At 32.5% G+C, this 144,179-nt stretch overlaps 5 protein-coding genes across 6 annotated transcripts in view; 2 read left to right on the plus strand and 3 right to left on the minus strand.

Annotated features, from left to right (window-relative positions):
- The window catches only part of LOC115879744 (2-acylglycerol O-acyltransferase 1-like), a 17,326-nt gene extending 16,819 nt beyond the window's left edge, over positions 1-507 (minus strand). The window contains exon 1 of the mRNA XM_030896721.1: positions 124-507. The gene's annotated coding sequence lies outside the window, so the exon portion shown is untranslated. The remainder of the gene's footprint in view (positions 1-123) is intronic.
- Positions 508-4,467: 3,960 nt separating this feature from the next.
- On the minus strand, positions 4,468-27,992 carry LOC115879733 (probable DNA mismatch repair protein Msh6). Its single transcript, XM_030896702.1, has 19 exons — positions 27,679-27,992; positions 27,218-27,626; positions 26,955-27,162; positions 26,778-26,902; positions 18,937-19,087; positions 18,741-18,878; positions 18,479-18,686; positions 18,036-18,309; positions 16,022-16,177; positions 14,336-14,493; positions 14,190-14,278; positions 13,601-13,785; positions 13,424-13,538; positions 13,259-13,350; positions 11,719-11,845; positions 11,476-11,658; positions 7,230-7,431; positions 5,769-5,896; positions 4,468-5,169 (listed from the first exon to the last, which is right to left on the minus strand). The coding sequence occupies exons 1-19, from the start codon at positions 27,842-27,844 to the stop codon at positions 4,906-4,908; spliced, it is 3,378 nt and encodes a 1,125-aa protein (XP_030752562.1). The 5' UTR covers positions 27,845-27,992; the 3' UTR covers positions 4,468-4,905.
- Positions 27,993-28,581: 589 nt separating this feature from the next.
- On the plus strand, positions 28,582-48,322 carry LOC115879719 (NADH-ubiquinone oxidoreductase 49 kDa subunit-like). Of its 2 annotated transcripts, none has more exons than XM_030896677.1 (9): positions 28,582-28,887; positions 35,110-35,283; positions 39,737-39,952; positions 41,562-41,725; positions 42,692-42,811; positions 44,895-45,024; positions 45,079-45,175; positions 48,030-48,170; positions 48,221-48,322. In XM_030896677.1, the coding sequence occupies exons 1-9, from the start codon at positions 28,603-28,605 to the stop codon at positions 48,256-48,258; spliced, it is 1,365 nt and encodes a 454-aa protein (XP_030752537.1). In that variant the 5' UTR covers positions 28,582-28,602; the 3' UTR covers positions 48,259-48,322. The 2 variants fall into 2 exon arrangements, with proteins under 2 accessions (XP_030752537.1, XP_030752538.1); XM_030896678.1 differs by having other exon boundaries at positions 39,737-39,898.
- A 1,119-nt stretch (positions 48,323-49,441) lies between these two features.
- On the plus strand, positions 49,442-50,354 carry LOC115879781 (V-type proton ATPase subunit e 2-like). The gene is made up of 4 exons (XM_030896768.1): positions 49,442-49,655; positions 49,717-49,764; positions 50,009-50,096; positions 50,162-50,354. Exons 1-4 carry the CDS (start codon positions 49,558-49,560, stop codon positions 50,177-50,179), a joined length of 252 nt encoding a protein of 83 aa, XP_030752628.1. The 5' UTR covers positions 49,442-49,557; the 3' UTR covers positions 50,180-50,354.
- Positions 50,355-50,426: 72 nt separating this feature from the next.
- On the minus strand, positions 50,427-115,030 carry LOC115879711 (protein slit). Its single transcript, XM_030896669.1, has 33 exons — positions 114,969-115,030; positions 96,496-96,567; positions 96,204-96,275; positions 90,644-90,715; positions 76,328-76,399; positions 76,118-76,189; positions 75,819-76,054; positions 73,331-73,475; positions 72,925-72,996; positions 72,797-72,868; positions 70,902-70,973; positions 70,442-70,513; positions 70,314-70,385; positions 68,821-68,978; positions 68,596-68,746; positions 68,346-68,492; positions 68,096-68,239; positions 67,814-68,037; positions 67,606-67,750; positions 66,256-66,471; positions 66,030-66,193; positions 65,751-65,967; positions 63,697-63,836; positions 62,370-62,539; positions 60,542-60,749; positions 59,172-59,406; positions 58,760-58,983; positions 56,231-56,349; positions 56,088-56,170; positions 55,880-55,968; positions 55,468-55,607; positions 54,593-55,006; positions 50,427-52,217 (listed from the first exon to the last, which is right to left on the minus strand). The coding sequence occupies exons 1-32, from the start codon at positions 115,028-115,030 to the stop codon at positions 54,920-54,922; spliced, it is 4,224 nt and encodes a 1,407-aa protein (XP_030752529.1). The 3' UTR covers positions 50,427-52,217; positions 54,593-54,919.
- Positions 115,031-144,179: the final 29,149 nt, after the last annotated feature.

Here is a 144,179-nt window from a genome sequence, read left to right on the forward strand (position 1 = left end):
TTATTAATTGCTGAATAATTAAAAACAATCAAAGCGCCTAAAAAGGTCTATATTTCACCGTTTAATTACTTAACAATCTCTGAACTATGAAAAGTAATCGACACGGTAAACACTTTCCATTACCTCAGTACCAACTTTCTCCCTACGAAGTTGACTAGCAAAAAACGAAACCACCAATCCAACGTACGTCGTTGCTTACATGCTTCAAACGGAAACAATCACGTTCACCGCCGATCACTCACGTTAAAAAAACGACATCCCAACATAGTTGGACGAATCTCTAAAAATACACTACTATACTCACTCCGGTTAGAGTTCTAACGTGGAAAAATTAAATCGTTTAGAAAAAAAGGAAAATTTCAAACGGTTGCGGAAAAGGTCAACAGTTGGTGGGGGAGGTCTTTCAAAAATGTGCCGTGTCGCGTATTGGGCCGCGTTTGTGATGATTCGCACGAGGTCGTAGTAAAAGCGGTGAATACTTGATGCGAACTGGAGCGCCGCGCGGGTAAATTTATTTTTGCCGCCAGAACGAGTGCCTCCTCGATGCCTCGTCGCATCCGCAAGTTAAACCAGCCGTACGAGGGATATTCGGAAAGTGCAACTTTATATTATCTGCACTGGTAGTTGAATGTCTTGTGTTTATTATTTTATGGTTGAATGAACGATTAAATGGTCCACTTCACGTACAGTTATAAATCATGATGCGCATTTTCGGAATCACACTTCCGGAATGTTCAAAACCGGGAAATCCCGGATACCGTCTTTTGAGACATCAAAGAACCGGGACTCTAAATTATTAATTCCCGGTTCTTTCGGGACTCGGTAATAATAATTAAATACATATTTTTTGTTACGTGCTAAAGACTTTTGATACTTTCTAGCGGTCGAAATCAAACTCTTCTAAATAAGTAGGGATGCTATCTCTTACTGTTCTTACTTCTGAAGTTATTTTGAAGTTTCTTTCATTGAAGTTTAAATATGTTATTAGTATAATATTGCTGAATGTATCAGTTATATTTTTTTGTGTTGTTTTTATAGGCATTTGCATGTTTAATTGAAAATGTTAAGTTTTTTAATAATCTAGTTAAGTTGGTTTCGAGGTTGGTTGATGTTGTTTGATGTAATTTTTAAGCTACCTATGTGTTTTCTTTTTTTTTTCGCTTGTGTTCATGTTTACTTTCTCAGGACTTAATAATTTGATAATATTTTCATTTGATTTGGAACATTTTCATTTTTTTTTATTTTAAACTCAATTTTTTATCCATTTTATTTTGAAAAACCATCCGTTGGTTTCTGACTGAACCGGGAAATCCTGGTTCCTAAGAGGCGCGGTACCGAACCCTAGGTGTGTATGAAAGACAAAACTTGCAGCTTAATAGAGTTATACCAGTTACCTATTTAAATAAAAAAAACAGCTTTGGTATGTTAGTATATGACATAAATTAGGGTTTGATTGACGTATTCTATAGTTTTCGGTTACTTCCTGTTTCACCGGAAATGACTACAACTTTTGTTTTTTAATTGGCACCCTTAGTATTCTTTTACTTTATTCGATAGAAAATGACACCCTGAATAGAATGATATATCATATGTCAACTTTTGACATTTTCGTTATATAGTTTATTTGAAATTGTAATATGCGGTTCATAACGGCAATTTGACTCGAAATATCAAGTGTGTGGTACCAAATTATTCGTAAAAAAATGCTTTTCCCAAATATGCTAATGAACCACCAAAAATTGAGATACGATTAAAAATACGATTTGGGAATATTTTAACCGGTCAGGACAAGACACTAAAAACATTAGACGATCAAATCTATTTTTCCAAGGCTCCTTGATTAAAAATTAGTGTTTTTAATATAGCCATGGCACTCTAGATTGAAATTTAAAATAACATTTCTATTCAGAGTGTCATTTTCTATCGAATAAAATAAAAAAAGGTGACGTTACAGACCTTAAAAACTATAGGCCCATCAGCCTTCTTAGCCACGTATACAAATTATTTACTAAAATACTCACCAAGCGTTTGACAAATAAAATAGACTTTTTTCTTTCAAGCGAACAAGCAGGTTTCCGATCAGGTTACGGAACAAATGATCATCTTCTAACAGTCAAGGTCCTTATCGAGAAATGCATTGAATATAATAGACCACTAATGCTTGTCTTCGTGGATTTCGAGAAGGCCTTTGATTCGGTAGACCAGCGGAAGCTTCTAGAGACACTAAGTGAGAGTCGCATCGATCATCGATACTCCTCAATCATAAGACATATATATATGATAATGCCACGGCAAACGTCAGAATATCGACAAATCAATGCACAGATAAATTCAATATCGATCGAGGGGTAAGACAAGGCGACACACTGTCCCCTAAACTATTCGTTGCTGTGCTAGAAAGTATGCTAAAAATGATAAACTGGGATTCAACAGGAATTAACATCGATGGCAAATTGATAAATCATCTCTGTTTTGCAGATGACATTATTTTAATAACAGACAACATACAGGAGGCACAGAATATGCTGGATATGCTGAATGATGCTTCGGAAAAAGCCGGTTTGAAAATTAACTTGTCAAAGACACAATACATGACGAACTTAGTACTAAGTGGAAATTTAAACATTAATAACATACCTTTGGAACAAGTGCATATATATATATAAATACTTAGGGCATGAGATTGGTATTAGAAGGGATAATCAGACCCACGAAATTCTACGAAGAATAGGTTTGTCGTGGGCGGCATTTGGCAAACTAAGGCATATACTGAGATCTGATATTCCCATATGTTTAAGAAGAAAGATCTTTAACCAGTGTGTCTTGCCTGTCCTCACGTATGGAGCTGAAACGCTTACTTTGACAAAAAAGAATATACATAGAATACAGGTCATGCAACGGAAAATGGAAAGGTCGTAGTGGGAGTTACACTCAGAGATAAAATACCTAATCATACAATATGAAATCGAACAGGAGTAAGAGATACGGTGATATCTGTCTTACATCTTAAATGGAATTGGGCAGGACATGTGGCTAGGATGACAGATGGACGGTGGACAAAGAGACTTGTGGAATGGAGACCGAGACACGAGGCCTATAGAAGCAGAGGACGACCTCCTAGTCGATGGACAGATGACATTAAGAGGGTGGCTGGAAACTGGATTCAAGTGGCACAAAATAGAAGGAAATGGCTGGAGTTAAGCGAGGCTTTTGTTCAGCAGTGGACGGTATAAGCTAAATGATGATGATGATGAAAGTAAAAAAATACCGAGGGTGCCATTTTAAAATCAAAAATTGTAGTAATTTTCGGTGAGACAGGAAGTGACCGAAAAGAATTGAATAAGTTAATCAATCCTAATTTATCTCATATACTAGCATACCGAATCTCGTTTTTATCTGAAAAATTAAAAAAGTTATATGGATTTTGAGGCTCTTTTGACGCACCCGGTATAATTTAGAAGGGCAAGTGTATAGTGTATACTACAAGGAAAAATGTATTGGTCCAAAAATTAAGAGCCGTATGCACCTTTTACGGTGGATTAATGAAAGTCATCTCGAAAATTATAAGAATAACTTTCATTTCTTTTCCTTTCGCATTAGCATGTTAAACCAACCCTACGGGGACATTCGAAAAGGGCCACTTTATATTAATTCCACTGGTAGTTGAATGAACGACTAAGGCGCGATTCTCACTATAACGTACTGTCACCCTCACGTCGCGCGTCGCGTCGGCGTCGAGCCGTCCGTCGCGTCGCGTCGTCTCGACATAAAACATGAAGTAAATGGTAGGTGGACGTTGCCACGACGCGACGGCGACGTTATGGGTAGTGTGAATATGGTATTGTTGGCAATTTAAGAATATTTACCGTAGTGTTGAAATGTCCATACTTGGATTGCTAAAAATTTTATTATTGACATTATTAGCAATCTATAAGTTTGGAAATTTCAACAATATGGCAACCACTTATAAAACGCTCCAATGCAGGTGTTCTTGGTGGAAAACCTCATTCTTGAGTGCACCCAGCAAATTCATTGGTGAATGCTCGGCTCTAGTATATAAGCTCAGTAGTTTTAGGATTTAGTTTAGTTTAGTTCACACTTGATAACGGTCAGTGATACTTCTGACTGAAAAGTAAGTAAAGTACTGTTGTGTAAGCAAAATAAATAAAGACAACGGAAGTCCGAAACTCTTTTAGTTTTAATACTGAATCGTCTACCATATTCAAAGTAATTACTATAAGTAATTACACAGTAAGTAATATAGTAGTATTACAGTAAGTAAGTAAGTAATTAGTGAATTACTTCCTTCATTCATGGTGCGATTCCCGAAATCTGGAGTATTCACTTGTGACGCCGTTTTTTTTCGATGGTATATTTATAATTTGTAATTGTAAAATAGTGTCTTCTAATGACAATACGTAGTATGAAGTTTTTTTAATTTGATTTTTAGTGACAAAAAAAAACAAGTAATATACTAACAACTTATATTTGAAAAATACTGTCTTTTTGAACGTCATACAATATTGATAACTTTGGCTAGATGCATAAGCCTGAGATTCAACGTAACAAAATATCAACAAACATTTTAACTTGAAAAACTACGTAGATGTAACACTTAGAAACTGAAAGGAACATAAAACAACAAAATTATGGCTCTTAATATTAAATGGCAACTATATATCCTCAGATCTTACTTTAGAAAGGGGTTCTAATATTTTATATTCTTAATTAACTTGTAACAGAACATTCAAGGACTCATCACTTAGATTTAGATTAAACTTAAGATATACTTAGAAATCTAAAAAGCATTGTAAAAATCAAGATTTAATAATATAATAACTACAACTTCTTAATATTAAATAGTAACTAACTAAAATGGTCAAAGCTTACTTCAAAAAATGGTTCTTATATTTTTAGGTTCTTAAGTAACTGCTTGACGTATTCTGGATCTGATTTTCTACTGAATATCGTTGTAAAAGTCCTTCTGTACAGGTCTTCATCCTCGATCTCTTTAGCGATAGTGCGGGCTCTGGCAACGACTTCGGCCTTAACGCCAGCCAGTTTGGCCGCGTTGAAACCATACGACTTAGGACACCTACCTTCTGCCAGTTTGTACAGAAGAATGACTGATTCCTCTGATGGATCGTCATCGTTTTCCACCATACACGCCTGAAGATAAATACACGACTTATATGTTGTACTCGGTAAGAAAAAAAACTATGAATAATACCATGACCAACTTTAAAAAATAATTCTTTTGTAATTATCTTAAATGCCATTATTTTTTTTCTTAATTTGCAGTAGGTAGCACTGAACATCAGGATTATAAATTTTAATAAAATTTAATAAAAAATTAGATTCATTAAATAATAATTTATTTAATGAATTTTTAATTTTATTAACTGTGATTAATAAAATTGCATTTATCTCATCAAGGAGATTGAAATCGACAAAAATGTCAAGATACAACTTTTAATCGGCATTAAACGGCCTACACAATTTTACTAAGTGAAGAAAAAGTCAGTGGCGCACATGTTTCTTTTAGAAAAATATTCTAGTGATAACCCATATGCACGTCTCAGGTGAGCCTGTCAACACTTTTTTACCCTTAAAATTTCATTTGAATCACTAAAAGCACTTGGAAATTTTTTTAATAAATTAAAAAAAATTAAGACTAACTCCATGTAAAACTTTTCATCAAATTTATTTCTGGCATATTTAAACCTCTTTTCAAAACTAGTTCTTTTAGTATAAATTGTTTTACATACCATGTGCCCCAAATGCACGTTTTTATCATCAACAAAATGATCAACCAAACTGTGATAATGCGTTGAAAATATTGTACGGCATTTCATTTCCACAAGCTTCCTCACATAAGCTGTCGCTATGGCATTACCTGTATTTTAAAAATAAAAAAGACCATCAGAAATACCTAAACATATACAGGCTGGTTCGTACTATATTTACTGTATTCCGGAAACTTCGGCAGTATATTCTGCAGATAAAAATTGGTAAAAAGTTCGTATACCAAAATATATGTCCTAAAATGCTTAGTTTTGGAGATACAGGGTGTAGAAGTTTCACTTTTATTTCAATTTTTTCCAAATAATTTATGAGAAGTATGGTCAATATTTGGATGAAAATTGGTATCTGGGAGTTTTTTGACATGAGAAGTTTGAATTTGATGTCAATATGACTCCTGCTTGTAGAGGGCGCCACCTACATATTTTTTAACTGGTTTGAAGAGTAATAAATTTTCGTCTATACCTGTATAAAACTACTGAGTAAAAAAAATACATTGTCGACGTTTTTTACGTAAAAAAAAACGTCTCTTGGTAAAAATCGCTAGGAGTAATGGTTCTCGAGATATTTGGAATCGAAATTATCAATACCTGTCATCATTGACATAAATTAAACACGTTGACTAAATAGTTATTAGACTGAAATCATAAATTTGAAATAATTTTGTGCCAAAAGTTCAACGGAAACTGTTTTATCGTCATTTTTTTGTAGAAAAATTTATGATTAATTTTAAAAAAATAAAATTTCCCAAATTTATTATTTCAGTCAAATAACTTTCTACTCAACGTGTTTATTTTGACATGTATTGACTATTTCCATTCTAATATCTTGAGAACGGTTGCTCGTAGCGATTTTACCAAGAAACATTTTTTACATAAACAATGACGGAAATGTATATTTTTTCACTCAGTAAAAATAGTAATAATAATATAAACTCAGTTTTATACAGGTACGGACGAAAAGTTATTACTCTTCAAAACAGTTAAAACACATGTAGGTGGCGCCTCTACAAATAGGAGTTATCTTGACATCAAAATCAATTTTCTCATTTCAAAAAACTCCCAGACACCAATAAAATATTGACGTTACTTCAGAAATTATCTGGAAAAAATCGAAATAAACATGAAACTTTTTCACCCTGTATCTCCGAAACTAAGCATTTTAGAACATACATTTATATGAACTTTTTTACTTATTTTTGTCTGTAGAATATGCTGCCGAATTTCTGGAATACAGTTCGGACCACCCTGTATAGTAATAAAAATAGTGCAAATAAATAAATGAACGTTTGTATGAACACATAATCTTAGTTTATAATTTTACTAGAATAAGATGTAAGAAATGATAAACTATTTCTTACAAAGAAAGAAAGAATTAAAGAAAAACGTTTTTAATGTTAAGAATTACACCTAATAAAATATTTTTACCATCATGAGTTGAGGTTCCTCTTCCCAATTCATCAACAATTAACAACGACTGCTTCGTGGCGTGCTTCAGTATCATCGAGGCTTCACTTAATTCGACGAAAAACGTGGATTGTCCCCTAATTATGTCGTCGCACGCCCCTAGTCTCGTGAATATCCGGTCTATTAAGCTCAATGAACATTTCGATGCTGGTACAAAACTACCCTGTCAATTAAAGAGGAAGAATGTATTTTTGTTTATTGATAATATTCAATTATACAGGGTTATTCACGCTATTCGATGCGGAGTATTGTAGATAGATTAGATGATTAGATTTTTTTACTGCATTAGGAATTATTGTGATTTCATTTCATCAAGACGAAAAAAAAAATTACCTAGAAATTTTTATTTCCGTCTATATTTATGAAAATTAGTAAGTACATAGATATAGTTTTGTAATTAGGAATAACTTCTATACTTTATTTACATTTTTGGTCTAGTTTTGGTCTAACTAAAATGTTATATATTATTTTATTTTTAGCCGTATTTCCTTAATTTTTTTGGCAAGCTGTATATATATATATATATATATATATATATTATATATATATATATATATATATATATATATATAGGGTCCGTTATTCCCCAAGTTGATTATTTTTTAGCTGCCACCCTCTGAAATTTTAGTTTCTGCTCTAAAGAAATTATCCAACGTAAACAAGCTCTTAATTTAAATGAACCTACAGCTTTGACAAAAACATATTCTAATACAAAATTTTACACTCAACAAAAAAGGTCTATTTGGTTTTTTCCATAAAAACATTTCTTTAAAAGTTATTCGCGTTCAAAGTAATGCACATAGTTTATAATCAAATTTTTCTATAATCCAACTGCTAATTCTAATTGCGCCTTTTAATTTTGACTAAAAATTAATCTAGATGTAATATTTAAGATAAAAACCACTCGAAATTTGTTCGTTCTTTTCAATTAACACATATTTACGAACACTGAGAGGCAATGAAACAATATCCTTAAATTATAGTTTTGATCAGTTGATCATAGATGGCGCGATATTAGTTTTCCATATTAAAGTTGGTAAAGAAATATTGTTTTATTGAAAAAAGTATGGCTCTAGATCCTTTTTTAGTCAAAATCAAAAGGCGCAATTAGAATTTTCAGTGAATGATAAAAAATTTGATTATAAACTATGTGCATAACTTTGACCGCGAATAACTTTTAAAGGAATTGTTTTATGGAAAAAACCAAACAGACCTTTTTTGTAGAGCGTAAAATTTTGTATTAGAATATATGTCTTTGTCGAAGCTATAGGTTCATTTGCTTTGGAGATAAAAAATTAAATGCAAAAGGTCAGAAAATCCCGTGTTATTTAAATGGGAAAAGTATCATGATTCCGACACGGTTTAAATTAAAAATTAAGAGCTTGTTTACCTTGGATAATTTTTTTAAGAGCAGAAACTAAAATTTCAGAGGGCGCCACAGTGAGGTATTTGACACAGATATTTGATCGAAATTTTTTTATGTAGACCTTATATAAATTATTGCTATTTTCAATTAAAGAGGAAATAATATGAACAAAATAAAGGATAATTCGTCGATTCTAAAAAAAGAAAGAAAAATCACTGTTCCAGTGTTTCCACGGTCAATGCCACTAATGCCAGTAGTAATATCGCAACTAATACTACTAATGCTACGACTGATACGCGAGCAATGCCCATACCACTAAAGTCGCTACTAATGCCAAATTGTGCTATTATATACTGCTAATGGCACTAATGCGATCGCTTTGTACACAACAATGTCATCGCGGTTTACACCTCGCATCAGTATATCAATGATTGGCAAATTAGAGGAAACCAAAAATGTTTTTCTCATTTTATCAGCAAAGTGGCAAAAAGTCGCAGTATTTTATTTTACTGTATGAAAGCCCAATGTTTACTAAGTAAAACGTATATAGACAATATGCTGAATTCTTCGAAATGCGCAACTAAATCTCTAAGTATAATAAAAATGTCACAAATTTAATCAAATTTTCTGAACGCCTAACTTTTAGTTGCAAAAAAAATCGTTAGTATAGAGAATATCAAAATAAATAATACGTTTTTGTAGAATACATACCTGCAGCTTGCTGAACCATTTTCAATCAAAACAATAATATAAACGTAAAAAGAGCACAAGAACAACAACAATTTATAATTTTAAACATAAAATTTAGCCATTTACCTCTTATCTGTGAGAAGTAACAACTTTGACGTTTCGTTGAAACAAATGAATGCAACTAAACACACACACCCATAGCAACGCCATTCATGGCAGAGATGATTTAACTTATCATTTATCTTTTTTTGGGAAATCTTAAACACATTTGTTTTTTCGAATTTCGATCACCTTTTTCATGCAACCGTAGAGCGGCAGCAAAAAAATAATGAACTTGGGAAATAACGGACACCCTAATAAATATATTAACTTTAAATTCGTAAACTCAGTTTACTATAAACTTTAATATTCGACTTATTATACAGGGTTAATCAAAGAGTTGTTTCTAATTCTATCTTTAAACCACCCTGTGCAATAATTTCGTGAGCAAATTTTCCTAAAACATTATTGTTAGGTCAGAACCATGTCTCCTGAATATTTTGTTTTTTAACTCATGTCAAAACATGCCTTGGTTAATTTTTAAGAGCAAAATGAATTTGCCGCAAACGTTTTGAATTTTTTTCAATTATCGTTACTTTTTGATGTTATTCTTCATAATGACGAGGTGGCTTTGGTAGTTATTGTTGTGTAGTTTACCCCGGTATTAACCTTTGAACTTCCGCTTTAAAGGCTGAACGTTTTCTCGCCACATGGAGACTTGTTCGTTTTATATTCAATACTAGAATTTAACGGACTAAATAAAAAAATATAGGAACTTCTTTCAATGCGCAGTAGTGAACGCAACGTCTATCGGCAGCCAGACGACTCACACGCTGTTATAGAGAGCATAGCAAAAGATACATTAAAGAGGCAGCTTTTTTAAAATACTTTCTCGAAACCGTTAGAACTCGCTCTTAGACTATAATGACAGTTGAAAAAATTGCAAATTGTTGGTGGCAAGTTCATTTTGCTCTTAACAATTAACCAAGGCACGTGTTGACAAACGTGTTGCGTGTTGCGGAAAAGTTGCACGTGTTGCGGAAAATAATTGAAGAATATGCTAAATGGGGTCTCACAGTAAATACAGAAAAAACAAAATACCTTCCAATTGGAGCTAATACAGAAAATCTTATTTTAGACAATAATATGGAAATTAGGGCATGTGAAGATTACAGGTACCTGGGATCGATATTCACAGGAGATGGAACGGACGATAGAGAAATAAACAACAGAGTAATACAGGCACGAAGAGTTATCAGATGCATAAATGGCATTCTATGGAGCACTGAAATTACAAAAAACAGGAAATATAATATATACGAGACACTAGTTAAAAGCATATTACTCTATGGATGTGAAACATTGCGACTCACTGAAAGGAATAAAAGGAAAATAGAGACAACAGAAATGGACGCGATTAGAAGAGCAATGAGAAATTCACGGAAGATAGATAGGTAGATGATAGAAGAAGAGGTAGATGATAGATAGGTAGATGATAGAAGATAGATAGATGGAAATAGAGGGAACAATGGTAAATGATATAGAACAAAAACAATTAATATGGTACGGCCACGTTCAGAGAATGCACAATGAAAGAATTCCAAAACAAGTCATTCATTGGATACCACCTGGTAAACGAAAGAGAGGACGTCCCAAGAAAACATGGATGGAAGGAATAAGAAGGTCGATGTGTGAGCGAGAAAAATCTGACCGAAGATCAATGGGAAAATCGCACAGTGTGGAAGTTAGGCATCGGACAACGTCGTAGGACGTAAAACAAAAAATGCTTTTTTGCTTAAATTTTGAGAACCACTGGATCGTTTCTGGATTTTCTTTCATGTAAATTTAATCTACTACCTGTGTTGCCATATTATCAAGAAATTATGTTTTTTCACTTAACTTAAAACTAAAAAAAATTCAAAATTTTTTTTTCAAAAAATTCCAAATTTTCAAAATTTTTTTTTTCGCAAGAAAAACCTCATAGGCGTGTTTCTGAGGCAGAAATATACTACCAGTTAAAATACTTGCACTTATTTCTGGGACACCCTGTATAAAGAAGACTGTAAAATACACTGATTTAATTATAGTCTATTATTTGAAAACAATACATACCATTTGTGCCATGATGCAAATTATGGAAACCTGCCTCATCAAAGTGGATTTACCGCCCATATTTGGACCTGTCAAAATTAACAGCGGCGCTGCATCTTGGCCACCTAAACTCGTGTCGTTTGGTACAAAATTATCTATGTAGGGGGCGTTAGGTAATTTTCCATTAGCAATTGAAATAAACGGCTAAAAGTAAATATTATTACGAATTAAAATATCTACCAAAATATGCATAAATAATCTTACGTTTTTAGAGAATTCTTGGACATCTGGTTTGCAAATATCTCCTGAATATTTCCGGGCATATTGTGCCAATGAGCAGAGAAGGTCTAAAACTGTGAGACAGTGGATTACTTGTTGCCATTCTTCAGACCTAAAATACAGAACATGACGATCCTATAATTGTTCGTATAACAATCGTTTAATGGTCGTTAGTTTTGGTTGGTGTTTCAATTTATAATTTTAGGCGAGATTTGATAAAAATTCCTCAAATATTCCTTCAAGTATGCTCCAGAATTTTGTTGGATTAAAGCTTGATTTTCACGCATCCGTTATCCGACGATACAATATTAATTTTATTGGTTGAATTTAAAGATTCCATTGGTTAGAAAATTACGCAGTTTTTAAATTTATTGCATTTTCATGCCTCCGTTCGTCGGATATACGATTTGCTTGTGATTGGTGTCATTTTATATTTTCATTTTTCATTAACGATTTCGCTGTTATACTTATGGTCTAAGAGCTAGCGATGTTTTCGAGAGAGAATTTTAAGAAAGCTGGTTCTTTAATATATCTTTTGCTATGCTCTGCTGAACAGGGAGGGTGCGGAAAATCTGGCTGCCGGTAGACGTTGCGTTCACTACTGCGCATCATATCTGTATTCAACATCTGTTCACTACTGCGCATCACAAATTCGCTCTGTATTTCAGGAACTAAGGAGGCTAGGATAAACATATGTTTAGCATATTTAGTTTCATAAAAAAGTAGCAAAGTAATGTGAAAATCGCATCATTGCATCTCTACTCATAAACGAGACATCCCATTAACCACTAGAAAATGGGATACCCTTACAGATGTGATGCGCAGTAGTGAACCGCAGTAGTCAATCGGCAGTCAGACGACCCGCACTTTGGTCAGGAGAGCAAAGCAAAAGATATATTAAAGAGCCAGCTTTCTTGTTTTCCCGACGTTGCTAGCTCTTGTACTATTATATTTTTATTAAGGTTAGATTAAACTAGCCAAAAAGTGTGAAAACGTCCTTTATCGTACGATCTTTCTTCGTTGACAGGCTGGAGTAAAAAAATTACGGATGAAAAGTGGCGCGAAAACACTATTACCAATCAGAGCACCGTCGGACCATCGTATCAACGTATAACGGATGCATGAAAATCAAGCTCAAAGCTATGTTTTCGCGCCACTTTTCATCCGTAAATATTTTACTTCAGCCCGTCAACGGACCCGTTCATACGATAACGGACGTTTTGACACTTTTTTGACAAATTTAATCTAACCTTAATAAAAATATAAGTAAAATAGCAAAATCGTTATGGAAACAAAAATATAAAATGACACCAACGTATATCCGATAAACGGAGGCATGAAAATGCAATAAATTTAAAAACTGCGTTATTTTCTAACCAATCAAAGTCTTTAAATTCTACCAATAAAATTAATATTGTATAACGTATCGTCGGACAACGGATGCATGAAAATCAAGCTGAACGCTGTCTCAGTTAGATTAACTCAGCCGGATTTACAAAAAATAACTATTTTATTTTAAAATTACTTTTGACTAAATTTTTCAAAAATTCTCCGATTCAAGTCTCTGATTATTTTATTCCTTTCAGCTTCAGCCTTCATCATCTTTTGAAGAAGTTCCTAAAAATAAAGATATATATGCAAATTATATTTACATGTTGTAGCTTTTATAGTTATTTAAAAGATGTCATACCTTTGTTGTATCTGTTGTAAATCTCTTCACTGGTTTTGCTCCTTTCTTTTGTCCTTCTAAATAATAAGAATCATCAGCTTTACGGGCTTTATTTTCAGGAATTACCAACTGATACCTATTCAAATAAATCATTTTTAAGTTTCTTTAAAAATTCTTAACTTTATTTTTACATATTACCTTTTCTTGTCTGTTCCAAAATAAGTAACTTCACAGCCAAAATATTTCGATTGTTCCTTAAGATATTTCTGCAGCTCTTTATTAATTTCTTCTATGTCCAACTGAACTCTGTCATAATCGCTATCAACGCCAGATTTAGGAATAATAGATCCATCTTTCTCTGCTTGTTCGTGATTGAAAGCCCCCTAAAAAAAACCACACGAAAATGGGATACCCTGTACATGATGTGATGCGCAGTAGTGAACCGCAGTAGTCTAGCCAGACGGCCCGCATTTTGGTCAGGAGAGCACAGGAGAGCATAGCAAAAGATATATTAAAGAACCAGCTTTCTTAAAATTCTCGTTTTCCCGACGTTACTCTTCTACTATTATATTTTTATTAAGGTAAGATTAAATTTGCCAAAAAAGTGTCATCTTTCTTCCTTGACGGGCTGGAGTAAAAAAATTACGGATGAAAAGTGGCGCGAAAACGATATGACCAATCAGAGCACCGGCGCCGCGGCCGTCGGACCATCGATCGTATTAACAGATAACCGATGCATGAAAATCAAGCTTTTAGTCTGAAAATGTAAAACTTTCATACACAATACCTTAAAAAACTTCAAAGTGTCTGTTAAATCAGGAAATATCCCTTTAGGTTCATACTGAGTTAAGTTTCTCAACAAAGAAGATTCGCAATCTGAAACAAACAAAAAATTCAATATTGTACCCCCGTCTGTAATAAAGCGTATGTAACCTTCATATATGGAAACTATTTGCTGAGACAACTCGAATCCTCTCAAAGTTTTGATAAAGTCCATAATCTTGGTTTTGGAATAAAACTTGCCCTCATAGAGAATAGCTCTGCTATCAGGATGATTTGTCGAATAAACTTTGTTTCCGTAAACATGAATTCTGTAACATGAAGTAGTTCAAATGTACAAGACATTACCGAGGGGCAAACCGCTGGTGGTATTTATTGTACAAGCACTTGGTAATACTGGTATTTTTTTGGTACTAATTTGGTATTTTTGGTACTAATTTGGTATTTTTGGTACTAATTTGGTATTATTTGGTAATAAACTGGTATTATTTGGTAATAAACTGGTTTTATTTGGTATTAAACAGGTATTTTGTTGGACATCTGGCAACGATGGATTAGACGCACGTGGCGACGACGCGACGGCCGGGAAGCTGATTGCATCATTTCTAGCCCATTTGCATCTAAAGCTAACACTGAAAAATATCTATATTTCTAACCCCAAGTACATCTAAAGCAAATACTGAAAAATATCTGGAATCTAAAGGTGCTTTGACAAAATCGTTTAGTTCTGGAAGTCTTTCAGAAGATAGCACTCTACGTGTTTTGGAAATTGATTATACCCAAGAAAATAATATAGTTTCTAAAATACTAAAGCAATGGTTAAAGTCAAAAATTGGTGATGAACTCTGGAGCACTCTAAACTGCAATAGTCTGTTTAATAACATTATTTTTAGAACATCAATTTTACTTCCAAATTCTACTGCAAACTTCGAGGCAAACTCGATTTCGGGATCGACTTTAATATGCAAAATAACCTGCTTTTGTAAAATGCAAGTAACTTTACAAATAAAATATAATCCTTCTACAAAAACCACAAAAACAAGAGTTACAAAGGCACGCTGGGTAAGCTCAAATTTTCAACACACTTGATAAAGCATTTTGATATAATATATAAATTATTTATACCAAAAATTAGTAATAATCGCAGTGTTAAATCCGAGGTAAGCAATAATTCTTCAAATATCTCTGAGGCACAACCAAAAATAACCTCATTTCTAAAAAAGCCTTCTACCGAGCCTTCTACAGAAAATACCGAGGAAATTACAGAGGCATGCAAACCCTCATGTAGCAAAATTGTACCCCCTAATCTAATATGTAAAAGCTCCCTGTAATCAAAGAAATCCTAATGTAAAAATATTAGACTGCGTAATTATCCCCCCAACTAAACGAGCCTCGAAACTACCCTTATCAGCCGCCACTTTAACCATTACGGTCAACAAGCAATAATTCAATTTGGAAGTCTTATAACCAACTTTATTTCGATATTAGAGAAAATAAATTCTACTCTTAAGGAAAATGGAGAAATATCGAAAGTTCTTAAGGAAACGATGATGGTTTGTCTAAATGAACCCGAGAATGAAACTGATGAGAATAAGCCAGAATCGAGGCCAGAATCAATGCCAGCAAACAAATTTTTAAATATGTTGCTTAAGACAGACTTTTGTTCTAATTTGGTATTTTTTTGGAAATAATTTGGTATTTTTGGTACTTTTTTCCCAAAATTGGTATTTATTATACACCATTTTTGGCAGCGGTTTGCCCCTCGGACATTACTTTCTGATATTGCCAAAACATTTTGCAAATATAATAAATAGTTTTTGATAGGTAGAGGGTACATACTTGGCAACTTGTCTTTCCAGATCGGGCAGTTTACTTAATATGTCTTGTGTTGCTTTAAATATTTGGGCATTTCCAAAAATTTCACTGATAGCTCCTTGCCTACATTTTATTTCGTTGATGTTGCAGGATGGTCTGCAGATCCATAATGGCAACATCCTTAAAGAAGTAGAAATCACTTGCAATAGTTTAATATTGTAATTTCATATATTATTTTATTGAAATTGTCCCTAACTATATATTTTAAGTTATACAGTTATAAATCTAAATAATAATGTCCATAGACTATATATTTAACTATATATTTTAAGTTATACAGTTATAAATCTAAACTATAGCCATAAACTAATATCCATTTTTAAAATAGTTACTAACTCTCACTAGAAAATCGCCATGGCGACACCAGCCATCTTGATTACCGTTTTATTGAGAAATAGCTTTTTATTCAAAATCTGAGCTAGATAGATATAGGAAACCCTAATATAGTTTGAAAGAGAATTCGAATCCGCATCAATTTATTTTAGAAAATAGAGGGTGTTGCATTTGAAATAACGAAGGTTACAAATAATAATAGAAGGTGTTACATTATGTAACATAAATATTTAAAATAGATCAAGAATTTTTGATACCCCTGTACAAAGTTAAGGAAACAATAAAATTTTTCAGTAAACTTTATTTCTCTATCTTTAAACTCAGCAAAACAATTCATTCTGAAAAGTAATGTACAGGGTGTTGATAATCTATTCTATCGTAGCATGTGTATTTAAATATTTATAATTATATTAAATGCCTTTTTTTAGACCCATGAATCCAAAAATGAAATAAAATACCAGGTGTTCCGTAAGAAAATATAACTTTGGTACGTATTTTAGTTCTGAAACACCCCCGTATATTCCAAAATAATTTTAAATTGACCACATTGCTTTCCCACATATACCTATAAAAAAATCCGTCTTTTTTTTCGTTTCCGTATAACCAACCAAGGCGAATGAGGTGCGTCACCCTGTATTTATCTTGAATTTATGAAACTGGTGCGCAAACCTAAAATTAAACCCAAAAAAAAATTTTGGAAATTTATTCATTATTTTATACACTTATTGATATGTAAAGAGAATTTATGTAATTTATTGCAATAACAGTTCGCAAAGCATTTGCCAAAATGATCTATTTTGTTATTGGGTATACTGAAGAAATTCTGCACATTTTATTTTAACTAACACTATAATAACAACAAATCGATGTTGTGAACATTTTGGCACACTCTATACGAACAATTCAAAAAATGGGAAATCGATAATTTTTGTATAAAAGAATCCACCATTTTCAAAAAAAAAACTCTTTTCAAAAAAGAACAATCTGTTTTTTTCAATCTTATTCATTTACAATATTTTAAAATTTAGAAAAAGTAATTGACAAAAATACATAATTTAAAAGCAAAAATCTATATTTTTCGGTTAAAAATTGTTCTCCAACTGTAAGAACCAAAAAAATTGGCGCCGGGAGGCACGTATAGCCGCCCATACTAAAATATGTCAATATCTCAAAAACTGCGACTTTGACTGATTTTGATGTTATTACAAATTTTGTTGCAAATATTATTCCTAAACTTAATTTGAAAACCGCGTTTCGCTAGCTACTGTAATTTCGGAGTTACGATTTTTTTAAATTTTTAACCCCCTCCTATACCCCCTTACCAATCCCCCACCCCCACCAAAAACTAATAGCCAGATTCTCGGGTAACACAGAATTTTGTGCCAAATTTGGTTAAAATCGGTTCAGCGGTTTTTGAGTTATCGTGTTACAGACGGACAGACGGACAGACAGACAGACACCATGAAAATATTTTTTACCAAACCAAACCACAAACCCATTTTGAGTGAAATTAAAAAAACTTTTTTTTTGCTGATCTTAATAGCCTACCATACTTATTGGTATGGTCGGCTAAAAATATAGAAAATAAAAATATGACACATCGTCCACAGTTTTAAACATATAATTTGACTATTGATTAACTCACCTTTTACCAAAAGCTGTTTTGCAAAAATCAAGTTTCCTCTCAAGACTTCCAGCACCACCTAACAAATGTAAATGCTTGATTGTGGCAGAGTCTACGACCATGTGATCTCTTTTATATATTGCCTCATTTTGACCAGCATCCTTTAGAACGATAGGATTATATAATTCAAACTGATTCATGGAAAAAACCTGTATGTCTAATTGTGAATTTTTCAAGAACCAATGAACACCTCCCAGCGACTTCAGTGCTAATTCATATTCTTGCTTTGGATTACCTAAACAGTTAATATTTATCAGATTTAGTTAAAATTTATACAGTGTATGATAAAAAAACGCGTCACAGTGGCCTTTGAAATGACAATTATTTTTGTTGGGCCAACCCCTAAGTCATTTATTCCTAAATAAATTAATATAACTTGAAAAAATAAATAACATCTAACTTACATTCCTCTGCGACATCATTAAAAGCGTGGGGCCATACAAACTTGCCATTTTTGTCTTTGAAATAAGCGTGCGAATATAAGGTCTCTAATGTTTTTGAAGCAGCGTAAAACTGTGTCTTTGGAGCTAAAGTTTCTTGCATTACATCCTTCATAATACTGGATAAAATGCTTTTAAAATAGCCATAATTTGATGTTTTCTCGGTTAAAATCTACAATGACAATAAATTTGAAATTTTTAGATTTCGGTAAATTTTCTATCTTACTAATCCAGGTGGATATTCTGAGAATATTGTTAGTAACTTTGAACAGAATTTGTCATCATCAAATTCAGACATATAAAATTTGCCAATTGAAGTTTCAACAAAGGTGACTCCAAATCTACTCGTTCCATCACTTGATACCTAAAATATTTTTAAATATTCTTAGTTAATAAACTATAAAATGACGTATATAAATTACTTTAGCTGCAATTCCATACAGGTAGCATCCCATATTTGACTTTGCTTCAGGCATTTGAGGTCCATACACACAAGACGCTCTAGATGAGATTTGACATAGTTCTCTAGTTACAACTTTATCAAACTTTGTAGTTTTCTTCTGTTGTTTACATCTATAATGGTATTAAAAGTATTTCAGAATACAGGGTGCTACAAATTCGAGGGTACGAGCATTGGTAACTCGGTAACCGTAATAGATACGAACATGGTTAAATTGAGGCAAAGTTGCCGCTTTGGGATGTTCACCAAGATGCCATCAAAAAGTTTTAAAAATTTCAAGGATTGCTGAGTTTTTTGGAAAAAACGGATATTTTTGAAAATCAATTTTATTTTTTCCTGTCAATACTTTTTAGAAAATCAAAAAACTAATTGCGCGTTCTCATAGCCACTTTATTAGGGCTATCTGATAGTATTTTTAGATTTTCAAATCAGCAGATAATTTGTGAGATACAGAGGCCAAGTTAATTTTTTTAAATACGGACCTGTATTTTTTATTTCAGATTTTGAAAGAACTCGCTCTCCTGAGTACAACGGTAGGTCACACTTAATATTTTTTTTTGTTTTGGAAATTTGGACACAATTTATTTAAACTAATTTCAAGTCCGGCTCTGTTTTTTTTTAATATTTAATATATTCATCGTTACAATATTGATAAGCTTTCAAACTTAACAGTGACGTGGGTTGAATATGAAAAATCAAATGCAATAAAAAAATCAAATCATTTCCCTGGAAGATGGATTGGACATGGTAGAGCAATCGACATCTATGAAACTATGAACCCTTCCTGGACACAAACGGTACATTGTGAGACAGGAAATTGCAGAGAGAAACAAGCCCTATAACATAGGATACAACATTTTAATGAACAGTGCTTTCCATAAAATCAATAAAATGAAAAATATACGAAATAATATACATGTTCTGACTTCTCTCGAAAATCGACATCTATGAAAATATGAACCCTTCCTGGACACAAACGGTACATTGTGAGACAGGAAATTGTTGAAAGAAACAAGCCCTATAACATAGGGTACAACATTTTAATGAACAGTGCTTTCCATAAAATCAATAAAATGAAAAATATACGAAATAATATACATGTTCTGATTTCTTTCGAAAATCGACATCTATGAAACTATGAACACTTCCTGGACACAAACGGTACATTCTGAGACAGGAAATTGTAGAGAGAAACAAGCCCTATAACATAGGATACAACATTTTAATGAACAGTGCTTTCCATAAAATCAATAAAATGAAAAATATACGAAATAAATGTACCGATTTCTTTCGAAAATCGACATCTATGAAAATATGAACCCTTCCTGGACACAAACGGTACATTGTGAGACAGGAAATTGTAGAGAGAAACAAGCCCTATAACATAGGATACAACATTTTAATGAACAGTGCTTTCCATAAAATCAATAAAATGAAAAATATACGAAATAATATACATGTTCTGATTTCTCTCGAAAATCGACATCTATGAAAATATGAACCCTTCCTGGACACAAACGGTACATTGTGAGACAGGAAATTGTAGAAAGAAACAAGCCCTATAACATAGGGTACAACATTTTAATGAACAGTGCTTTCCATAAAATCAATAAAATGAAAAAATATACGAAATAATATACATGTTCTGATTTCTTTCGAAAATCGACATCTATGAAACTATGAACACTTCCTGGACACAAACGGTACATTGTGAGACAGGAAATTGTAGAGAGAAACAAGCCCTATAACATAGGATACAACATTTTAATAAACAGTGCTTTCCATAAAATCAATAAAATGAAAAATATACGAAATAAATGTACCGATTTCTTTCTGAAAATCGACATCTATGAAAATATGAACCCTTCCTGGACACAAACGGTACATTGTGAGACAGGAAATTGTAGAGAGAAACAAGTCCTATAACATAGGATACAACATTTTAATGAACAGTGCTTTCCATAAAATCAATAAAATGAAAAATATACGAAATAAATGTACCGATTTCTTGCGAAAATCGACATCTATGAAAATATGAACCCTTCCTGGACACAAACGGTACATTTTGAAACAGGAAATTGTAGAGAGAAACAAGTCCTATAACATAGGATACAACATTTTAATGAACAGTGCTTTCCATAAAATCAATAAAATGAAAAATATACGAAATAATATACATGTTCTGATTTCTCTCGAAAATCGACATCTATGAAAATATGAACCCTTCCTGGACACAAACGGTACATTGTGAGACAGGAAATTGTAGAAAGAAACAAGCCCTATAACATAGGGTACAACATTTTAATGAACAGTGCTTTCCATAAAATCAATAAAATGAAAAATATACGAAATAATATACATGTTCTGATTTCTTTCGAAAATCGACATCTATGAAACTATGAACACTTCCTGGACACAAACGGTACATTGTGAGACAGGAAATTGTAGAGAGAAACAAGCCCTATAACATAGGATACAACATTTTAATAAACAGTGCTTTCCATAAAATCAATAAAATGAAAAATATACGAAATAAATGTACCGATTTCTTTCGAAAATCGACATCTATGAAAATATGAACCCTTCCTGGACACAAACGGTACATTGTGAGACAGGAAATTGTAGAGAGAAACAAGTCCTATAACATAGGATACAACATTTTAATGAACAGTGCTTTCCATAAAATCAATAAAATGAAAAATATACGAAATAAATGTACCGATTTCTTGCGAAAATCGACATCTATGAAAATATGAACCCTTCCTGGACACAAACGGTACATTTTGAAACAGGAAATTGTAGAGAGAAACAAGTCCTATAACATAGGATACAACATTTTAATGAACAGTGCTTTCCATAAAATCAATAAAATGAAAAATATACGAAATAAATGTACCGATTTCTTTCGAAAATCGACATCTATGAAAATATGAACCCTTCCTGGACACAAACGGTACATTGTGAGACAGGAAATTGTAGAGAGAAACAAGTCCTATAACATAGGATACAACATTTTAATGAACAGTGCTTTCCATAAAATCAATAAAATGAAAAATATACGAAATAATATACATGTTCTGATTTCTTTCGAAAATCGACATCTATGAAACTATCAACCCTTCCTGGACACAAACGGTACATTGTGAGACAGGTAATTGTAGAGAGAAACAAGCCCTATAACATAGGATACAATATTTTAATGAACAGTGCTTTCCATAAAATCAATAAAATGAAAAATATACGAAATAATATACATGTTCTGATTTCCCTCGAAAATCGACATCTATGAAAATATGAACCCTTCCTAGGTACCTGGACTTCTTCCTTATTAGGTACCAGGTACCTTCGAGGTACCTGGACCGTCTGATGACGCCAAGTAATTCGACAGGTCCAAATTTTACAAAAAAAGTGAAATCAACACATCTCGGCAGTTACAATAAAGAGTAACAAAATGCATTCGAAATTATAAGAACATCTATTCAACAGCTATAAATAAAATTGAACGAAAAATTAATTTGTGCAATAGGGAGGGTGGTAACCCTTTCGAACATGTAGACTATGTAAAGCATTAGAAACTAGTTTGTAGAAGTTAATTTATTCATAATAACTACGATTAATATTATGCAAATTATTAGATCGTACACTGAGAATTTCAAATTCACAATAAGAAAAGTTAAAAATAATATCTTTAAATTGCTGATCTGGATATTATTTATTTGAATCTTTCAATTGGCTCAATTTTCCTTATTCAATGTTAATTAGCACTGATCAATATTGTTGCGATGAATATAATCGGATTAAATAATTTAAAAAATAGAGTCGGACTTGAAATTTTTTTAAATAATAATTAAATAGTTTTGTTTACTGTTGTGTAGGTACTCAAAACAAAAAAAAGTATAAAGTGTGGCATATCATTGTACTCAGGAGACTGAGTTCTTTCAAAATCTGAAATAAAAAATGCAGGTCCGTATTTAAAAAATTAAGTTGGCCTCTGTATCTCACAAATTATCAGCTAATTTGAAAATCTAAAAATACTATCAGATAGCCCTAATAAAGTGGCTGTGAGAATGTGCAATTAGTTTTTTGATTTTCTAAAAAGTAACGACAAGAAAAAATAAAATTTGTTTTAAAAAAAATCGTTTTTTCCAAAAAACTCAGCAATCCTTGAAATTTTTAAAACTTTTTTGATGGCATTTTGGTGAACAGCCCAAGGCACAACTTTGCCCCAATTTAACCATCTTCGTATCTATTACGGTTTCCGAGATACCAATGCTCATACCTCGAATTTGTAGCACCCTGTATATGTACAGGGTGTCCCACTAAGAATAGCTCTCGCCTGTATCTCGGAAAGGGCCTACAGAAAAAAATATTTACAACTAAAGGGCTATGAGAAATTTCTGGAAATTATTTTCAAGTTTGTAAAACGGCCGCTAGGGGGCGCAAGTGCTATGGAAAATAAGAAAATAGAATTTTTACAGAATTTTGCCTAGATAATGGGTACTATAAATAATAGCTTCATAATCTTCAGTAAATTTGGGATTTTTTTTGTTAGAACCATTTTCCCCTATCTGCTAAAATAAAGTGGTGGGGGAAGGGTAGATCTATCTTTATTTAAATGTTAATAACTCCGGACTGGATAATCAGAATCGCATAAATGAGGGCTCGTTTAAAAGAGCATTTCTTACTCTATATTATACCATAAAAATAATAATAATAAGGTTTTGAACGTAGACGCTAGTGGGCGCTTTCTTACAATTTAACAAACATAGCGCGTTTTTTAAAAAAATTAAATACGATAGTATATGTAATTTTAGCTGAGAGTAAAGAGTAGTTAAAAGCTTAAAAAGTCAGCGAAAACCGCATCTTGATATCTTATTTCAAACTGAAAATATTAGCAAAATTATACGGTATCAGTAGCCCTCTTGATTATGCCCATTCTAACAAAAAAATGAGATAGAAACAGTTAGTTTATTTTAAAATCGACGAAATACCAGAATACCATAATACCAGATGTATTAATATCTAATAATTAAGGTATTAATAACAGTGAACAAGAAACGGTGAGTCAGTATTCAGTAAAGTCATGGTAAGCTTTGGAAAAAAGTTGCTGTTGACCATGCTTTTGACGTAATAGTGTAAACGTCAAATTGTTATTAGATCAACATTTTGATAGTCTTAGCCAAGGACTGTATATATATACTAAACGATGTATTTAAACAGCCGTTAAACGGTAGCCTACTAAAATGCCGTTAATAGATATTGTGACGTCGTTCATGTCGGCGGAAAGTAATGCCTAGCCTTAAGCTTTTTGCAAGAGCACCTGTGGGTCAGTGGCTGAGGCTATCGCTTCGTAAGCGGATGGTCTGTGGTTCAAATCTCACGCCGACCAAGACTTTTTTATATTTTTTTTTGCTTATAGTGTGATCTTATTGCATTGGTTTCACACTTTTTGGTTGGATTGGTTTAGTTATTTGGCGGGTTGGTTAGCGTGGTTATTTGGATATTATTAATTCATTGGTTAGTTGGTTATTTGGTGGGGTTGGTTGATTTTTACTAATTTATATTAGTTTTTTTTATTTTTTATCAGTGTCGAGGTTAGTTGCGTTGGTTAAGTTGATTATTTGGTGGGGTGGATAGCGTTGGTTAGTCCTTATAAAATTCCTATATTTCATAAAGCCGTCAAGTGCGTCACATCAACGACGTCATACCTTTTAACGGCATTTTAGTAAGCTACGGTTTAACGGCAGTTTAAGTACAGCCTATACTAAAGGACTGTTCGATCGCGTCAAATCGCCGCTGTTGTAGTCGCCGTGGAATGCTACGTCACGCGCTGACCAGCGCTCCACAGTGTGGCGGATGGTTATTCTAGCGGGACAAAATCTCAAAAGCAATGTTTGGGACTTAAAATCTAAGAACGTAGCAAATGGTCTAATATATAGCAACTATATGGTTAAATTTATTTATTTATTAACAACTTAATTTATTAATAAATAAATACAAGATAATAAAACTATGATATTATTCATACATGACACACAAAAACCGTATTGTAAACTATTGTCAAATACATAAAATTATGATATCAAAAAACTCTTTAGCAGTTTTTTTTTTAATTAATTTGTAATCTTGTGACACCCTCTATAATTTATTTTAAAAAAATATATTTTATTTTGAAAATAATAAATAAGATAGATATTTTAATTTTAATTTTAACACTCGGTAATTGTAAATTCATATATAGTAAGTATCTAAGACAATTTTTTAAATTCAGTGCTTTTTGATAGAGTTGTTTTGTTTTTATACTATCCGATTGAAATGAATCTTTTTGGGCATTCACCTGTTAAGCTTGAACTCCCTGTGACTGTGACTACCTGTGTTGGTAACTATTGGTAACTCAAAAGATCTACATCATTCAATATATCGATATTTGAAAAAAAAGTGAAAGTTTGATATCTGCAGAACAAAGGCACGAAGGATTTTAACAAATAATATACGTACAGTAGAAAAGTACATACCTTTGGCAATCTTCAACATAATTTGGCTTTCTAATAAAATATATAAGCACTTGTAAATATTTTATTTTCGTATGATCTCTGCCTTGCTGAGCAGAAAACGACCAAATTTGGTTGATAAAAATGTATCGAAATACAAAGAATATTGATGCATTTTTGTATCAATTGGAATGTCTACTATTTATTCTTATAAGTACACATTTTTTGGCTTATTTCTAACTAACTAAAAGATAAAAGACTAACAATGTTAATCTAATAACAATTTGACGTTTATACTATTACGTCAAAAACAACTTTTTTCCATATATCTTTTCTTGTTCACTGTTATTAATATCTTAATTATTAGATATTAATACATCTGGTATTATGGTATTTCGTCGATTTTAAAATAAACTAACTGTTTCTATTTTATTTTTTTGTTAGAATGGGCATAATCAAGAGGGCTACTGATACCGTGTTGTAAAAATAAGGTAATTAAGGGCTTATTTTTTGGTATTTATTATAATTTTGCTAATATCTTCGGTTTGAAAGAAGATATCAAGATGCGGGTTTCACTGACTTTTTAAGCTTATACTACTCTTTACTATCAGCTAAAATTACATATACTATATTTAATTTTTTTGAAAAAAACGCGCTGTTTGTTAAATTGTATGAAAGCGCCCCCTAGCATCTACGCTCAAAACAAAAAATTATTTTTATGGTATAATATAGAGTAAGAAACGCTCTTTTAAACGAGCTTATTCAATTCTGATCATCCAGTCCGGAGTTATTAACATTTCAATAAAGATGGATCTAAGCTTCCCCCACCACTTTATTTTAGCAGATAGGAGAAAATGGTTCTAACAAAAAAAATCCAATGTTTACTGCAGATTATGAAACTATTATTTATAGTACCCATTATATAGGCAAAATTCTGTAAAAATTCTATTTTCTTATTTTCCATAGCAGTTGCGCCCTCTAGCGGCCGTTTTACAAACTTGAAAATAATTTCCAGCAATTTTTCATAGCCCCTTTAGTTATAAATATTTTTTTCCAAGGGCCTTACGGCTAATACTTTCCGAGATACAGCCAAAGCTATTCTTAGTGGGACACCCTGTACAATTTTTAATTTATAACAGTTATAAAGCTAACAGCTAATCCTTAAGGGTGTTACTCAGTACTCAATAAACAAATTCTTAAAAGATACACATTCTAAAATATAGTAACTATAAGTTAATTTTGTTTATTGTTTATTACATTATTAGCAATATTTAGTATATGCCTATTAAGCAATATTTAAACAAAACTATACCTTTCTGTCATCATTTCTGGTGTTTCAGTTTGTTCAACTCTAGCTACTTTGTAACCCCTATCAACTAAAGTAGTGGCCATCTTTCCATAAGCTTTTTCAGGAAAACCAGAATGAGCAGTTTCACCCTAAAATATTAATTTTAAAATATATTAAAGATACCTTTTATTTATTTCTTACCTTCATGTAAGATATTCCAAGAACTTGCACTCCAATCACTGCATCCATGTGATACAATTCATAAAATTTGCCCATTTTGAAAAACAAGATACAATCCATGTGCTGACTTTTTAACATCCACCACTGTCGCATACCCGGGGTTACTTGATTTAAAAAATCAGGCGGAACATATAATGTACGTGGATCATACTCTGGATGTGAGGGCTTCCTATTTAATAAAGATTATAAATATACACTTTTGTACTTAAAATAATATTACTTACCTCTTTTCTGCATCTCTTATTTTTTCAGGTTTTAAGAATTCTAACTTTTCGTGTGGCCAACTGGAATCTGTATTATTCTCCACTATTTTTTCTTTCTTTTTTTCCGGCTTTTTCACATCAACAGATTTTCTCACTTCGCCGTTTTCTTCTTTTTTTTTAAATCCAAATGAATTTATTAAGGATTGCTGAGATGAAGAAGAGATTTCAGATTTTGATTCGTTCAAGGATTTCTCACTATCAGAGTCTTCAGATTGAGATTCATCAGATGCAATTTTTTGTTTCTTCGATGGCCTACTATGGGGTGCTGAGGACTTCCTTTTAACTGGTGTGTCATTCTCAGATTCAGACTCACTATCAATTAAAGCAACGCGACTACGTTTCTTTTTGCATCTGATTTCCTCATCGCTTTCTAAAAGTTGATTAAACATAAATCAAAGCATTTTGTGTGTTTTGTACCTTACCTTCATCTCTAACTTCTTTCTTTATGTTTTCTTTGTTTTCTAAAGGGGTGTTAACTGTTTTACTTGGTGTGTTAGAAGTTTCTCCAGTTTTTTTGGGAGTCAATTTTCCTTTGGGAGAAGAGAAATAGTTAAAAAGTGTATTGGTTTGACTTACTCTTTTAGACATTTTAAATGAGCTTCAACAAAAGACTGAAATGTTTTTGAACAAAATCGTAAAATTTGAGGACAACAAACCGAACAACAATAAAAATCAAAAATTTTGCCGGCAAAATATTGACAAAAGTGACATCTTCTTCTTCTTGCTTCACGATGACCACGCGCCAAAATTGACATATTTTGACATTGCAAAATTTCTTCTTCTTTCTTGATTGGTTTTAGGGCCTAAGTTTCCAGGACTATACGGCCAGATTGTAAAATTTGTGGCTTGTGTAGTATTTTAGTTTAACGACCTGAACTGCCAGGGCTATTCGGCAAAAAAAAAATTGTGATACTTGTGGCAAACTTCAGAGCATATCTCATAATTCAACTCAGAGTAATAAATAGAAAAAAAAATTAGATGCATATCTGGTGCATATACAGCGTGACTCAAAATTATCAACTGATTTTTTAAATATATATTTTCTAATTTTCCAAGACAGTCCTAAAATGACATGTATTAGCGATGTGGGTATATGGTGGGTATTACCGCGATGTGCAATTAATAACATCTTGAATTGGGCTACCGAAGCTGTTAAAATTATTTAGAGAAATTTAGAAACAAATTTGTAGATGAAAATATATTTTTTTATTGTCGAATAATTATCCAATAAAATATTAGTAACCCGTATGAATGTAGTTCTTAACAAATTTAAAAACAAAATAATTATTCTTTCTCTAATAATATAGTCATTTAGACGTTGACAACGTCATAAAGTGAAAAAGAAAATGTTATCAAGGTTTATATTCAACAAGAAATTGCCAGCTAGGCGATACATTTCCATTTATCAAAAGCTACTAGGGAAAACATGGTATCCAGACACCGAATACTTTAATCAATTTAAAGGACCAGTCATGTATCCAGATGAAACGACGTCCAAATGGAAAACGTTACCTTGGTGCGCAAAGAAAAAGCCTAGAGAGATGACGGTGAAAAATATTCGAATCAACTTTGGACCTGCTCATCCGGCCGCCCATGGTTGTTTGAGACTGATCACATACTTGGATGGAGAGGTTACTATTATCACAGCTATTATTTGCTATTATTTCATGATAATATTCATTTTACAGTATATTATACAGGGTCCGGCAATAGTGCGTCGGGCATCTGTACCTCATATATAGAATAAAAAACTTGGCAAAGTGCTAACCTAAAGCCGTGCCCTGTGGCCGTGCCTAAAGTATGTACTAGGATGTACGATGTACCGTATGATCGAAAAAAAAAACGGCGTCAGCGATGGCTATGAAATGAAAATCGCTATCACTTTATATGGGAAATGTCATCGATCGTTTCGGATCGATTTCCCAGCCAACTGGACGCCGTTTTTTTTCGTTCATACGGTATTTCAGGAAAATATTCTTCTACAGGGTGGCTCAAAGAAGTGTGAGTGGATCGGGATGATTTTTTTTAAATGGAACACCCTGTATATTATTGCATTTTTAGCTTCTTTTCAGATCACTTTACATAATCCTACGATATGAGTAAATTAATATATTTCGATAGTTTTAGAGATATTAATAAATAATTAAAAAATATGTATTTTTCAGATTTTCAGCCTTTCTTAAAAAAATTATTAAAAATACAAGAACTGTCCTGAAATCAAAACTATATTAGATAGGTATTTACTTTAGATGATCTGTACAAACTTTGCTATAAATATGGTAATCGTATACTATACAGAATGTTCAAAATTTTGCACCAAACTTTCTAAAATATAAAATAGTTTTTCTTTGTTTTTTTTTTAAATGGAACACCCTGTATATTATTTTTTCAATAGATGGAGAATTAAGAAATGAACATTTTTTGCATTTAGAGTATTTAATTTGTTTTAACAGTTTCGCAGATATTCGCGGTTTAATATTTCATATGGCATTTTCCATAGTAAATTTTTATCAAAGCCACCCAATGATTTTTCTCTCGTATTTTACCGTTGAGAGAGCCATATGAAATAATACTGCGTGTATCTGCAAAACCATTAAAATTTTTGAAATACTTTAAATACAAAAAATGTTCATTTTTTAATTCTCCATCTAATAAAAAAATAATATACAGGGTGTTCCATTTAAAAAAAAACAAACAAAAATTATTTTCTATTTTAGAAAATTGGGCGTAGAATTTTGAACATCCTGTATGATTTAAAATTACGATATTTATAGCAAAATTAAGTATAGACTATCTAAAGTAAATATCTAATATAGTTTTGATTTCAGGATAGTTCTTGTATTTGTAATATTTTATTTTAATGAAGGTTGAAAAATATATTTTTTTATTTATTTATTAATATCTCTGAAACTTTCGAATTATATTTTGTAGAATATACAATGTTAAATCTACATATTGTTACTACAAGTAATACTGTATCTATAAGGTTTGATAGTCGTAGTTTAGATAGTTACGGTGTCTACTTGTGTTAATAGTCGAAAGTGTCGAGAATAAGAGTTGACAGTTAAGTTTGTAAAGAAAACCCTTTTTGTTTCTTTTATCAGTTCTGTATTTAAAGTATTGTTTATTAACAATAAACTTTTACCTTTTATTGTTACTTTGATTCACGTCCAACAACAGGTTATTGGCCCAGTCAAGCCAGTGAAAGTACAATAAAAGAGTAATAAGTGTGAAAAAGAAAACAGGGTTAGAAAAGTCAACGCGGTGTTCAAGTTCAAAAAAATAAAAATGGAGAATCAAGGACAGATTGTAACAACATTAAAGTTAAATGGAGAAAATTGGGTCCCATGGAAGTTCCAGACGGCAGTTATCCTAAAAGGAAAAGGTCTCTATGACATAGTTACAGGAGAAAAAGTAAAGCCAGAAACGGAAAGCGAAAAATGGGTTAAAGACGATGCAAGAGCTCAAGAAATTATTGTTACACGAATAGAACAAGGTCCATTGACTCATTTATTGACTTGTGAAACATCGAAAGAAATGTGGACAAAACTCAGATCAGTTTACGATAAGGAATCAGTCGTAAGTATCCACTTGATGCAACAAAAGTTTTTTATGTTAAATTGTAGTCCAGACGATACAATATCGACATTTATATCTAAACTTGAAGATATAAGAAATAAGTTAAAACAAGCTGGAGAAAACTTATCAGAAAAAATGATGATTACAAAAATTCTAATGTCATTACCTGAAAGATATAGGCATTTCTGTTCAGCTTGGGAGTCAGTTCCCACTGAGAAGCAGTCACTTGATGAACTAACCTCAAGATTATTAATTGAAGAGGAGAGATGGAAGACAACAGAGCCAACAACCGCTTTAGCAAGTCTTCAGATAAAATGCAGAGAGCCCACACGGAAAGGGGGTGCAACAAAACAGTTTCAAGGAGTGTGTTATGTATGTCACAAACCAGGGCATATAGCAAGAAACTGTACGAAAAGAAAAGAGAGAGATCAAGAAATAAAGAAATGCACATACTGCAAAAAGGTAGGCCATCTACAGTCTGAATGTTGGCACAGAAAAAATAGAGAGAGACAAGACAAAAAGCAAGAGGAAAAGGTCGAAACAAATGCGTTCATAGGAACACCGAAGATGTTAAATGATTATGATTGGTGCATGGATACAGGAGCAACAGAACACATGTGTAGAAACAAAGACATGTTTGAAGACATGAAAATGACTGAAGTAAATAGAAAAGTTAAGTTAGGTGATGGAAATCTTTTAGAAGTCAAAGGTATAGGGACAGTTAGAGTATATGCAGATAATGGAGACGAGATTATACCAACAGTATTGTCAAACGTGCTGTACGTTCCCAATCTAAAGGTGAATTTATTTTCAGTTGGTTGTGTTTTAGATAAAGGGTTCACTATGGTATCAAATAGCGACAGATGTGAACTAAAAGATAAAAATGGAAAAGTAAGAGCAATAGCTGAAAAATCAAGTAAGCTATATAAGATGAAGTTTTCAAGAGTAAGCTATGGATGTGTAGCAGAAAGCTCTAATGAGAAAAAGCAAGACATTGTAACTTGGCATAACCGGTTGGCACATCAAGACATAAATCATATAAGAGACGTTCTAAGAAGAAGTAACATTAAATATAAAGATAATGAAGCAGAGTTTGTATGTGAGCGATGTCTAGAAGGAAAGCAGCATAAGTTTCCATACCAAGGAAGTGATTCTCGAGCGTCAAAGGTCCTAGAAATTGTACACGCTGATGTTTGTGGCCCCATGGAGACAGAATCACTTGGTAGTGCTCGCTACTTCCTACTACTAAAAGATGACTACTCTTCTTACCGCCATGTATACTTCATGAAGAACAAGTCTGAAGTAAGAAAAAACATTGAAAAGTTTATATTAAAAGCTGAAAACGAAACGGATAACCAACTGAAGGTCCTCAGAACCGACAATGGTCTTGAATTCACAAACAGAGAAGTCCAAGGAATGTTAGATAAAAGAGGCATTAAACATCAAAGGTCAGTGGTATATACTCCTCAACAGAATGGCAGAGCTGAGCGAGATATGAGAACTCTTGTAGAAGCAGCTAGAAGTATGTTAAATGGAATGAACAAGAAATTTTGGGCAGAAGCTGTGAACAATGCTGTTTACACCATAAACAGAACCGGAAAAAGTCATGTGAGTAACAAGTCACCTTATGAAGTTTGGTATCAAAAAGATGTCAGTCTAAACCAGTTCAAGGTTTTTGGTTCAAGAGTGTCAGTACATGTTCCAAAAGAACAGCGATTGAAATGGGATTCAAAGAACAAGATTGGAATTCTAATGGGTTACAGTGACACTACAAAAGGCTATAGAATTTACTTTGAAGATTCAAATAAAGTAGAAATATATCGTGATGTTGTATTTTTACCAGAGAAAACAGACCAAAAACAAATAGAAGTTACAGAACAAGTTAACAGTAGTTTTCAAAGCGAAAATGAAGAAGATACAGAAGAACCAGAAAGTGAAAAAGAGCAAGAAGAAAGACATGACAGGTACAACCTACGCCAAAACAGACAAAGACCATCCAGGCTTGATGATTATGATGTTCAATGGGAAGCCAGTTTCCTAAGTGTATATGAAGAGGATGAACCAACTACATATGAGATGGCAGTCACATCAAATGAAAAGGACAAATGGAAAGAAGCAATCCAAGAAGAAATTAAAGCACTGGAAGACAACGAAACATGGACATGCAATGAGAAACCTTATGAAAACAGAGTTGTTGAGTGTAAGTGGGTGTTCAAAAGAAAAAGAAATGAAAGTGGTAGTGTAGTGAAACACAAAGCTCGTCTAGTAGCTAAAGGCTTTCAACAGACTGGTATGTTATTTAATGACTTTTATAGTCCAGTAGCTAAGTTGCCATCCATAAGAATTTTCTTAGCAATTTGTAATTATCTTAAAATTGAAGTATGTCAGTTAGACATATGTAGTGCGTTTTTAAATGGTACTATTTCTGAAGATGTTTATATATCATTACCAAAAGGTTTTAAACAAAAAGAAGGCACAATTTGCAAACTAAGAAAATCCTTATACGGCTTAAAAAGTTCACCAAAAAGCTGGTATAATAAATTTCATAATTTAATGTTATCCTTAAAGTTTAAAAGATCTGAAAATGAATATTGTTTTTATGTAAAAATTTCAGAAACTGACAAATTGTACATTTTAATATATGTGGATGATGTATTACTAGCAGGAACAGATAAGAGTAAAGTTGAAAAAGTTAAGAATGCTTTAAAAGAAAATTTTAAATTAAAAGATTTAGGTTTAGTAAGTCACTTTTTAGGCATGATAATTAAACAAGATATAATTAAAGGTGAAACAATAATAAGTCAAACAAAATATGTAGAAAATATATTGCAAAAATATAACATGTTAGAATGTAAATCAGTAACAACACCAATGGATGTAAATTTCAAGCATGATATTTTAAAAAGAGATTTTTCAGAGAGTCCTGAAATCGAGAATAGATGCAGAATACTGATAGGTTTGCTTATGTACTTAATGCTATGTACTAGACCAGATTTATGTATAACAGTTAGCATTTTAAGTAGATATCAGTCTTGTGCTTCTATAGATCTATGGCAGTCATTAAAGAGAATATTAAGATATTTAAAAGGTACCAAAAATTTATGTTTAAACTTTAAAGTTCCAAATGAAGATATAAACATGTTAACGGGATATGTTGATTCTGATTGGGCAGGTGACAGAGTTGACAGAAAATCTACATCTGGGTATGTATTTAAATTGTTGAATTGTTCAGTATCTTGGTGCTCACGAAAACAATGTACAGTAGCCCTGTCAACTACCGAAGCAGAATACATTGCTCTGAGTTTAGGTGTAAGTGAAGCATGTTGGATTAGATATTTTGTACATGATTTCAAATTAGATAACGATTTTATTTGTGTAAAAATCTTTGCAGATAATCAGTCCGCTATAAAAGTTTCTAAAAATCCCGAGTTTCATAAGAGACTAAAACATGTAGATATAAAGTTTCATTTTGTAAGAGATAAAATTAATAATGGTGTAGTAACAGTTAATTATTTAAGTACTGATAACCAGATAGCAGATATGTTTACAAAACCATTAAGTTTATATATGTTTAATAAGTTTAGAAACCAATTAGGCCTAGAGATTTACCATTGAGGGGGTGTGTAGAATATACAATGTTAAATCTACATATTGTTACTACAAGTAATACTGTATCTATAAGGTTTGATAGTCGTAGTTTAGATAGTTACGGTGTCTACTTGTGTTAATAGTCGAAAGTGTCGAGAATAAGAGTTGACAGTTAAGTTTGTAAAGAAAACCCTTTTTGTTTCTTTTATCAGTTCTGTATTTAAAGTATTGTTTATTAACAATAAACTTTTACCTTTTATTGTTACTTTGATTCACGTCCAACAACATATTTATTCATATCTTAGGATTATGTAAAGAGATCTGAAAGGAAGCCAAAAATGCAATAATATACAGGGTGTTCCGTTTAAAAAAATGGAAATATTCATCCCGATCTACTAACCCTTTTTTGAGCCACCCCAGAAGTTAAAATATTTTCCTGACATACATCCTTGAACATAGTTTAGGTTTACACTTAAACAAAATTCCCAAGTTTTTTTATTCTAGGAGCTACAGATGCTCGACGCACTATTGTAGGATAAAAATTCAAAACTATTTTAATTCTTTGCGGTAACGCTAAAAAACACAGATTAGGTATACTATATGCTAAAATAACTAGTGATATTTTGGTGATTTAAATTATAGTTGAATAAGTTTAACGAGGATTAATTGTTTGTTGACTTCTATAGATAGTAAGAAGACTGGATCCTCACATTGGTTTGTTACATCGTGGCACAGAGAAACTTATAGAATATAAGACTTACGTGCAGGCAGTGCCATACTTTGATCGACTGGATTATATCTCCGTGTTATGTAATGAACATGCCTTTTGTTTAGCTGCTGAGAAGTTACTGAACATTGAGGTAATAGACCGAGAGAGTTGGCTACATAAAAAACCTTATCATCGTTACATGGCTAATTTTTTGTGTGAAGTATCCTTTTGTGTAGCAATTGTGAAATAGTCATGTCTGCCAGCGCGATCTCGGGGCTTAAAGCGGGGGCGGCGAATCGAAAGGGTGAAATTTGACACTAAAAATATTATGAGGTACACGAGTTATAATTGCCAAATAGTTTTTATTTATTATTAGGAAACGTGTAAAATTGTTGACAGACATTTTTCTCGTGGCTGAAATGCCGGCAGACAACGCGAAAGAGGCGAATTTTGATAAAAGAAAATCATCGCATACATGCATATGTCGGTTGGTGGAATGTCATGTTCATTGTTAATTAATTTAAAAAGCCGTATGCTGGAAAAGGGCAGACAAAAAATCGTTATTAAAATAATAAAAAAATATATTTATAATATAATCGTATATTATATGATTTATCTATACTTAAATGGATGAGGCGGCCAGCGTTCCCTGAAGAAAGCGCTAGAGTAATATCGCGCTTTTGATAACTGTCTGCAGCTGATTGAGCCACGATCTTTTTGTCTGCCCTTTTCCAGCATACGGCTTTTAAAATAAATAAATATGACATTTCACCAATCGGCATGCAAATATGCCATAATTTTTTTTCATTCTTCAAATTTCATTTTTTAATAATTTTTAAAATTTCATGCCTCTTTCGCGTTGTCTGTCGGCATTTTAGCGACTAGAAAAATGTCTGCCAACAATTTTCCACGTTTCTTAATCATAAATAAAAGCTATTTTCGCAATTATAACTCATGTATCTTATAATATTTTTAGTGTCAAAATCCCCCCCTTTCCAATTGGCCGCCCCCGCTTTAAGCCCCGGGATCGCGCTGGCAGACATGACTATTTCATAATGGCTACACAACAGGATACTTCACACAAAAAATTAGCCATGTAACGATGATAAGGTTTTTTATGTAGCCAGCTCTTAGACTATAATGGCAAAGAACAGCTTGTTAGTGACTAGCTATAGGCTTGGTGCATTCTCCGCCGGTGCTGCCACCGCCGGAGAATATTGTAAATAACGTATACATAATACATACAAATACACGGGTTTAAATGGGGAATAAACGAAAAAATTACTATATAATTATTCTAAAAGTGTTAGAAAGCATAATTTGTGGAAATTCTAAACAAAAAAATAACAAGGTAAATATTTTTATATCTTCAGAAATTTTTAGATGAGTTCGACTACGGTAGCGAGCATAGTTTTAATCACCGGTTTTGCTAGTGTGGTCATAATTGGCGGGGCTATTTCGGCTATAACGATTTTTTTTAAAGGTACATAATTATCATTTTAGAAGATGTTCATAAAACATTAGCCGATTAAAAAAAGTATACCATTCATATTGCAAATTATATTTTACCCTCTTATAGTATATACCTACTAATATATGTCTATTTAATTTTCTGATTATGGTCACGAGCACTTTGCTTACTCACTTAATTCGTCGAACTGCTTGAATCTATTTTTGCTTTTTATCAAATCGGCGTGAGAAACTATGAAGCAATAAAATGTTGTTTCGGGAGAGTTGAATATCCGGGAAAGTTGAGTTATTGAATGTTATTGCACCCAACAACGCCTTAATTACGCTCTCCTTTTACGCGTGAACATTTTTTTGGGCCATTCTATTAACATTTGAAATTGTCACAACACAACAAGACGCCTACTTCGAATTCTTTTTCACTTATTTTTTACTACCCGAAACAGCGTTACATCACACAAACCTCGTACCCGAGTGTTGTGGTTTTATAGTCTCAATAACTACCCTAGCAAAAAACTAAAATACTTATATATTATGACAAAACCCCGATTTCAATATTATTTTATTGCGATCGACATGAGGCGGCATGAACTTGTTACGTTTTTCGTCGGTTCCGTGTGGATAGAAAGTCACAATTTATTTAAACACTATTTATTTAACACTAATTAACAAAAACAATAACGATAAAAGACTTATAGAACTATTTACAAACGATTTATAAGTAAGAATTTATTTTGAATTTTAGCACGTCAACTGCACTGGTATATTTATAACTGCCCCCTATAGGCCACAGCCGCCGGTAATATACCGACAGGTAAAGAACTCTAGAATAGACCATAGATCGTTAGGTGCGTAGAGAAGGTTTTCGAATCTTCTCGTATGTACTAGTCCATTCCAGTGGGACTCGATTCTTCTCGAACGAATGAATCATTACGGTGTCTATTCTTTAATGCGATGTTAAGGTCATCTGAGGGCGGGACATATAGTTAGGTTAGGTCGAGTCCACACGGGTCCGCAACAATATATTGATGATTTCCGATTTCTGGTGCGCTGCGGTCGGAATTTGTTGAAATCAACTGAAATGCATCAAGCCTATAGATTATTGTCGTGGCTTACTCTAAAGCGGCCTATATATTCAACTTGGTTGATCCAACGGTTGGTCCAACGAAATTGGATATTGCCTCCACACTTAGACAGGGTCGCTGATATGTATGGGAACAGTCGATTATTAGGTAAAATATAGGAGGTACCGCAAAAAGTTAAATATAAAAGTTAAAGGGTTTTTAAATAGCTATTAGCGGGTAATAAATTTAAGTATTACAGGGTCAGTCATAAAGTCGTGGCACATCAAAGTTTCATTTTTTTAAATGGAACCCCTGCATATTATTTCATATTCGGTTCTTCCCTTAATTTGAAAGCAAAAATCGAGATACACATAATGTACCTCAAACCAACCGTTTCCGAGTTATTGACTTTTAGAAATATCACTTAAACAATTCGATTTAATTAATTTCGATGTGTTTGGTTTCATTTAGCGATGCCATTCTGCGGAAACTGTGATACTTATTAATACTTTATAGTTTTCAAGTTAGCATTTATACACTCACCGACAAAAAAAAAACCGGTCACTACAAACTAGTCCCAATTTCAGAGTTGGATTTCTCGCGAACCACACATTAGATTTTGATGATTTTTTTAAAATTGTAAATTAATTCCTTCTTAACGGGTGCTACGTCAGAAATTTTTATTCCGAATTTATTTTGAGCATATACAGGGCACAACAATAAGACGAAGTTTTTTGCTTGAACTTTGTGACACCCTGTAGGGTGCAGCAGCTGTAGTAGCAATTGCTAAATCAAATCACATTGTAGCCTCATCTTTTGTGAGTATTTTGTTTTTATAATCACGACATTATCTCTGTTTGTATTGGAGATATACTGCTTTAAAACGAACGTCTCGGAAAAATGCTTTGCAGGCAAAACCGCGATCAAACCAATTCACATGTAAAGGCGCAAACTCAAGACATGCTCGACGATGTCTTGGAAGTTGCTGGGTTCCTGTGGTAGGCCTCCTTGAAGACAAGCTGTTTTCTTTTAGTCTTCGTTGGATTGTTCTCTCAGTGACTTGAGTTCTACGCACGGCTTGTAGCAGATGTTGATTCTGGAATGCTGTAATTCTACGATTTCGTAAAGTAATCAGGACAATAAAGCGACCGTCAATTGCATTTGCCTTCCCTTTTCTTCCGAAACCCACTCGCCTGGTGCAATTTCCCGTTTCCATATACCGATTCCAGGCATCTTGGACTGTTGTTCGAGATATGCCCAGGGTATCGGACACATAACGTTGACTTCGGCCATCCTCAATTAAAGCAACAATACGGGCAACATCCGTCACAGATAATGGAATTTTTTAATTTGACAACCGTTGTTGTTATATTGCAAATACTCATAAATCCGTTTTCGCCTATGTCGCCGTGAACATAAAACTTTCTGCCTCCGAAGCAATTTTCCGAGACGTTTGTTTTAAAGCAGCGTATCTCCAATAAAAAGAGAGATAATGTCGTGATTAAAAAAACAAAATGCTCACAAAAGATGAGGCTACAATGGGATTTGATTTAGTAATAGCTACTACAGCTGTTGCACCCTACAGGGTGTCACAAAAAGGGGGTCGATCAAAAAACTTCGTCCTCTTGTTGTGCCCTGTATATGCCCAAAATAAATTCGGAATAAAAAGTTTCTGACATTAAGCATCCGTTAAGAAGGAATTAATTTACAATTAAAAAAAAATCATCAAAGTCTAATTAGTGGTTCGCGAGAAATCCAACTTTGAAATTGGGACTAGTTTTCAGTGGCCGGTTTTTTTTGGCCGGTATTTCAAACTTCATAATTCGGAAATAGTTGTTGAATTTAGGAACATTATGTTGTATTACGATTATATACATGCCTTCTATTTTATTAAAAAGTAAAAAAAAATCGGCTTTTGCACTTATTGTGTGTTATAAAAAAATGAAGATTATGAACTAAATGCTTGATTGTTGTAATAATAATAATACGGTGTTCAATTCAAAATATTCCCCAATATAAAGGCTTTTTGTAACGTAAACATTGTACATGTATTTTAACCATATTTTTTTTAAGTTACCAAGAAGAGCCAAATATATCAGAACCTTGTTTGCTGAACTTACAAGACTAATGAATCATTTGGCGTGTACATCGTTCTTAACACTGGACGTTGGTGCTATAACTCCCTTATTTTGGTTATTCGAAGAAAGAGAGAAGCTATTCGAGATATGCGAAAGGGTATGCGGAAGTAGGATGCATTGCGGATATTTTCGAATCGGTGGAGTAGCTCAGGTTGGGAGAGTTTTGATGTTAGGCCATAGAGAAAGATAATAGAATTCTTTTTATTACTTTCTCTATGGATAAATTTTGTCCAATGAACTTGTTTTGATTCTAAAAACACGTAGTAGTTACAAATGTCCACAAAATATTGAAACACCCTGTATACCGAGTACGTCTCAAAAGTGGGTCGCCCTTATAACTTTTTTAGCCGACCATACCAACAGATATGGTAGGCTATTAAGATCGACAAAAAAAAAAATTTTAATTTCACTCAAAATGAATTATTTGGGTCATAAATGACCTAAATACAAAATATTTTCATGGTGTCTGTCTGTCTGTCCGTCTGTAACACGATAAACTCACAAACCGCTAAACCGATTTTAACTTGATTTTAACCAAATTTGGCACAAAAATACTGTGCCACCACTACCACCCGAGAATCTGGCTATTAGTTTTTGGTGGGGGTGGGGGGTTGGTAAGGGGGTATGGGAGGGAGTTAAAAATTTAAAAAAATCGTAACTCACAAAATTACAGTACCAAGCGAAACGCGGTTTTCAATTTAAGATTAGGAATAATATTTGCAACAAAATTTGTAATAACATCAAAATCAGTCAAAGTCGCAGTTTTTGAGATATTCCGTGTTTCCGTAGTCCGTTTTTGAGAAAATCCGTGTGGAGAACTCCAAACTCCTATCGGACGCGACCCCAGATGGCGGATAGGGGAAATAACCGCGGACCAAAATTGGAAAAATTCCTTTACTTTGAAACTAAAAGAACTGCCTACCAACTTTTTATTAACATATTTTGGTATGGGCGGCTATACGTGCCTCCTCTTTCAGATAAAAAAAACGAGATTTGGTATGTTAGTATATGACATAAATTAGGTCACTTGCTGTTTCACCGCAAACGACTACAGCTTTTGATTTTTAAATGGTACCCTCGGTATATTTCTACTTTATTCGATAGAAAATATCAACCTTTGACATTTTCGCATATGGTTTATTTGAAAATGTAACATGCGGTTTATAACGATAATTTGACTCGAAATACCAAGTGTGTGGTACCAAATTATTCGTAAAAAAATGCCTTTTTTAAATATGCTAATGAGCCACCCTTGTTCCATTTGAAAAATTTGAGATATGATTAAAAATACGATAATTTGGGCATCTTTTAACCGGTCAGGACAAGACATAAAAAACATTAGACGATCAAAACTATTTTTCCAAGATTCCTTGATTAAAAATTAGTGTTTTTAACACTGCCATGGCACTCTAGATTGAAATTTAAAATACGATTTGTTTTTAAGCGAAAATGCCAAAAGATTATATTATATGTCATTTAATTCAGAGTGTCAACACGGTGTCAGTTTCTATAATCGTATAAAATAAAAAAAACGTCGAGTATGCCATCATTTCCGGTGAAACAGGAAGTGACAAAAAATAATTGAATACGTCAATCAATCCTAATTTACGTCATATACTAAACATACCAAATCGCGTTTTCTTATCTAAAAAATAAAAGAGTTATAAGGGTGAGCCACTTTCGAGATGCACCCGGTATACTTATTATCTCTGTGTCACAGATTTATGTACCTAAATCAATAAAATAAATTAATTTGTCAGGATATGCCTTTGGGTCTCATGGACGATATATATGAACTTGTTAAAAAATTGCCCGAGCGTTTGGATGAAGTAGAAGATCTAGCTTCGCACAACAGAATGTTTATTGCCAGGACAAAAGATATAGCCGTAGTTACAGCACATGAAGCACTAAATCGAGGATTTTCGTAAGAATGTTCGGTTATTTAAAAGGAATATCATATAATCAATTCAGCAAACTTTCTTATTAATAACGAGTAAAGCTTGATTTTCATGCCTCCGTTGTCCGACGATACGATATTAATTTTATTGGTTGCATTTAAAGATTTCGATTGGTTAGAAAATCCCCGTTCATTGGATATACGATTTGCTTGTGATTGGTGTCATTTTATATTTTCATTTCCATAACGATTTCGCTGTTTCACTTACAGTCTAAGAGCTAGCAACGTTTTCGAGAGAGAATTTTAAGAAAGCTGGTTCTTTAATATATCTTTTGCTATGCTCTCCTGAACAGAGTGCGGACTGTCTGGCTGCCGGTAGACGTTGCGTTTACTACTGCGCATCATATCTGTTTTTAGATCTGTTCACTGCTGCGCATCACAAATTCGCCCTGTATTTCAGGAACTAAGGAGGCTAGGACAAACCTATGTCTAGCATATTTAGTTTCATAAGTGATTTAAAAATCGCATCATTGTATCACGGGTAGTCTTAGCGCGCCATTAAGCGGCCTATACATTATCAAACAAATTGCGCAAGGTTGCGTTGTACAACTCCATAATCACCTATTAATCACTAACGGTAACATTTTGATCAACTTTTTTTTATTAAAAGTTGTGCATTGTTCGAGAACTAAGCGACGCGACGCGACGTCTCGCTAAAAAAACCGGCTAGCAACTAAAATATTGCACAAGAAAGCGCAACACACACATACATTACGCATTGCTACTCACACACAACGCGTTGCGCAAACAGTCCCGTTTCACAAAAGAATTCAAACATTTTTCAAACTTAACAAACAATTGCGCGACGCATCAAACAGGGCCATACACGGGCAACTTGTTGCATAACAGCCTGCATGTGTTGCGCAAATTGTTTGATAATGTATGGGCCGCTTTAGATTATCAATTAATTTCTTAAATTAATTGCCCATTTAGAGGCCCTATGTTAAGAGCATCAGGAGTAAAATGGGACATACGGAAGGCTAAACCTTATGAAGTTTACGATGAACTAGAATTTGATGTCATAGTAGGGACGAATGGAGACGTATATGACAGGTATGTTTTTATTTTTTTATTGATCATCGATATTATCAATATTTCAGTCACGACTTCTAGGAAATATAAATTAGTTAGTTGTTAGCATGACCCTTGTCTATAATCCATATTCAAGGGTATGACCAGGATTGCGTATACAGAATTGTTCGCCACATACACAATGTCAACATATACAATGAACACCTTGTATATTTTAGGGAATCAGATGCACAGTTTAATTGTCTATCAATTTGTATTATACCATTTTTTACCTATCCCTTCAAGTTTCCGTAGAAAATGCATTTTCTTATAATTTAGACCTCAATAATCAATATACCAATGGAATATTTACATTTTAGATTGTTATTAAAGCAACAAATGTACAATATGTACAGCTGCTAAAAACGATGATATTACTAGCCCACTTGTATACAAAAAGAAAACAATTAAATCTTTATAAAAGAGTATATCACATTATTTCCATATACCACATTATTTCCATATACCACATTATTTCCGCCCAAATATTAATTAATTACATATACTTCATTGTGTTTTTGTGTTAATAAATTATTCTTAATAAATGTGGATATGAATCAGAAATCAATATAATAATAAGTTGAAAATGAACGTTTCTGTTGTTATAAATAAGCATTCGTCAAAAAATTAAATAAAAATTTTTAAGGTGTTACTTTTTACCACACTGTCTAATACACATACAAAATTTAGTTTTTTAGTATTTGGAGCAATTATTATATTATTAATCAACGCAAAGAGTCAATTAATGTAGTTTAAATACTGGAATCATGTTGATTGGTTCTCTTTAACAAATATTTATGTAAATATTTTTTTTTTATTTTTTAACAAAATGAACTATATCGACAATATTAGTATCTGTACTCTTTAAAAATTTGTTCCGTCTTTAAAAATAATCTAAAATGTAATGTCAATATTCCATAGGTATATTGATAAATCAAGGTCTAAATTATAAGAAAATGCATTTTCTACGAAAACTTGAAGAGATAGGTAAAATGGCATAATATTCAATTTGGTAGACAATTAAATTGTGCATCTGATTTGCAAGATATCCATGTAAATTAAACAAGTTACTGCTGTTTAAGGCTAATAATTATTTAAAATAAATTTTTAGACACTCTGTATTAAGGTAGTATAATTTGTATTATTGCAACACAAAATTTAGTAAATAGAAATACTTCAGTACAATAGGTATTTGGTTTTAAAAATTTAAAAACGCCTAAAAAAATGAAGAATTAAAATTATTACTGTATTTTGACAAAAACTTAAATATTTCAAAAACAGTAAGATTAAAATGAGGTAAACCTTAATCAAATTTACCTTTATTTTAATCGTAGAAACTAAAAATGTAATACATATATATATATATATATATATATATATATATATATATATATATATATATATATATATATATATATATATATATATATATATATATATATATATATACAGGGTGCTACAAATTCGAGGTACGAGCATTGGTATCTCGGTAACCGTAATTGGGGCAAAGTTGCGCTTTGGGATGTTCACCAAGATGCCATCAAAAGAGTTTCAAAAATTTCAAGGATTGCTGAGTTTTTTGGAAAAAAACGGATTTTTTTGAAAATCAATTTTATTTTTTTCTGTCGTTGCTTTTTAGAAAATCAAAAAACTAATTGCACATTCTCATTGCCACTTTATTAGGGCTATCTGATATATTTTTATATTTTCAAATTAGCTGATAATGTGTGAGATACAGAGGCCAACTTATTTTTTTTAAATACGGACCTGCATTTTTTATTTCAGGTTAAAAAAATAACAGGTTAAACTAATTTCAAGTCCGGCTCTGTTTTTTAAATATTTAATCTATTCATCGTTACAATATTGATAAGCTTTCAAACTTAATAATGACGTGGGGTAAACCATTGAATACGGAAAATCAAATGCAATAAAATTTTAAGATATTTTTATTTATTTGGGACACTCTGTATCTTGTAAAAATATTTTTAAACTAGTTGAAGCCTGGCGCATCCGCCACGATATGAGGAAAAAAATACATTCGTTGAATTAGAAATTGCCTTTTTAGATTTATTATACGCATAGAAGAAATGAGACAATCCTGTAGGATGATCCACCAGCTCTTGAGTAAAATGCCCGAAGGAGAAATTAAAGTTGACGACAATAAAATATCCCCTCCTAAAAGAGCCGAAATGAAGGCAATTAATGAAATAAATCAATTTAATTTGAAACTAAACAATACATTTTTACAGAAGTCGATGGAAGGAGTAATCCATCATTTCAAGTTATTCTCCAGAGGGTTTAATGTTCCTCCAGGATCAACATACACAGCTATAGAACATCCTAAAGGTAAAATTCTTCTTCTAATATTTTTTTTTAATTTATTTACGGGAAACCCCATTACATTACAAAATTTACAAAACAATATAAAAAAAATGTCTATTCTTTTTCTGTCACATCGTATAAAGATACATAAAAACATTAAAAAATAATACAAAAAAAAACAATAAACACTTATAAAAGAAGAACGGTACAGTAAAAAGAAGAATTAACACACCCATCAATCACCACTCCCATTTCTAATCATCCTCCTAAATGCCCAATAAGTGTCATTAAAAATGTCAACATCATGAAACTTGTTCAGAGAATTAAGTGCCCTTGGAATTGGAGAGTGCTTTCCATAATTTCTGATTTGACGAGGATGCAGCAGGAACATTTGAGAAAGATGAGAGAGGATTTAAGAAAATTGCAAGAAGAAGGATGTTCAACCAAAACAATCAAATATGTGAATGGCAGTCTAAGGATAGTTGAGAAGACAAATTGTTGAATTGCGGAGGTGGCAATAAAGAATCAATTTCAGTTTGTTATCAAAACGTTCGCGGCCTTCGCACCAAGTGCAGGGACTTTTTGTTATCAGTTGCAATTTCGGATTATGATATTATTTGTGTGAGTGAAAGTGGTCTGAACGAGAATTTCAACGATGGTGAATTGGTGAACTCTTCATATTCTGTATTCAGGAAAGATAGGAGCAGCACTAAAAGCTCTAAAAATCGCGGAGGGGGAGTCCTAATAGCATGTAAGAACATTTTTAATGCAATAGAAATATCTTCCACAAGCAATAATGTTGAACAAGTTTTTATTAATTTTACATATAACCATTGTCAATACATAGTTGGTTGTACTTATATACCACCAAACTCTCCTTTAGAAAGTTACACAAATGATATGTCAGACGTCAGTCATATTATGAGTAAATACACTAACTGTAAAACTTGTATCTTCGGAGATTATAATCTACAGAATTTACAGTGGGATCCTCTTGACGAATGTGCAAAAAATGCCACTTTTTTTAAAAGAAATTGCCTTTTGTGATGAGAGTGTCAATTTTAGGATTATTTCAATTAAATTATATTAGAAACGCTTTTGGTGTCATATTTGATCTCTGTCTAATTAACATTCAAACAACAGTTAATAAATGTAGGGGAAACCGGGGGAATCCCGCGCACGGGGGAATACCGCGCACGCCGCTGTAGAAAAAACTACAACTAGTAATACACAGGTGTGAGGCTGGAAGTGTTGCATAAGCCATATGAAGTTTGCTTCAAAAGTTTGGAATAATTGCCGGCAGTCGTTAACCAATAACTAACATTTTAGTACTAGATGGGTTTTTCATCTATCTTTTCGGCAATTTAATCGGTTGATGATTAGTAGTTCCTGTGATTATTAAAAGCAGCTTGATTTTATTTCCACTTACCAGTGCACCTATAAGTGTTATTGCAAGCGATCACCAATAAAATGTAAGTACTTTTGCTAAAATAAATGTTTAGGTAAAAAACGGCTCCCGGGGAAATACCGCCCAAAAACAAAACAAACAATAACGCACTGCGCGGTATTACCCCAAATGTGCACTCTTCTTGTTTATTTTTTTATGGCTTGTTTTTTTTAGTTTATGATGCCAAGAATATACCAAAAGGCATCAGAGAAAGGCAAATGGTCAGCGGATGCACTTAAATCAGAATTGGAAACTATGGAAGAAAAAAGAAGAGGGAAAAAAGAAAAAAAGAAGCAAGTAATGTAAATATGAAGGAAAAGAGAAGAGACAAAAGGCAGAAAAGAGAAGCCAATATTGTATTGAAAAAAAAACTCTCAATAACTTTAGAAAGTAAAAAAATCAACAAGAAGCCAAAGCACATTCGCAATATTAAGTTTGATGACGATGATACTAAACCTGAGAGTTATTCTGAAAGCGAGCTTTGGTGTTGATGATGACTTAGACGAAGTTGATTCTTTCCCAACCCATGAAGATGACATCTGTTTAATTTGCGGAGAGTTTGGAAGGGACAACGAGGTTAGGTATCGCTGTAATTCCTGCTCAGAGTGGGCCCATGCTGCTTGTAGTGGAAAGGAGAAAGGAAAAATCTACTTGTGACTACTGTTGCTAGGTAATAGTTTATTTTTTATATAAATATCTGTGTTAGAATGTGTTTTTTATATTAATATACAATAATGTATCTTTACTTTTGTTCTCACTATCATCTTTTTTATTATTTGTGTTATCTATATACCTGTATTTTATGTACAATAAAGTCTTAGTTAAACTGCCTTAAAATATCTCAATGCGTGCCATTCCCCCAGACCATGCGCGGTATTACCCAATGTTGCAATAGTTTGTATTTGTTGCAATGTTGCAATAGTTTGTATATTGTATCAATACTCCTCATAGAAAAAATTACCTCATAAAAAAAATTAACATCAATCTAGGAGCTATTTTGTTTATGTGCGCGGAGTTCCCCCGGTTTCCCCTACTGACAGAGGTCAGAGCAGAGGTACTGACTGGGTCGACCGGTCGACTGCGACAAATCTGCTATATCCCCTTCCACGTCTCTTAGCAATGTGCACAGCACAGTTTCTCGATTTATTTCATACGTTTGGCAACGTGTTTACTGTTCTCTCTTTGTTCAGTACATTATAAACGCATTGTACTCTTCTTACATACGGAAATCTCGACCCAAGACGCCAGCCCTTAGTATACATACGCAAAACTTTTATTCTTAATCTAAGAGCATTCTGTCGATACGCAAAACTAAGCGAGTGCTAACTAAAAATGGAGCAATTGCCCTCTGTTATTTTTTGGATGTGGTCTGTCGAAATAACGTAATCTCTCCAGACAGACTATGCTGTTGTAAAATTAAATGTGTTTTAGGTGAATTTGGAGTATATCTGGTATCGGATGGCTCCTCTAAACCGTACCGTTGCAAAATTCGAGCTCCAGGTTTTATTCACCTCTCTAGTCTAGATCATATGTGCAGAGACTGTTATTTAGCAGATACTGTTGCTGCTTTAGGTATTTGATTAGTTTTTACGGCAACTCAGTAAAATTAATTTTTGTTGCAGCTGCATTGGATATTGTATTTGGTGACGTTGATAGATAAAGAGAAACTAGAAATGTACAATAAAAGTTTGCGTAAACAATTTAAAAAATATTATAATATGTACTTTGTTATAAGAATATATTTTGAATATTTTGTTATATATTAAAATTGTTTTATTAAATATTTTAAAATAATACAGAAAAATATCTAAAACCAACAAATAATTTTTGTAAAACTGTCGTCATATTATATTCTGATTTTTATAAGGAATTCTATTTTTGGTAGATATTATTTGAGAAGGCAGAGTTTTATTTTATATTTTAACTATTGCGATAATGGTATACTTTATTTGCTTTGGAGTCGTAGGGAAGTGGGCCTACTTTTAATTAATACACAGACCTTATCATAGCTTGTCCTTAATTCTTATTTTTTTATTATAACGTTTAAAAATTAAAAGTCCTTCACCATCGTGTCAAAAATCATGTGGACAATTTTAAAATATTTGTTTTGTACAATTCTTGTACCGTATGATCAAAAAAGAAACGGCGTCAGCGATGGCTATGAAATGAATCATATAATGTAAATGTAAATGAACATTTGTAGATCGCTGTAAAATGACAGCGATATATAAATTTATATGAAAAATTTCATTGATTGTCATTTCCAGCTAACTGAACGCCGTTTTTTTCGATCATGCGGTATATTATGTAAAAAACCAAACAAGGGAATGTATTTTTATTTCATTCCACACGCATTTTTTTAACTAATAATTTTGTCGTTACCTGTACACTAATACACTAGAACATTTGTTTATTATTTTTTTAACACTATTAACACCCCAACATTTGCAAAAATTTTTTTCAAATTTAGTTTAGTTTAGAATTTAGAATCTTGTCTTTTTTCTAATGATTTAAATATTAACACAGATTTTAAGCATTATTTTGTTAACGTATTTTACCTTCACCATATTGTCAAGGATAATATCAAATGATAAAAAAAACGGCATCGGTGATGGGTATGAAATGAAGATTGCTGTCATGTTATATGTAAATTTATATGGGAAATGTCATCGATCGTCATTTCCCAGCTAGCTGGACGCCGTTTTTTTCAATCATACGGTAATTTTAGTGTATCAGATTTTAGTCGGATGAAGAAACCTGTAAATGACCAGGTCTTACTTTTCAAACACAGAGGTCACTGAGGTAGAACAAATAAAATCAAAGTCAAATGTCAACCCTGCCCATATCATATGATTTTTTGACATTGACGTTAATTTTCGACCATCCAAACACACTCCTTCAATTCATTTAACAAAAATTAATATTATTTCTTAAAAGAAAAAGTGTAAAAGTATTAAAAATGGGTGCAGCAGCTTTGCCTTTTATTATATTTACGGTTTTGTGGGGTGGTGTTGGTATTGTTTTACCGATAATCGTACCCAAAAACCCGAACAGGGGGTAAGTTTTCTTAAGAGAATAATGTTTTCTTAATAATAACTTATTTATTATTTCTATTTAGCATTATCCAAGTTATTTTGATGTTAACTGGAGCATGCTGTTGGTTATTGTAAGTATTTAGCGTATTTTTTTCGTGTCATGTGATTTAAAACAAAGATCATTTATGTATTCGTTTCGAAGCAGTATACTTACATAAAGCTGTACCTTTGTGTATACAAAATATGCATATTAATATTTAAAAGCATATGATTAAAGTATAAGCGAAAATTTCTCAAAATCTTTAAGCACACCCTTTTAATATACTTTAATTATTAGTCCTTGTTATATTCAACATTTTATGTATTATTTTATAGCTGGTTGTGTTGCTACGTGGCTCAAATGAACCCCTTAATAGGGCCCAGATTGGACAAACATACGATCCTGGTCATGGCTCGAGCATGGGTAATTTTTCTAAATACAGCCAATTTCGATAAATACCTATATGGTATATTTTTTGTTTGTTTTAGGGTAATCCACTGAACTAAAACCATTTCGTATTTGATTACCAGGAAGAAATTAAATTAGAATTATATTAATTTGTTTTACTTTTATTTGTACAGTATTTCTCTACATTTTAGGAACATATTCCACGTTTACAGTCCCCATATTTTGTAGAATGTACATATATTTCAGTCTATATTAAATTTTGTTTTTCCAACAGTTGTTCTTTTGATTTAAATATATGTATGCGACTTTATGGATAAATTAGTAAGGTAATATTAAAAAATCAAATTCTGAGGTAAATTTTTATTTTAAATATTTTTTATACACAAAAGTCTTAGGGGTAAAAATTATTACAATAGGGGAGTTGTTATTGTATTACATTTAGGTTTATAATTGTGTTTTTAAAAACTTCTTTATTGAGTATGTTATGAATAACAGGTGGTATAGTAAATTTGTTAAATGATATAAATAAGAAAATTTATTTGTTACTCTCAAATACAATTTTCTATTTTCAATCATTACTTTTCAAAGCCCTGAAAAAAGAACAAAAATCAATATACAACAGTTTTCTGACATCTGTCTCCTATACCTAGCATTTTATATGGGGTAATTTACAAATATATTCTATAAACGTATAATTTTACATATTCTTTAAAAAGAAATTTATTTCAATGCTAAATTAAAAGATAATACTAAATAAATACTTCAGGTTGATTTCAAACAGTTTTAATATTATGAAGATGGTAGATATGCAGTTTTTTTTTGAGATATTTATAGGAACTCAGTATATTAAAGTGTCTTTAATAATTTAAAACAGCTGCCAGTAAATAAATTAATCTCATATATTGTCAGTTATTTATGCATATCTACCAGATACAGTGGATACAAAATGAATGAAAGTAGACGAAAAATATAAAATGTACAGGGGGACACAAAAACTATTTGGTTCCAACTATTAACTAAAAAATGTTACGAATATTAAAAATAAATTATTAAATAAAAAAATATATATTGTTATTCTTGGGTCTCCTTGTACTTTAATATCATGTGAATATATATACAGGATATGATTAAAATTAAATATAATATATTAAATAAATGGATGATAATTGAAAATATGTAGTGCCAGTCTGATTTTTATATATACTTTTTTATTATTAGTGAGCAAGAACATTAAATTAAAAGTTGTAAATAAATAAAGATTTAAGATAATTGATGGGCACTGCACATTTTTTACAGACATAAATACAGGTTTAAAACAATACAAAATTGTAATTAAATGTGTTTTACACAGTGAACAAAGAAAAGCTTAGAGCAAAGGTTGTGGGTACCTTTGGGATTTTAGCGCCACTACATACATTTCTAACGATTGGTGGGGTGTTTTTTAGTGTTTTTCTTTCTTTTTCCATTTCAGCAACATATATTGTATCAAATTTAATTTTTATTCAGTTCCAATTTTGAATTTTATAATTTGTAAAACATTATTTTATTAAATATAAAGAAAATTTATTTTTGGCAGTATCTATATTTTGACAAAAAGGAATAAATATATTTTTTAAGATTTGCGTTATAGGGATTTATAAAATTTAAGCCAATTTAATATATACTAATTTAATAAGGGTATTTTTTTACTATAAACAACTAAATGCCATTGGTTCTATATAAATGTTGGATTAAGTAGGGTTTAATATTTTGGATTTCCAATTTTTTTAAATAGAGCTGAATTATTTGTATTAAAATAAATATTTTTGCAGACACTTTTAACGGTCGTTATAGATAACGTTGGTTATAGATAATAATATATAAATGCGTAATAGCTTAATCAGGGTTGTTTAGAAGCAAATTAATATAATTTTGAGGAAATGGCAAGAAAGTATCCAAGTGTCTACAAAAAATAAACTATAAGAAACACTAATAATATAAAACGATCTTAAATACGTTAGGTGAGCCCTACCAAAGTTGAAGTTGGTCTAAGTGTAGATGCATACGTTGTTTAATCCACAGAATTGCCAAATACACGAACGACGTTATGGTGGTGAAGTAGAGGAAAGCGGACAGTAGACATTTTTTGTCGTGATACTGAAAAAAAAAAGATTATGTATTACCTGGGTATTACTAATACTACCAGCTTTTACCAATGCTGTTTCAGTATTGTTTATATTTAAAAAAAAAATTAAAAAATTTGTGTAACTAAATGAAAAATACCATTATCTTACACAAGAAACAAGAAAAACCATAATTAATTCAATAAAATTGTTATTTGAAAAACAAATTACGGGCAAGCTGATTTTTTCAGAGTTTGTCAGCGACTGTCTTCTGAGTGTAAAATAAACAAAATCCGAAATTTTCCCCTTGCGGTTTTTGAACAATAGGGGTGGTTTTTTTTAAAACTGTACTACAACAAAATAATTAGACGCAAATTGTACATAAGAACATTCTCTATAAGTTCGCTTAATGATTTTTCGGGTGGTTTTCAAAAAATTTGTTTTACAGCAAATTGACCCGTATGAAAGTTGTTCATAATAAATGGACAAGCAACTTTTCCTCCGATATTTTTTGTAGCTTCATTATTTTTGGAGATAGCTTCCAGTTCATGAATAAATTGGGGTAGTTTCATAATTTTTGTTTAGTTTTACAAATTTACCAACTTATATTCATATTAAAATTACATGCAAACTTCCCTATGACAAGTATTTATTTCCCCAAAACGAAACATGGAATTCATCCAATGAATGCATATTATGATTTTTTTTTATTTGTATCGTCTTCTTTTGTGTGATGGACCTGGCGCATGGCGTTGGCTCCTCAGAGTTATTGTTGGTTCAAAAAAAGTTCATAGGGCAAAGGTCTATTACTAACTCTTATTTTGAACGAGTCTCCTAGGGTGAATTTGTTGAAAAGAGTAACATTGAAACTACCCTAATTTGTTCATGAACTGGACGCTATCTCCAAAAATAATCAAGCTACAAAAAAAATTAATGAGGAAAAGTTGCTCGTCCATTTATTATGAACACCTTTCATACGGGTCAATTTGCTGAAAACAAACTTTTTGAAAACCACCCCAAAGGGCTCATAAAACGGCCGCTAAGTCCGGAAATAATAAACATATAAAAAATCATTAGGTGAACTTATAGAGAATGTTCTTAAGTACAATTTGCGTCTAATTATTTCGTTGCAGTACAGTTTAAAAAAACACCCTCAATTATTGCTCAAAAACCGCAAGGGGAAAATTTCCGATTTTAATTTTACACTCAGAAGACAGTCGCTGACAAACTGAAAGAATCAGCTTGCCCGTAATTTTTTTGTCACTCTTTATACGGCGATACAATTTTACTGGATTATATGGAACTCAATTTTCACCTTCTCTAATATAAGATAACCAAGATACGAGGTAAGTCGAAAAATGCAATAACTTAAAATTCGCCCTGTATCTCAGGTAATAAGAGGGCTGAGACCTTTGGATAAAAAGATTAAGGAAGGAGCATATCAAAAATCTTAGATCGAACGCGACGGGCTCCTAAAATGACTTAAATTCCGGTTTATCAGTGCCGTTCTAATTTTATTCAAAACTTGCAAAAAAATGATGTAGGGTAGACTCAATAATTAGTTGTTTTATTTTAAGTTGTCAATAAATATAGGTAGTTATTAAAATTCTTATAAAAATATACAATTCTAATAAAAATAGGTAAGTTATAATAATTATTTGTTAACACAAACATCCGATACGCTACTGAAGCAGGCAAGTCAAATTGACGTATCAAATTCTTTGACATCTTTGACAAGTAGTAAATAAAAGCAAAAATGCTAGAGAAAATATATAATTAGTTAATTTTAAGTGAATTTCATAGATGATCGTTTTACTACACTTTTGTATATTACGAAAGTAGCGAAAAGTTATTCCATTATTTCCCTGGATTTTTGACCGAGATCTACCGCACGCTACATAACCAACTATTTTACAGACTTTTTTGATATATCGTAATAGTGTCACTGTTAATTTAAGTTCTGCTACAATTTCCTTCTAGATTTACTACTTTTATACAACTATTAGCAGTATAATAAATAATAAATAACATAAAATAAGCTCAGTAAAGACTGACAAATCCACAAGATTTCAAATCAAATTCAAATGCCTCAAATGAATCGTTAAACAGAACTGTCAAGGATCTCCACCCTAGAGTCCTCTTTCCGTCGGCCATGCATGAATACATGTATAGCATTATACTACTTCCTTAATATTTTTATTCAAAGGCTGAGACAAATCTGTGTGTGGCATCTCTAGTTTCATAAAAAAGTAGCACAGTGACGTAAAAACCGCATCTTTGTATCTCTATTCATATACAATTATACAAGAACAAATTGTTCTTAATTTTGAAACCAAAAATCTGTATTAATTTTACAATATCTTTACTGAATTATAAAAAAAAACAGACAAGTTTTAACTATGTACTTACCAAGATCACTCTATCACTTTTTACTCTCTCGAACTCGTTCTCATCGATGTGTTGCACGACCAGACCGTCGCTCCCCCTATTTTCAGTCTCATTAGGAACGATAAACGTCAACCGCACGCCCTCTACCGTCTCGCCATCGTGTCGCTGTACGATCGGGGCGGTTCGGGGCTCGTCGGCTTCGTTCGGGTCGGTCTGCGCAAGATAACTGGGTCCGGCGGACAGTTGCTGCGCATCTGTGTTCGTGTCGTTGGCTTCTGCGTCGTAGGCGGTTTGCATCTGCGGTGGTTGGGCTTCGTCGTTAGAAGTGTGTGTAGCGGCGAATGACAGTCAGTAGCATTTCTTCGTGCAGGCGCATTTGCGCACTACGTCGATGTCTTTCGTGTAACGGGTGCCGTCGGAACAGATGAGGCGAACCTAGAATAGCATAGAGTTTAGACACATATTAATATGTCAATCAAAGATACGTAGGCGTTTTGTATTTCGTCGAACAAAGAGATCCAATTTTATTTTGAAATAAAAATTTCCAAAATATCTAAGCTAATATAAAACAACTAACTATTCTCCAACTATCAAAATTTTAAAACATTTTCAATAACACCTGAATTATAATAATTAGTCTTTATTACTCTGGTATTATTGGATTAATTTTATATATAATTTAAATGTGTCAGACTAGCCGATTCTGACGATGTCTTTCTATAGAATACCTACTTTTTTATACTATGCAAATTATTAAAATTGATTTCTCACGATACTGTTATTTGATTTGTAAACATCTCAGAGATAGAAAGACACTTCAATTTTTCTAATAGTAATTGTAGAATTATTGTTAAAAAAGAACTAGTCTGTGAAAATATGGGCTCTGGTTAATTTACCTTTCGTCGTTTACTTTTTCTAGCGTGACAACAGCTAGACCCACAAGTCCCAATACATTTCGCTATTTTCAAAGGCTTCCTAGACCTGCAGCCGTTTTCTGAATAATATTCTCTGACTTGTTCCTTTTTGCAAGTGGGAGCTAAAATAAAAAAGGACATAAATACATACACGAAGTATTATGTTATTTACTGAACATATTTTTATTTTAACTCGAGGTACAAATGAAAATTAAATGATTATTGAGATATGATATGATGTAAAGTTTATAATTTGCTATGAATATAATATAAATGATTACTAGAGATGTTTACTATTAAAAATGATATGACTTAGTAGCGTGTAAATGAGGACAATTAAAGCTAAAGCATATTACCACAATACCAGCTAATGCCCCACTGGTGATATACTTACTCTCTTCCTCACCTTGCTCGCAGTATTTGCCCTTGTATCCTGGTTTGCATTTACATACGTATTCTCCACCTGTAGTCTCCAAACATTTACTAGAAAATTAAAAGCATACTTAAGAAACTTGGACGATAATAACATTTACTAAATCACCAAAAAAATACGACTTAATAATAGTACATGAAACAAAACCAAAGGAACTTATGATATTTACCTGTCATGTTTACATTTATTGTTAAGACATGGATCTATTGGTGGTGCAGGTGGTTCTTCAATCATCTCATCCATTTCGTCCTCCTAGAATAAAGTGTCAATGGTGAACCACTAGATAAAATGTGATTGTTTCAAATATCTTACCTGTAGATCGTCGTCGAACTTATCTTCTATCGATCCACATCCTGGTTGGACCTTTTGCTGAGTTTTTGCATTACCAAAATCGACTTGCTTGTGGTTTATCCATACTTCTTTCATGCAGCCTATATCAAAATAAATATTTCATATCAGTTTATAAAATTCAAAGATGCCAATGATAAACAAGTAAAATTTAGGCTGTATTCCGTTGCAAAACTAGGCGAACCAGACCGGTAAACTACGGTAAAGAGCGGTTCCTGAAAAACATCGGTTTGATACGGAACGGTTTGGTAAAATACTGGAAATGCCAAATGTTGACGTTTTCTAAATTTCAATACCTTCATTATAAAATTTATCTTTTATGCATTTTTAATGTACCTATTCTCTGCATTTATGTTTGCTTCTTTTCAATGGAGTTTAATATTGAAAAGTACTTTATTAATAAACTGTTAAACTCGTTAGGCAGCTCAAGTGAAGATTTGCAGGTCCAATATTAAACAGATCAATAATAAATATAGAAATCTAATCAATATTTGTATTTTTATAGCTTACAAAACATTCACGATTACTTGTTGTCTTGTTTTTCATGCTTTCTTTAAAATGTTCCTGACTTTAAGAAACAATGGCTGCATGATAAGTTTAAATGGTCCTAAAAATTCATTCTATTTAGTTAATGAAATTTATTTACCTTCACTGCCTACCTCCATTGCTTTTGGATGTAAATACAAAATATTATAACAAATTTTAGAAATTAAATGAGAATTTCGCTCGAACTTCCAATATTTCTTTGATTTCTCTCACATAAATGACATTTATTGACAAACAAAACTAGAAAAATCAGCCTTCTCGGGTTGGTTAGTTTGGTGACAGTTATAACCGAATTTTTCAGGAACCGTGTCCCGTAGTAAGAAAACTTTCAGGAAACTGATAGAAACGGAACATAAAACCATAACCAAGGTAAGCAACGGAATATACCCTTAGATGATCAATTACACATACAACATGATCAAAAAGTTGAACGATCAAGCGTGCTATAATATCTTTGAAATAACATTTTGTATAGTATCAATATTTTAGTTTGCTTTAAGAATGTAACTAAATCGATAAAAAAAAACAAATACTAAAATTTTGATAATTGTGACATCAAGAAGCAATCTGAGAATATCAATAGAAATATAAAAATACAGAGTGTAATAATATTGGACTGGAACATTCCTCAGTCTACTATTATTTATAATTGATATAGATAAATTAATTTTTATCTCAGCAAAAGAGTTGAACCAATCAACAAATCTAAGTATTAGATTGAGCTTCTACAGACTCTACAGGGTGAGTCTTAAATCAGTGAAAATATTTTCAGTGCTGGTAGATCTCGATAAAAGAAATATATTTTCTTTTTACCGTTTTTCAAATAACTCCAAAACAACCGAGTTATTTCTTTGAAAAGTTCCAAAAAAATATATTTTTACTTAATTATATTATATTAATAATTATATTAATAAATTTTGAGAACCACTGGCTCTTTTCTGGATTTTCTTTCTGATAAATTTAATCTTAGAATCTTTCTTATCAAGAAGTTATGGTTTTTAACTAAAAACTAAAAAAACAAATTCAAAGAATTTTTAAAACAATTCCAAATTTAAAAAAAAATCGTGAAAAAAACCTCATAATCGTGTTTCTGAGGTCGAAATATACTGCCCCTAAAATATTTGCACTTATTTAAGACTCGCCCTGTATAATAAATTACTTATAAGTTTTAAGTATGGAATGAGAAACTGCAAGAAATTGTATAAAACTTAAACAATAATAATATAAAGTGATACTATAGCAAGCAAGTTAACAAGTGGGCACCTATAAATAGGTGCATATCATAATTGCTTTAATTATGATAAATAAGTATGTTAACAATATAATATGCTAAATAATGATACTAAAAATCGTAATAATACACAAATCTTCAGTAATAATAATAATAACCAATATAAATAATAACTGATAGTAAGTTCTAAAATCTAAAATATAAAACTATTTGGGAATTAATCAATTTTAAATTTGATTCAAAGTTTGTCAGTGTGACTATTCATTGTGTTAATTCTTAATATCATTTGACCAATAGAATGAAACTGGTATTATTATAGTAGACATTTTAATGACAAATTTAATGCTGTTCAATCATTCTATTTGGGATATAATTAAGAATTAAAAAATGTTAGTTACAAGCTTTAAATAAAATTTGGAATGGATTTGTTCCCAATTAGTTTTATAATATATTATTTTCTTTATTTGAAACTCATATTTCAGATAACTATGTTGATATAATTTTAAGTAAGCTAAGAGGTTTAACAAGTGGACTCCCACCCCCAATATCTGCGTATCATAATTCCTTCAATTATGACATAAAATTGTTATGTTGTTTATTTTTTCTGATTTATACGAACTACAAGCTTTCAGATAGGTATATCACTATTCCTTATTAAGTACTCAATATATGCAAATAGTCTTTAATGGAGCTCATCAAGTTTGGTATGTACTTACCATTAAAACTGGTGAGATTTCTCAGGTGCCAGTCGGTGTAAGCGTGCTCTCCTGGCTCTGGAGGTATCCCTCCCAAATACATGGGCGTTGTCAGTTTGAGGTAATCTTTGGAACCGTCGTTTATAATACTCCTGGCTAGACCTCGGTCTACTCTTAGCGTGAAGTTTTTCTTGATGGCTATCAACTCCGCTGTGTGATACTGACCATCCGAGACCATCTCAAAACTGCGAATGAATCATCAAAATAATAGAAAATATTCTTACAGAAATGTATCTATATGTATATGGCTAAATATTGATTAAAATTAAATAGTAAACACATGATTAAAAGTAAAAAAAACCTGAGGAACAAAACAATAACATTGCAGGTTACACAGAACAAAACTACTCTCTCAACTGTTAAGCTAGCTTACCTGTACATAGTAGAAACTGGATAGTTTCCCACGTTGTAGCTGACCCTTATCCTCCCACTAAATAGCTCTACAGCCAGATGTTCGTTCTGTCCATCGTACATCAGTACTCCGTTCTCGTTGGTGGTCGAGAACACAATCGTAACATTGGCCTCTGGCTTCGTCCTCAAGGGTTCTAACTCAACGTATGAATTGTTGTGCGTGAAGCTTAGACTCGTGAGATATTCGCAACGCTTGCCTAATAGAAACAAAGGTTATTAGGATTTGGATTTGAAGCGTTAGTATTACAACAGAAAAGTATACAACACATAATGGAAAAAGCCTTTTAATTTGTTGTGTCAGTATAAAATAAAAAGGGGTATTGTAATGGCAAAACATTTTCCGATGCACGTTATCAATTATATCGACATTGACATTAAAGTCTATAAATCTGACTAAATGAAATTTTGGCAAAAATGTTTAAATTTGTTGTATAACTTAAGATACAGAGCTGCTCTTCATTCTACTTTTATTTAGATTAAAGCTGTAAAAATTAGTTTAAACCGAATTTTATTATCGTTATGTTGGTTACATTGCGCCGTGTTCAGCAATGTTGTCCTTTACTATTTGACAATTATCCTATTGTCAGTCATTATTTTGTATAATATCGTGTTGTTGTTGAATCTTTGTGAGTAAGTCTCGTTTTTTGCCTATTTTCATAGTCTTTTTTTTTTAATTGACTCAATTGAAGCGAAATTTTTGAGTTTTTGTATTGTATTTCTTGAACTTGTGTGTTGAAAATATGCCGAAGCGAAGAGTTTGTAGCTTCCCTGTTTTTTTAACTATTTTGAACGAGAACGTGAGAATAAAGGTCACAATAAAGGTCGTTTATTACCCTTGACTGCAGTCAGAAAAGTAAGTTTGATTGATAAGCACATTATAACACTTTCAAAGTTTGTTTTTATTAAATTCTGTGATTATTAGTTTGTGAATTAATAGCAGCCTCTTACTTGTTATTACCACTGATGGCGTTGTAAGATGTACATCAATACACTTCAATACATAAATAACCCATAATAACACTTATAATGAATCTTCACTTATAGTGAATCTTCATAATGGACTAGTTTACAAATGAATCAATTAATCACTAAAATACTAGTTATTAAATTAAAAATAAAACCTAAAACTCTTTAAAAAATGATATAATAAATATGTTGTTTGTCAATTTTAAATTAGGATTCATCTGATAAATCCATCACAATCTGGCAGCGCTGTCGCTCAAAGTTGATCACGTGCATCGGAAATTGTTTTGCGATTACCATAGTTAAATTGTGTAATTTCCAATAATATTTTTTCTTTAGATAGATAGAGGTTAGGAAAATGGTGCTCACCGGAATATCCTGGTGCACATTTGCACAAGTAATCGTTCGATCCGCTAGGCTGAAAGCAGACCCCGTGCACGCAATCGTGGTGTTGACAGGGTGAAGTTTGTGGATACATCATGGCCACTATGGGGCTGATCTCGCAGAATTTGCCGGTATAGTCGCCGGAACACTTGCAGAAGTACTCGTTTATTCCATCCACACACAGAGCCCCATTCTATAAATGTCGATTATATCAAAAAAGTAACCGAATATGCACTATACACATATCTCTTCTGATTTACTAGATACATTTATACAGGGTGCGTCTCAAAAGTTGTTCACCAACTTTTTTATTTTTTTATATAAAAAAACGAGATTTGGTATGTTAGTACATGACATAAATTAGGATTGATTGACGTATTCAATGGTTTTTGGCTACTTCCTGTTTCACCGGAAATGACTACAATTTTTGATTTTTAAATGGCACCCTCGGTATATTTTTACTTTATTCGATAATAAATGTCACTCTGAGTAGAATGACATATCATATGTTAACTTTTAACATTTTCGCATATGGTTTATTTAAAATGTGGTTCATAACGACAATTTGATTCGAAATACAAAGTCTTTGGTACCGAATTATTCGTAAAAAATGCTTATTCCAAATATGTTAATGAGCCACCCTTGTTCCATTTGAAAAAATTGATATGATTAAAAAAACGATTATTTATGCATCTTTTAATCCGCCAGGACAAGACACGAAAAACTATTTTTCATGATTTCTTGATTTCATTATTTGAAAGGTTTCTTGATTAAAAATTAATCTTTTTAACACAGCCATAGCATTATAGATTGAAATTTAAAATAAGATTTTTTTGCAAGCGAAAATGTCAAAAGTTGACATATGATATGCCATTCTATTCAGAGTGTCATTTTCTATCGAATAAAGTAAAAATATATCGAGGGTGCCATTTAAAAATCTAAAGTTGTAGTCATTTCCGGTGAAACAGGAAGTGACCAAAAACAATTGAACGCGTCAATCATTCTTAATTTATGTCATATACTAACATACCAAATCTCCTTTTTTTATTTAAAAAAATAAAAAAGTTATAGGGGTGAGCCACTTTTGAGACGCACCCGGAATATGAGACACCATCTATAGATATACAGGGTATTTGGAACTATATTCCAGAAACTCCGGCAGCATATTCTGCAGATAAAAATAAGTAAAAAAGTTCGTATAAATGTGTATCCTAAAATGCTTAGTTTCAGAGATACAGGGTGTAGAAATTTTATTTTTATTTTTTTTTTCCAATAAATTGATGATAAAACAGTATCTGTTGAACTTCTGGCACAAAAACATTTCAAATTTATTATTTCAGTCTAATAACTATTTAGCCAACATGTTTAATTTATGTGAATGATGACAGGTATTGATAATTGCCAAATATCTCGTAGCGATTTTTACCAAGATACCTTTTTTCGTAAAAAACGTCCCAAATGTATATTTTTTTTACTCAGCAGTTTTATACAAGTACAGACAAAAGTTATTACACTTCAAACCAGTTAAAACATATGTAGGTGGCGCCCTCTACAAGTAGGAGTCATATTGACTTCAAAATCAAATTTATCATGTTAAAAAACTCCCAGACACCAATTTTCATCCAAATAAAATAAAAATTATTTCGAAAAAATCGAAATAAAGAAACTTCTACATCCTGTATCTCCGAAACTAAGCATTTTACGATATATATTTATACGAACTTTTTTACATATTTTTATCTGCAGAATATTCTTCCAAAATTTCCGGAATACCGTTCGGACCACCCTGTATACAAAAAGATATGTTTCTTACCTGACACATGTGATTCTCGCATTCGTCTACGTTGGCGGAGCAGTTCTGGCCCTTAAAACCAGGTAGACACTCGCAAGTATAATAACTATCGTGATCGACACAGCGAGCGTTATTTTCACAAGGGTTGTACTGTTCAGTACAAAAGGGAATTTTTCTCTCGCAGTACTCGCCTGAAATGTACAATCTTCATGACAATTATTTTAATGAAACCTCTAACATTTTCTACTAATATCTACCCTAAATAATTCTACATATATAGCAAAACAATTTTTTTACTTAATTTTCATAAACGATAGATTAATCTAGCTAATTCTCAATATTATTCCTTTCTACGACTAAAATTATTACTCACTCATTACATGCATTGAGATAATTAATTGTATTAAGTCATTTTACATAATCCGTATTTATAATAATATTAAATGAATGTCATGCCGGGTCCAAACCAAGCAGACAAAACAACGACAAGACAGAAACATTCATGTTTAACGACAAAATTGCGACAAATCCAATATATTTCTGTGACATTTTTATCTCATTTTTGTTTTGTTTCAAAATTCGGAGACTTTTCAATGTCCCGTCTCGAGTCGGTAAAGATCAAAGTGTTTAGTTTTGTTCGTATATTTTACGACAAGTTGTCGGGGCAGTGTGGATGGCGTGTGCTGCCAACACTAGGAGACTAGTGAAATCACACATTGTTAACAAAACTCATTCGCAACAACTAGACTTTTGACTTTGTTGTACTTTTTTTGTCCTTGCGGTGTGGACAATTTGTCTCAAGTTTGTATTGTCAGAATTCCCCATTTTTGTCTTGTTTTTGTCTCAAAATCGTATTTACTTTTTGTCGCCTTGGTCTGGAGCTGGCATTATTGTTACAAAAATCTCTAAAGCACAATCCATGAAAACCATAACATTTGTCAACTTTTATTTATCATTAATTTTTACTTTTTATTGACTCTAACAAATTTGATTTTATTGGACCTGTGGTTAATTGGCCTAAACAAATTCGTATTGCTTTTTGTGAATGACATTTTACTTTTTAAATAATATAATATTATTTTATTGCCAGTTAAATCCCAATTAAATCAATGTGACGTTATATCGGATATAGCCTGTTCAGTAAAATATTCTATATATACACAGAAGATCCAAAAATATCAGAAAAATTAATATATCTACTATGGTTACCTAATATTACTACTATTACTATATTCTTTAGCAAGATATACTGTTGGATATCTATTGTACTTAAAACACTACTACTATTTTAATTGGTTAAAATATAAATCTAATGAATTCTGATGGCAAAATATCTATAGGTACTAACCCATGAATCCGTTGAGACATTTACATTCGTAGGAGTTGACGAGGTCGACACAGGTGGCGTTGTTATCGCATTTGTTGTTGACGCAATCGTCAATGTTCGTTTCACATCGAAGTCCACTGAAACCGGGAAGACACTCACAGCTGAAATATATAAAGACAATTATTAGAAGACTGATGTTTCTGTAGACGAATATATAAACTCTACGGTAATCGCAAAACATTTTCCGATACACGTCATCAATCATATCGAAATTGCCACTATAGTCTATAAACCTGACTAAATGAAATTTTGGCAAACATGTTTAAATTTCTTGTATAGTTTAAGATACCGAGCAGCTCTTCATTTCACTTTATAGAGTAAATGATTGTAACATATTTTATTTAGATTTAAGCTGCAAAAATTAGTTAAAACCGAATTTTATTATCCCTCCCAAGTAGCATTTTCACGACTTGCGAGCACATGTTTACTAAACACAACGTTGGATTAGTTACAAAAAATAGTTAGCTTCGTACCTTGTACCCATTAGTATTTTTCAAAGTAGAAACAATGCATTTATCAATAAAGTTGTTTGCGTTTAACTTTTTGCTTTGGGTAACGAGTTACAGAGTCGGTTAAAGTCAGGGACGCGCCGTCCATATGGGCAAGGTTGTGCGGCGCACGACGGCGCCAAAGCCCTAAGGGCGCCTGCGGTCGCTGATTTTAAAAAATAATAAAACCATTTTTGAAACTTATCAACAAATTAACATAAAATTTAAGTAATACTTTTTATCTATGAACGCTAGTGGTGAAAATATATTATCCACCAATGTCGAGCGCCGCGCCGCTGGTCATTGGAAATTTTGGCTTAATATTATAATATTGGAGAAAGGCGCCTACCCTTATTTCGCACGACGGCGCCGAAAATACTTGGCGCGTCCCTGGTTAAAGTGTTTCAATAATTATGATCTTCAAACATCCTCCACACTTAAATACTTTTGTTTTGTTTTCTTTTTACTGCCATCTGGCATATGCCTAAGTAAATCATAAAAATAATATTTTTACTATAATTATCCCAATTTAGGATAAAACGCGACTTAGACGCCATATTATTATAGTTTTGTATTTCTGTGAATTAGGATTTCAAACAACGTTGCAGTTTGTACTAAATTAGGCTGCTAGCCAACGTCGGTATCCAACGTCGTTTCGACCCAAAAATTATTCTCCAAACTAGTGCAGACTAGGGTTGGCACGAGGTTGTGCCGACGTTGCGCCCCGACGTTTGTTTGCGTGACACAACGTTGTCCCGACGTCCAAATGCTGCTTTGGCTATGTTGGTCACATTGCGCCGTGTTCAGCAATGTTGTCCAATTTGACAATTATCCTAGTGTCAGTCATTATTTTGTATAATATCGTGTTGTTGTTGAATCTTTGTGAGTAATTCTCGTTTTTTTGTCGATTTTCATAGTATTTTTTTAGAAATTGTGCTTTTAAGCACAAACAGTACTTTTAAGAACTAAATTTTCGAGTTTTTATATTGCATTTGTTGAAATTGTCGAAGCAAAGAGCTTGTAGCTTCCCTGTTATTTGAAAACTATTTTGAACGAGAACTAGAACAAAAAAGGTCCTTTATTACCCTTGACTGCAGTCAGAAAAGTAAGTTTGATTGATAAGCACATTATACCACTTTCAAAGTTAGTTTTTATTAAATTCTGTGATTATTAGTTTGTGCATTGTTGTAAGATGTACATCAATAAATAAATAACCATAATAACGCCTATAATAATCTTCATAATTGACTAGTTTTTGTCAATATGTAATAAGTAAAATAAGCTATAAAACAAATAAATCAATTAATATAACTATAATATTAGTTATTAAATTAAAAATAAAACGTAAAACTCTATGATATAATAAATACGTTGTTTGTCAATTTTAAAAATTAAGATTCATCTCATAAATCCATCACAATCAGGCGGCGCTGTCGCCATCTTTTGTCACTCAAAGTTGATCACGTGCATCGGAAATTGTTTTGCGATTATCATAGTATTTTTTTACTAACAGAAAAAAAAATATACCTGAATCTGCCTTCTTCAAGCACCTTACAGGTCCCTTGGTTCCGGCAGGGATTCCCATAGCACGCGTCAATCATAAATTCACAGTTCTTGCCATGATAACCCGGAGAACACTTACACTCGTATTCTCGTTCAGGTAATGTCAAACACTTTCCGTTGTTTTGGCAAGGGAAGGTATAACACGCGTCACACTTAGCTAATATCTCTGATGACACTTGAGCTAAGAACCAAAAAATAAATATAAATATATAATCACCTATAATATTATTAATAATATTATACCTTTACAAGTAAAAGCTGACGATGGTGTACTCAAAATTGATTTATCCTTCATTGCTGGTGGTTCTGCACAATGGGCAATTCCTGGTTCTACATAATCTACTTTAACCCATTCGGATAACCATTTTAATGAACAGTCGCAGTACAGAGGATTCGAACCCAGAGCGCTTAAAATACAAACATATTTTTAGTAAATATTTATCAACAAGAAAATAAAAATACAACTTACATATGACTAATGCTTCTCAATCCAGAGAATGTACCTTCAGGTATTAAACTTATTTGATTCCCGTGCAGTGAGAGTATTCTCAAAGATTTTAGACCTTGCAAGGAGTCCCGCTGAATACATTGGAGTTTGTTGTAACTTATTATAAGAGTTGAGAGTTTGGAGAGGTTCAAAAAAGTGGAGTTTGACAGCATTCCGATGTGGTTATTACTTAAATCCCTAAAATGATGAATATTTTCGTTATGAACTACTTTCTTTGAAAAGTCAAAATTACTGTAATAAAGTAGAAGCAAGAAGAAACTAGCTAATAAGGATAATGAATATTTTTACTGATAAGTTTAGAATTGAAAAAATTGTAGAGCAAGTCTTTTGGAAAGTGGCTTTTTATTTCTTGAAATGTCTCCTGGTTTAATTAGGTTATTTTTGTGGCTCAGTAAATGTTAAATGATAAAGTTTATTATATAAACTCAAACTTTAAAACAACCTCTACACTATGGCGGAGAACTCTTCGAAGCAGGTCAAGGTCGTATTTCGTCGCCCAACTTTGTCGCATTTCGGTTTATTTCCAGTTGCCTTGACCAACTTCGGTTTGCCTCGACCTACTTGGAGGGCGTGGAGGGATTTTTTTGGCGTTTCCTGTTGCCTCGTTCAATTTTGTTTCGTTTTGAGCTATTTCCAAAACGTGGCGGTATCTGTACCCGAGGCAAAGGACTTTTTTTTCATAAATCTCAGTGAAATAAGTAAACCTAAACGTTTCTAAAATAGCTGTTGTTACGCTGATATTTCGTTAATTATATCTCGTTTTATGTTGATATATATTCCACAAGATTAATATTTGAACACGCGTTTATAATATGTAGAATAGATATTTAAGAACAAAACATTTCACACTCAATCTGCAGGAATATTATTACAATATGTTTATTATTTAATTTTATTATAATGAATTAGTATATAAAATTGTATATGTTATGTTTGTTTACGCGGCCTTAATTGATTAATATAACAGGCTTATTTTTGAGTTTACTTCTGAAAGTATTTCCAAAATGTTTCGCGAAATATTTCCAGAAATATTTCAAAAAACATTTGAGGATAGTGTAGAGGCTGTTTAAGGATATTTCAATATAAAAGAAAAACAGACGTATCTACTTAAAACAAAAAAGTTATTGTCAATTTTCAGTATATTTGGAAGTAACTTATATTGAAAATATATTTTTTTAGAATTTAAATATTGTAGTAGAAATTTCTAATTGGAAAAATTAAAATATTTTTGGTATGTATATTTCTATAATTTTTTATTCAATTGCATTGTTTTTTATTGCTGATTTTGCTGATCTGAAAATTAATACTTACAGTCTTGTTAAAGCTTTCAAGTGACTTATACGGTCAGCCTGAATTCTACTTATTTGATTGAAATCTAAATATAATTCTGAGGTCTCCGGAGGTATTCCTCTTGGTATCTCTTTTAAACTAGCTCTGGTACATCTGACCACAGTACCTATAACAAAAACAACACAAATCGTTGGTATTAAAGAAATTAAAAAAAATATAGATTCCTTACCAGTGCAAGAACACATGGGAGGGCAATAATTATCCCCCAAACATCCCTGATCATTCTCACTAGTACATTTGAATTCTGTTTTCGGTAGTTCCTTGATTAGAACGTCTTTGACTCGTTCTGGGCCATTACATCTAGGGGTTGTACCACTTAAACCCTTATTTTTAAGCCACTCAGAAAACCAGGCCAAGTGACAGTTACAAATGAAAGGATTTTGGATAAGGTTTCTAAGAATAAGTAAAAATTAGTGTTTATTACGAGATAGTGTGGAATGCTATATCTTACAGAGTGTGTAAATATTGTAAAGGATCAAATGATCCAGGCATAACGCATGTAATATGATTGTTGTTCAATGAAAGGATTTTCAAATTATGTAATCCCAGAAACATCTTGTTGTGTATTTCCATCAGTTTGTTTTCAGAAAGTAATCTAAAAACGATTTAAATTAGAACCAAAAAATGAACCAAAATAGGAACCCATAAAATTATATATGTATAAATAAAAAAATATATATTTTACTTATATACAAACTTACAATTCCGATATTTTTGAAGCTCCTTCAAAAGCATTTTCTTCGATTCCTGTGATAGAATTTCTACGAAGATCTAGTTTCATTAAGTTTGGTAGTCGACCAAAAAGACCATCTGATTTAATACGGCCCAAGTCATTGTCATGAAGTAATCTTAAATAAATTGTCATATTTTATTTGAAATTTTATAAACAAATTATCTAATAGTTCTCTTCTACAGAATGTAATTTATGTCGAATTTATTTATTGTACTTACAGTTCTGTAGTATATAACGGTATATCCTTGGGTATATCTTTGAGATTTCGTCCAGAACAATCCACAACTGTTCCATCACAAGAACAACCAGATGGACAGGCATTGTCAACAAGGCATTCGCCACCATATATGGATCTAAATTCATCTTGGCCTAAGCAAATATTAATTTTCTCTGTATATAAACTCACATCGATTATATTAATTTGTCATTACCGTTTCTCTTACATTTGAACTTTTCGTCCTTCAGTGATTCTATTCTTCTTCTTTGCATTCGTTTGGGGGCTTCACATCGAGCACCGGATGTTTCTATGGGGTGCTTATGAAGATATTCTGCTAACCATTTTAAATTGCAGTCGCATATGAATGGATTTCTTGCCAAATGCCTTGAAAATATAAATAATAATGTAATATTAGCAATTTACTGATACAAAAATCTTTCAATTTAAGTTATTAACGTCGAATTCAAAATTTGAATTTATTGCGCATGTGGAAGTAAAATTAAAACATATAGATATTAAAAATAATACGTGTTTCATTAAAAAATAATATATTTTATTAATTTAAGTGCAGACCGACTTCAGATCAACCAATTATCTAGCATAGCTTCGATTTCAACATATTTGTTGTATTTTTATTTACCTTTAATTTCTCTTCTAACTATCAAAATGCAATGTATATCCTATGTAATATATATAATGCAAGCTATGTAATATCTCTTCCTCACTTAAACAGGAAACTATGATACCAGAATAGATATTTAGGTATTTTTTGTGAAATGATATTGTGTTATAAGGCAATTGAAAATATATTATGTGGATATTTGCTTGAAAAAAATCCCTGTTGCTGGGTCGCGCATTTCATATTATGTATCGCGTTGCAAATTATGTCGCGTATTACATTATATTTCATATTAATCGATTCACATGTGTAATCTTCACTCGTTTAATATACTGTAGACAGATGTGTGAAATAATACTTTAATCGCTTTTATTTTACTTGCCTATTACATTTGGCGCCCAACGTGGGGCCATACATGTGTAAAACAGTTGATTGCGTAGTTTATTGCATATTAGTTGACTCTCCAACTTTCTGTCACGTATATAACTGATTTAATTTTATTATTTTAATAGACCGATATGTAAAATAATACTTCATTTGCTTTTATTTTACTTCCGTATTATATTTGGCGCCCAACGTGGGGCCATACATGTCTAAAATAGAGACAGTCGACTGCGTTTATTTCATATTAGTCTATTCTGAATTTCTGTCACATGTATAATCCGTTTAACTTCATTATTTTAATAGATAGATGTGTGAAATATTCCTTCAATTTCTTTTATTTCATTTTCCTATTATATTTGGCGTCCAACGTAGGGCCATAAAGTGTAAAATAGAGGCAGTCGTCTGCGTAGTAAAATAATACTTGAATCTCGTTTCTTTAACTTTCCTATTATATTTGGCGCCCAACGTGGGGCCGTACAAAACAATAATCTTATTTTATAATGTAATTTTTATAATTTTATGACTTCATAGAAGTTTCGTTCAAATTTCCAATCAAATGTACTACATACATATATTTATATTAAATATTTCTAAAGTAGCTAAACCTCCAGAGAAATAGATTAATTGATTTTAAATTTTCAAAATAAACTACTAGTATTTATGTAAGCGATTTTCTAGGACTACAATTAAAATTAATACGAGCAAAAGGAACTTACAAAGTTTGGATACTCCTCAACGAATCGAAACTGCCATTCGCCAGAGTTTGAATGTTGTTATCGTACAAAGACCTAAAACAAACGTTTGCGTTATCAATTTGTCGTTCGGAAACGAAACAAAAACTTACAAAAGGCTCAAGCTGTGCAAATCCTTGAAAGTGTCGCGCCGCACGCAGGAAATTTCATTAGCATTGAGCAACCTGGAATTAATCGGTCATGTAGCGAATTAGTTTTAGAACAAGTTAATTCTACGTGCACATGAAACCATAACTGAGTTACGAAAGGAACGACTTTATAGTATAGATCAATTTTAGCTAAAATACCTCTTTTTTAAAGTTTTTTTTATTTTATTTTTTAAAAAAAATTACATCTCATACATTGGAAATAAAAATTTAACATTTTTATTTCCAATAGTCCATGGATAGCAAAAATACAGCACTTGATGAAGATTGTATCACAAAAAATAGTTATTATTATTTGTATTCAAAATCAGTACAAAATGGTTTGATTATTTTAAAGCTGTATGTCGTTCAACTGGTAAATCAACTAAGTTTCGTTGCATGTTGTTATGTTTCATGGAAAACTCACAAAAGTTGTAAGGAAGTCAGTCCTTGGAACACACCAGCTGGTAGTTCTTTGATTTTGTTTCCGTACAGTACACTAGAAATAAAAACAATAATATTATTACACAAAAAAAGGATGAGTACAATAAATGAGCACGAGCATAATATGAAATTGTACTAATCTAGCTCCGGGTGAAGAATTCTCGCTGAATCAAAATAACTTTTAGCACTTATAAACTCTTCTTTTTATACAAACGTCAATAAAGGTCTAAATAAAAGCATTTTTGCGTTAAAAAATTGATAAAATTCGTCGATATTATAGTTTTTAATTATTTATGCTGAAATAATTTGATAGGGTGACAAAATGATCGAATATGTTTTTTTATTTATACAGGGTGGTTCGAACTGTATTCCGGAAACTTCGGTAGCATATTCTGCAGATAAAAATAAGTAAAAAAGTTCGTATAAGTGTATGTCCGAAAATGCTTAGTTTCGAAGATACAGGGTGTAGAAGTTTCATTTTTATTTCGATTTTTTTCAAATAATTTCTGAAGTAACATCAATATTTGGATGAAAATTGGTGTCTGGGAGTTTTTTGGCATGAGAAATTTGATTTTGATGTCAATATGATTCCTACTTATAGAGGGCGCCACCTACATATTTTTTTAACTGGTTTAAAGAGTAATAACTTTTCCTCCGTACCTGTCTAAAACTACTGAGTGAAAATATACATTTACGACGTCTTTTACGTAAAAAAGGTCTCTTGGTAAAAAACGGTACGAGTAATGATTCTCGAGATATATGGAATCGAAATTATCAATACCTCTCATCATTGACATAAATTAAACATGTTGACTAAATAGTTATTGGACTGAAATCATAAATTTGTAATTTTTTGTACCAAAAGATCAACAGAAACTGTTTTCATCATTTTTTCGAAGAAAAAATTATGATTAATAAAAAAAAAATCAATAATTCAAATAACTACATATCTACTCAACATGTTTATTTTTGTCAATAATAACGTATTGACTATTTCCATTCTAAATATCTTGAGAACGGTTGCTCGTTGCGGTTTTTACCAAGAGACATTTTTTACGAAAAAAGTCTAGGGAATGTATATTTTTCCTCTCAGTAGTTTTATACAGGTACGGACGAAAAGTTATTATTTTTCAAAACAGTTAAAACACATGTAAGTGGCGCCCGCTAGAAATAGGAGTCATATTGTCATCAAAATCAAATTTCTCATGTCAAAAAACTACCAGACACCAATTTTCATCCAAATATTGACGTTACTTCAGAAATTATTTGGAAAAAATCAAAATAAAACTGAAACTTCTACACCTTGTCACCTTGTATCTCGGAAACTAAGCATTTTCGGACATGTATTTATACGAACTTTCTTAGTTGTTTTTATCTGCAGAGTTTGCTGCCGAAGTTTCCGGAATACAATTCGGACCACCCTGTATAATCATCATGTTCTTTACTCACAATAATAGCAAATAATCAAGAATTTTTGCACATAGTGTTGTGATACAAAACTTCTGTACTTATTTATATTTTGTTATCAGTGATAAAAATAAATAACTATTAATACCAGAGCTAAATTTACATTACGTTGAACAAAAAGTGTAAAAGCTTTTAAACACTAAAAGCACAGCTTATTCATAATCAGTTTGATCAGTTTATGATCACTTGCATGGAAATTATCAAACAAGTGGGGTACTAACCTCCATTGAAGCTTGCTTTAAAAATGGACAAAATTGAAGCTGACTGCTGAATAAGCTGTGATGAAAGTAGGCCTTAAAAGTGACACCTTCATAGACGTTTGTAGAAAAAAAGTATAGTTGAATTAAATATATTGTTCAATATTGAGTGATATTACAACTTTTTTATGACTAAGAAAATACGGATACTTACAGTGACGTAAGGCCTTTCAATCCAACAAAAGCATCTGGCGCGATTCTCGATATTTTATTGTTACTCAGGTCTCTGAAAAGTTTGTTTCAAAATTAAATTAAAGCAACAAAGAAATGGTCTTAACTTACATTCTCCGGAGGCGTTTGTAGATTGCGAAAGCTTTGTTCGGAATATTGGTTATTTCGTTCTGTTCTAATCGTCTGGAATAAATAATATATCAGTAAAAGATATCAATTTAAAAATTGTACATATACAACGCGTTCAATCAATGTAAAATTTGGATACATAATATGGATAAATCTTTTAAGAATCTTCAAAATATTTGCCCTAATACATAATAATTTCTAGTTTTTCGTTATTTGTTCTTCCACTAATTTAATTACTAACGATATACTAGAATAAAATCACAATCTATTTTAAGTTAAAATAAAATATATATTTTTATCAATTAAAAAATGGATGCTGCTTTTATAAATAAAAAATGAACTGCTTAATAGGTGTTATGAAACTAGGATCTATTAAGAGAAGACTTACATCTCAGTCGTAGTTTCTGGTAAATGATCTGGCACTTTTGTCAGTCCTTTTTCTCTACAGTCTACAATCCCATCAGCGCATCTACACGGATGAGGACATTGAGGCTCATTTACACATTCTCCATTTATGGCTCTTTCGGCAAGACCTAACAAAAAAAACATGTAAAGATTAGTTGCCAACTTTAATAAATAATTCCAACAGAGATCCCTGATACACTACTTTACAAACTACATTTTTATGATTTGTATTTTCTCTCAAGAAGTAAATATGGACATGAATCATAAAACTGTAAATTGTGTAAAGATCAGGTTTTACTAAAGCGCAAAATTTAATGAAGCTACAATTTCTGCTAGTTTGTTAAGTTTTTAAGGATAAAAAGATATGTTTTCTTATAGTTCAGTCGAGAGTCTGTATAATGATCAGGCAATTAATATGTTTTTTATAAACTAAATTCAAGATCACAATCCAAGACGCGTAGGTCTACAGAGTCTAGAGATACACACTAGTCTACACACTGCAAAAGGTTTTATCAAAATTAGGGAACAATTTAAGAAGTTATAGAGCTCTCAACGTGACTAAAGGTTATTTTTGTATGGAATTTATTGTCGAGAAGACATTGTATTTCATTATAAAGAATATTAGATGTCATAGTTCAGTTACAAAATTGTTTCAAATTTTCAAATTAGACAGTAATGTGTATTTTATATTAATATTGTGTTTAACTTAAGTCAGCAAGTTGAATATATGAAAATTTAATACATCAATTCTAGTAAAGAAACCAGATAACTTTTTCACTTCCTTCACGATTATTTTTTTATAATACTATTTATATTTATAGGTTCTGTATCAACTGGGATCCCTGTTCTAATACTACTAGTTCTACACAATTGAAACTAGTGATGGGAAAAACCGATTAATTTCACAATAATCGGGTACTCGAGTTTCAAGCGATTGCAATAACCGAGTGATCGCTCGAGCGAAATATCACTCGTATTTAAAAATACGGGTTTTCACCCGTCTCTTGTTGTTGTAAGTACTCGTTAGCGCCAAGCGCCAAGCAGTAAGTTGCGTGCGCAGTGATGAATGGCAAGTAGCAAGCGACGAGCGACTCGCTTGATTTTGTTTATTTCAAAGCATTGTCGATGTAGGTCGTAAAATTTTGTTTCTCAGATACGCAACGGATAAATATACAGGGTGGTCCGAATTGTATTCCGGAAACTTCGACAGCATATTCTGCAGATAAAAATAAGTAAAAAAGTTCGTATAAATGTAGGTCCTAAAATACTTAGTTTTGGAGATACAGGGTGTCTACTTGTTGTTGTTTAAGGTCATTTTTATTTCGATTTTTTCCAAATAATTTCTGAAGCAACGTCAATATTTGGATGAAAATTGGTGGATGGGTGTTTTTTGATATGATAAATTTGATTTTGATGTCAATATGACTCCCATTTGTAGGTGGCGCCACCCACATGTATTTTAACTGTTTTGAAGAGTAATAACTTTTCGTCGGTACCTGTATAAAACTACTGAGTAAAAAATATACCTTTACGACTTTTTTTACATAAAAAAGGTCTCTTGGTAAAAATCGCTACGAGTAATGGTTCTCGAGATATTTAGAATCGAAATTATCAATACCTGTCATCATTGACATCAATTAAACATGTTGACTAAATAGTAATTAGACTGAAATCATAAATATGAAATCTTTTTGTGTCAAAAGTTCAAAAGAAACTGTTTAATCATCATTTTTTCGCAGAAAAACTTATGATTAATTTAAAAAAATAAAAATTTATTATTTCAGTCTATTTGACTAACTATACTTAACGTGTGCTTATTTTTTGTCAATAATGACATGTATTGACTATTTCCATTCTAAATATCTTGAGAACGGTTGCTCGTAGCGATTTTTACCAAGACACATTTTTTACATAAAAAGTCATGGAAATGTATATTTTTTTAGTCAGTGGTTTTATACAGGTACGGTCGAAAAGTTATTACTCTTCAAAACAGTTAAAACACATATAGGTGGCGCCCCCTACAATAAATAATTTTGACATCAAAATAAAATTTCTCGTGTCACAAAACTCCCAAATACCAATTTTGATCCAAATATTGACGTTACTTCAGAAATTGTTTGAAAAAAATCGAAATAAAAATCAAACTTCTACACCCTGTATCTCCGAAACTAAGCATTTTAGGACATACATTTATACGAACTTTTTACTTATTTTGATCTGTAGAATATGCTGTCGGAGTTTCCGGAATACAGTTCGGACCACCCTGTATATACGGCGTCATATAAATTTGCTAGGTACCTGCAATGTATGTGGAAAATTAGCTCGGCTCTTTATCGAGTATGTCACATTAAAATCGGATGTCAATATCAATTGCATCGCTCGTTCATAATCGAGCGATGTCGGTTATTTCAATAATCGAGTACTCGAGCGAAATTTCGCTCGAGTGATCCCATCACTAATTGAAACCATACCGGAACATTTGAACTCGTGATCTTGGACATCAGCCAAATTTTGTCCTTTCAGGTGTCCCGGTGAATAACACCTGCTGTACTGGGCCAATCGAGGATAGTGCCTCAAATATCTGGCCAACCAGGACAAATTACAGTCGCAATGCAGCAAATTGTCGGCCAATCGTAACGTTCTTAAGCGAAACATGTTCGAAAACATGTCTTTTCCCAACCAAGTGATATTGTTGTTGTTTAAGGTTCTGGAAATACAAGAGAAAACAGTTTGAAATAGACGTTCTTTGAGTTGTTTTTTATTTACTTACAGAACTTCGAGATCCTTCATAGTTTTTAAAGACGAATCGTCGATACATGTTAATTTGTTGTTGTCGAGAAGCCTGGAATAATAGTTATTGTAAATAGTTTCATATAAAATGTAATACTAAAAAAAGTAGTTACATTTTTCTTGTTTGTTGAAAATTTTTCAAAATCAAATTTTATTTAATTGCGTTTTTTAATGAACAGAATATACTTACAAGTTCTTCAAGTTATTCAGTCCTTTTAAAGTTTTCTTGCCTATTACTGAGATCTGGTTGTGACTTAAGTCCCTGAAAACATAAAAAAATTGTTTAATTATGATAATTATTCAAACTGCTCTTAATCATAACATGATTTTAGTAATGGATGTAAGCAATAAGGATTAATATGCATGTTATTAGTACTAATATTGAGAAGCAATTAGGGAATAGGTATGTTAATACGAATCATATTTTTGCAAATTGAAAGAAAATTAATATATAAAGAGTTTATAATAGACCAGTCGCCAAGTATTAAAAAATAGCTTATGGCGGGAGCAAATCCGAACAAGCTAGAATAAATTTTATTTTGTTTAGTTTAGTGTAAGGAACCACGTGTTAAATTTGCACCACCCCCAAAGCCCGGATTTGGCCGCCATCTTGGAAAAAGTGGCTAACATTCGGTTTATTTTTCATTATTTGTCAATAACTCGATTTCTATCAACTTTATTGCAAAAAATTAAAGAAGAGGAAAAACTCTATAAAAAACGTTCTATGTATTTTTTCCGTGCGACGACCCGTTTCCAACTCATCTCGGTTTAAACACCCTAAATATATTATAAGCAGTTATTATTTTCTCTTTTCTAGGCAGTTTTTGTCTTTCCGAGAACCTTACTCTTTTTATTTCTCCACGCATTTAGTGGCTGCGACACTACATCCGCATTATACAGACAAGGAAAAATGAAATTCGTTAAAGTTTTACAGAAAGAAAAAGAATTATTACAGACAGCTGCACAAACTTTCAAAGACCCAAACGCATCCCCAGAAGATATAGAAAAAGCTGGAGAACGATTTCTTCTTCATCTATATGGATCCAAAAAATGCGACTCATTAGATAAGTACAGACACTAGTGTTTCGTAAAATCTATTATCAGAAGCTTACCAAACCTAGCATCATTACCACCGACCAAAGACGCAGCTGTGCCAAAGGTTGTAATACATCTTGTAATTGTAAAGCAGGTTTGCGTTGCTCGGTAGTGCACTTTGTCAGGGCAAATCATGTTCGAATAGTTTGAAGGTGGCAAAATTAGACGAAGATGAGTACAAGGACAATTTTCCTCTCGATAAAGATCAACGAAAAGAATATTCTGCACTTTATGAACCAGATCCGGAATATGATACAGATGTGGAAGACATTCAGGAAGATTATATTGAACAGCCAGTAACATCAAAAAAACGAAGGAACTCTGATGAACCTTCCACCTCAAAAGAAACCTAAGTTGACATGTCTGTGGATTAGGCCTATTGGAAATGGGGATACCACTCAAAAAAAAAACGCGCCGGGTACTTTACCTCACAGCAGTTCCCTGAGAGATAAGACGGTTAAACTTGATTTTCCACAAGTCGCGCAACAATAAAAATTTAGTCCGTTATTGCGGTCATAATGCAATTTGCGTTCTCCCATTATGACCGCGACAGCAGGCTACTGCCAACCAGTAGCAAACAAGTTTTTAGGCTTTATGTCTCGGGGGTACCGCTCAAGGTAGTGTGGAAACAAGTACACTTAACCCCGGATATATTGAACACGTACATTATATCAAACTTTAATTTTGTTTTCGAAAAATTCGATACCTTGGGTAGTCGCACAAATAAAAAAACTTGATAGAAATCGAGTTATTGACAAATAATGAAAAATAAACTGAATTTTAGCCAATTTTTCCAAGATGACGGCCAAATCCGGGCTTTACGGTGAGTGCAAATTTAATACGTGCTTCTCGACACCAAACTAAACAATATAACACTTATTCCAGCTTGTCCGGATTTGCTCCCGCCATCGATGCACTTGCCGACTGGCCTAATAATTCTATTAAAATAATCAATAACTAAAAATATTGTTATATAAGTATGTAGTCTAAAAAATAATTAGCTATTTTGACAATCATTTAGTTCCTCAAATAGATTTTCTCATGAATAGGGTCGAAATTTCCGTATGTAAGAAGAGTACAATGCATTTATAATGTAACGAACAAAGAGAGAACAGTACAAACGTTGCCAAACGTATGAAATAAACCGAGTAACTGTGAACGGTGTGAACACAGATTGCATTTGCTGTCCTCCGCCCTGGGGCTACTCGAGAACGGTTCTGAAAGGAGCGGTGCGCGATAGCCTGGTGCCTCCATATGGCGCGGAACAGTTCTGGAACTTTATGACTCAATTGAATGAAGTAAGTGTATCGCGTTCTTGAACAGTTCAGGGCTGCTCAACTGCGTGAAAGGAGGACAGCAATTGCAAGAGACGTGGAAGGGTATAAGGCAGCTTCGTCGAGGTCGATAAATTGTTAAATTTTATAAAATTGAAATCCGGTAAGGAATAATTGATTGTAGTTTAAAAAAACTTTCTTAAAGTTTCTGCTATATTCCCTTCCCAGAAAAGTATGTGAATATTTTTACAAATAAAAAAGTTACACGATTGCTGAAAATTGCTATGCACTAAAAGTTAATGGACGCGTTTTTTAAACTTCTTGAACAGAAAAATTATTATTATATACATTTAAACATCTTGTGAAAGATCCGAACTTCAAAATAAAAAAAGTAGATCCCCATTTCTACTTACAAGAACATCTAAACGTGAAACAGATATTTTTTTCTTTCTCAATCGTAAATCTAATTGTAAATTGAGATTCCATTCTTGACTGACTATTGTCAACATATGAAAGCCAGATTTTTCGTTTGACCACTCCAATATTGGTTAGAACATTCTGAATCAATCAAAAAACTATGCTCATATAAACCTTTTTTTACCACGATATTATGACATTAGTACTGTCTAAATATTTTTCTATACCAAAGGAATTATTTAACACTTAACTATCCTTGAAACCGAAACCACACTATCCCAATCATCATATATTATAAAGCGGGTAAAACACCGAACCGCGGCGTGTGAAAATGAAGTGATTCCACACCGAAAAACCGATGAAATATTCATGAATTAAACTAAGGCCCCATAAACATAAACGTGCAGCTGAAATATCGTCGAAATTAACATATTTTATTAATTTCTAGTGTTGCGAGTCGATATTGATGAACGAGTAGTTCAATTTGCCGCTTTACACGGAATGCAATAAACTTTGATTAGTGGAAGTTTAATAATCCTACTGATAGTTTTAGGTCATTTAATTCCATAATTATTTATCCCGTATTGTATCGGAAACAAATGAGATATGTTCTTGTAAGTAGAAAAGTAGTTCTTGTAAGTAGAAATGGAGATCTACTTTTTTTTATTTTGAAGTTCGGACTTTTCACAAGATGCTTAAATGTATATAATAATAATTTTCCGTTCAAGAAGTTTAAAAAACCATGTGTCCATTTACTTTTAGTACATAGCAATTTTCAGCAATCGTGTAACTTTTTTATTTGTAAAAATGTTCACATACTTTTCTGGGAAGGGAATATAGCAGAAACGTTAAGAAAGTTTTTTTAAACTACAATCAATTATTTCTTACCGGATTTCAATTTTATAAAATTTAACAATTTATCGACCTCGACAAAGCTGCCAATGTCTGTAGTTTTTTTTTCAAACGTCACAAAAGTAAGTATTAATTTTTACGACGTGAATATACAAAAGTCATTTTAACGCCTAGGCCGGCCTAGGCATAAAAGTAAAGCACTTTTACGCCTAAGCATATATACAGGTTGTTAATTTGTTTATTACTCGCGGCAAGAGCTTTATGGTTGAAATATGGCAACTTCGGCCCGGGAAAAGTCGGCAGAAAACCCTATAAGTGCATGCGTTCTCAATAGGCAGTGTTGCGATTCTGTTCCCCAATAAGTAACTGTCCAGTTAACAATCTGTATAGAGATTTTGCGGCGAGGCTGTACGTTTGATATACAGGCGATGCACCAAAAGTCAATTTTACTCCGAATAGAACATGCTATTTTTTTCAAACGTTACAAATAATGTTTTAAACAATTTAAAACGTTCCAAATAATGCAAAATATAAGTAAATACCTTGTAAGATGCCTTGCAAGTGATTATATATCGAGAAACTATGATTAGGCTAGTTGAATTTGACACTTATATACCGAGAAGACCAGGCTACTAGTAACATAGCAAGTTGTCGGACGAATTTACGTTTACCCGTTTTGCGATCGTACTCGAGAGTCACTGCCGGCTAGTCGGCTGGTCAGGCAGTACGCAGTTGCAGTTGTGCTTGGACGGGTCGGTCATGACAGACTAGGAATATGACTCGAGGAGTGCCGAGTATTTATTATTTTCATTTTAAGTGTTTACCTTCACTTAAGGTAACATTTAAAATGAAAATACTTAAAATCTTTATTATTTAAGTGTGTTTGCAAGCCAAAACTAAAAATAAATAAATTCTCTAAACTCAAAAAAAACTAAAATATTACTCTAAATAAAAAAAGTTATAACAAGTGTTCAAAAAGACCATCTTCTTAGACTAGACAGAAGCCTAGGCGGTCGTAAAATCCCCGTCTGACATTGGCTGACATATTAGGGCTAATAGTTTGGAAAGCCTCTCGTATTTTTACTTGAAGCTCATCCAGATTATTAGCCCTAATATGACCATACATTTTGGATTTTACATAACCCCACAAAAATAAGTCATTGGGAGAAAGATTTGGTGATCTAGCGGGCCACAAAATAGTTCCATATCCACTAATTAAACGGTTGGGAAAAGTATTGTTCAAATATTCGTAAACAATACGGGCATTGTGGGCAAGACAACCACCTCAGCAATTTGATTACTTGAAAACGTGGGATTTTGATCCGCGGTAGCACAAATAAACACTTGCTTTAACTCCTGTTCTTCATTAATCAACACATCAGGCTTTTTTTGTTTTTGTGGGAACACGCACCCATGTGTTTCAAAATTATTAATAACTCTTGATACAGTAGGTAAAGATGGAATTGGCCTGTCTACAAAAGTTTGTGGAAAAATTGCTTGTATATCCCGATAAGACCTATTTTGGAAATACCATTTTACAATTTGAATTTTCTCACGAACTTCGTAAACATCCATTATTTTAATTAAAAAATAAATTTTACACGAGAACTGTCGCGAGAATCTATGTATTCGTTTTGGCTATTAAAACACGAATAAATACGAATTTTGAAAACATTCTTATCACATATCTACCTATTTTTATTTTATCGCATTTTTTCGCCTGCTTTTTATCCGGCGGACGGGTATACGCTAATTCGTCCGGTTTTGCCTATGTTACTACTACGGTGGTCCGGTCTGTATACCTGGTGCGTCTCAAAAGTGGCTCACCCCCTATAACTTTTTTATTTTTTCAGATAAAAAAACGAGATTTGCTATGTTAGTATATGACATAAATTGGAATTTATTGGCGTATTCAATTGTTTTTGGTCACTTCCTGTTTCACCGGAAACAACTACAACTTTTGATTTTTAAATGGCACCCTCGGTATTTTTTTAATTTATTCGATAGAAAATGATATTCTGAATAGAATGACATATCATATGTCAACTTTTGACATTCTCGCTTAATAAAAAATTGTATTTTAAATTTCAATCTAGAGTGCCATGGCTATATTAAAAACACTAATTCTTAATCAAGGAGCCTTGGAAAAATAGATTTGATCGTCTAATGTTTATAGTGTCATGTCCTGGCCGGTTAAAAGATGCCCAAATCGTATTTTTAATAATATCTCAATTTTTTCAAATGAAACGAGGGTGGCTCATTAGCATATTTGGAAAAAGCATTTTCTTACGAATAATTTGATACCAAATATTTGGTATTTTGAGTTCGTCGTTTTTAACTGAAAAAATAAAAAAGTTTTAGGGGTGAGCCACTTTTGAGACGCACCCGGTATTATGTCAGTTTAATAATATATTTTCATACTTTTGTGCTTAAACGTAAAAGTACTTTACGTTTATGCCTAGCCGTTAAAATGAGTTTTTTATATTGTCAATCACGTCACAAAAATTAATATTTCTGTGACGTTAGAAAAAAAAACTTTTTTTCTTTTTTTATTACATTAGGTTTCTGTTTCAGCCGCAGAATATCCAACCCTATTAAAAACGATTTAGATAAACAGGTAATACGGTAAATTAAAATAAACAAATAGGTCCATTTTATGTCAATTGTTCCCTCGATCACACACCAAACCAAAAAAAATCCGCCCAATAATTCCGTTCGAATATTTCGGTGCATGCACAGCGATATAGACGCGGGCTAATTTTAATAATTAATTTTGATTTATAGGGCTCCGCTATGTTACGTGGCCCCAAACGGTGGAGGGCGGGGACGAAGAGAAGGCCTCCGGTTAATTGTGGATTATTTATTAATTATGAACCGGCCGCCATTGTGAAATTTTTAATTAGTAGCGAACGGCATGTTTGTTCGGCGAGCCGGGGCACAATCGAAAGGGCAAACAGAAACGCATAAAATATTAGCGAGGAACGGCGACAATCGACCAAGTGCGCCAGCCAGCATCGTTCCATTGTTGGGCCGGATTGCGGTGGATTGTGCCAAAGCGATTGATTAGAGGCCGAAACGTATCCAAATATTTCATAGTGTTCCATATGAACGATTAGAAATTTTTTATTTAAATCACAGCTCGTCGAGTATAGCGATTTTAAAATCGCTGCACCGTATAGCACAGATAACATAGTAAGTAGGTATTAAGGTACCCATTACATATACAGAAAGGTCCACAGACTTCGAGACATAGGAAAAATCAAGTCCATTTAGCGTGTGTCGCAATTTTCACACCTTAAAAAATTAGTTTTTTATAGCTATAACATGGCTATAACAACTGTAGCGACTATGAAAAAAGCTGTGTGGTTTTCATAGAAAATAAGTAAATGATTTGAGAATGTTATAAATCGCTAAAAGATGTTTCAAATCTCTTGTATTTTAATATTAAATAAATTTTATTAAAAATTGAACTAAAATTGTTAGTATCATTAAAAACAATTCAAATTCAAAAATGGTATCAGTCAAATTCCCTCATTTAAGGTGAATATTAAAGTAAATACAAATACAGCTCATTCTAAACTCTACTTATCTTTAAGAAAAATTTAAATCATTGGTGCAATTGGGCCTTAATGCCGTTTCGAATGAATAATAGTATTAATAATGTACAATATAATAATAATAAACTTTATATCATATAGTGTGTATTAAAACTACTAAAACACTTTTAAATTCCTATTATATTAACAACTTTTGTTTTTTTAATCCAAAAAAAAATAAAAGTAACAAATTTCTCAATCAAAATATTTGTGGTCCTGAAAAGTTCGTCAAGGTAGGTAATGGGTAAACGGTAAAAAACAGCATAATGAAATTTAAAAAATTACAAAAATTATTTAGAAATGTGTGCCTCCCTCTAGCATTAAACAATAACCCAAACGATCATAAAATCCCCTCCTTACATTGGATAACATATGGGGGTGACAGTGTCAAAGGCATTAAATATTTTCTGCCTTAACTGCTCCAAGTTTTGAATTTCTTCATGGCCGTAAATTTTAGATTTTATGTACCCCTATAAAAATAAATCATTCACCGAGAGGTCAGGTGAAATTAAACGTCAGTCTAAACAAAACTGTCATTTTTGAAAACTTGTCAAAATTTGGACATACGCTAAATGGACTTGATTTTCCTACGTCTCGAAGTCTGTGGACTTTTCTGTATACGGTTCGCCTAGGGTTACCAGATAAAAACCCGGGTAAGCCTTCCCAAAAATCCGGACAAAACCCAGACGTCATAATTTTTTAACGATATATGTGTAAAATAGTTATTTTTTATACAAGACGATAAAATGGTATTTTATCGTCGTGTATAAAACAATATTTTTTTCCATAGCGAGTTACGTTTTAAAAAATATTCAGAAATTATTATTTCAAGGAATTTATTACGAGTAGAAAAAATATTGTGCTGGGTTGGCGTTGATTTCTATGTAATTTGACAAATAAATAACTGTCTCTTTAGTTGTCAGTTTTGAGTCAATATTTTTTCATTGTCTTTCGTGTCGATTGTCGATTGCTGATTGAATTGGAGCCAGGAATGGCTCAAAACGAAATAAGTAAATTACCAACAGATATTCAGGCTGAGGCGACAAACGCCATACCCAAACTACTTCCATTTAAATCCCGAATAACTTATGAAAAAGAATACAAAAATTTTCAAAAATGGAAGCAATTAAAAAACGTGCGAGAAGAAATAAAGTTTTTAACCTATCCTCGCTGTTAAAGTATCATTTAATCTATCATTGCGGTTAAAGTACCTTTTTATCTACTATTTTTGATAGATATAAGACAATTTTAACTGTTGTTATAGAAAAATAGTATATTGTTTTATTAGGAGTAAAAATGATATTTTTTGTGACGAGGCTGTACGACATACAGGCTAGGCACAAAACATCATTTTTACTCCGAATAGAATATGCTATTTTGTTTTCAAATGCCACAAATAATTTTTTAAACAATTTTAAACGTTCCAAATAATATGAACAGATTTAGAAATAATACCTTGTAAGTAATTATACAGGGTGAGTCTTAAATAAGTGCAAATATTTTTAGGGGTAGTATCTATGAGGATTTTTTTTCGCGAAAAAAGTATTTTGAAAAATCGGAATTTTTTGAAAAAAAAAATTAAAATTTTTTTTAGTTTTTAATTAAAAATGCTGGAATTTTATAAAACTGTTGATACAAATGCTACTATTGATTCTGTAAAGAAAAGAATAAACAATTTGCGAAGTGCTTTCCGAAAGGAACTTAAAAGCATGAACATTTTTTGTATTTTTCTTTGATATTAAGGGGTAACCATCTTTAAAAGTTTATTAAAATATGTGTTAGGTAATTTTTACTACCCGTAACAGCGCTACATTACACAAACCTCGTACATGTGGGTTTTATAGTTTCAATAAGTGCCTGAAATAAAGAACTGGCGTGAAGTATAGAGCGAAAACTTCTAATTTATGCCGTATCGAGCGCTGCGGTCGGAGTTTTTAAAATCAACTGAAATGCACCAAACCTATAAATAGTGCAACGATGGCAAAATCGCGAGATATCATCCTATATTTGACGAGCTGTATTTTAAATAAGAAATTTCTAATCGTTAATGGAACACTATGAACTATTTGGATAGGCTTTAATTTAGGACATGAGAATATTTCTCTTTTTAATATTTAATTTAGGTTTAATTAATTATTTAATATTCTAGGTCACATTATTTCCTTTTTAAACATAATAGCAATACACCTACTATATTCAACACACAAATGAAAAATAAAGAATAAATATACTTCAAAATATTCCATTATTATATTTTTCTCGTACCCGTGACTACTACGAAAATATACTACGATTGTATTAGGGGTATTAGATTAGTATACAAAAGAAGCAATAACGTTTTCGATTCTGTATATTGCTTTCATTATTTCTATCATATGATACCTATTTAATTAAGAGTCCGTTTCACAAGTCCCAAAAAGTAGCAAAATAAGCGTTCGGCCTTTAACCTTTTATGTAAAACTGGCTAGGTATTTTTTACACAAATGAAGAAGGAAATTAAAGATAAAGGATTATACTATAGCCGTATTGTAGCACATTTTTAGACAACTTTTTATTTTTAAGATTTTGATAGCCAAATCAACAAAATATTCCTTATGTTGGGACTAAATTTTCTCGAAAATAAAGACATAATTTAAAATTCCATTACAATACGGAAATAGATTAAAGTTTTATGATTACAGTGATATATAATTTATATGGGTTTGTAACAAATTGCTGGCTATTTTATGACAAATGCTGACGCTCTGCAAACCTTAATCAAGACTTAATCAAAGCACGTGTGTTTGGAATTTTGGGCGTGGCTTAACACAACAGGATCGGGCTAAGCCTTAAGCTCCGCGCGCACTGAATAGGTATCGGCGAGAGCGAACGACACGTAATTTTCAGTTTACGTTGAAATAAATGTAAGCCCGCGCACCGCATTAGATCGGCGCGCTCGTTGCGCTCGGTGCGCTTCGAGCTATCGGCGGTACTCGCGCCATCAGGCGAAATCAGAGAATGCATGGGAGGGGGCGAATAGTCTACGCCGAGCGACTGTTTTTAGTGGAGCGGTTTTACATTAAACATGTCCGATGAATTATTAATCGAAAGTGTACGAAACCATATCATACTTAATATGCGGTTTTTTATAAAAATTTCTTACAAGCACGTAACCTATATTGTTTACTACACTTATTCAATAATTGACTTAGAAAACCCTCCGATTAAACCCATTTATTTCTCATCTCGTTTTGATTATCTCACATTATTTTGAAAATCGAATTTAAATATCGTCAAAAAACTTATATTATTTAATTTTTGGTTTGTTTTGACGTTAGTAATAACAGCTGATAAATAGTCATCCTACTGTTTGACCAGCGGATCTGAAGCTACGGAAGGAATGCGAGAAAAAATCTATAATATACAATACAATTTTATCAATAACAATGTGTTTAATATATAATTTTTTCTTACCACAAACGTAGAAAATTATTTATACGTATATTATAGATTCTGAAGAAGACCGAATTAAAATTGGTCGAAACGTCAATCATTAAACAAAATGTAAACACAAGTTTCATTTTATTTACTACTGACTTAGAACAAAGATTTTAAAAACTTAAAATAAAAGCTATATATAAATGTTTGTAATGACACTTATTTATATTAAAAAACTAAAAATAGAAGTTTTATTTGACTATTTTTCATATCTAGCTTTGTTTTTAAAGAACAAATTAAACCCTTTTGAGTTATACCAAATTTGTTAAAATCGGTCAAGCTAAGAGTCATGTAGTATATTTTATCCCCATCTTCCACTCTATTTCACTAATTTTATGTGGTTTGTTAAGATCTAAATATATTAATTGTGTTTGGTTAAGATCTAAATAATATCAATTTCCATCATAACGCATAAAATATAAAAAGTTGCATAAAAATATAAATAGTAATAATACTTTATAATTTTTTGAAATGCCGAATGAATTTGACTAAATTTGAATAAACTTCTCCTCATCTATGCTCAAATTTATGCTCGTGACGTAGGTACTCTCGACCGTCGATCGTGCGACTCCAGTGCGCGGCTACAATCGACTTTCCGACCGGTCGTTCCGCTCGCGCCTCTCGCACCGCTCGCTCTCGCCGATACCTATTCAGTGCGCGCGGAGCTTTAGGAAGATTTCTGAAATATAATATACATATAGTTCCTTCGGCCACACATCCGTTTACCCGACCCCTGAGAGCGACCCGAAAGTACAGCGTAATAGACTCCTAAAATTAATATGATTAAAAATATAAAATAGTAAAATTTTAGTTTTTCTGAAATGAGTCTCTATTTCTTCACAATAACTTAAATAGGGTTGAACAAAATATGTAACCCAATATTAAAATAAAATTTTACTATTTTTTGAACAGAAAAATTGACTCTAAATCAAATAATAATTAAATCCATTTAAGTAGTTTAATATTTGCTTACCGACGATATTATTTTATCACTTGAATGCATAATTTCCATCCCTATTTTATGAAATTGCCACTCTAATACTAGTTATTAAATAATCTATAAAATATTCAAAGGTCTACCTACCATACACTACATAATATCGTAATTGTCAATTTAAATTAATTTGGATTTGCACAATATTATTAATAGAGTATGCCGTTAAAAATTAATGCACAGGATCGAATATAATATATTACTGAAAAATAAAACACATGCTACATGCAAATAATTACATATGGTTAATTTTGGGGATAATCTATTCAATAAATATTAAACGAATAATTATTGGAGGTAGATTTAATATGACTTTCTTTTTATCACATAAATAATAAAATAAAACCGACTGCGGAATGTTTAGCATGATAGAGACTTTGACAAACATATTGCTAAAAGCCATTGATAAAAGAAAATAATCTACTATTGCGAAAAGCAAATTTTAATCTACAGGGTGGTCCGAATTTTATTCCGGAAACTTCGGCGGCATATTCTGCAGATACAAATTTTGTCAGCGATGCGATATGGCTATGAACTGCCAGGTTACAGATTATTTTGCTAAGGTTACAGATTGCTAAGGTTACAGATTATTTTTCTCGAGAAGGAGATGCTGATAGAACACCCTTGGTTCGTGGATGCAGTATATGAAGTAAATACAATGCAAAGGTGTAATATTCCTATGTAAAATACAAATTTATAGCGTTCTAAAATAATACAGCGAGTTGCTTATGCTTTAAAAAAGAAATTTCAACAGTCCAAAGGATTGAAATAAAAGGGATCGCAACTGATGAAGAGTTCAAGAAAAAAATGAATAAATGCAGAAAAAACGGAACTAGCTCAATCAATAATATAGGAACCAGGCGGATGAAACTGGCATTTGAATTTTGGAAACACGGCGGAGTTTCTGCCAGTAGAGGGATAGATGGCGCTGCGTAGAAATTTCATCTAAAGTCCCTAGATATATATCTAGGGACTTTAATTTCATCATGATTTTATCAAGTCATCCACAGAGTATAGTTTAATTAACGAATTCGTTTGATTCTTTGTGGAGTAATTGGAGTAGTTGGAGTAGTTGAAAAATAGGAATATTTATATAAAATGTTGATAATTTAACAGTGATGTGCTTTGTTACCTTATCAACAAATATTGGTATGAAGTTGCTTTCGCCAGAAACAATTATAATTAAATAATTTAAAAAAATTTAATTTCTAAGTGACCCGGATCAGTTAGATTAATAAAATAAATTGAAAAGTAAACGTCATTCCATATTTGGCCAGTCTGTCAGTTTCTAAAGTGAAAGTGAATTGTGATTTGTTTTTATGGGAATATTTTACGGATTTTCGCGAATTTAGAGTATTTTAGACGATAGGATTGTGAAATTTAAAAGCCAAGTAGTTCAATATATAAGATTAATTAATCCCTGTGATAATTTTTATGAAATTTCTCATAATCAAAACAAATTCTTTCAACAAAATGGCTGTCTCTGAAATTTAGAATATCAATTTAAAGTTTTATTTAAATGAGGATCGAATCAAGAACTTGTATAACATTTCATATTAAAAGCTTAATTTTTAAGGTTGTGCAGTAATTTTAAGGGAAGGGTACGGTTTTAGATAAATATGAAATATACAAATTTGCAAAGACAAACAAGTAATTTTAAAAAGATTATTTATTTATTTAAACGAGTATAATCATTAATCATTTAGTTTGAAAATATATTTTTATTTACTTATTTATAGATTTTCTATACACTTGTATTATTGATAAGCTTTATATGTCCTGTTTTGTTTGTAAAAAAATGTTTCGGGTCATCGAGAATAGATTTACTAACAAATTTGTCCCTTTACTTTCTGTATTATACTACGCGAATTGTAAGATGTTTCTATTTGAATAGGTCATTAAAGTTGAGATTAAAGTTATACCAAATTAGATACACGTTAACTAATATGCCTTTTATATAATGTTTTATTTATTTATAATTTATAACCTTTTTTTATAATTATTTATAACTGATCGTATAAATTCTGATAACTTTTATATATACTTGTATAGTATTGAATGTGTTATATGTATTTTTATTAACAAATGTTATAATAAAATAATCAAGTTACAAATTTTTCGTGTTTTATTCTAATTTCAGGGATAATTTCAATCTAGATTTTTAATTTATTTGTATCAAAATACATTATTTTTATTTTGTAAATGTTTTGTTACAAATAAATTAATAATCAAGATTGAAATTACCGAATATAAGTAAAAAACTTATGAACTGGCAGTAAAGGTCCATTTAAAAATATGGCGCGAACCTTTAGTTCTGCCAGTAGCCCGCTTGGATCGCGGCGAGCGCGTGTTTCCAAGCTTTAACATAGGACTTTTCATTTCTTTCAGTTAGTTATTCTATGATAGGAACGTTCTTAAAATTTTTCTAAACTAAATGAACTGATCTCAGACATACCCTATATTTGACAAATAATAATGATGACGTAACGGTGAACGATGGATGAACAGTCTTTACTTATTTTTATGATTTCTATTTTGATAGCAAAATACCTAGTTTTTTCACTATTTATGCAGACATTAGCTCAATAACTAGATATGGTTCTAAAATGAGTAAAATAGGTAAGCACATAAAAAAAACATGCATTTAAAACTAACACCAAGACAGAGAGAAAGTAAGGAAACAGATGATTATGTGACTTAAGACATTACTCAGATGAAAGACAATAATGAGCACAGGAAGACATAGAGATGTGAAGCTGATGATACGTTTAGCACATCGAAATGATGTCTTTTTTACTTACAAACGAAATAAGTTAAAAACAGGAATGAATAAGTTGTCAGGAATAATTTTCAGTTTGTTTCCATTCAGCCGTCTAGAAAAAGAAATATCTGTAAAACATGGAGATAAAAAGTTCCGTTTTAACAGTGAGGTAGACATAGACAAAGACATATACGGTTACGTGTGGGATATATTTTAAACTAATTGAAAATTGGCGAGTTTAGGAATGCTTTGGTGTCTGTTTAAATCATGCGTAAGGTAAAAAAGTAAATGTTAGGGGTATTCATGTCAACAATACTGTGGTTTATACGTTTATTATACAGGTAAACACAAAGAAAAAAATATGTTCTGAATTTTTATTCTGAAGTATAACTAAAACAAATTACAGTTGTCAAATATAAAACGTAAATTATTTGATGCTAGTACTGTATGATCGAAAAAAACGGGGTCCAGTTGGCTTGGAAATGAACATCGATGACATTTCCCATATAATTTTACATGTAAAATGATAACGATCTTCAGTTCATAACCATCGCTGACGCTGTTGGTAGATCACACGGTACTTTAGTAGCAAAATAAACTAATACCAATAGCGAGGTCAATCTGAACGTTATTTACTAAAAATTTGTGAAAAATTAACACTAGTTATTGAAAATTAAAAAAAGATAAAACGATTCCAGACGCAAAAAACTATTTTCAAAAAATTTAAATTTTTATCGTATTTTAAACTCCATCATTTAAAAATCATTTTCAATCAATATAAAATTAAATTCCAACCCTCTTAACTCAAACTAGCAGTTATCATCATCATCAATTTCAGCTTATTCAACCATTTCCAATTATGGTGTAGCCTTCACATACTCTCTTTGCAGTTGGACCCATTGTTTTCTATTGTTGGCTATGTGGGCCCAAGTTATCCCTGCTAATTTCCTAATATCATCCCAATCCCATCTCAGGTTCGGTCTTCTTCTAGGTCTCTTAATTCCTCGCTGGTACCATGCTGTATTTGTTGTGGCTCACTCCGTTGCCAGGTGTCCTGTCCATTATCATTTGAAGGATTTGACTCTGTGGATCAAATCTATTACCTGGGTCTTTTGTCATATCCACTCTATTCTTTTACGGTCTTTCTTGGTTATTCCCAACATATTTCATTCCTTTGAGCGTTGTGCGACCTGCAGTTTCCTTTTGATGTCCGTTTTAAGTGTCCAGGTTTCGCATGCATAGGTCATGGCAGTACATATTGGTTGAATATTTTCTTCTTTAGATAAAGTCGCATTCTAGTTTTGAATATTATTGAGTTTCTTCCATAAGTACTCCATGCTAACTTAATTCTTCTGTTAGTTTCTGGTAGTAGAGATCCCGGGGTGTATATTAGTTGTCTCAAATATATATATTCTTCTACTATTTTCAGTGTTGTGTTATTTATTAGAATGTTTTTTCTTTCTATTAGTTCGTTCTACATTACTTTGTTGGTCCAGTGCAGTTGACGGAAGATTTCTTTTAATATTGTTGTAAACATCTTTGGGGATATTGCTTCTCAAAGTCAAAGGCTATGGCTAGTGGAAGTATTCTATTGTTAGGTTGATAGTTTCTCTTAGTGTAATATATGTGATCAATCGTGCTGAAGCCGCTTCTAAAGCCTGCTTGTTCTCGTGGTTTGGTAACGTCTAGCGTGTTTTGTATTCTGTTGTTTATTATTTTTGTAAATATCGGTCTATAGTTTCTGATGTCCTCTTTGTTGCCTTTCTTATGAATTAGAATGATGTTGGCGTTATTCCAGTCTTGTGGTATATGTTTCCTCCATGGACAGCTGCTGTAGATATTTGCTAGTTAGTAGATTCCAAGTTCTCCTACCAGCGTAGGTACTTAAGTACTTATTCTCCAGCTCTCAGCTCATATTCCGTCGTTCCCTGCTGCTTTTCCATTTTTCATATCTTGAAGCGCTTTCTCTATTTCTCCCAAGAAAACTTCTGGGGCGTCGTCTTATGGTAGTGGCAGTCCTTCTTCTTCATGTATGTTTTCTGGGGCTTTATATAGGGTCACTGTAGAACTTTGTTACCAGGCTTCTTATTTCGTTTTTGTCTGTTATTCTGATGTTGTCGTGTTTTAATGCCATTACCTGCTTTTTTTCGATCATGAGGGAATTCTTAGCATTCTTAAAGCTTTTTCTGTTTTCGAGCAGTAAGTGCCACTAAAAAATAAAAAAGCGTATGGGCCAAGTAAATGACGTTCAGGGCTTGACCTCGCCAAAATTTTCATTGATTGTTATTCTTCAGCCGTCTTTGACGCCGTTTGTTTTTCATACGGTATTATAACTAACGTGAATGTCTACAGGGTGGTCCGAACTGTGTTCCAGAAACTTCGGCAACATATTCTGCAGACAAAAATAAGTTGCTTAGTTTTGAAGATACAGGGTGTAGAAGTTTCATTTTTATTTCGATTTTTTTCAAATAATTTATGAGGTAACGTCAATATTTGGATGAAAATTGGTGTCTGGAAGTTTTTTGACATGAGAAATTTGGATTTTGATGTCATTATGACTCTTATTTGTAGGGGGCGCCACTTACATGTGTTTCAACTATTCTGAAGAGTAATAACTTTTCGTCTGTGCCTGTATAAAACTACTGAGTGAAAAAATATACATTTCAGTGATTTTCTTACGTAAAAAATGTCTCTTGGTAAAAATCTCTACGAGCAACCGTTCTAAAAATATTTAGAATGGAAATAGTCAATACATGTCATTATTGACAAAAAATAAACATGTTGAGTAGATAGTTATTTGACTGAAATAATAAATTTGGGAACTTTATATTTTTCTTCGAAAAAATGATGATAAAGCAGTCTCTGTGGACTTTTGGCACAAAGACATTTCAAATTTATGATACCAGTCTAATAACTATTTAGTCAATACGTTTAATTTATGTCAATGATGAAAGGAATTGATAATTTCGATTCTAAATATCTTGAGAACCATTACTCATAGCTATACTTTTTTTACGTAAAAAACGTGGTAAATTTATATTTTTTTACTCGGTAGTTTTATACAGGTACGGACGAAAACTTATTACACTTCAACCCAGTTAAAAATTATGTAGGTGGCGCCCTCTACAACTAGGAGTCATATTGACATAAAAATCAAATTTCTCATGTCAAAAAACTCCCAGACACCAATTTTCATCCAAATATTGATATTACTTCAGGCATTATTTGGAAAAAATCGAAATAAAAATGAAACTTTTACACCCTGTATCTCCGAAACTAAGCATTTTAGGACATACATTTATACGAACTTTTTTACTTATTTTTATCTGCAGAATATGCTGCCGAAGTTTCCGGAATACAGTTCGGACCACCCTCTATAACGCCGTTAATATAGAATACGACAAATTCTTACTTCTTATCCGAACCATTCGAAAATTATTCGTACAATTTATTCTGTAACGCCCCTTAATCGCATCACAATATCCTTATACGACCGGCCAGGAACTGGTTCTTCCTCTTTCTCGATATTTTATCGAAGGCCGGTACCGGGAACAATCGCGATCTTTAAACAAGTCATCAACGTCCCCTCGAAAGAGAGGAAAAAATCTCGCACAAAAGCCTTCCCGGCACCCACGCTCCTTTTTGTATACAGCCAGATAAAATAAGAGTTGGCCATTCCCATTGTTGTAGCGTCGGGGCAAAAGAAAGCACACTTTGAAATGTCACAAACGTCACTGGAATTCCTTTTAAAGGTGGTCGTCCACGTCGAGTGTTGTTAGAAGTTGGACGGATCGAGATAGAAGTGGTCGTATAGATGTTTCGAGATCAATTGAGTAATCTGACGTGTAAACTGTACCTAATACTCGATTCTACATTAAATGTATGAGACATGAAGAAGGACACAAATGTATAGATATAAAAGCTTTTCTAGATGTTATCAATACAAGTAAAATTATGTATATTTGGAAATATTTGTCCGATTGTCCTATATAGGGTGAGTTTTAAATAAGTGCAAATATTTTTAGGGGTAGTATATTTCGACCTCAGAAACATATCTATGAGGTTTTTTTCTCGATTTTTTTTATAATTTGGAATTTTTTTAAAAGATATTTTGAAATTTTAGTTAAAAACATAATATATTCATAATATGGCAACATAGGTAGTTTTTTTCGAAATATTTAGTAAACCTTAAAATTTTTCAAGAATCCGAAAGACGCATTTATTTCGCAAAACTGCACTTCTTTCCAATTTGACCAATTCTCTAGCTCCAGTAGTTTCCAAGATATCCGTAGAGAACATCGTAGAAAACTCACCCTGTATAAGATGACAGCAATTTTCATTCATAAATAAAGGAAACAAATTAGATTGGAATGCTCGGCTTGTCGCCAAAACTTATAATTGTTTTGGAGAGCATACGTTGTAGGGCGCTGCTATAGCAGTTGCTAAGAACAACCGCAAACAAGAACAGAAATAATTTTCTCTTGTCAAAGTTCAAAAATTATAAAATCTTTCAAAATTTAAACCGCCCTCATTGAAAAAATCCCGAAAAGTGTTTAAAGCGTCCATTTTCAAAGTTACTTACTCAAACCCGTGATAATTGTGAAAAAGTGGTATTAAAAACTTAAAAAGCTGTTTGAACTGTGAACTTCAAAAACCATCATGGATCGTGGCATAACATCGATTTCCAATGTTTCATAGGTATTTCATACATGTTCTTATATAAAATAAAGTTTCTTATAGGCAACACACTGTATTTTATTTAAAAAATTATAAGGAAATAATATTAAATTTGAATAAATAACATTTGGCGACAGAATCCCGGAAAAAGCCGAACAGCTCCGAAATTATCAAAAGCTTAAATAAGAGTTGGAAAGCGATCGTTGCGTAAGAATAGCGCTAAATAGTATTTACATTATCCTTATGGACACTGTCCAATCTAAACTTGTTTTTTTTATCTATGTCTTCATTTCTATGTCAACGCTGATACAACTAAGTAGTTTTAATGTGCCAATATCAATTATGGAAACCTTTAGAAATTTATTTCAGAAAGCATGTTTAAATATTAACAAAAGAGAGTATAATATTTGCCAACCTGTATAATAAACATATCTGCCTTGAAAGTGCATGAAATTAAGGTAGGTACTATTGTTTTCCTAAACACAACATTTATTTTTATTTCTTATATATTTCGTAAACACATTAAGAAAAGATATCGTCGGTTATATCTGATATGAATTATTTAACACCAAGTCGATTGCAGCACAACAATGGTTTCATCATCTGATCTAGAAGATGTTGTTTTATACTATTTAGAAAACAAATAACAATCTTATTTGCATTGAAAATTCAACTAAAGATTGAATTAAAATAGCAAATCAAAACGATAAAAATCAAAACGAATAAGAATCAAAACGTTTAAGATTATGTTGAATGAAACGTATGTTTTGATTTCAAAACGTTAACACCCGAACGTAGTATAAAGTAGTATATAAAATAGAATGAAGATATAATAGTTACTTCTATTTTTAATAAATATGACTTGGATTTAACTCTAAAAATATGAACTTAAAATATGTTTCTTAGTGATATTCTTTACTTACAATCTCTCTAAACTTGTAAGGTCCTCAAAAGAGTCCTTTTCTATTTTACTTATTTGGTTTTCTGAAAGCTGCCTACAAAAAACAAAACAAACATAGTAAAACAAAGTAAAATTCTTACAAAAAATACTTTGGCAAGAATAAAACAAACTTTTATACTGAAAATTTTGCTCACAAAATACTTCATGCCAATTAAAAAATACGAAGACCAAAAAACTAGTAAAAGTTCATGCCAATAAAGTCAATATATTTTTTTTTCTAAAATTGCTAATAAGTTTAGTAGAAAAATACTTACAGAATTTTCAATTTTGATAGATCTTGAAAATCGGATTCGTAGACTGCTGTGATGTTGTTTCCTTGAAGATCTCTGGAAAAGAATAAATGTTTCAGAAATACTGTTAAAGGCAAATAGAGGACTTTATACTTTATAGAATACACACCGGAAAAATCTAGGGATATCATTTTATTAAAGTTAAAAATAAATGTTTTAAATAAACAACCACATATTTGTAGGCCGATTCTTTCTACTTCGATTGAAACGAATTAGTCACACTAGTTATTTCTAAATTTGGGATATTTGCAGAAGTGTTTGTGCATTTTTTTGTCAAATGTATAAAAAGCATCAGTTGTTCGAATTTAACCTGTACTGGCTATGTTTTTATGATAACTAGCCATAATTCATTCAAATAACTTTGTTTAGTATTAAACAACGTTAGGGAGCGTAGACATCTTAACAGAGACGAAATGCCAAGGGCCATGGGTATGCTCGAAGCTGGAATGCACCAAATCGACGTAGCTAGAGCATTAAATACAACGCAAAGTGTAATATCGCGATTAAGTGCACGCTACCGTGAAAGTGGTGATGTTGCTGAAAGGCATACAGGGCGACATCGCATTACTACCCCTCAGCAAGATCATTTTTTACAGCTAAATGCTCGACGCCGACCGATTTTTACAGCACCAGAGCTTAGTTTAATTCTCCAGGAAACACATAATGTAACCGTTAGTCCTGACACTGTCCGCAATAGATTAAGAGAGGTCAATTTAAGAAGCAGACGCCCTTGGAGAGCTCAACCCTTAACAAGAGGAAATCGAGAGGTACGATATTTGTGGGCTCAAGATCATGTTCAGTGGTCGAATGAACCATGGGCCAACGTTCTCTTCACGGATGAGTCACGTTTTGGAATTCATCCGGATTCGAGAAGGCTTAGGGTATGGAGGGAACCAGAAAATCTTATTCGGTTGGATCATGTTCAGGAAGTGCACCCTTCTCAAGGTGGAACAGTTATGGTCTGGGGAGAAGTCCAGTTAGGCCGAAAAACCGATCTCGTTTTTCTTGAAAGGTTTCTAACAGGAATTACATACCGTGATTTAATTCTTGGGCCTGTCGTGTTACCATATGCCAATGATTTTGGGAGAAACTTCATTCTCATGCATGACAATGCACGGCCTCATACAGCCAGCGTGGTAAGTGAGTTTATCAATGCTCATCAATTAAACATCTTATCCTGGCCGGCACAATCTCCTGATCTCAACCCCATCAAGCACGTATGGGACGCGGTCCAAAGAAGAATTTTGAGAATGGGTATGCCTCGTGAAACTCGTAGGTATCTGGTTCGGACCATGAATGCAGCGTGGTAGGCTGTACCTCAAGAAGAGATCGACAACCTGATCATGAGCATGGAGAGACGATGTAGGGCTGTAATGAACATTAGAGGAGGCTATATCCTTTATTAAGTGAAAATGGTTTTATCTTTTTTTTTTTAATTCACAGTTAGAATAAAAAAAATTGTGTATTTTTCTGAGTTCAATAAAAATCGAGGTAAATTTGAAAAATTCGGTAAATTTCGCATTTTTATTTCCGATACGTCCTCTAAACTATTTGTTTATTTTAATTTTATTATATCAGAAATGCAAAAAATAAAATTACTGACGATGGCTGGATAAAATTGTAATATCCCTAGACTTTTCGGGTGTGTTTACTATATCACAGTGATTTTGTGGAATTTAATAAATAAGATCGTCCTTGTATTTGGACATTTATTTTTTGATGTCATATCTTCACGCATTTCAACATATTTTGTTCTATTGGGCCAATTTTGATACAATTTTAAACAATTTTTGGTTAAATTATTAGACTTTTTAGCCTCTATCTGTTTGGTGTTACTGAGTATTATATTATTTATTAAAAAAGGCTACTTTGTCTATATATTACTGTGCTCAACCTTAATGTGACCAACATAAAAGCAGAATGTTCCTTTTACAGTTAGCGTCAATTTCTGGTAATAACTAATTCAGTCCATTTGGGACACGAAAATTGAGGCTTAAAAGCCAGAGGAGTTTTCGAACGGCTATGTAAAAATAATGACAATAACACCAAATTTTAAAAGAAAACTGTTTAAATGATTTTTTAGAAGAACATTTAGTGTGTAAGATATTTTTTATATATATGCCCATATATGCCAAGTGTAATCCAAAAGTCGCGTGAAGCGGGTGACAGGTTCAAACACGAATCTGTTTTTGAATTCGCTGATATATCGTATTTTTATAGCAAAAAGTAACTATTTTTCATCAGATTTATGTTATTATCATGTTGATCTATCTAACAGCGCTTTCAGATGGAGCGGAGCGTCCGCGCGGACCGTCCGCGAGTTCGAGGCAAGTACATTAAGTTTATATGAACGATTTCACATGGGTTGAAAAAACACGACGCTCCGTCTGAAAGCGCTGTAAGTGACAATATTGAGTGTTCATTTGTCAGCTTGTATAGGAGTGAAGTTTGTAGAATACAAATTTAAGGTTAGTTTTATTGTGTTATTATTACTACAATTGCTATAAACCGTCTCTTTTACTAAAAGAGGGTGTGGGTTGGGACGGTTGAAACAGTAAATAGTAGTAGTTGTTTTTGTTTATGTTTGATTGCTAGAATGTTCCCTTTTAGTTTATTTTTATTTAGCAGCTTTGCATCGTTTCAATTTAATCCCAATCACTGTTTCCAGGAGTCACCAAGTTCTTGAAAATTTCAAGATCTTGTCTTGATTTCAAGACACGAAGTAATTTTACAGTTCAAGACAAGACAAGAGATTTTAAGTAAATTAAGATTTCTTGTCAAGAAATCAAGAAATCTTGAAATACCTAGACGTAACAATAAAAACGCTAAATTAATTTATTTGAATATAATATACACATCTTTTAAATAGGTTTTGCTAGAATTATCATTTTTAGCATATCTTAAATAGAATTGTATTATCGAATTTGTTATTCGCTTCTTTTCCAAGACTCGGTGTTGTTCCTAGTATTGGATTTTTTAGATTATTCTCGGATCAATCAAAGTAACTAGTTTTAAATACTTCTTCGAATTTTTGTGCTGCCCCTGATTGTAGAAGTTTTCCCCATAAAGAAGAAACCGTTTTCACTGTATGTCGGGGACCCAAAATATGAACTCTACAGTATATCCAATTAGTTTTGTCATAGTTTTTCAGTATCCTGAGTTATTTATTTTTTGTTATAAACAAACACTTTTGTTATGCTTTTGAAAATATGGCACACTGGGTAATTTATAATTTTGGTTTTTGGTAATGGTCTACCACTATTTCGAAAAAAACGCCGAATTTCTTTCTCCTAGTACTGTCACTAGTGCTACTATCCTGGATTGGTGAATGCTGCTGCTTTTTCCTTTGCTGTCGCCAAGTATCGCAAGCAACTACGCTTTCAGTTTTGTCATTGTCACTTGCACTACCTTGGGAACCACCAGGTTCCGTGTTAGTAAGCAACTCAATAAGGATTTCGATGGGGAATCACTGCTTAACCAAGAAATTTCAAGATCTTGATTTCTTGAGTCAAGACAAGATATGAAGCGTCAAGAAAAGGTTAAGACAATATTTTTTCAAGTTTCTTAATTTTTTTCAAGACACGACAAGAAGTTGTCATCAAGACAAGATATCAATAGTTTTAGGAATTAGATTAGTTTACATTTGATAACGGACGGTGTCCTTCTGACCGAAACGTTGTGTTAATCAAGAAAAATTGGCGCCGGGAGGCACGTATAACCGCCCATACTAAAATATGTTAATAAAAAGTTGGTAGGCAGTTCTTTTAGTTTCAAAGCAAAGGAATTTTTCCAATTTTTTTTATCTCAAAAACTGCGACTTTGACTGATTTTGATGTTATTACAAATTTTGTTGCAAATATTATTCCTAATCTCAAATTGAAAACCGCGTTTCGCTAGCTGTTGTAATTTTGGAGTTACGATTTTTTAAAATTTTTAACCCCCTCCCATACCCCCTTACCAACCCCCCACCCCCACCAAAAACTAATGGCCAGATTCTCGGGTGCCACAGTATTTTTGTGTCAAATTTGGTTAAAATCGGTTTAATGGTTTTTGAGTTATCGTGTTACAGACGGACAGACAGAGAAACGGACAGACAGACAGTATTTAGGTCATTTAAAATCTCATTGTGAGTGAAATTAAAAAAACTTTTTTTTTACCGATCTTAATAGCCTACCATACCTATTGGTATGGTCGGCTAATAAATAAAGACAATGGAAGTCTGAATTTTTTTAGCTTCAATACTGAATCATTGTCTATCACGTTCAAAGTAACGCTATAGGTATAATGCATAGATTTAGGAAGAACAGATATCACATTATGCATTTTAACCCGATCAAACATTCGGAGGTTGACTGACTACGTACTGTAAAAACCAACTGAGATAGAGAAGGCGACATTGCCACATATCAAATTTGCACCTATCTACTTAGTTTGATTTCCAGAAAAGATGACTTTATAACCTTCACCGGATATCAATAAATCTCAATTTCTTAATTCAATTAATAGTTTATTTTTAAAGAAGCATGCGTAATAATATGTTATTAATCAGAGGATATATGCGTTACTATTAAAGGACATGTTTACTGTTTAATGTGTTGAAACGTCTAGAACTATTCGCAACGTCGCTGCTAGTCTTCCAGAATGAAATGAGCCGTCCATCCCATCACCCCTCGCGACGGCCCTTGGTCTGTTGTAACGTACTACGTTTAGCTTACGGTGTGTTTGGAGTCGGAATCAAGTCGAAAGTGAACTTTTCAGTGTTTTTCAGTAGTTTTTGTTTTTGTTTAACGTACTTTTGAATCTGCGAATTTTCAATATGGTACGACAGTGTCAAGTGTGTGGAAAAATAAGCTCAAATTACCCGAATTTGTCTTTTCACGGGTAGGTATTGTTTTGACGTTTTATGTTTCCGCCGTAATTGTACATAGGCGTCCCACAAGGGAGCCTCTCACAATTAAAATAATTTCTAATTATATTTGTTGAATTTTGATCTATTAAAACAAGAACGTAGTAGCCGGTAATTGAATTATAATTCGTCTCAATTACTACCTAACTGTTGTAGATCATAACAAATTTGAATATAAACGTTGCATTTGAAACTTTATTATAAGCCAGAAAGTGACATTTTTTTTCCTTAAAATTGCGTCATATTTTGGTCATTATATACGATATTCTAAAGGAATTTTGCTCGACAAATAAACAAAGGTTTACCCGACCTTTTTTACATTTTATTGCTTTATTATTTATATCTGCCCCTTCGGCCTTGTTTAGACAATTTTTTACCACCGTACAAATACATCTTCCTAGAGTTATTTGTACGGTGTGTTTAACTTTTTTTAGAATGGGACGAACTGTAAATAATTCTTAGGCTACTAGTTTTATACATATCTATATACAGAGTGACCCAGGCCTCCAAAAAAGCTGTTTACCTATTACGTTTTTGGTTTGTGATTTTTATTTCAATTTTTAAATAAGATGAGGGCCATTGTAACGCACATTTTCAAAATATTTTTGTCAACATACAGGGTGATTCAAACCGCAATACATATGCTTAATACAGTTCATGAAGATTGGGACATTTAACTAAAATTTGATTATCTGATGAAGCTACCTTTAAAAGTAATGGATTTGTAAATAAACGTAATAGGTATTCATTATTATGCGACAGAAATCCCATACTGGTAGCACACAGATTTTATACTTTTAATGATAAATGCCTTCTATTGAGAGACTAAAAGGCAATTGCCTCGTATCAGAGCCATCATAATACAAGAAGAAGACCGAAAGTCAAATCTTGTCTTATATTTTCAAAAAAAAAACACAATTTTCTCATTAAATATTGATTTTAGGTATAGGAAGTTATTAATAATACAAGATTAAACAACTATTACACAGTACTTCACAGGAAGCTATCGATTGCGAACTAACATAATCGTTACTAATTACTAATTTTGAAAAGTTCTTTTTAAGATAAAAAAAGGTAAAACTAAAACCTAAACTATCATTTGAGATTAAACGGGAAGTCCTAAATAATGTTGCCTATTCTAAACAAGAAAAATTTATTTATAAGTTTTATACCATTCCTAATTAAATTTGGACGAAAAGAATATTTCTGTTTGCTGTAGGTAATTTCTCAGGGAAAATACGTAAATAAAAATGACTTTTTAAGTCAAAAAAAGTCAAAAGGACAAGTTATTCCAAAAAAGGACTGTTTTTTTCAAAAAAGGACAAGTGGCAACCCTAGGTATTTCTGGAGTCACCCTGTAAATATTCAAAAGTAACTGAAAGTTTATATAGAAGTAACTGTAAGTTTAAATTGAAAATCGACGTTGGAGCGATTTTCGAAAACTACTAACGTTTCAACATAAGTATATGTGGGATATTAATTATATTATTATATTAGACCTTATAACAAAAACTCATCTGACGAAAAAGTGTTAATGTAGTATATTAATATGGAGTAAAAATTATTAATATGGAGTAAAAATTTTACTAATTACTTTACTTTTACTTTACTAATTAAATTCGTTCCAAAAAACGATACGCCACTGGCCATTAGAACAATCCAAATGCGCCTAGTTGCCGGGGCCGGAAATTTTAGACTTCTCTGTCTCTTCTGTCCTTGTTTGACACATTGGAATGTTTGATATACTACCAACGAGTATTTATGAATGAGATGTTCGGTCTATCTTTATAATGTCTTTGGTATAATGTAATACACCTATGCTACCCCTTTAACAATAACACAACCCACCGTTGCCAAATCTAATTAAACTTCTCCCCGATAAACGAAACAGGGGGGATCGGTACAATATATATTCGCCGCTAAAACTCTTCGGCTATTCGTGTCGCGTACCGGGGCTTACTCCGCGCGCAATTAAAAAATCAATTCAAAACGCATTCGGTCCCATTTCGTCCAATTAAGGCAATTTGACAACCGCGCTCGATTGAATTAGAGGCGCCCCACGACCGGATTACTCCACGTAATTTCGTTATCGTCGATGGAGAAGAATATAGACGAAGCTGCGGTCTTGCCCCTCTACCCCCCGCCCCCCGACGACTTTTTGTCCCTTTTAAAGGGTTTAGAATTCCAGATTTTGTCCCGAGAAGTTCAACCACTTTTATTTTTGTATCTAGTATGGTCAAATTGTATTTTTTTGATCTGATTTATTTTGTTCTTTATGTTTTTGGGGCGCTGAATTTGAATCTGATGTTTGCTAACAAAATTTCGTGAAGGAACATTGATAAAAATGCAAAAAAACGTAAAAAATTGCAATTTTTGCGTTTTTTTGCTTATAATTCTAAGATGTGAATTTTTTAGAAATAATACTTCTATACAAAATAGAAGTAGAGAAAATTTTCTACAAATTCTGTTCTTTAAGCTCAGATTAAAAGCATTAATTTAAAAAATATTATAAGTTGCTAAAAAATTCATATATTTAACATTTTTATTCAATTTGTTTGCAAAATTATAAATGTCAATTAATAGTCTAAGAGCTAGCAACGTTTTCGAGAAAGTATTTTAAGAAAGCTGACTCTTTGATATATCTTTTTCTATGCTTTCGGGAACAGCGTGCGGAACATCTGGCTGCCTATACCCGTTGGCGTTTACTACTGCGCATCGGAAGAAGATCCTATATTTTTTTTGTTTAGTTAGTAGTTAAATTCTAGTATTAAATTTAAATCGAATAAGTCTCTATACAGGGTCCGGCAATAGTGCGTCGGGCATCTGTAGCTCCTAGAATAAAAAACTTGAGAATTTTGTTTAAGTGCAAACCTAAAGTAATTACCAGGATGTATTTCAGGAAAATATTTTAACTTCTATAGGGTGGCTCAAAAAAGTGTGAGTGGACCTGGATGATTTTTTTTAAATGGAACACCCTGTATATTATTGCATTTTTGGCTTTCTTTCCGATCACTTTACATAACCCTAAGATATGAATAAATACATTTCGATAGTTTCAGAGATATTAAAAAATAAATCAAAAAATATATATTTTTCAGCCCTTCTTAAAAAAATTATTAAAAATACAAGAACTGTTCTGAAATCAAAACTATATTAGGTATTTACTTTAGATGGTCTGTACTTACTTTGCTATAAATATGAATATCGTAAATTATACAGGATGTTCAAAATTCTACGCCAAACTTTCTAAAATATAAAATAATTTTTCTTCGTTTTTTTAAATGGAACACTCTGTATATTATTCTTTCAATAGACGGAGAATTAAAAAATGAACATTTTTTGTATTTACAGTATTTTAAAATTTTTAACGGTTTCGCAGATATTTGCGGTTTTATATTTCATATGGCATTTTCCACAGTAAATTTTTATCAAAGCCACCCAATGATTTTTCTCTCGTATTTTACCATTGAAAGCGCCATATGAAATAATACTGCGTGTATCTGCGAAACCGTTAAGAATTTTGAAATACTCTAAATACAAAAAATGTTCATTTTTACACTCTCCATCTAATAAAAAAATAATATACAAGGTGTTCCATTTAAAAAACAAAGAAAACATATTTTATATTTTAGAAAGTTTGACGTAGAATATTGAACATCCTGTAGGATTTACGATTACCATATTTATAACAAAGTAAGAATAGACCATCTAAAGTAAATACCTAATATAGTTTTGATTTCAGAACAGTTCTTGTATTTTTAATAATTTTTTTAAGAAGGGCTGAAAAATATATATTTTTGATTTATTTTTTAATATCTCTGAAACTATCGAAATATATTTATTTATATCTTAGGTGTATGTAAATTGATCTGAAAGGAATCCAAAAATGCAATAATATACACGGTGTTCCATTTAAAAAAAATCATCCAGGTCCACTCACAGTAGTTTTTTGAGCCACCCTATAGAAGTTAAAATATTTTCCTGAAATACATCCTGGTACATACTTTAGGTTTGCACTAAAACAAAATTCTCAAGTATTTTATTCTATGAGCTACAGATGCTCGACGCACTATTGCCGGACCCTGTATAGCATCAACGCGTAGAGTTTCCGACATTCCGAAAATGGACAAAAAAGGGCAAAAACTTTTTTATTTTACTTTCGTTTATATTTTGATAGTAAAGTATTAACTGTTGTTTTTTTTTAATCACTAGAATTATTTAATACTTTACTATCAGAATATAAACGAAAATAATTTTTTTTGCTCCGACCCGGTCTCGAACTCTGACTACTCGCTTGATAGGCTGAACCTCTACGTACTGAGCTATGGAGACTCGGTCGGTTTATATTCAACACTATAATTTAAAGGACTAATAAAAATATAGGATCTTCTTTCAATGCGCAGTAGGGAACGCAACGTTTACCGGCAGCCAGACGGGCCGCATGCTGTTCCAGAGAGCAGAGTAAACGTTATATTAAAGAACCAGCTTTCTTAAAATACTTGTTTTCCCGACGTTGCTCGCTCTCGTACTATAAGATTTTTCTAAATTCACTCCGAGAAGGGGTGAAAAATATAAATAAAGTGTTTTTTTTTAATTTTAGAGAAACGGTCAAAAATGTTTCAATAAAAGCTGTCCCCTAGCTTCTAGGCGCCATTTTGATGTAAAATTGGACGCTTCACAACTTTTATTTGAACTTTTTTTTTCTAGTTCTTACCGTTTCTCCGAAATTTCGAAAAAATAATTTTATTAATTTATTTCAATTAAAAAAATTTAATTTTTAATTAAAAAAAATCTTTCACAATTCGTTTTTAGATCTTTCAAAGTAACATATCAAAAATTCAAGTTTTTCCTAAAACTTCCTATTTAAAGACCTATTTTCTTGGACTATACTGGGTGCGTCTCAAAAGTGGCTCACCCCTACAACTTTTTTTATTTTTTCAGATAAAAAACGAGATTTGGTATGTTAGTATATGACATAAATTAGGGTTGATGCACTAAAGATTGACTGACTGGATTGACTGATGGCACTATCGGTATTTTTTACTTTAAAATTTTTATAGAAAACGACATTCTGAATAGAATGCCATATCATATGTCAACTTTTGACATTCTCTCTTAATAAAAAATTGTATTTTAAATTTCAATCTAGAATGCCATGGTTATGTTAAAAACACTAATTTTTAATCAAGAAATCTTGGAAAAATCCGTCTAATGTGTGATTTCATCGTCTAATGTTTTTAGTGTCTTATCCTGACCGGTTAAAAGATGCCCAAATCGTATTTTTAATCATATCTCAATTTTGCAAATAGAACGAGGGGGTTTATTAGCATATTTAGAAAAAGCATTTTTAAGAATAATTTGATACCACACACTTGGTATTTCGACTCAAATTGTCGTTATGAACCACATGTTATAATTTCAAATAAACCATATTCGAAAATGTCAAAAGTTGACATATTCTTTTTGTCATTCTATTCAGAGTGTCATTTTCTATCGAATAAAGTAAAAAAATACCAAGGGTGCCATTTAAAAATCAAAAGTTGTAGTCATTTCCGGTGAAACAGGAAGTGACCGAACACAATTGAATACGTCAATCAATCCTAATTTATGTCATATAGTACAAAATTTATAGGGGTGAGCCACTTTTCAGACACACCCGGTATAGTCATTAGTATTTTATTTTTTATGAATTACACGAATGAGGAAAGTCGCTTTAATAGATACACAATAGTATAATAACAAGGAGACCCGAATTAACACGTGTTTACCGTACGGTGCTGATAATTAAGACCTTCCTTTTTTACGGTGCGCGTCGCTCGTGTGTTCCATAAATCTGGTTAACCGTACCGGAACCGGGTTCGGCGTCGGTGCTGTTAAGTGGTTCGCGGCTCGGCCGGCCGCGGCGTGGGAACCGGCGCGCACCCTCCGGGTGGGCGTAAGCTGGCTCTCACGATTTTCGCGAACGGCTCGCGCGATTACTTACGAGTCGGGCCGGCCCCCGCGCAGCCGTTATTTATTTTTCCAAAGGCGCAGATAGCGCGATGCCGTATTTTTATATCGCGAATTTATCTCGCGGTTCGTGTAGAAAGTCTCGAGTTAAGGGGAAGTTTTTTCGTCGAGTTCAATAATTCAGTTGTAATCAGTATTGCCGACCGTATGCTAAGGGCTGGCAAAGGTTAGTCTTGGGTCGAGATTTCCGTATGTAAGAAGAGTACAATGCGTTTATACTAAACAAAGAGAGAACAGTAAAAACGTTCTCAAATGTATGAAATAAACCGAGAAACTGTGCACATTGCAAAGAGACGTGGAAAGGGATATAGCAGATTCGTCGCGGCCGATCGGTCGACCCAATCAGTACCTCTGTTAGTATTTAAAAAGCAAAATAAAATTACACTAAATCACTTTTACTTTTACACTGGACGCGCGTTTCGCTAACCATGTTAGCATCATTAGCAGATGATTATAAACTCAAGTTTATATTTTTAATTATGATTATAAACTTGAGTTTATAATCATCTGCTGATGATGCTAACATGGTTAGCGAAACGCGCGTCCAGTGTAAAAGTAAAAGTGTTTTGGTGTATTGTGGTGATTTAGTGTAATTTTATTTTGCTGTGTAACACCAAAGGTTCCAACCCTCAACTGTAATTTAGTATTTAAAAAGTTCTAGGGAAAGGTGTACATCACGCGGTCAGCTTCACGATTTAATTACGTTTCGTGATACTTTATTTCTTTACTTATTAACGAGTCGTTGTAAATCTCTCTGTAGCTTGTCAATTTTTAAGTTCAAGTTGGAAACACTTGCACTTTTGGTAAAAATAAGTGGAATTGAGTTGGTGTTCGACAGTGGTCGCGCTATTAGAACTCTGAACTCAAAAATCGATATCTCGAAATCCAATAGAAATAATTGATTGTAGTTTTTTTCAAAAACTTTCTTACAGCGCTTTCAGCACTCCGCGACTTCGAGCAAGTACCATGAGTTTATATGAATAATTTCACATGGGTCGCGTATGCTCGGTCCGGATGATTTCGTCGAATATTTTTGTTCGGCTATCTTAAAAAAACACGCGGACGGTCCGCTCCATCTGAGAGCGCGCTGTTAATATTTCTGCTATATTTTCTTCGCAGCCAGTAGGTATGTGAAAATCTTTATAAATAAAAAAATTACACGATTGCTGAAAACTGCAATGCACTAAAAGTAAATGGATGTTTTTTTTTAATTTTGAATGGAAAAAAGCCTATATCGAATTTTTCGTATTTAAACATCTTGTAAGAGATCTGAGATTTAAAATAAAAAAAAAAGTTTCAATATCTTTCTTGAGTTATCGCGTGTTATGTACCGGGTGTCCCACTAAGAATTGCTCTCGGCTGTATCTCGGAAAGTATTAGCCGTAGGTTCTGCGGAAAAGAATATTTATAACTAAAGAAGCTATGGCAAATTGCTGGAAATTATTTTCAAGTTTGTAGAACGACCGCTAGGGGGCGCACCTGCAACAAAAAATATGAAAATGGAGTTTTTACACAATTTTGCCTAGATAAGGTGTACTATAAGTAATAGCTTCATAATCTTTAGTAAATTTTGAATATTTTTTGTTAGAGCCATTTTCCCCTATCTACCAAAATAAAGTGGTGGGGAAAGGTTAGGTATGTTTTTATTTAAATATTAATAACTCTGGACTGGATGATCGGAATCCAACGGGGGCTCATTTAAAAGAGCGATTCTTACTCTATATTGTATCATATAAACAATAATAATAAGCTTTTGAACGTAGACGCTAGGGGGCGTTGTGTTATAATTTAACAAACATTGCGCGTTTTTTCAAAAAAATTAAATGCAATAGTATATATGTAATTTTAGCTGTTAGTAAAGAGTAGTAAAAGCTTAAAGAGTCAGCGAAAACCGCGTCTTGATATCTTCTTTCAAACCGAAGATATTAGCGAAATTATAATAAATACCAAAAAATAAGCCCTTAATTACCTTATTTTTACAACACGGTATCAGTAGCCCTCTTAATTATGCCCATTCTAACAAAAAAATAAGATAGAAACAGTTAGTTTATTTTAAAATCGACGAAATACCAGAATACCATAATACCAGAGGTATTAATATCTAATAATTAAGATATTAATAACAGTGAACAAGAAACAATGATTCAGTGAAGTCATGGTAGGCTTTGAAAAAAAGTTGCTTTTGACGTAATAGTATAAACGTCAAATTGTTATTAGATCAACATTTTGATAGTCTTATCAGCGTTTTTTTATCTTTTAATTGCTTTTTCAAAATGCCTTTATTATTTGAAATAGTTGAAGTTGTTGGCATTTTGAAAAAGCAATCACAAGATAAAAAAAAACGCTGATAAGACTATCAAAATGTTGATCTAATAACAATTTGGCGTTTATACTATTACGTCAAAAGCAACTTTTTTCCAAAGCCCACCATGACTTCACTGAATCATCGTTTCTTGTTCACTGTTATTAATATCTTAATTATTAGATATTAATACATCTGGTATTATGGTATTCTGGTATTTCGTCGATTTCAAAATAAACTAACTGTTTATATCTTATTTTTTTTATAGAATGGGCATAATCAAGAGGGCTACTGATAGCGTGTTGTAAAAATAAGGTAATTAAGGGCTTATTTTTTGGTATTTATTATAATTTTGCTAATATCTTCGGTTTGAAAGAAGATATCAAGATGCGATTTTCGCTGAATTTTTAAGCTTTTACTACTCTTTATTATCAGTTAAAATTACAGATTCTATCGTATCTAATTTTTTCCGAAAACGGAGTCGAAGACAGCTATGGAACGACAGTCAATGATAATCTTGCCATTAATGCCAGTTTGCGTTAAGAAGGTTGACATTTATTTTCATATTCAGTAAAAATGTTTTTTAAATGGTGTTTGGTTTGGTATAAAATTCAAGATAAAATATTTTTCCGTTTCTAGTCTTTCTACAATTGATGTTAATTTTTAGTAAATGACGTCTAGAGATTGACCTCGCCAAAATTATCATTGATTGCCAGTTCTATGGGTCCCATCCCCATTTTTGAATAGTTCATTGTTGATTAGTCTTTACCGATACTAACGAAACTAAAATGACTTGGTTTTACATGAGATATCACCATTTTCTTATATTTTATGTTTTTGATGGAATTCTAAAGTACGACAGATGATAAAATTAAATGTAATTTTAAAGAACTATTTTAATGGAATTGACTGAATTATTCAAGACCTTAATAATCGAATCCAAAACCCTTTTGTACCTATTTCTAACTCCAATTCGATTAATTACCTATACAACAACGTCGCTAATAGGAGCGGTTACACGGCCGAGACTGATTTCGGCCCTTTATTAGATCCGATGCTCTGTGTCAGATCAAATTTTTAGATGATTGTGTTCCGGCCGACCGAATCGGACTCCAAAGTCCCATGAAAAAATACGGCGGACGCTTCACCGCACAAACAGATAGAGATACAGAGAGAAACGCAATGAAATTCCCTGACCAATCTATGTTTGAATCATTAACATGCAAATGAGTCTGTTGCCTAGTTCGTTATCCTGTTCTCGTCGCGATTCGATATAGTTATATACTTACTGGCAAACTTTTCTCATCATCGTATTTTTTCTAGCTCTCTATCTTGTAGGTTTCAATTATAGAACAGTTCTACTATATGTAGGTTGTCCCAATATTCCGTGGACATACAACTACTACGTATTTTTGGAAACAAAATAAGTTCATTGGAAATAATTTACCTCTATACAGAAAACTTTAAAAAAATAAATACATTTTTTACAAATTATATTTGACAATAAGCGTCATAAAAAGCTTAAAGAAATTAATAAATTTTAAATTAATTTATGTTCGGGTTTATTTATGATTGATGCCCTCTAACGGACAAACGAAACACTTTTGTATAAAGGTAAATTATGTACAATTAACTTATTTTGATTCAAAAAATGCGTAGTTGTTCTATGGTCACGGAATATTGGAACTCCTTGTATATTTTGTAGGTCTGTTTTGGAAAAATAAATTTTCCAATTTTTTCTCAAAAATTATGCAATGTGGTGTTTTTTTACAAGAGACAAAAAATTTATTAAATACTAGAGAGACCAGTTTACGAAACGAACATCTGTCGTGTGGAGTGGGCGTAGTTTCACCATTCCCGTATTTTTCTTGATTTTTGTGGGAGTCAAATGTTAAAGCGCATAGTCACACAAAATTCTATTCAAATCAGAATAACGGCCAAAAGTCTTCATCATTGTTAACATTTTGACATTCTGTAACAATAACAAAGACAGGCACAAAGATATAAAATGAATAAGTAAATAACATTATAAGAAATACATAAAAGTTAAAAACACATTATCAGTATGATTAATTAAGTTAGATTAACCGTAAATGGATTGCAAATACATATTCATTTCTATTGTTAGACTAATTTCGTCGATTATATAATTACTTTTGAAATATTACAAAGGTTTCGAGAAAAATGGAAAAGGAAAAATGGAAAAGCAAATGAAAAAACAAATAGAAATTCCCTAACTTTTCATGTTCAACCTGATTCAATGCAAAAAGTCACTAAAAGTCTGCGTGACCGGCATTTTCAAGAGACTTGTTGATTCCCTTCGGGTATAAGATAAAATGCATTTAAAACAGATTGCAGTTGGATAAAAAATGATTGGTTCCATTTTAGAACAAACACACTCAGGACAAATAATAATAAAAGTTTTAATTAAAAGTAAATATTTTCCATTTCACTAAAAGACTTGTTAGATATAATAGATGTTTTTTACATGTTGTGTTAATCTTATAATTGAGTTTTTTGGAGTGATGAGCATTATACATAAATATCTGTACCCTAGAAACAAACTATCGAGGGGTGTCTCACTTGGGTAAAAAATATAAATGTACTGCCACAATATCATTTTACTGCTAAGCGATTGCCAATGACTGCGAAGGAGATTGCCTATGTCTGCCATATATGCCATATATGCCATATAATTATAGTCGACTGTCGTAAGGTTAATGCCAACGACTGCCAACGACTACCAAGAAAATATACATGTAATTGCAGACACCCCTCGCAAACTATGTTCAAAGTCCAAAATTGGTATAATTGAGATACACGTTACGAGCTTTTTATGTTCTAACCTAGAACTGTCCTGAAATCAAAGCTATATTAGGTATTTAGTTTAGATGATCTCTACTTAACTTTGCTATAAATATCGTAATCTTAAATAATACAGGATGCTCAAAATTCTACACCAAACTTTCTAAAATATAAAATATTTCTTTTTCGTTCTTTTAAATGGAACACCCTGTATATTATTTTTTTATTAGAGAGATAACTAAAAAATGAACGTATTTAGACTATTTCAGAATTTTTAACGGTTTCGCTGATACTCGCGTTATAATTCCATATGGCTCTTTCAACGGTAAAATACTAGAGAAAAATCATAGGGTGGCTTTGATAAAAATTTACTGTGGAAAATGCATATGAAATATAAAACCGCGAATATCTGCAAAACCGATAAAATATTTGAAATACTCTAAATACTAATAAAAATATACAGCGTTGTTCTATTAAAAAATATTTAGTATTTTAAAAAGTTTGGAGTAGAATTTTGAACATCCTGTATGATTTAAGATTATTATATTTAAAGCAGTAAGTAAGAACAGACCATCTAAAGTAAATACCTATTATAGTTTTGATTTCAGGACAGTTCTGGTATTTTTAATAATTTTTTTAAGAAAGGCTGAAAAAAATATAATTTTTATTTATTTAATAATATCTCTGAAACTATCGAAATATATCTACTCATATCTTAAGATCATATAAAGTGATCTGAAAGTAAGCCAAAAATGTAATAATATACAAGGTGTTCCATTTAACAAAATCATCCCGATCCACTCAAACTCTTTTGAGCTACCCTGTAGAAGATAAACTATTTTCCTGAAATACATCCTCGTACATACTTTAGGTTTGCACTTAAACAAAATCTCCAAGTTTTTTATTCTAGGAGCTACAGATGACAGATGCTCGACGCACTATTGCCGGACACTGTATATCAAAAACCTATTGATGATTTAATCAAATAATATTTACAATATGTGGGCATCAACCCTGAAAAGTGGATATGATTACTAAATTACTATTGAACAAGCATATTCACAATTTTTTTTTAAAATCAATTTACTTAAATTAACATTATTTTTACTTAAGAATATTTTTGTTTTAAAGAAAGAAATCCTCCTAATCAAATTATCTAAATTTAGAAAATCATCGCAAAAAAAAACAAAGAAAAAATCGGGTATCATTTTAGACCTCTGGAATTAGCCCCGTATACACGTTCTACCCGACACCGATTCGCATTTTCCGTCAAATCCAATAAACTTGCCGCCACGGCGGAAAAATTCCCGTGGCAAAGAGGATGGACCGAGGGGGTGCGTGGAGGCACCGTAGCGGAAAAAGCGGATCTTTGGAAGTTTTAATTCGCTCGCCTCTGGTAAACAGACTCAATAAAGTCAACGGAATGAACACTTGAAAACTAATACCGGGGGGAGGTACCACAAAATTTATGTTTTCTTCTCGTCGCGTCCTATGGGATGAAACACAGACCGTGCGCACACGGGGGGTCGTCTCAAACTCAAAGCGGAAGCGTCTCGAACTTGGAACGTATCTCCCTCCACTCTACTTCCTACGTAAATAATAGTAAGTGATTGATATTATTATTCAGCTACGAAGTAGTGTGGAGGGAGATTTGATTCGAGTTCGAGACGCTTCCACTTCGAAAGCCAGACGACCCGTGTGCCGACGCTCTTATGGTTTTATTACAATATTCCTTAAGTTTAATTAACCTCATTTATCATCAGTGCGTTATCATTTTATTATACGTGACCATCGTTTTATTTAGATTCATCTTCAGTCCATTGCTGTCGAAGAAATTTCTCAGGACTTACAACCGAGCAAAATCAAAGACTTTCCTTGATTTAAGTAAGAACCTTCGTATTGTCACGTGGTTTTTAACCGGACACTATCTCCTCAACGAACACCTCAGTGGATTGAAGCTAAGAAACAACGGCAACCTTGTGTGCCCCCCTTCCTTGGGTTATAACTCATCACACAGTCATCATACATTTTCCTGTTGTACGGGGGACAGGGTATTTCCCACCATTTTTTGACAACAGATGTTTTTCCTCCGATGTTACACACTCTTTCACGGTTGGTGTTTGGCCCTTCGTGCCCTTCACAGTCGAAGAGCTCGCCTCCGGCTGAGGTACCCGTGAGGTGGAGGCTGGAGAATCTTGTAGCATTTTATTTAAAATACACATAATTTATATAAATGTACAGAATTATTTTATTTAAATAAATCAAGTTTAAGTCCTCGCACCGAGATGGCATTCTAAGTACTGCTATTATCTTTTATTTTTTTCTTCAAGTTTATTTCTGGCGAAATATTTCAGTCCGGTCGACGTTTGTTGGACACTTTATATCTGACGGTGTATAGTCACACTTCGTGCCTACCTTCCCTCGCCATATTGGTGGTAAAGGCTCAAACCGATAGAGCAATCGGCGTTTGTTGGCATTTTGCCAATTTGTTTAGGAAAACCCTCTGAGCAGAGGTAAGACTTTTATTTTAAACGTAACGTTTCCTAATACCTTTTTTTATTTGTACAGGGTTTTATTTTATGGTACGCATTTTGTTTTATGGTAGCATTTTCTGGTGCCATTTTGTTTTTTGCACCTGACATTTGGGCCACGTTTTGTCCCTACATTTCACACCGGGAATAAAGGAGGAATCTCCTGAATCCACACAAGTTTTCGATCCTGCCTGTGCAGAGACGTTTTTATCAGAATCCAGTTCCAGTAGCAGTTCACCACAACCAGCTTGTGACCAGAACGGATAAAAAAGGCCAGATCATTTCATTTCATTATATCTATTTAATTTAAGTTCATTTGAATGCATTAAGCCCTTCAGGCATATTATATATTTGATTGCTTTAGAGTCACTTTGAAATATTCTATTCATGTTATGTATATTTCTGATATCTACATAGTACGGTTTTTTTAATATAAAGAGTCCCTACATTTTGGTACCAAGATCGCCAGACTTTTTGCGGAATAATTAATAAAATATTAATATTCAGAAGCGTGCAGATTTAACTACCATTTAGAGTGATCTATTTTGATACATACAATTTACCAACAAATATTTTCAAACATCAAATTTTTCATAGCCTTATTTTATTCTACTTAACGTTTAATTATTAATTATACTTAGTTATTAGTTTATCTCAGCGTTTCATTTGTGTAATTCCTAAAATAAGTAATACCTATATTCTGAGTTGATTTCTCAGTTCTCAACTTAGAAGTTTTCGAAAGTAAATGGAAAACTGAGTGGCGCCTAGTATATTATAAAGACGTAAGTATCACAATTGCTCACCGGCGAACAGCTCCGTCGCATAGTATTAGTTGTTTTAATATTTTTTCCAAAAGAAAATTCTTATAAAAAACATTCCATCATTTTTTTTATAACTTCTAATGCTACAATCTGTTTCCATTTTCTCCACCTCTTTAATTTGGTCTCTCTTTAGACCTGATGCCGGTGTTGTCCCGTATCTATAGTAGAGGATATATCCCTCTTTCTCTATTGCCTTCTTGGATTTGTGGTCAATTCCTATTGTGAGGGCCTGACCATAAGTCATGGTCAGGTCCTCACAATAGGAATTGTGATCAAATCAGTAATAATGATCCATGACCCTCCTCCTTCGAGTTGATGACTCGCCAACTCGATGTCTTTACTTCTGAGTTCTGAGCCTCCTCCTTTCTTGAAGAAGCCTCTTTTAAAGCTACTGCTATTCGTTTTGGTAAAATTTAGTAGTACTACATAATATATTTATACCGTATGATCGGAAAAAACGGCGTCCATGACATTTCCAATATAAATTTACATATAAAATGGCAGCGATCTTCAAACGAATGGTAAATTTACCATAATAATCTGTGGCAAGAAATAACCCTCAATATTGTTATTAAATTCACAAATTAATGTTTTCAGTGTAGTTAATTGTAGTAATGACGTTAACATAGCGAAAGGAAAGATTCTTCCTTTAGCCGAAACAAGCCATCTTTGGACTCGAATTTGCGCACTTTTGTACCGCACTGCAAATTGAGTTTTCGAGCGAATTCTTTGGCAATTACGCCCCTCGCCAAACACTGAACGTTGTGCATGTGTAGAGGCAGCAGGGGCTAAGAAAGGAGAGTTCCTTAGCTTTGCAGCGCATAGTTTTCCGACTTAGTATGCGAGAACGGTGCCGCAGACCGAGGCGAATTATCCGTTTTTGGCCGTTGTTGTTCGCTGCCGCCGGAAATTTAAGGCGAATTCTAATTTATAATTAAACTTCGCAAAGAGAAAGAAAAGGAAAAAGGGTTAACGGAGCGCCGATGCAATTGAAAGTTTCGATGCAGCAATAAAACCGATGTTAAGAAACAACTTGTATAAAGTAAATTTGTCTAGTGAATACTTTATGAACATACCAGTAACTATAATTATCTGACAAACGGATCTGAAGCAGCGAAAGGAATGTGAGCAAAAAAATCGATGTTACCAAGTTTAACAATACAAGTATATTCCAGCATACATAATTATTATACCGTGCTGGCAACTGTTACTTTTGGGTCGGCATTTACATGTGTGGAAGTAAATCGCATAGGGATCTATGCGCATGAGAGAAATGCGACGGTGTGCTGTTGCGGCGTTGCCGGTACGCCTTTCCCTATCAAGTAAAGTAAAATCACGATTGCAAACCGCTTATTTCTAAAAGACTTTTTTTCAAGAGATTACTAGATAAAATCATTAGACATGTTTCTGAGCATCTGAAATGGAATTATAAGGATATCGTTAAGGTGTCATTTTTTTTATAACGAGAAAACGTTAGTAATCGCGATAATTTAAAAACTCAACTTTTTAACACATAACAACAGGCCATAACTCAAGAACCACTTTAGATATTGAAACTTTTTTTTATTTTCAATGTAAGAAAAATTCGATAAGGTTGTTTTTTCCATTCAAAAATTGTAAACAATCCATCCATTTACTTTTAGAGCATAGCAATTTTCAGCAGTCGTATAATTTTTTTTATCGATAAAGATTTTCACATACTGTTTACAAAGAAAATACAGCAGAAATATTACCAAAGTTCTTGAAAAAACTACAATCTATTATTTCTAATAGATTTCGAGATATCGATTTTTGAATTCTAATAGCGCGACCACTATCGAACACCCACTCAATTCCACTTATTTTTACCAAAAATATAAGTGTTTCTAGCTTGCACTTAAAAAAATTCAAGCTATAGGGAAAATTACAACGACTCGTTAATAAATAAACAAATTAAGTATCACGAGACGTAATTAAATCGTGAACCTGAACGCATGACGTACACCTTTCTCTAGAACTTGACAGAGGTATTGATTCGGTCGACCGGTCAACTACGACAAATCTGCTATATCCCCTTCCACGTCTCTTAGCGATGTGCACAGTTTCTCGGTTTATTTCATACGTTTGGCAACGTGTTTACTGTCCTCTCTTTGTTGGGTACATTATAAACGCATTGTACTCTTCTTACATACGGAAATCTCGACCCAAGACTAACCTTTGCCAGCCCTTAGTATAGCTATATGCTAATTACAGGGTGGTCCTAACTGTATCCCGGAAACTTCGACAGCATATTCTGCAGATAAAAATATATAAAAAGTTCATATAAATGTATGTCTTAAAAGGTTTAGATTCGGAGATACAGGGTGTAGAATTTTCGTTTTTATTTCGATTTTTTCCAAATAATTTATGAAGTAACGTCAATATTCAGATGAAAATTGGTGTATGGGAGTTTTTTGACATGAGAAATTTTGATTTTGATGTCAATATGACTCTTATTTGTGGCGCCACCTACATGTGTTTTAACTGTTTTGAAGAGTAATAACTTTCCGTCTTTACCTGTATAAATGTACTGAGTAAAAAAATATAAATTTCCATGATTTTTTACGTAAAAAATGTATCTTGGTAAAAATCGCTACGAGTAACCGTTCTCAAAATATTTAGAATGGAAATAGTCAATACGAATGTCATTATTGACAAAAAAAAACACGTTGAATAGATAAATTTTTCTGCAAAGAAATTATGATAAAACAATTTCTATTGAACCTTTTGACATAAAAAACATTTCAAAATTATGATTTCAGTCTAATAACTATTTAGTCAATATGTTTAATTTATGTCAATGATGACAGGTACTGATAATTATTTCGATTCCAAATATCTCGAGAACCATTACTCGTAACGATTTTTCCCAAGAGACTTTTTTACGTAAAAAATGCCGTAAATTTATATTTTTTACTCACTAGTTTTATACAGGTATACGGATTAAAAGTTATTACTCTCCAAACCAGTAAAAATATGTAGGTGGCGCCCTCTACAAGTAGGAGTCATATTGAAATCAAAATCAAATTTCTCATGTCAAAAAACTTCCAGACACCAATTTTTTTCCAAATATTTACGTTACTTCATAAATTATTTGGACAAAATCGAAATAAAAAAGAAACTTCTACACCCTGTATCTCCGAAACTACATTGTTGTTGCATACATTTATTCGAACTTTTTTACTTATTTTTATCTGCAGAATATGTTGCCGAAGTTTACGGAATACAGTTCGGACCACCCTGAATATTAACAAAGAGAAGGGAAAATTATTCGAGAAAGCCCTCAACAATCTCGTAACCGTATACACCAGTGTACAGGGTGGGTCAAATTCGACGCTTTTAAATGGAAACAACCTTTTCTATAGGAGATAGACAAAAACTAATATCGGTGTCTGGAGCTCAATTTTTGTCAAAAACATGATGGTGAAAACCGCATATCGATATCTGTTACCGTTTCGGAGTTACGGGGTATTTTTCAAAAATATGCATTTTTAACAAATCGCTGTAACTTTTTTGCCATGGAAAATTTTGTATTTTTATGCAATCATTTGCAAAGCACCCTTTTACGTAGAATTTAGTGGTTTAAGTATATTTTTTTTAAAATTAATAATTTAAGAATTATCAACAGAAAATTTGATTTTTTATATGGGACACCCTGTATATTTTTAATTAGCTGAAAAGAATTTAAAATTACCTTTCCAAAAATATAGCACACTTGATATTTTGTTATAATCCCCTTCGAAATACAGATTTTTTAAAAGTTTGCCACTTTTAACTAGTAGGCTTTGGACCCCTCATTGATGATATGCCCTTAATGGAACTCGACAACATATTTTTCCAGCAAGACGACGCACCGCCTCTGAACGCTGAAGTTATCAGCAAATATCTGCAGCCAATTTCAAGAATAATTGAATAGTTGACCAAGAACCCAGCCGTTGGCCGTCGAGGCCGCCTGACTTAGTGCCTATGGATCTAATCCTATGGATATATTTGCGGAAGAATAAAGGTTCCTTATTCTTCTGTATAATCTAGACAAGAATTAGAAATACTCAGCAGTTATGAGAGGGTATCTTTCATCCCCACTGAGTTAATGAATTCCGCAAGAAATGTTCAAAAACTGCCCCGTCTGTCCATAACAGAAGACGGTCGATATGTCGAACACCTGTAGCAAAATCTCATGTCTTGGTTGGCTATTTATTTTTATTGTTATGAGATATAGTTTAAATGTGTTGATGTTGGTTAAATATATTTTAAATTGTTATAAAATTCTGCATCTCTCATAGCAAATATTATTTTCGTTTTAATTGATGCTCACAGCTAGATTTTTTTTGGCATTACAGCCGGTGCCGTTCAAAGCCTACTTATTTAAAGCGGGCGAATTTTTATATACTCTATATCTCGAAGAGGAATCGAGCAAAATATCAAGTGTGTTATATTTTTGGAAAGGTAATTTTAAATTCTTTTCAATAAATTAAAAATATACAGGGTGTCCCATATAAAAAATAAATTTTTCGGTTGATAACTCTTAAATTATTAATTTTAAAAAAATTATACTTAAACAATTAAATTCTACGTAAAAAGATGCTTTGGAAATGTTTTCATAGAAATACAAAATTTTCCATAGCAAAAAAGTTACAGCGATTTGTTAAAAATGCACATTTTTGAAAAACACCCTGTAACTCCGAAACGGTAACAGATATTGATGTGCGGTTTTCACCATCATGTTTTTGATGAAAATTGAGCTCCAGACACCGATATTAGTTTTCGTCTATCTCCTATAGAAAAGGGTGTTTCCATTTAAAAGCGTCGAATTTGACCCACCCTGTACACTATTGTAGACATACACACACACATCACAACCACACCTACATCAGTGTACACTAGTGTAACTGCCTTCGAGCATCATCAGTACGGTAAGGAATCAGCAAGCGATGAAAACGATCCCAAAAAATAGAAACCAGGAAGCATACGATGTACGAGGCACCGTTTGCAACCTAGTAGATGGAAAAAAAGTGATAAAAAACAAAAGGAGCAAACGGCCCTTTTTTATCCCGATTTGCAGCCTAGAATTAGAGTCACCCAGGATTGTGGGCTTCGTCCAGAACAGTTGGAGAGGTAGCCAACATCTACTAGGTTGCAACTACTAGGTTACCGTCCTTCTTGATAGATGTCCTGCCCATTGCCACTTGAGGGATTTGATTCTGTGGATGACATCTATTACCTGGGTCTTTTGTCGTATCCTCTCTATTTACGGTAGTTACGGTCTCTCTTGGTTATTCCCAGCATATTTCGTTCCGTTGAGCGTTGTGCGACCTGCAGTTTTCTTATAATGTCCGTTTTGAGAGTTCAGGTTTCGCGTGCGTCTCAGGTTATGACTGGTAGTACACATTGGTCGAACGTTTTCTCCTTGAGATAAAGTGGCAGTTGAAATTAAGTTGCATGCTAACTTAATTCTTCTGTTGATTTCTGGTAGTAGAGATCCCGAGCTGTGAATTAGTTGTCCCAAATATATATATGCTTATACTATTTCCAGTGTTGTGTTATTTATTAGAATGTCTTTTCTTTCCACTAGTTCGTTGTATTGCGTTGTATTACTTTAGTTTTAGAATTTATTTTTATTAGAATGAAAAAAAAAAATAAAACTTTAAATATGTTCTCGTAAAAGCCTAATTTGTACATCTTTAAAATGCATTTTTAATAAAGATGTATAAAAGAATTAGAAGAGAATTTTTACAACAGCAAAATAAAGTATAAAACTTAAAGTACGAAAAGTGTTTTAAGTCAGTTAAAAAAATCATGGCCCAGAGCATCAAGAAAAACCTCGTTTAACTTACCTTTAAGCGATCTGGGACAAAGAGAATTTTATGCTTGTATACACGTAAAAGAAGTTTTTGTGCCCCTTTTAAATATCCGCATCAGGTGCACGCAGAGTGCAATGCATATTTCCACATGCATACATGTATGTTGTAAAACGGCAGAACGCGTATATATGTTGAATTTAAAGCAAGTTCTCTAAAAGTATTCTTGTTTGCCAGTTTGAAAGCATCACAAAATTCGACCGGAAAATAGCCTCATTTTCGAAGAATATCAAAGTAAGCTTGAACATTTTCCAGAGGAAAATATATGTGAAAATAGTATTATATGTTCCCAATCTAGGATCGTAAATAAAACGGAAGTGCCTATGATTTTGAAATTAAATTCTTCTACTTCAGATCATTATTTACGGCAAAGTTAATACTTGTTAAAATTAGAATATTTCTCACTATTAAATTTGCTTGTAAAAATAAAAGCAAATTAAATAAAGGATGGCCTATTTGATAATTTTTTTGTATATCCTGTGGAAGACTTTATTTTTTTAACTTCGGCAGCATATTCTGCAGATAAAAATAAGTAAAAAATTCGTATAAATTCAAGAAAATGTTTCGTTTCAGAGATACAGGGTGTAGAGTGTAGTGGTTTCATTTTTACTTAGATGTTTTCCAAATAATTTTTGAACTACTAAGGTCGATATTTGGATGAAAATTGGTGTCTCTTGGGTATTTTTCAGCGTTGGCATGATTTAAATCAATTGATTCACATAAAAACACACGACATAAATAATGAATTGTTTGTAATTGAGCCGTAATTTCTGTATTTTTAACCCGGTAAATGATGGAGATAAACAACTGTGATTGATTAAAATTTTATTTTAAGATGAAACTTTTGTTAACAACATTCTGACAATTCGAATAACGAACTGAATGACAAGACAAGTGACATTTGTCTAAAAAAGACACCGATTTAGAGTGACAATTTGGTTATGTAACATTTAGAGTGACAATTTTGATTATGCAAAAGAAATACATATTCTATGAGTTTACTCGTTTCCTAACGATTAACATTAATTTAAATATAAATCCCCAACATGAATAATGATCAAAACATTTAAACAAAAACAGACCATACAAAACAAATTGTTGGTTAGCAGCAGTTAGTAGTAGTCAGAGATATAGAGGTAGTAGTATTTTGATTTAATGACCACAGCTATCCGGCCGGGTAATAGAATTATCGTTTTTTAATAAAAATTAAAAAAAAACATTATAAATTTATAAAGCTAGAATAGTATACGGTTTTATTTTTATTTAAAAACATTCATAAAAAAATATATATCCTTCAAATCCTTCAGTTAGTAAGAAGTTTCACTTCGAATATGTGCACATAGTGCAGACACAATTTTTTATCTGTAGAATCGCCCACCGAAATTAAATACACTATTTTTTTGACACCCTGTAAATTTATAGATGTTTTCTATCTTTTGTAATAAAACTGTATGTATGCTAATAAACTACTTATTAGATATTCTAAAGTTTATCGAAATAGTCTTCTCCTTTCTGGCAGACTCCGACGATTATTTACTTTAAAAATATACCATTGACCCGAACGGATATTAGCATCACTTTGATTTCCATCTAAAAGCAATATTTTCATTTCGAAAATACTACACCAGAACTAATATTGTTGCAGATGAATTCGTATATTCGGAAACCGTTTCTAACAGTTGATGTGATCTTTGAAGTATATATTATCAGTAAATTTATATTGATATAGTTGTACGTGTTATAATTAAATATGCTGAAATATTTAATGTACTTTATTTTTTAGTTAAGTTGGTCGATAAAGGTCATTAACATGATAAACTGACTTAATTGAAAAGATATATTATATTTTTATTAGACGAATTACACTGTACAAAAAAGGTTCAATATAGATATTTTTTTAATTAGTACTTCTTACTGTCTACCCGTCTGAGGACTCCATTCGGGTACCTCTATCCACGTGCCGAGTTTGATACCAATCGACTAATAACTAAGAAAAATTCTGATTTTTTTTTGTTAGTCCCACCTTGAATGGAGATGTAAACGAAACGTATCCAACTTTGCAGGCTGGGACCGTGTGCACCGTCGCACAGTGGTTCAGATTGCCAAAAAGTGGCGCATAGGATATTTTTAATTTTATTACAAATTCTAGACTTATTAAGTTTAATGGCGGATTTATTAACATGACAAAGATAGTCCAAGGAATAAACAAAATATTTTTCAGACTATGTTTGTTTAGTATAAAAATACTAAAAAAGGGGGATTTTCTATGAATTTTATTCAAAAATTATGGTTTTTAAAAAGGTTTGAAAAATGCTTCGAACCTAGTCAAAAAAGAATACCCATCAGGTTATCTGGTCTAAATTAAAGAAAAAAACATAAATTGCGAATTTATAAAAATAAATTGTGAATCATGTCATTTTCTTCATGACATGATTCACCACCACTTTCTTCTAGTTCCTCTTCACTATCTGATTGACAATAATATTCTGTTGCCATATGAGTGTCATCTGCGGGTAAATCTTCACCTATTTTTAAAGGAGGCAGGTTTAATTTGTTTTGTGGCCCTTGAAATTTCTTATAAATTTGGAAAAAAATTGGGTCAGAACTTATTAAAAATCTATTAAAAATATCTTCCAAGTTATCCTTACGGGATGTTTTCCGTGAGAAATCGCTCCTATATTTTTTGAAGTGCTTATTCATAGCTTCTTGAGGTTCCTCACTTAACAAACCTAAAATAATATTAACAGTAAATTTTGGAAAATTCTTTGAAATGACAATTTTAATATTACCCAGTGTTATTGAAGGAAAGTTATCTATATAATCATGTCCATGATAAAGGATTTTGTGGACTGTTGGGGAAAAAGTAAAACGAGGATAAGTGTTCAAGAAAAGTTCTGTCTGAAAAGGTGTAAGAATCTCTAATTCCTAGAAATAAATTGATTTTTAATCTTTGCCATTAATTAAAAGCAATAATGCAATATTTGCAGCATTATGTAAATAAAAAACATGTTTTTTTTTCTGTAAGATATTATAAATTAATTCCTTGGCAATATATACCTTTGGTCTCTATATGGACCAAGGTCATCAAAAGACTGATTCTCTTCCATTTGAAGTAATTTTTTATTCAGCCAGAGACAATTGTTGGAAATAAAACTGCTCCAAGTATAATTACATTTCCTCCACTTTTCTGACCATTTATAAACAAAATTTTCAATTTGCATTTTTTTCGATAATATTATTATCACACAAAAATGAAATAATTTCATCAATAATATCCGCTTCTAACCTATTATTAAAACCCATTTTCATAAACCCCTCATATATTGATCTGCGGCTTATTGTTCCTAAAAATAAAAGGAATAGAGTACGGGAGGAACATGTGAGTCTCTATAGTTACACTTTTACCACTTCAGAGTTACTCAAAAAATATTAATATAATAAGTTAAGAAATTATCCATGGAACAAAAATCAGACTACTGGTCAATTTAAAATTCTAATTTATATATCATCTACCTCGGGGTCTCTTGGGGTAAGATACTTGTAGTAAATTAAACTTGGTATAATGCCTTTAAAAATTATAAAATACACAAGCGGAGATCTGCGGAGTTCTAAAGATACTGAAGTTTAATTTTTTTCTAAAAAACACTCTACTATGTTTGTGGTAACTACTCGCTTCATAAAAAAATATTTAAGTTAATAAAATTCTCTTAAAAAGTACCTTAGCTTGGTCTTCAAAATCCATTATAATTTAATTTATTTCCAAGTCTCTGAACTAAGAACCAAAATATATTAGCAACACTAAACCATTATCAGCAAATAACTGATATATTTAAACTATATAATCTAACGAAAACAACATTCCTGTACGCTTTTTTATTACGATTAAAAAATGGATAGTGATAAATTTGAATAAATGGACCCATCATCTGTTGAAAATAATATCATTGTTGAAGTTTTCATAATTTTTTTCTTGACCCCTATGCGTCGATTTTTTCGAATCTGAACCAATGTGCGTCGCTCACATAGCCTACCCACTAAATTTGGTCGCGATCGGACATCAACTATTGACGTTTCTTACGTCAAAACTGTCACAGTAACACGTGTCGTACACGGTCAAGTTGGCTTTGGTCCAATCTATCGACATACCAAATTTCATTTGAATCGGACGGTTTTTTGATTTGATTCATTGATGATGGGGTTTCAAAGTGCACAAAATGTCGTCAAAATATCGTGTAAAGATGGGAAAACAAAATTCCTAAGTTTTTTATTATAGCAGCTACAGAAGCCCGACGCACTTTTGCCTTATCCTGTATATTTGTTTATAAAAGAAATATTATAAATATAGAGCAAGATATCACAGAAAGCTATAAAACTTCATAATTGAATTTATTCTTTCACCAGTATTTTATACGCTCGAATTATTATTCTCAAACAAATCAGAAGGAAACGAGGAAACCTTATTCCTTTTCCAGTGAGACTAAAGCCTTACAAACGTCTTAGAGCTTTATATTTCTTTTACAACGCTTCTTATAGCGTTCGAAAATGAAACTTGTAATAACTTTATTTTGAAGCGATTTTTTTGTAATAAGCTTAACTCGCCGTTCTTAATATACATTTCATTTCGCATGAATTAGTTGTAAGTAGGTTACCTATAGAATGTTAATGCTTCTTAGAGTTATTTAACTTTGCAAAACTGTAAAATGTACATACAACTCGTTGACGAAAAGTTATTTGAAAGATTATGAAATATGTTCAGCTTGAATTCTAACCCAGTGACATTTTCTAATTTAAAAAATAGACTAAGGTGCCCGGTGGCGTAGAGGTACAGGCTCTCGTCTACCAATTTCAAGGTTGTGGGTTCGAATCCTACACCCGGCATTTCACCAGCCGACTAGTTTTATTAAAATAAAAATAGTTTGGGCACCTAGGTCGACTCAGCCTTAAATGAGTACCTGGGATTCATAATCCTGAGGTAATAATAGGCGGTTGAAGCGTAGTGCTATCCACATTACCTTCCTTGTATACCGAACGGCTCTAGTATGGCAAGCTGTACCTTGCTATTACTCCCAAGGCGTTAAACGCTATATACGGGAGCTATTATTACTATTATGAAAAATAAACTGTGTTTAATAATAAGATGTTGCATATTATTGTTGCTAAAAGTTACCTTTTTTAAGTTAAAACATTAACATATTTTACTTGATTCTGAATAGAGGCACGTCAAAGATTTTGTCGTTAAAAGGCGACTTTTGAACAGTTTTTTGTCGCTTACCGCTTTTTAACTTCAACTTCTTATTGTATTCAATACAGAAAACGAAACAAGAAAGAATTAACCAACATTTTTTTAAACAAAACTTGCTCTATTGTCTAAAAATACCTATAAATAACTAAATACAGTATTTCCAATTAGAGTTGAACAATAAAATCGAATGTATATATTTTTATTAGTGAAGGACAACATAGCAAAGTTTTTGCCATTTTTCTCAAAACTATGGTTTTGTCACTTGCCGCCTTGTAACTGCCGACGCGACACGGCATAATGAGGAAGATGCATAATTTTATTTTTCGCCAGAAACTGTTCAATTTATTAGAATAAATATGTGTAAATGCAAAAAAAAAATCTTGAAAGCAGTACTACAATTTTATAAAACGGGCCATTAAAATACTATGGATAACGCAAACGACGCCTCGCGAATTGAAACGGTATTCTATTGGTCTGACGTCACCCGCCATTCTCGTCGACGCGCGATGGCCAGCAGCAGCCAGACGTGTTCCGTTTATGTACGTATTTAGGTGGCGTACTAAGACATTTTTGTTGCTTTTAGCGTTGATTGAAGGAGCTTTTTATGCTTTTTTGTGCAGTTATTATTTGTATGTGTTGTGTGTTTTGAGAATTTTTTAAGTAATGGCAGATTCCGGGTTTGTAAAAGCACAATCAGATAAATTGCCAAAAGTCGATGCTTTTATGTTCGCTGCTTTTATAAATACAAATTCCCAATTTATTGGTGCTGAATTACTAGGAAAAAAACAGAGAGGTATGTAACATTTATTCTTTGTAGTACTGAAGCATATTTAAGTATAAGTAGGTACCTACTGTACAGATCAGGTAGGGAGACGTATGGAGATAATGCTGTAGGTTATATAGAAGTGAAAAGAGACAAAAATATTTGTTTAGTACGTGGAAAAATAACTCCAGAGCATAGCGTGAAAAAGAAAGATTTTTTTATATATTGACACCCCCTTACCCTTGTTATTTTTAAAGATTGTTTTTTTTACGAAATTATAGGAAATAAATTGTTTATCAGTAATGAAAATATTATACAAGGTGTCCCATAAGCAAACGCCAAAATTAAGTTACTTTTTAAGTGAAACACCCTATATATTTTTGGATTCTTCGGAAATTTCTAGATATTCTAGATATATTTCATGTATAATATCCTATACCTATCTTGAAATGTTTACGAAATATTGACAGTTGAAAAGCGAAAAATACCTACTATTTTCTGGACCACCTTTTTTGAGACACCCTGTATAACTAGAATTAATTTTAAAAGAGAGTATATGAAAAACCATGCAACTTTTTTATTTAATGTTTTCTTCTAAAACTTGCAGTTAAGGCTGTATGTGGGTGTCAAAATATAATGAATAAGCCTGTACATTCAAATTTCATATACCTATGTAAGACAATATACATAAATATATGAACTTACATCAAAATGATCTTCACAACAATAAATCGTAAAAATAGAGGATAATTTAACGTTTTTCTTTTCATCTCTTCTCATAGCCTTGGACCATTTTTTTCTGTTTCCGCTCATCCATTACTATTTATAAATATCACTAATTACTAATTATGTATTAATTAACACAAATAACTAAAATTTTGACTCGGATTCAACAGCGTTTAAAAGCAAACTGTGTAAAATAAACACGCGTCTGGCTCCACTCAACCAGAAGAACGGCGGGTGACGACACAGCGGCAAGGCGCGGTAGAGAGCGTTTGCCCGGCCATTTAAATTAACAATATTTAATTATTTTATATTAGAGGCATTTCTTAACCGATTTCAACGATTTTTTTTGTTCAATTTGAAATTATATGAACTATTTTTTAAAACCATTATTTAAAAACATGCATTTTCCTCATTGGATTAAGGCAGATTAATTAAATTGTGTTTATCTCATGAAGTAGACCGAAATCGACAAAATATCAAGAAATAGCTTTTAATCAGCACTTAACGTTCTACACAGTTTTGCCAACAAGAGAAAAAAAATCAGTGGCGTACATATTTCTTTTTAGAAAAATATTCCAGTGATAACCCATATGCACGTCCCTGGTAAATATGTCAACGCTTTTTTAGCATTAAAATATGTAGCACCTATATAACTTTTACCCTCCAAATTTCATTCGAATCACTAAAAGTACACGGAAGAAAATTATAATAAATCTAAAAAAGATGAACACTTTAACGCCCTGTAACTATGAAACAAAGCAGAATCGGACCTATGTTGATGTGAAAAATAAACCTTATTTTTACATGAGGAATATACCTACGCGAGATGACTTTTTGAAACACCCTGTATGAATACTTTCAGAAACTTGAATAACCTCTATAAAATCTTGCATTTCAGAAGTTTATTTATGTTTTTAGTACGGAGCAAAATTTAAGTAGATGCCAATAAAAAAGTGCATAAACCTGGCAGCAGCGTAAATATTTTTAGAGCTACTCAACTAGAGCAATACGAAATTTCATTTCGGAGCTCCCATTATCATTTAAGTGCGCCAACTAAAACTAGTTGGAGTGGTATGGCTGATGGGTACGTAACAATAAGAGCTCGCGTTATGTGAGCAATTTTTGATTAGAAATGCAACGTTATGTAGATATGTATTTATCATGAAATAAAAACGTTTTGTCGAGCTATGTAGATACGTCCGTTGTTTTTATTTTCTGATTTAGACAACTACAACGTTTTGGATATTAATATTACATTTTATAACCGATTTTAGGGTTGTTAGTTATCTGTCCTCCAAATTTTTATTTTTATTTCCATTCAAGTATTTTCTATACAGGGTGGTCCGAACAGTATTCCGACAACATCGGCAACATATTCTGCAGATAAAAATAAGTAAAAAACTTCTTATAAATGTATGTTCTAAAATGCTTACTTTCGCAGATACAGGTTGTAGAAATTTTAATTTTATTTCGATTTTTTCCAAATAATTTCTGAAGTAACGTCAATATTTGGATGAAAATTGGTGTCTGGGAGTTTTTTGACATGAGAAATTTGATTTTGATGTCAGTATGACTCCCCCTTGTAGAGGGGGCCACCTACATATTTTTTAACTGGTTTGAAGAGTAATAATTTTTCGTCCATACCTGTATAAAACTATTGAGTGAAAAAATATACATTTCCGCGATTTTTTTACGTAAAAAATGTCTCTTGGTAAAAACCGCTACGAGCAACCGTTCTCAAGATATTTACAATGGAAATAGTCAATACATGTCATTATTGACAAAAAAATGAACATGTTAAGTAGATAATTATTTGACTGAAATGATAAATTTGTGAACCTTTTATTTTTTTAAATTAATCATAAATTTTTCGTCGAAAAAATGATGATAACTGATATATAATGATAGTTCCTGTTGAACTTTTGGCACAAAACATTTAAAATTTATGATTTTAATCTAATAACTATTTACTCAACATGTTTATTTATGTCAATGATGACATGTATTCATAATTTCGATTCCAAATATCTCGAGAACCATTACTCGTAGCGATTTTTACCAAGAAACATTTTTTACGTAAAAAACATCCTAAATGTATATTTTTTACCCAGTAGTTTTATACAGGTATGGACGAAAAGTTATTAAATTCCAAACCAGTTTAAAAACATATATACGTGGCGCCCTCTACAAGTAGGAATCATATTCATATCAAAATCAAATTTCTCATATCAAAAAACTTCCGGACACTAATTTTAATATATATATTGACGTTACTTCAGAAATTATTTGGAAAAAATCGAAATAAAAATGAAAATTCTACACCCTGTATCTCCGAAACTAAGCATTTTAGGACATACACTTATGCGAACTTTTTTACTTATTTTATCTGTAGAATATGCTGCCGAAGTTTCCGGAAAACACTTCGGACCAACCTATATACAGAGTGTCCCAGAAATAAGTGCAAGTATTTTAAGGGGCGGTAGATCTCGATAAAAGAAACATATTTTCTCTTTATCGTTTTTCAAATAAGTCAAAATAACAGAGTTATTTTAGTTTGAAAATTTCCAAAAAAATGATTTTTTGCTAAAATTTTGAGAACTACTGGATCTTTTCTGGATTTTCTTAAACGAGAAATGCCAAAGTAAATATTAAATGAATTAGAATATATTAAATTTATTTTTATTTCTCAATATGTCCAAACCAAACCAAACCAAACTACTGGATCTTTTCTGGATTTTCTTTCTTGTAAATTTAATTTCATACCTATGTTGCCATATTATCAAGAAATTATGTTTTTAAAACTAAAAACTAAAAAAAATTCCAAAAAATTTCGAATTTTCAAAAAGAAATTTTCGTGAAAAAAAACCTCATAAGCGTGTTTCTGGGGTTGAACTATACTACCAGTTAAAATACTTGCACTTATTTCTGGGACACCCTGTATTTCAATATCGAAATTATATATAATTTCGATATTGAAACTTTTCGATATATCGAATCCTGAATTTCTATTCTGTACTGTCTAGTATGTCACTGATTTGTAGTGAACATCAGTTATTACAAATACGCTATAAGAGTGCGTGATATGACCTGTCAAATTACGGAACATTGCGGAAGTCACTATTAGGTACTCGTGAGGGTTTTGCTTAATTATTTTCACTTAAAAGTAACAAAAAAAACATAATTTACCTCACAAACCCACCTAAAATTAATTATAAAATGTTCATACAGCAAACATAACTTCTTGTTAGAATTTTATCCATATAAACGACACCGTAAGCTCCCAGTCTAGAGCTAATTACGATATTAATGCCGAAGCCTTAATCCGGCAGAGAATATTAGCGTGCTAACTGAAAGTTGAGATATTACAAAGGCGGAGTTCATAACAATTCGACCTTGAAAAATGGCCCGTCACTCCTTTTGCAACCCCCAACCTAACTGGCTTTCTTAGTAATTACCCGCATAGGGTTCGTTTGAACTTTCCTCAAGACATATTTCGTGAAAATGATCGTTTTTAATCAAAACTTGTTCGTGGAAATTGACTACGTTAATCTTAATGATTAACGTTGAAATGAAATTACCTGATTTAGTAAATTGTCCATTTAACTTTTTTAACTACAATTTCAATTTCCATTTTTGATTTACTAATACCCATATACAGGATGTCCCAGAAATAAGTGCAAGTATTTTCATACTTTATATTTAATTAGGTAATTGATAAAAAACGCTGCTAAGACTATCAAAATGTTGATCTAATTACAATTTGACGTTTATACTATTACGTCAAAAGCAACTTTTTTCCAAAGCCTACCATGGCTTCACTGAATCATCGTTTCTTGTTCACTGTTATTAATATCTTAATTATTAGATATTAATACATCTGGTATTATGGTATTCTGGTATTTCGTTGATTTTAAAATAAACTAACTGTTTCTATCTTATTTTTTTGTTAGAATGGGCATAATCAAGAGGGCTACTGATACCCTGTTATAAAAATAAGGTAATTAAGGGCTTATTTTTTGGTATTTATTATAATTTTGCTAATATCTTCGGTTTGAAAGAAGATATGAAGATGCGGTTTTCGCTGACCTTTTAAGATTTTACTACTCTTCACTATCAGCTAAAATTACATATACCATCGTATTTTTTTTGAAAAAAACACGCTATGTTTGTTAAATTGTAAGAAAGCGCCCCCTAGCGTCTACGTTCAAAACCTTATTATTATTATTTTTATGGTATAATACAGACTAAGAAACACTCTTTTAAACGAGCCCTCGTTTGTTGGATTCTGATGATCCAGTCCGGAGTTATTAACATTTAAATAAAGATAGATCTAACCTTCCCCCACCACTTTATTATAGCACATAGGGGAAAATGGTTCTAACAAAAAAAATCCAAAATTTACTGAAGATTATGAAGCTATTATTTATAGTACCCATTATCTAGACAAAATTCTGTAAGAATTCTATTTTCTTATTTTCCATAGAAGTTGCGCCCTCTAGCGGCCGTTTTACAAACTTGAAAATAATTTCCAGCAATTTCTCATAGCCCCTTAGTTATAAATATTTTTTTCCGTAGGCCCTACGGCTAATACTTTCCGAGATACAGCCGAGAGCTATTCTTAGTGGGACACCCTGTATAGGGTGACAACTTTTTTATTATAACATGCATACTTAAATATAAAAAATATTAAACGCTTATAATAAACGCCTTATTTTAAGATTCCAAAAATGAAATAAAATACCGGATGTTCCATAAGAAAAAAATATAACTTAGGTATGGATCTTAGTTCTGACATACCCTGTACATTTTAAAATAAATTATGTACATTGCATTGCCACATATTTATACCCATAAAAGATTTTGTTTCTACATTTTTCCGTTTTCGTATAATCAACCAAGGCGAATGAGGTGCGCCACCCTGTACTAACACACCAAATCTCGTTTTTTTTATCAGAAAAAATAAAAAAGTTATAGGGGTGAGCCATTTTTGAGACGCACCCGGTATTTAAATAAAATAAATATTGCAACTCTAAAACTTATTGAGTTTTTTTTTATTAGTATCAGTTTAAATTAATTTGAAATAATTTAACAAACCGAACACAAGCATCAAAAAAATACACATAAAAAAATCGCATTTTTTACCAAGAATTCCCGCGTGCTTTGCTTTTATTTGATTAAACTCTCTCCAACCACGCCCGATAACGGAATATTATTCGAACAACAACGACAACAATAACAACAGCACTGACACAAATTTAAGCGATTCAAATTAAATTTAACGCGGACCTCCTCCCACACCACTGCCACTAGCAAAAAAAAAATAAAACAAATACCGGCATTATAAATTTGCAAACGCTGGAAACCCCCGAGTGTGCAACAAATCCGACGCACAGTTGCATTGTGCATCGGCATTAATTCAATTTAAATAATTCGATGGAGCGTCGTTATGCGTTTGTGCACAAACACAAAAAGTCTTTTTGGGGAATGTTGCGAGTTATGAAACGAGAAATGCCAAAGTAAATATTAAATGAATTAGAATATATTAAATTTATTTTTATTTTTCGATGTGTCTGCCAATTTGTATGGGAAAACTTCGTAGCAGAATGTTTTAATTAAAAAGCGCACTAAAACACTGACCCCTAGTGGGTCGATTTTGAAGATTTTTTAAGTAATAGTATAAAGGCAATGTGGCTATATGTTTAATATTAACTCTAGCCTTTATAGACTTTGAGAAGGCTTTGGACTCGATATATCCTAAGGTAGTAATAGAATCCCTAGCGAAACAAGCTATTGACATGTCTTATAGAGAACCTTTCGCCAATATATGCAAAGAAGCGAAAGCAAAAATAATTATATATAAAACAACCTCAGAGTTCCCAACTGGCAAAGGAGTGCGACAGGGAGACGCGATATCAACAAAGCTGTTTACAGCAACACCAGAAGAAATCTTCCGTCAACTGGACTGGACGAACAAAGGATTAAAAATAAATGGAGAATATCTTAACCATCTAATATTCGCTGATGACGTAGTCCTAATTGCCAATAGTCCTGAAGAACTACAAGCACAAATTAATGGAATTAAATACAGTCAGCAATAAAGTAAGTCTCAAAATTTGGAACAACTAATACATAGCTCGGGATCTTAACTACCAGAAATAAACAGAAGAATTAAGTTAGCATGTAGTACTTCTGGAATAAATTCAATCAAAGAAGAAAATATTTGACCAATCTGGACACTTAAAACGGACATCATAAGAAAACTGGACGTTGCACAACGTTCAATGGAACCAGGGAATAACCAAGAAACACCGTAAAAGAACAGATTGGATACGACAAAAGACCCATGTAACAGATGTCATTCACAGAGTCAAATCCCTCAAATGGCAATAGAACGGACAATAGATGGACCACAAAAATTACAGCATAGTACCCACGATGAATTAAATAGTAGGGTAGGTCTTCAGAACTACAAGAAGACCAAACCTGAGATGGGGCCATATGATATTAGGAAATTAGCAGGGATAACTTGGATCCGCATAGCCAACAATAGAAAACAATGGGCCAAATAAAAGGGAGTATCTAAACATGTGAGGGAGGCTACATCATAATTAGAAATGGTTGAACAAGCTGAAGATGATGATGATGAAATGTCTTCAACAAGTACAAAAAAAAACAATAAAGGACCATCTAAGAACCAAATACACATGATCCAATGTAACGTTTTTAGTTCGTTACATGTCTTTTTTATATATAATATATGATGTCTGGCCTATCATCACCGGATTCCCTCTCGTTCAAGCCGGATAGTTTATTTGACGCGTAATTTTTTGACGTTCCCTAGTCGCCAACCCTGTTATCGTTCGACACAACCCGGTTACTATTCTGTGGAGGCGCGCGCTGTCAACATCGCTTCTGTCAACTCTCCGTGCTTAACCTCACTTTGTTTTGACGCTCTGTTGTATCCCAGCTTTTAGAAATGGTGATTATTTAAATCTTGCTGTATAATTTGAATCAGCTGCTATTTCGAAGCAACAGGTAAGGATGAGATATTATCCTTTTAGATTCGATATTATTACTGCATATTTTTAGGGTAGGTAGAGTTTTGGATGTCCCAACCCAACTTGTATTTGTGTTTTGCTGGCACGTTGGCGTCCCTTTTCTTTTGTCCTCCAGAATGTCACATGGAAGAAAGGACAGGTTGTTTATTATTTATTGAGCCCTCGGAAGTATTTCGAGGGTCTAAGGTACGGACTGTGTCCAAGGTACGGGTAGTGTCTTATGTACGGACATTATCTTATGTACGGATGTCCTGTGGACGAGTGTCCCCAGTAAGAACGATTTTTTCTTACATATAAGTGCCACAGCGTGGATGTAGCTTGAGTCCCATGCTGCTTCGTTCCCAGCTGTAAGCTAGTTAGTTACGGCTGTACCAATTTATGGTGTCTCATTCTGGCCCCTTTGGTTGTGTTGGATGGCTGAGTACAGAGATGCGAGACCACCTCACGCTGCTACTGTTTGAAGCAAGATTACATAAAGAACAGCTAAGTGTAGATTTACGTTCTAGTTTTTATGTTTTAGATTGTCTATATTTTCAGTCTTAAACAGTAACGTACATTTTAAATAATATCGTACAGACTATATTTAGTGGTTAGATTATTAAGAACATTTATGTCGATTCAGTAGTTACAATGTGATTTAGATTTTAGGTTTCATTATATTACGCCTTGTAATAGTATTACTTTCTATAGATATTATTATTGCGTATTATTCTATTGATATTATTAACAGATGAATAACGAGACATAGATTCTAGAATCTACAGGTTGCAACACATCAGATTTAACACCGCATAAAATTTAACAATTTAAATAAAGTAATGCTACTTTTCTTATATTTTCTATAACGTTAGACGCATTGTAATTTTTCATAGTCTTTTCATAGAACATATTTAATATTATTTACATACATAGTTTTACTCAACAAATAACCACTATAATAATTATTAAAATTGTACAATGCTATTTACCATCAGAATTCATCATGAATAAATATAGTCATTAGTTGTAAGTATTATACAACTGTGTTTTCTTTCTCTGTACATGCCTGGCGCCCAATATCTATTTTTTTGTTTATTGTTCTTAATTAGTTTTCTTTCCAGTGAAATACCTTATCCACGACTGCTCTCCGATGAAAAGCTGCCGTTCGCAGTGGTAGTTGTTTAAAAAACGCTACACCAACTATATCTAATAGCGTGTTTGATATAAATGTATTGGGCTACATTTATAACAAATACAAACATATACAACAAATATTTTATGTCAAATGGTTATAACATAACCAGTGAAAGTATTTATAATTTAATGTAAGACATCTAGAAGATATAAAAGATAATAATTGATATGGAAACAAGACAAATTTATTTTGTATTGGGCGGACTCAGCAGTACAACATGATTATCGTTAAGGCCAGTTCACCACTGCGATTATTAATAATATCGCGTGTCCTGTCCCATTTCTTGTCTGTTGGCTTCTAGATTTTAATTATCTCCAGAGTCTAGAACTGCTCGTTTTAATTTTCGATGATAAATTGCTTATGGTAATAAAATGATTTATGTAACAGAAGCCATAATTCATAAAGCACAGCCTTTTTTCAGTAGGCAATATACAGGTAGATTTAAAACCTAGAGATTTTCACGTTTTCTATAGAATTCATATTTTAATAGATTAACGAAAAAATTAATTTTTTTTCCATAGCAACTGTTAAAATTGCCTTATATCTATCAAAAATAATAGATAAAATAGTACTTTAACCGCAAAGGTAGATTAAAAGATACTTTGACAGCGAGGATAGGTTAACCACTTTATTTCTTCTCGCACGTTTTTAAATTGCTTCCATTTTTGAAAATGTTTGTATACCTTTTCATAAGTTATTCGGGATTTAAATGGAAGTAGTTTGGATATGGCGTTTGTCGCCTCTGCCTTAATATCTGTTGGTAATTTACTTATTTCGTTTTGAGCCATTTCTGGATCCAATTCAATCAGCAATCGACACGAAAGGGAATTAAAATATTCACTTAAAACTGACAACTAAAGAGACAGCTTTATTTTTATTTGTCAAATTATCTAGAAACTAACCCTAACCCAGCACAATATTTTTTTACTCGTAATAAATTCCTTGAAATAATAATTTCTGAATATTTTTTAAAACGTAACTCGCTATGAAAAAAATATTGTATAAAAAATAACTATTTCTACGATCGTGCAAAAAGTAGCTATTTTTTACACTATCTACTGTATTAAAAGCCAAATTTTTTGTACTAGTGCAAAAAACACCTTGACATTATTAATGACGAGTTTAACTAAAGAGAAAATTTGTAAATTTTTATAAAAATTTGTCAAATCCTGGAAGGTAAGCCAGTACCTACTGGATACCATGCAGCAACATTCCGGAAAACAGTTTTAAGTGATGAACAAGAACCCGGGACCTCCACGAGCAGAAATGAGAATAAAATTCAAAAGACTACTGGAAAAGAAGTGTGTCCATCAGTTACCTTAGTGAATTGTTCAAAGTGCGACATTAAAATTAAAATGAACTCAAAAAAAGTTATTAAAAAAATTAAAATTTTCCGCGACTCGTATTTTGTTTATATTATATATACCCTACCTAAGCCTTCTTAGCTCCATCTACGGTAAAGTGGATGAAGCAAGTATGTTTGTCCAGTAGGCCGCTGGTTTTAATTTTGGCGGTACGATCTGTGATTGTCACAGCTACCGCTAGATGGCGTAGAGCGTCTAGCACTCTCGCCATAGTAGTACGTTTTGTACTCAAATGCTGTACTCAAATGCACTATATCAATTCTGTACTCAAATGCACTCTGCTTTTCGTTGGGCAGATCGAGGGTTACAGCAAAGTCGGCCTGACGATGGAGAAAAATCTCTGAAACCGGTCGTCGAACATCGAATTAGTGATGGGTTGTTATTTAACTATCTGTTATTTTATAACAATTATTTAGAAATAACATAACGCAACCGTTACTGCTTTTAAAAAATAACAGATATAAAATAACAACACGCAGAGATCGAGTGTTCGTGAAACGAAGTCGGCGCTCTGCACCGCCACGAAATCCGATGCTGCTCGAAGCAATTCCAAAAAACAACTAGTATGGATGGAAAACCTATTATTTCGACAACCATCGATACAGGCGGCGAGATACAACGGACAATGGAGTGGGGTATGCGCTACGGCGCGGCGCGTCGTGTTGGGCTGACAACAGCTTAAAAATAATAGGATATAAAAGAAGCAAACTTGAAACAGTTGCGGGCATAACGCCTGGCTGTCGAGATAACAGGAGTGGTAAAGGAGCGCTGCTGCATCGGTCGATTGTCGATGGAGGCTCGCAACGGGTTGGAGAATAACGCATCAGTTGTTTTAGCTATGTTGTTTTTTTACCTGTTACGAGAATAACAGAACGGCGTTCGAGATAATCGGAGGTTTGAAACAGGTTGGAGAATAACGCATCAGTTGTTTTAGATACATATTGTTTTTCAACCTGTTACGAGCATAACGGGCGGAGGTCGAGATATTATGGCGCTGTATGTTTCAATACTTTGTTATTAAGTTTCAATATTTAAGTATTTATTTATTCTGAAAAATTTTCAGAATAATATTTTAAGATTTTTTAAAAATGTATACAGGGTGTTTTGAAAAATCTGGTCATTGATTAATCACGATCCTGCTTAAAGCCCTTGACGTAAAAAGCTGATTTTTGGAAAACGGATTGACTTTAGGGTGTAGAGGTGCGATAAGAAGGGATTTTTCGAAACTCAAATTCTAAGGGGGTGAAACCACCCTCAAATATTAGAATATTTTTTATTTAAAAACTGGTGAGTTTTTCGAAAAAACTCTTAAACACGTATATTTTATTTTGTTGTTTTACATATTTTGAGATTTTTACAAAATATATACAGGGTGTTTCATAAAATATGACCACTGAGTAATCACTATTCTGCTTAAACTGCTTGACGTTTAAAGCTGATTTTTGGTAAACGGATTGACTGTGGGGTGTAGAGGTGCGATAAGGAGGGGTTTCTCGAATCTCAAATTCCAAGAGGGTGAAAACGCCCCTCAAATATTACAATATTTATTATTTAAAAAACGGTTAGTCTTTCGGGAAAACGATTGGACACGCATAATTTATTTTGTTTTTTTACATATTTTGAAATTTTTTAAAAAATAATACAGGGTGTTCCAAAAAGTTGAGTAATTGATTAACCACGATTCTGCTTAAACTGCTCGACGTTTAAAGCATATTTTTGGCAAATGTGAGAAAATTTTATCCAGTTTGTATGTTAATGGAAATTCTTGCTTTGCTTTATCATCACCATTACAAATTAATAATTCGATGCGAACGAAGTCGCGGGTACAACTTAACAAGTATAGCTAGAGACGTGAGAAATATAAAATAAGAGACGCCCCCCGATGCGCAGTGGACATCCCACAAATTTGCTTCAATCAGATTTTTCGTAGCGTAACTGCATCTCTCTTCCGCCGAATGCGTTCTCTCTCTATCGTGTGCGCGACCGGTGCTATCCCCAAGTCTCTTCCTATATTTGTCAAACTGTACATGCTAGTTTAAGTGTAAAATTAATTCGAACTCTAGTGTGTAGTTGGTTTACTTATGAAGAATATACTACACATTTTCTTATATTGCTATTTTTTGACCGCAAATGGTAAAATCATAACGAAGAGCTTCTCGCCCGTCGAGTGAGATGCACCCTGTACACTGCTACGCAATTCAGAATCTACGCGGATCGAGGGGTAGGGCGTAGGTAGATCGGAATTTATAGATATAGACGAGTGGCGGCATTTTGGCTTTTTTATATCGCAATTTGTAAACAGCGCTTATTTGTAAACAACCCCCGTTTTTAGAGAGGTATTTTAGATAACAATCGATATTTAGAAATGTAGACACCCTTGAAATACTACCACCGAGCACGTCATTGTTGCAACTGCGTTAATACGCCTGGCGGTGACCGCCTCATATTCTTTCAGATATTTAGCAATAAAATAAAGAAACCTGTTATTTTTAAGCTGTTATTTTAAGCTGTTTTTTATAAATAACTATAACAGTTTCAACTGTTATCTAAAAATAACAGTTTTGCCCATCACTGCATCGAATGGCTGTTCCCTTCGGTCTGATGAACTTAATGCAGAGAATAAGCATATTATGTAGGGTTTTTTGGCCCCTTTTTCCGCTACTCGTATTTTGTTTATTTATAATATTTATTTGTTTATAGTGTCATTGTTAGTGGTAATACTATTCTGTGAATTACTGTAAAAACTTAATAAACATTTAAATAAGAAGTTCAATTCGTAGAAAAAATGATGTGTGCAACATGCGCAAAAAGCATATTTGTTGCAGTCGGCATGATTGTAAAACTCATGCGTTGTGCAAGAAATATATCCTTTTTGCACTGGTTACACAAATAACTATTAGAGACGAAATTACTGTTTTAATATTTTAAATGATTTGGACCAACTCTGATCATTATGATCCGTAATTGAATATTCATACCGTATAAAAAATTACGGCGCCAAGTTACCTTAGAAACCCCGATCCATACATATCCATATATTTTACATACAAATTGTCATCGATCATCATTTTTAAGGTAACTTGACACCGTTTTTTTCGATTTAACGATATTTTTATTGGGTTGTTTATATTTCTATCTACGTTGTTTTATTTAAAAATAGAAAGACAGCTAGTTAACGACAAAAGGCAGAGACAAAAAGGCATAAACGTGTAATTAAAGTGTTTTGTTTATCGTTAATAATACTGTTGTTTGTTTTTAATGCCCTAAAAAGGAAATAGAAAGCGATGAGTACAATTAGGACTTAGCAATAAGATTTTCTACAATAAATGCTAAAAAAGGCTTTTAAAAAATCTTTGGAGGATTATTTTAGGATAAATTTTTAGTGCTTTTGAGATATTGTAACAGACTCTGTTTCAGCTTCTTTTTAAGTTCAAAATTGAAACACCAATCTGTCTATTATACGAGGGAAAACAAAATGTATCTATTTTGGTGAAAGTTTCAAACATCCTGTGCAATGATTTACCAAGATCAGTAATTTAATTAACTATTTGTTTCGATAATTTGTTTAATTAAACTTTTAAATTAATATTAGGACCATAAAACTGTTTTTTCCTCTATCGAGCACTCTAGATTTTCGACACTGTTTGAAAGCAGGGTGCAAAAAATTAAGATTTTTTTAGAAAAATAAAAAAAATAGATTTTTTTATTTTAATCAGGTTTTTTTTATTTTAATCGGATTTTTTGGATTTTAATCAATTTTCTATTTAAAGTCCTATCCTAAATGACTAAATCTTCGTAACTCTGCTCGATATCGATAATGTTAACATTTCTACCGCGCGTTGTCGTTTTTCCACATCGGTCACCAATATACAGGGTGTCCCAGGAATAAGTGCAAGTATTTTAACTGGTAGTATAGTTCAACCCCAGAAACACGCCTATGAATTTTTTTTGCCAAAAAAAAGATTGAAAATTTGGAATTTTTTGAAAAAAAAATTTGGAAATTTTTTTTAGTTTTAAGTTAATAAAAATAATATAATATAATAGCTCCCGTATATAGCGTTCATCGCCTTGGGAGTAGCAAGGTACAGCTTGCCATACTAGAGCCGTTCGGTATACAAGGAATGTAATGTGGCTAGCACTACGCTTCAACCGCCTATTATTACCTCAGGATTGTGAATCCCAAGAACTCATTTAAGGCTGAGTCGACCTAGGTACCCAAACTTTTATTTTAATAAAAATAGTCGGCTGATGCAATGCCGGGTGTGGGAATCGAACCCACTACCTAGAGATTGGTAGACGAGAGCCTGTACCTCTACGCCACCGGGCACTTTCTTCTTCTCCTTTCTTCTTCGTCGTCTCTTCATGTCTGAAGAATCGTGACATTATGGCTATATGCAGTTGGTGGTTTTGATCTTCCATCGTTGGCGATCTTCCGCCTCTCGGAGATTTGATTGAAATGGATGACCTGTAATATTTGCTATTTGGTCAAGCCATCTCGATGGTGATCGTCCTCTGGGTCTTCGACCTTCTACTTTGCCTTGTACTATGATTTTTTCAAGGTTGTCTTCACCTCTGCGAGTGATATGACCGAAGTATTGCAGGATGCGTCTACGGCAGATGGTGGATAATCGATCTGTGATGCCGAGTTCATTAAGAATTGACTGGTTCGTTCTTTGAGCTGTCCATGGGATACGGAGCATTCTCCTCCAGCACCACATCTCAAATGCATCTATACGGTGTGTATCAGCGCTCTCGACGGTCCATGACTCAGACCCGTATAGGAATATGGAGAACACCAAAGATCGAACAAGGGTTTTTTTGGTGTTTTTAGTAATGCTGCGTAATTTAATGCTCCTATCTATCCATATTTTTCTTAGGCTCATCATAGCCTCTTTACCGAGTTTACCTTACATATTCTCTCGTTACCTTACATATTCTCTTTACCGAGTTTCAAATAAGTCAAATCGAGTTATTAAAGTTTGGAAATTTAAAAAAAATGATTTACTTAAAAAAAATTGAGCCACCTCAATTTTTCGGTATTTGCATCTCTTTTCCGTGCCGTAATATCAGAGATTGAGATACCGTGGGAAAATTTGCCTTGAACAGGAAGTTCTAAAAAGTTTTTGCACTTATTTAAGACTCACCCTGTATAGTTTTACCCACTATTCTTGTATTAATAACTTATTAATGGCCGACTGGTAGCAGAAAAAAGAATGAATAGCATTAGGTAAATTTAAATAGTCTCGATCTAAATGTATACTAAGAATATGGTAGCGTAGATTGACAACTCGTTGCAATATTTTTCGAGCTCCCCTTTGTAAAAAGGTAGACTATGATTGGTTTGAATTGGGGACGGACTAAAAGCCAAGTCTGAGAACTAAAAGCCAAGTCTAAATTGTTGTTTAAAATGTTAAAATTAATTTGCTAAAAATTACTAAGTAGTAAAGCTAAGTTGATTTAAATCATTCCACCCTGTTTAAAAATGAGTTTTACACCTTAAAAAAACTCTACAGCTCTATTATAAGAAAGTACTAATGATTTGTTGATAAGAACATAGGAGCTAATAATGGCCCGTTTCGATAATTCCCCGTATAAATCATCCGAAAAACTGCGTGCCTGGCCGGATTTTTAAGTAGTAAAACTTGTAAAACGTCAAGCGCGGTGCAGAAGTCAAGCTGTTATTACAAATGTCGCCCCGACATGCCATCGTGTTCGGCAAACGAGCCGAAGCAGTAAAGATTATAGGGAGGGAGCTCGGAAGGTTTTGTAAACTAAAAGATAATAAAAAATGATCGTCCTATATGCATAAAATTATTTTATATTGTCGATACTGTGTAGTTCAAGGTCTACTTTGTCACCAGTCGTACTTTTCAAATCTTAAGAGTACACTCAGATGCAAAAAAAAATGCAAAACACCCTATGCAATAATTTCGTGAGCAAATCTTCCTAAAACATTATTTTTCGGTCAGAACCATGTCTCCTGAATATTTTGTCTCATATTTGACTCATGTCAACACATCCCTTCCCAAGTAGCATTTTTAGATACAAAATCGAAACAAAATCTCTGCTGA

This window comes from Sitophilus oryzae, unplaced genomic scaffold (assembly GCF_002938485.1).
Source record: "Sitophilus oryzae breed Bouriz unplaced genomic scaffold, Soryzae_2.0 scaffold_1586_pilon_pilon, whole genome shotgun sequence".
Classification (NCBI taxonomy): Eukaryota; Metazoa; Arthropoda; class Insecta; order Coleoptera; family Curculionidae; genus Sitophilus; species Sitophilus oryzae.

Coding starts and splice junctions, on each gene's coding strand:
- LOC115879733 (XM_030896702.1), bottom strand. CDS start 27,844: ATGTCTAAAAGAGTAAGTCAAACCAATACACTTTTTAACTATTTCTCT. Junction 26,903..26,954: donor TTGGAATATCTTACATGAAG/GTAAGAAATAAA, acceptor TTAATATTTTAG/GGTGAAACTGCTCATTCTGG. Junction 18,310..18,478: donor TAATGATGTCGCAGAGGAAT/GTAAGTTAGATG, acceptor TTAACTGTTTAG/GTAATCCAAAGCAAGAATAT.
- LOC115879781 (XM_030896768.1), top strand. CDS start 49,558: ATGGGTGCAGCAGCTTTGCCTTTTATTATATTTACGGTTTTGTGGGGT. Junction 49,656..49,716: donor CCCAAAAACCCGAACAGGGG/GTAAGTTTTCTT, acceptor ATTTCTATTTAG/CATTATCCAAGTTATTTTGA. Junction 49,765..50,008: donor GGAGCATGCTGTTGGTTATT/GTAAGTATTTAG, acceptor ATTATTTTATAG/CTGGTTGTGTTGCTACGTGG.
- LOC115879719 (XM_030896677.1), top strand. CDS start 28,603: ATGTTATCAAGGTTTATATTCAACAAGAAATTGCCAGCTAGGCGATAC. Junction 35,284..39,736: donor AGAAGTTACTGAACATTGAG/GTAATAGACCGA, acceptor ATTTTTTTTAAG/TTACCAAGAAGAGCCAAATA. Junction 39,953..41,561: donor GAATCGGTGGAGTAGCTCAG/GTTGGGAGAGTT, acceptor TTAATTTGTCAG/GATATGCCTTTGGGTCTCAT.
- LOC115879711 (XM_030896669.1), bottom strand. CDS start 115,030: ATGCCAACAAACGCCGATTGCTCTATCGGTTTGAGCCTTTACCACCAA. Junction 73,476..75,818: donor TCACGAGTTCAAATGTTCCG/GTATGGTTTCAA, acceptor TTTTTTTGTTAG/GTCTTGCCGAAAGAGCCATA. Junction 68,979..70,313: donor TTGAGGAGTATCCAAACTTT/GTAAGTTCCTTT, acceptor TATATTTTCAAG/GCATTTGGCAAGAAATCCAT.